Raw genomic sequence first — 121896 nt, 5'->3', positions numbered from 1 at the left:
AGGGCGGCCCCGCACGCCTGCGATGGCTCCGGGGCCTCGCCCCAAGCCCGCACCGTCCTTGCGGCTTTTATTTTCGTAATTTTCTTTTTTTAACACCCCCTGCCTCGGGCTGAACGGGGGTCGCTCCAGGGAGCGAGGGCGGGGCGGTCCCCGCTTGCGGGAGCGGCGCTCGGGGCCGGGGCAGTACCGCAGCTTCTCCGCGGCCGCCGGGCAGGTGCCGCGGTGGCCCTCGGACCGCACCGGCGGGGAAATACCGCTTCTGGAAAAAAAAAAAAAAAAAAAAAAGAAGAAAAAAAAAGAGGAAAAAAAAAAGGAAAGAAAGAAAAAAAAAAAGAACGTTAAATAACCAAAGCCTTAAATAACTAATAAATAAGAGCGCGGCGGAGGGGCCGGTGTCAGCTGGCGGCACCCCGCGCAGCCGGAGCGGTGCCGGTGGGGCGGAGCAGCCCCGCTGACCCCCGGCCGGGCCGGGGCGGGGGCGGGGAGCCCGGGGCGCCCCGCCGGCCCCCATTGGCGGGCGCGGCGGCGGCGGCGGGGCCGGGCCGGGCCGGGCCGGGTCCCGGGCGGAGGGGCCGGCCCTGCCCCCGCGGCCGGCGGCGGCCCGAGGTTTAAAGTGAGAACTTTCTGCGGGCGGCGCCGAGCTGCACAGCCTCGTCCCCGCGCCTCTCCTGTCCCGCCGCAGCAGCCGCCGCCGCCACCGCCTCCCCCGGGCGGGCCGTACAATCCTCGGCAGTGTCCTGAGACTGTACGCCCGCCTCGGGGGCGACCCGGCCGAACCGGACCCCGCTCCCCGCCCGCAGAGCCCCGCGTCCCGCGGGCAGGTGCTGAGCGCGCCCCGGCCCGAGAGGCGGCGCAGGAGCCGGCAGCAGCCGCCGCGATGACAGCTGACAAGGAGAAGAAAAGGTGAGGGGCCGCGGGCGAGGCGCCGGGCTGCTCGGGTCGCTGCGTCCTCCCTCCTGCGGCTGCCCCCGCCGGCCGCGGGACTCGGGGGCACTGCCGGCGGGACGGCGCGGCCTCGCCTCCCCCCGCCGCGGCTCCCGTGCGAGGGCTCGACCCGGAGCCTTTGCGGGGACCGGCTGCGGCGGGGGTGAGTTAGTTCGCCCAGCCCGGGCGGGGAGAGGGGCAGGGTAGCGGCGCCGCGCCCCTTTGGGGTAACCCGCGCTCCGCCCGGGCCGCCGCCGAGCCGGGCAGCGCCTGCCCGGGGAGCTGCCCCCGCCGGCGGCATCGCGGCCGGCACCGCACCCGGCCCCGGCCCCGCGAAGGGCTGCGGGCAGGTGCACCTGGCAGGCAGGGCCGGCCAGCCGGTGTGCGGCCACTGTCATGTACGCCACGGCAGAGCTTGGTATCAGCGAGGACAGAGGTAGTAGGAAGCTATTTTTCAGTTGAGGACGGGGGTTTTGAAGGTAGTAGCACTCTTAGCTAAACATGTTTCATAATTAAAGTCGCGAGGGTGAAATTGCCAGGCTGTGTAAATATTTCGACACCTCCTCGCTCCAGTCCGAGACGCTGGCCGCGGTGCATCTCCCGCGGTTCATGGAGCTCCTCAGCTGTCAGCGGGTTTTCCTGGAGGGCCGAGAGTTCCAGGAGTGCCCAGCGCCTCGTTTATTGCTGCCCTTCGAGGGGGATGTGAAGCTAGACATTCCCACACTGCCAGAGCCACCCTTCCAGAGGGAATCAAAGTAACGCACTGTTGGTTTTGTAGCTCGTGAAAGAGTGTGTTTTCTTGTTGGTTCTTGAGAACAAACGTCAAAATAAAACTCAGCGGTCTGTAACACAGAAGTTACAGGTGGAGATTAAGAGAAGAATTATCTACTCGTTGCTCCAAAGCTGTAAACGGTTTCTATGGATGAGCGAGGGCACAGACATGGGGAAAACTAAGAGAATAAAGGTCTATAAAGTCTTGTAAAAGGATGTGTGTTCAGTCTGTTTTATACAGCAGGCGGTCACAAGCATCCGTCGATTATCAGCACAGGTTACTGCTCTGGCTATAGATTCTCTTAATAAATTATGTGCTTTACAGACTAAGAATTTTATGTTGCTATGTGTTGTGTATACTATCCACTTGATGATGCAGTAAATTTTAAAGCCTGGGTTTTTGTTTGTATAATAGCTCCTTTTTTATTTAGTCACCCTGTGACGATGTAATAGGGGAGGTATAGTAGTGTAAATCTTGCCTTTTCCACGTAGTTCTGTTTTCCTCAGTTTATCAGACACTGACGTATTAAGGTTAAACGCTTGCCTCAAGACTCTTTTGTTCTAGGTAACCTAGGAGTGCAGAATACAAAATACACGTACATTTTACGTCTTACATTGAAAAGGTAAAAATTATTGTACAGTACTATGTAGTTAGAAAAATGTGTTGTAACAGTTTATAAGGCAAGAGGATGAAATAGTGCATATATTGAAAACACACTGCATTCATTGTATCACCTCTTTTTAATGGGGCACTCTTAATCTCCTCAGTTTTAACCTCTTACTTTCAAGCAGAGTGAGGGATTGAGCGCTGTCTAACCTTGCAGGACAGCACACTGAAGTGGTTTGTGGAAATACTCCTCAGATCCAACACAGGCTACACAGGGCTGAAATCCGAACGCTGATCTTGACTCTGTCTCTGGTTTTAAATACTGTGACATTCAGTGACAATTTTTCTGTTTCTCTCAGAAGTAAGCTAATTGTTATCTGGTTTGTGGGATGGTTGAATAAATCAATGTTTGTGGAAGAACTGGGAGAGTGTCATACGAGGGATTTCAGATAGCTGACTTGTGCCCCCCAGTCAGTGTGCTGTAGATATTCCTGCTGGGGATGTACCCTATGTAGCCTGTTGAAACAAGATAGTTTTGCTTTCTTAATTTTCCCATACTATTACAGAGTAGGTTTATTCCTTGAGTTCAGCAGTTACTGTACTATTTGCTTGATCTCTATCCAGATATGCAGCTAGGATCTCTAACCTAACTTGCTAATGTCATTTATAAATCACTTTCACGGACAAAAGGTGGGACGGTGTTACCAGATTTCCAGGCAGCTCTGAAACTATGTTGAGGAGCAGTTCTCTTACTGTTAAAGAAATGTTCTAAGGAAGATAATCTTTGATTGTCTTAATGGTCCATTAAAGTTGAAGAACATACTCAGGTCCTCATTTGAAGCTCTGTTTGCCAGCAGAAAAGACCAGTTGCTTTGTTTGGACAAGTATTTTGGCACTTTCAGTAGGCTGATTCCCCACATTTAAAGTTAGTCCAAGATATGGAGCTGAAGTTAATATGATTATTCTTTTAACTTAATTTAAAAAATTATCTATACAGTATCAAATACTCTCTTAGAATGGCGGTAGTTACAAACTGAGAGAAGGAGGAATAAAAGGGCATAACACATTTTAGCAAAAGAGTAAAAGCTGAGGGAAAAGTATCTGTGATGGCTGTGCAGTGCAACAAGTAGTAGGTAAGTCCCAATGTAATAGAGCAGTCTGATACAGTAACTTGATGTGTTTTTTAATGATTTGCAAGACACAGTTATTTTGTTAGGAATGGATGTGGAGTTAAATGAACAAGTCTGGATGGACAACAGTGTCTGTTGAAGAAAAGTTTGAAACCAGGCTCAGGACAAATCAAGCACCAATGAGAAGGATGCGTCATTTGGCTTCACCTTTTCAGTTGTGTTGTTACTTGGGGAATTCTGTGTTTGTTTTCTGTGTTGTACGAAAAATAAACCAATTTTGCAGCTCAAAGTGTTTCTGTGCTAGTGGTCCCCATGTAATTACACAATACGTTTAGTGACCATAACCCTGTAATGTTAAATAAATCTGTTTAACTTCGTCTAGTCCAGATAGTAAAGAAATGGGATTGCCCCCAGTTATTGTCTAGGTAACAAACTGCTTTCAGACTCTTTTAGCTTGGGCTTTATTTGATGTTGAGCCCCTCTTTATGCCTCAATTTTCACTGACCTTTTCCTTCAGGAGAGTCGTTTTGCCAAGCTGAGGTCACTCTTGGCTGCTCCTCCTCAGGATGAGGAAACTGTCCTGATGGCACAGCTCTCCAGAGCTCAGGTAGTTGCTCCTAATGGGTATAATTTGGATGTCAGGAAATGTGAGCATTTAGATGTGCCAAGGTGTTAAACTGAAGATTTCAAGAAAGGCACATCTCAGTTTTGTTCTCTGCAGTACATTTTCTGTGTGTCACTATTGCCAGGTATACTCCCTATTGCCTGTTACTCTGTGATGGCGGTGACAGATGATCTTGTCCATTCTCTTGCCAACCCAGGTTGGTCCTTATGTTCATTTAAACCTCACTTTATGTATTTTAGCTGGTGGAGCGTTGAAAACTTTCCTTTGCAGACTATTTCATAGATTACTCAGCTTCATTAAAAAAAAAAAGTTTTTCAAGTTTTATTATTGCTCAACATCTCCCCATGCATAGCCCACATATTTTATTTGCTTCTGTGTTCACATCTGCCCTTGAAGTTTTTCTTATTTGGAGTTATCAAAAGGAAGTGTGATCTCCTGAATTCCTGGTGAACAATCTGTTGAAGTTGGCTGTTTAGCACATACTTATGGCGTGTTAACATTAGGCAATTTGTATTTAGGTTTCAGTGCAAATTCAGGCGCTTCATAGCTAGCAGGTCATCTTGAATGATGCTGGCCACTCATACCCCTCCTATTTTGGTTTTGCCCTTTCTGCATTTCTACAGATGTGATGTCTGGCTTTTCTACCAGAGGGTGGCCCAAGGGTACAGGAATGAGGAGGAACAGGCTGCACGCCTGCCCCCGGCTCTGCCTTTGCCTGCAGTGACGTGGAGCAGAGGTTGGGTTGAGCTCTCTGGCTTGGTGACCTGGTCTGCTTGGGAGCTCCTGACTTTTGCTGCTCAGCTCCTGTGGTTTCATCTTGATAGAGCCAAAAATTTCAGCTTGTTGAAGACTGAATGGCTTTTGCTGTGGGAATGGTGTGGGTGCCTCCCAGTGTGTACCATCCTCCCAAAGTGATCTGGGTATCTGAGGATTTGTTTTCGCAGGGATGTTCTAAGGGCTTGCTCTACTTGTGTTTAGTACTTACCCCTGGAGCAAGTTAAAAATCTGTCAGCCCTTCATAAACACAATCTTTGTGTCATGTCCTTTTCTTTGCATCTTCTGTCACGTTTATCTTGTGTGGGTCATTGGAAATGTCTCGCGTACTTCAGGGACTCTGCTAATTACCAGTTTTGCATTTATGCTGCGAATTCAGGAGACCCATCATGAGTATCAAAAATAGATCTCTCTATATCTTTAACTTATATTTTTTTTACTATGATGGATTCATAAACATTAAGTATTTTTGTTTTCAGGTTCCAAGCAGGAGCTGCTGTTAGGTGTGATGGAGGCAGAACTCTTCAAGCATTTAACTTTTTGCTATTATTTTGATAAACATTAGAGTAAGGAAATGAGCAATACAAAGCGAGATTGTATTTAAAAATAATTTAAATACATGGAATGGTTTTATTCTGCTAAAGCTATTTGTGAAATGCTATTGTGTTAATTACTCCAATATTCATAGTGACATTTATATCTTAATAGTTATAAGTAGTTCTACTCCTAGTAGCTGGCACAAGGTTCTCAGAGCCCTTCTCTTAAATTAAGAGAAAGTGCAAGTATGAATATTAGGCATGTGGCAGGTTTTTTCTCATTCATCATTCTTGTGCTCAATTTGCTTAAAAGGCAATATAATAAAGTAGTTATCTGGTGACGATAAAACCTTCACTGCTTATATAAAAAAAGCCCACCTTCTTACATTTACAGAGCTACGTTTTGTGGAGACTCTTTCTGAAATCTGTAAAATGGGAAACTATTTTACTGTGCATTTGGAAAGTAGCTTAATAAAGTACAGTAGGCCAATTGGCTGATAAATAACTAATGTTCCAAAGCACCTCACTTAATTATGCTCTTCACTTCTTGAGTTCAAATCTAATTATGATTTTGGTTCTTTCCTCTGTGACTTTATTTAGGTCTAGAAAATTTTGCTGAAACGAAATCTACCATAATAAATTTTGATTAAATGGGCATATTTGGGCCTGAAAACAGTTAGACCTGTAATCTAATTTACTTGACTGTTGTTACAAAGCTTTTGAAGTTGGATAGCATCTCCATTATGCTTCTCTGTCCATTGCTTTACGTGACACAGCAAATATTCAATATTTATCCTATAGAAACTCGTCAAATGTTTTTCCAGACAAGAAGTAAAGTTGCTTTAGTTGAATTTTTATGTCTGATCTTCAGTCAAAGAGGTGCCCTGGTCATGACCCTTTCTCCGTGTGCTAATACGTGGAATCAGCAGTTTTCTTTGATTTAGGGGAATGTTTAGGGTGTTACCGCCAAGATTGTCTGAAAAATTCAGAAACTTTACACATACTTTATGTTAGCCTGTGGGTGGATGATTAATACTGGCTTATTGCAGCTTTATGAACAAATTCTATGCATTTGGGCAGGACGAAAAACCACTTTATTGTTTTGTTTGTGCTCTCAAGTAGGACAATACCAGGATAATACGGCTCCTCAGTGGTTTTGATTCCTAACTTAAATGTGTTGAACCACCCCACAAGTTACAAATTCTGCTTCGTTCTGCTGTGTATGTATTTATGCACTGATTTGCTTTCAAACAAACATTAAGTAGCGTGTGTTTCAATCTGAAGTATTTGTGGAAAATCTATGGAACCAAACTGATTGTTTGGTCAAAGAGATTTCAGCAGCATATTGGTGTTTCCAACAAGAAACATCTTTCAAACTACGTCTTGCCGGTGCGTGGCTATTCCTTCAGTCCCTACTTCTTGAGGCATGTCCCTAAATCCCAGCTGTGACCTGCATGAATGAAACCTCCAGGTCAGAGTTTGGACAGACTCTAAAGCAGGAATTTGATGGAGAGAACAACTGGATTTATATGGGATTTGGCTGGGATTTGTTTGCTTGGTTTTTTCGTATATATGAGTGAACAGTGATGAGTGCAGGGTCCTACACTGCTCTCTGTTGTCAGCCTCATTCTATAAATCCACGGTCCCCACTGCCACCTCCCAAAAAAAAAAAAAAAAGTTCAGTAAATCCTGGTTGTTTTCACCACCTTCTCCACAGCCCTGGCAGAACAGAAGGCTGAAGCACTGAAACATCCCTTTATATTTGAATAGGAAATATTGTGTGCATTGAACTACTTCTACAAATAACAATACTTTCACAGTAACGTTTTGGAGCTAGGAGAGTGTGAGCAGTCTCTTTTAGTTTCAGGAAATTATGTTATCTAAGGAAAAGCTAAAATTAGAAGTGATATGGGGAGCATTGTGCATGGCGACTTTTTGGGGGGGGTAGTGGTATGGTTGGGTTTTGGGTTTGGTTTTTTTTTTTTTTTAACAGAGCAGCTCTCCTAATGGATGAATCATGTGGGTGTGACTTATGGCACTTGATAGCAAGCAGTCTGTGTGAAGGTATATGTGTAATAAGATTACTGGGATCATTTAGAAATTATTTGAAACTACTGAAACGTGAACTTAATCTGTTGTAAATATTTGATGCTCATTATCTAATATACCAAAATATATTTGGTTAGAGTTAGGCAAATGAAGGTAAGATATAAAGTGCAAATTTTGAACAATGGGCTACTGAGCCCTGGAAAAGCTGCAGATGCAGTTTGTGAATATTTTCTGTAAAAACAAATATTTTCTTGGAAAATAATTTTTGAGAGCACAAGGGAAACAAGAGCTAGTGTTCTAGTTTTAGCTAGACTATAATGAAGGGATAGGGTTGAGAAATTGCCAAGACATATGAAGACTGCTGAAACATTTTAGATTGGGCTTCATTTTTCAAAGATTTCTTGTGTTGCACTGTGTTGTTAATTGAAAAACAGCTGTTTTAAATTCATTTGAATGAGACTTAAGTAATTATTAGTCTCTTGTCAATTTAAAGATTTTTTCTTTTTTCTTCGTTTTTCTTTTCTGGTGTTAGACTTAACTGGGGCTGTTTCCAGATCTTTGCTGTACCGAAGTCTACAGCACCCATACACGTGTCTGGTTTGGTGGCTTGACCTCAATCAGATCCGTGTCTTCCTTTCAGGAGAAATCTTCAAATTTATCTGCTAAACCAAAATATTACATGTTCTTTTTACACTATTTACAAGGCCCTCATCACTTAAAGCCTTGAATTCAAAACAGTCCCAGTCTTTCAAAAACTGCAGTTGCTTAGACAAGTTACCAGGTCTGATGAAAATACTTAGTCGTCTTTGGCTTGGGTTAGGCAGGAAGTGTGACTTGGCAATGACAAAGGTCTTCTCTAGCTTTGGTTATGTGAACAGCTTTTTAAAGACTGCAGTATAATTGAAAACATAGCAATGCAGGCCCTCCATAACCCCTCACTGGCTCCTGACACGGCTGACAAGAAAGTCAAAATATGGGAGAGATGAAAACAGCATGTTTACAGAATTTCTAACTTGTTCTCAGAGGACTGATAATTTCAGAGCCATGTTCTGGAAAACTTGCCTGCGTATGCTGAGAGATAGAAATGTTTGCCTTTCCCAGGAAAGCTATTGCTGGAAGTAGCAGATATAATAATATCTTGAAATATAGTCATCCCAGGTGATAGCCACCTTTGGCCTAGTATATGTGTTTTCTTTATGTAGACAGCTTCTGAATCCCTTATATATATATATATATATATATATATATATATATATATATATATATATATATATATATATATATATATATATATATATTGTTTGATACACAGAAGGTGGTTTCCTGAAGGGCTTCAGTTTAAGAACTCAGTTCAGTGGCCTGAATAAGTTGCATGAAATCTTCTAAATGTGCCCTATTCTTCGCTTCTTAAAAGAGAAAGCTGGTCCTCATTTGTTGTGTCAGAGGCCTTATGAACTTTTTTAAATCTGCATGGGAAAACATGCATTAAGGGCTCATAATTTTGGTGCATATTGTCTGATGGTGTTCAGAATTTACTGTATAGTATTTTTCATTTAAGATATATTCATGCTCTTGTAAGATAAATATTTGCTTAGGTAATAAGCTGAAGCAAGTATGAAGCGGGATGGTTATTAGGCAACTTTTGTAAAGGTCGTGGAAGTATGCTTTAAAGAACATTCCTTGTATTTTGTTTCACCATTAGCATATCTAAGGTATTTACTGCCATAAAAAGGGGCTTAAACTCTTGGTATCACAGCTATAGTCGTTTGCACTTGCATTTGTATGATAAACTACAAAGCAATCCTATTCAGCCATTGTGTTTGGGACATTCTCTGGCTGCTGTTTGTCTTCAGGCCCTGTCTGTTCATTGACAATTGTATCACCCTCTCTCTGCCAGTAAATTCTAGGTATTATTAGATACTTATTGTCAAAACACTTCAAAGATCTTTGAGACATTAAGAAACCACCCCACTCTGTATTTCTACCATTGTAAGTGGGGAATGTTGCTAGGAATGTGCCCAGCTTTTAACTGCCTGTGCAACTTGTATCCAGAAATCGTTGCACATAGCAAAGTATCTTCAGAGATGATAAGCCCTGCTGTTCCTGGTTAGATTTTTGTGTGGCATTATGGTGAAATAACAAACTCATTAGCTGATGGCAATGACAGTGTCTTCAAACTCTTAGGTATTTATGGCGAGTATTAAAGTTGATAGGAGGTTTGCTTAGAACAAAAATGGCTTTTGAGTGTTCTATGGAATGTCAGCATCATATATGGATGTGCGAGAAGAAATTCAACAGTAAATGGCTTTATCATGCCACAACTCCTTAGGCAGTATTTCTCCAAAATACAAATCCAGTGACCAGTTACAGTTATACTCCGCTCCAGGTTTTTGGGGTTTTTTTTAAGATCTCAGTTGCCTCCACTCTGTTTCATAACCTGTGAGAGAAGATTGCAAATTGGTGAAAGTGCTTTTGGTATTTTCCTATAGTTTTTGCCAGATGATTCTTCTGGAAAAGCTGCATTTGTCTAATTCAGTGTAGGTGGAGAGCCTTTTGGAATAGCCTCTGCATATTGCCTTCACCATATGGTCTTTGGAAGAACAGCAAGGCTTTGCCTACCGCTTGCTTTTCCCATTCCTCCTCTGTTGCAAAGGAAAACCATGACAAATGTGGCTCTTGGTTTACTTCTTCCAGTTATCCCCATATTGACCTGGGAGACACAATTCCCGTTGTCCTGTAAGGTTGTCTTGCACATCGAAGAATGCAGAAAGTTGGAATTGGCCAGTTCTTGCACATGGGATGGCTGACTTTTGCTTGCAGAGGAAGAAACCAATGCCTCATCTAATGAAGACAGATAATTATGCTTGGTCTTAACAAAACGGTGTTATTTGCTCTTTTAAGGGAAGGTAGACTTTTGGGGATGTTGACCCCCTTTATGGCTTAATGCAGCACTTTTATGTGCGTGATGAGCTGGAAAATGTTGCATTTCACTGAGGGAGCATAGCTTGGTTCAGCTGCGGGTGGGCTGTTTTTGTGCTGCAGCTGTAAGATTATCAGTTTGTGTTAATAAATCTGGTTCTTTTTTTCCCTTTGAATGATTAGAAGGATGTGTTCATTGCCATTACTAATCAGAGGGACGTTTTTATGGGAACATCCTTTCTGTGCTCAAGTTGTCTTAGTGCTTCTGCTGGCTTTTTTATGTAACAGCAAAGCCGTATTTATGTTCCCACTGATTCACAAAAGGGGACTATCCCGTTCACTTAGGCATGTGCTGGCTTGAAAACGAAATAGAAGCAAGTGCAGATATCTTGAGGGAAACTTAATGCTGGTGTTTCGAAACAGCCATTATTTCCCGTTTAAGAAAAACCAACCCCCCCAACCCTACTTTTGTTTGTCAGCTGCATGACTGGCCCGAACAAAGCCTCTCTGGCATGGGGACCTGGGCCAAAGCACATTGAGGCTGAATAAAATCATATTTTGGATTCTCTCTCTTGAGCTTGTTCACCACTCTCAGTAGAGCTGGCTGTGAAAGTTGCATCTGGTTGCTGACCTGGCTGCTGAACAACAGCTTCAGCAAGTGGGTCTGGCCTCTGCAGTTGCTTCTTCTGTCTCCTTTCTCCTCCACACCCTCTCCAAAAGCCCCTCACTTGGCCTGGCTCTTTGCTCTGCTGGGTACTCAGGGCATTGTGTTGATCGTGTAGCCTGGACAGTGTGGTGTGACTGGTCACGGTAGTTATCCTAGCTCCCCACTCTGGAAAACTGGGATGGTAGTACATCCTTCCTTCCACCCTTTGTGTGTCTTATTTATTTAAACTGTAAACTTTTTAAAATAGGGACTTTCTATTTCTATGCCTAACGCAATGCTGTAGATATGTTGGCAAGAAGCTTGTAGAATAAACCTGACTTGAAAATGCTTTAATAGGAGGTTGTCAAGTGGAAGGAGTTTGGTTATCTCTCACTCCTGTATTACTTGGTTAATTGCTTTCTTTACTGCACCATTCCATATGATCCCTCAATATGTAGGTTACACCCACGTGCTGACGGGTGACCCACGCCTTAGTTTGCTTCACCTTTGAATTTGTCCTCCTGTCATATAAGATCCATGTGCAATTTAGACGCCCCAAGCAATTGAGAAGGTGGGGGTGTTGGTGGCGGCGGCAGGAAAATTGCGACACGCTGAAAGCACCTCAGAGATGATAAAACCCCTTATTCTTCCAGATTTCATCATGGAGCAGGCAGGTGAGCAACCCGTGGGGCAATAAGAGTGAAAAGGAGGGCTTGACCGTCACAAAAAAACGGTCTTTTTTGCAGATGGAGAGTTCAGCAGGGTTTCAGCCAGCAATCATTTGCTCTCAGCTTCTTTGAACTGAGAGCTGTAAGAAAGTAGAAGAGTGCTGACATACAGTGTTAATGTGACATGGGTTTAGAGGTCAACATACGCAATCTCATTCACAGAGACTGAAGCCTGTGGATCTCCATTCAATAAAGGCTTCTTTTGCATACGGGTGCCAGGGTGGGGCTGAAGAAGACGGAGCCCACACAGTGTTTAGTGTAAAGAAGACACAGTGAGAAAAGCCTAACATATTAGACAGACTTGGCAGCTTTGCATGCTGTGTGTGCAGGCCCTGAAGAAGATAGTGCAAGAAGCCGTGTTATCTGTGTAACACTTCTTTCCCTTTGCCTGCCAAATCTTAGGACAACATCCCCCGCCCCTCAAACCTAAATGTCACTGTAAACATGGTGTAACTAAATTCCAGCTCTTCAAACGGCAGATATGAAGCAATGAACCAGAGTGACCAGCTCTATTGTTTTCTGACTCTTTTAAAAAGAAGTATTTTAAAGGAAGCAGATGACAGAAAATGGTGCTTCTTCAAATAGCGGCTTTTCAGAGCTCTTCTAACCTGGGGAGGTAAAATGAGCAGGGAGCAAAGTTTGCATTGCAGGTCACAGTAGGGATTTTTGGTGCAGCGATGGCTAATGTGGAGCAGAAGTCCACCTGAAGGCAGAGCTGAAAGAGGAAGAGCACCTGCCACCTCACCTATTAAAACCTTTGAAGAAGAGGCACTGTCAACGTGAAGTCATTACAGAGCATTCCTTCAGAGGGAGTCATGTGTTGAATACAGTGCAAATATAGAATGATTTCATGTTATATTGCAAAATGCGCGTTGAGTAGGTTACAGCCATGGAAAGAGCCTACTGAGGCATTTGTTGAGCTGTGCGCTCCTGTTGATTTGGTTTCCTAAGTTAATCTTTGTACCTTAATTAACAGTTGGAGTGCTATGGCTTTTGTACCAAAAAACCTCAATGTCCATAATGTCTAGAGCTTTTATCAAAATGGAGTTCAGTTCCTGCCTTAGACCTCTGGGTACTGTTTTGTGAAAATGCCTTTGAGGAAAATAAAATGTCATCTGTGTGTGATACAAACCTTCATCCCTCTTAAAAGAGGGTTTCATGATCATTTCACTTCAGGTCTTAGTGGATTGAGCAAATGAAATACCTTTGTAAAGTATAAGGAAAATAAAACAAGCATCTGTTCTTACACTGTTACTTGTATAGGTAGTCAGTTCTGATTTACACTTGTAAGAAGGAATATTTGGTGGGCAAATACATGTATTTCAGTGCACTCTGTTTGCCCACATACCAGGAGATGTTTTAGTGAAGCTGTGGAATACGAAATCAATGTACTGAAGGAAAATAAAGAGAAGGCCTCAACCTAGAGATATACTTGCTACTGAGAGTCAAAACATCTCCTCCGCCACCTCAAAGGAAGTAAATACCTTACTGTGCTTGTGGTTGTAGGTATAGTATAGTTTGCTGTAGCTGAACATGTATTGCATATAGGAAGTGTGGAGAAGGATTATGGCTCAGTGAGCTACTTGGAAATCAAAAGGAATTTTAATAGATGATGAGACAGTGATTAGATGAATTATCCTCTTCTAGCTTATTTCCTTAAGGGATCAAGGTTTACATGGTTATAGCATGTCTACCTCCCTTTCTGATAGAGCTATAGAGATCTCAAGGATATTAAATAACTGGGAGTAGGTGTTGTAATGGCTACAGGGAAAAGTTGCAACCACAAGTCCATTTCCCTGTAGAGAGGAAGGACTTCCTATGGCTTGTTGCTTTTGTAGTGTGGGTCACTAGTTAACCCTTGCGGGGTTTTAAAAACTTACTGTGAGCTATTTGCCTCGCTATTTGGCAGAAATAGATACAGATAAAATGCTGTTCCTTACTCTGGGCATTTCTGAGTGACCTTATTGGTTTTGGATGAAGAAAGTGCTGTGCTGCTATGATTAATACTAACACTCAATACTGTGGGCTAATGTAGACTGTCCACATTAAGACCATGAATGTATACTTCACTCAGGCCTTGAGAAGTGCAGCTAGGCTTGTTTCTGCTGGGTAGGAATCTCTGAGTTCAGCTAGAGAAACAACTGCCCTTCTCAACAGCTGTAACTCTGGATCTGGCTGTAGAAAGATCTGTTTTGGTTGGAGAGGCCCAACTGTGTGTGCGTTGGTGTTGATTGTTGGGGTTATGATTAATTTTGGGCATTGTTATACTGGCAGTAACAATGAAGGCATTGTCACCACTAGCATTTTCACTTTCCTGTGTTGTTGCAGTGCTTGTTTAATTATTTTTGCAAGAGCATTAGGTTATGGGAACTTTTTCATGTGCAAACCGTGTTAAAGGCGGGAATCTCCTGTTAAGAGCTGCGTATTTTTGTTGTTCCCACAAGCAAAGGTAACGATGAAAACTTTTTAAATTGGTTCATTGGCTTTGGCAGTCGGTATCTACTGAAGATCAGTTATACTTCTCAGAATCACTTCCCCCAGTTGAGGCAGTGCTGCTCTTTGGTTTTTGTTTGTATTATGTATTTGCTGGAAGGAGAGTGCTATTGTGTGTTTTTTGAGGGTGATTACAAACATAAAATAGATTCTCTTGAGAACGCTTTGTCTGCTCTCATCACAATTGGTAATTGTTTTGTGTTGTGTAAGACTGCATGCTGTGCTTCTTTTTTGGCAGTATGTGTGAGTGAACCTAAAACTGGATTTCCACCTCCAGCATTTTATCACTGATGTTTTAAAGGTGAATCCTGGAACAAAGCATAAAACCTCTCGGAACTCATGTATTGCTAGATGATGAATGTTTACCAAAGTAAGGCCAATTTTCTTCAGTCATTTGGGAAATCAAGTTTGCTGCCTTTTTTTTAACGGATGTCTTCTCCAATTAGGACCCATGTGAGGTGGCTTTCAACAATGAAAAAAAAAAACAAACCCAACCCCAAAAACAATTACCTGTGACATTGAAGCAGACTAAAATAGTATAGTTATGTGCAAGGTGGGTATCATCCTTTTGCACCAAGTGTATTTTCAGAGGTCATTCCAAAATGCCAAGGGAAAAGGAATCCATAATCCTCACATATCCTATTAGCAGAGAGCCTTGAGGTAGAGATGGGCAAGATGTGTGGAAAAAATGAGGCTTCTGCCAAACATTTTCTTTGTAGGTCACTTATTGTAGTTGAAATTACAGGGAGTGTAAGAGCAAGTGATCTATTACCAAAGCCATGAAAATAAACCATTTGCCACTTCTAACAAGTGTTGGACCAAAATATGCCTCAAATTTTAAAAATAAATGAAAACTTGGCAAAAAGTAAGACCCGGGTTTATCTTCATTTCATCAGGTACATGGCGTCCTGGAACACAGCCCACTGGCAAAAGCGTGGGGAGTGTTATCCTTTGCAGCACTGGGAATGTTCTCTGCTGAATTTGGCGCCAATGACCGAGCTTTGCTTGTTAGCTGAAGTTCACACAGACTCCTTGCCAGGCCTGCCCAGAATGCTGTCTCCTCTGACTTCCTGTGGTCTTGCATAATATTTCCTTGCTTCTTGTATAACTGCGGCTCATTCTGGTCACTGCCTACTTTATACAGTCAACTTTTTAAAAGGCCAGCCCTGCAAACGTGCGGCTGAGCCATGTCAGTGGCAGGAGGCGTCCTGGTGGTGACGCCAATGGAAGCGCCCTTCCACGAGGAAACCGCCGGCAGCGGGGGCGTATGTCAGGGCCGACATGTCTGAAGGCAATAAAGTTGGCTGCTGCAGCCTCGTGACGAGATAAGCGTGAGGCACGACTTGAAGATTGACTGTACCTTTGAAATACGTGCTGCTGTTGCTCTGATTTCTGTAGCAAATGTAGGCGCTAATTGAGCATGGGGGAGGCAGCGCGCAATGGAAGCGCGTTTTCAGAGTGCACTGAAATTCTTGTTATTGCTAACAGTCCCTCAGTTAAAAGTCCTTACATTTGCCTTAAAAACACGCTCCCAAGTGTTAAAGACCATGATAGGAATTTCAGGAAGGAGTTTCAGAAAACAGTATTTTCAATGCTGATAGTTTTTAATGCTTCCCTACAAGTTGTTTCTGCGATTGTCCGTGGTTAAAATATGCATTAGATTTGCATTACTGTTGAAGTAAGTGTATTTAATAATGTTTACCATTTACTAGCCTAGATTATTTCTATGTGTTTTGAAAGTGTACTTCATAGCAGCTTGTGCCATGTCGCTGCGTTTATGCTGATTATTTTCTAAATATTTGTGTTTGCACATGTAGTTATAGGTAGAACACTGTGTGTACTTACAGAGCTTTGTCAGTAACTCATTTTCAGAAAGATGTTTGCCTACCTTGACACTTTCTACACAGTTTAAACACAGTTTTCAAACTGTTACTCATGTTCTTTGGCAAACCTGTTCCTGGCATGGCTTTGAAAAGCTGAAGAGTAGAGATGACAAAATAGTCACTTCAGTATGTTTGTAAACTTACTCAAATAGACTGTACTGATTTTTTCTGTTATATAGTTCCCAGGTCATGTATGATCTTCCTGTTAAATACTATCTGCTTTGAAGAAACAGAAGCATCATTTTAAGGGAAAGCATTAGAATTGACTCAGTCATCACAGTTATATGAGATTCTGTTTAAATTGTCTCGTACCATCATCTTTTCCATGAATCCAGGTTATCCAGTTGTCAGAGGAAAAAGTCATGCTGTCTACACATGACTTCTTGCAACACTGTCTTTTAATCTGATTAATTTAATGGAAAATAAACTTCTACTGGTTAATGTGTAGAGACAGCTTTCTTGGTCACCTAAAGGCTGTAGTCTGGTTTATTACCTTGTGTTCTTAGGATCAACATTTTAATGGCTACAGCCCAGCTAATACCATACTTGGAGAATTGTCACAGATTAATAGAGTGGTGATACTACTGACATCTAGCAAACCATTTCATGGTATTGGGAATACAAGCACTTCTTTGGAGCGTGCATTATATGTACTGCATTTTTGACAGATGTATGCAAAGACAGAAATCCTGGTATGGCTTGACCGAACAGCTCTAGCAGCATGGTTGCCAAATAAACCAGGTTAACCTGAACATGTTTTGACCAATGATGGAGAAAAGAAACAAGCCTGCTCCTCAGTGATGGGTTTGGAGTCCTGGATAAGCCATATAAATATGAATTGTATGGTTGAAGTAGACTGATGCTGGGGTTGGCCCTAAGATTAGAGGACGCATAAAAGGTGTTGCAAAAGGTGTTGGGCTGAGCACTGCTCAGCCAGCTGGAGAACACAGTTCATCAATAAAGAAGGATTTTCTTGCCAAATGGAAGCAGTTGGAGAGATATTTTAGGACCTGACATTTCTTTTAATAAGTATATGTTCCTCGTGTGTACATAATTTTCAGTGATTTCAGAAAAACTGTTTTGCTTATAAAGTCAGAGCTGGAAATTTACTCTGCATATAGAAAACAAGATTTAGAAACTATTGTTCAAAAAAGATGGGCTGAGCCTTAGTCCTTTCAGCAGCGTTAAAAAGGCACACATGCTCTCTGAATCCAAATGTAGTCAAGAGTTGGAGAGATCCATGGTCACATGGGCATGTTCACTTTTCCTTTTTTTTTTTTTTTTTTTTTTTTTGATGATGATTTAGAAATGTGCAAATGGGCACTGCAGAAGGTTTGAGAGTTTAATCCTCAGATGTACAGGCAGACAAATACCCACTGCATTCAGTGGGAGTTTTGTCCCAGTAAACAGCTCAGGATTGTTCCCTTGTATCCATGTCTAAATGTGGATCTCAGTCAAGTAAACACGCGTGTAGCTGTACGCATTAATCTGCTTCAGAGCTGGGAACACCCTGTGTCCCTCCTGTCACTGGGGACGTGGCCACACCTGGAGCTTCGTGCAGGCGTGTGTTAAGGACGCTGATGGCCCATCCAACGTGTGTCCTGCCACAGGGGAGCAGTGATAGGTATCTCTGGGGGCACAGCAGCCTCCGTCACTTGGCTTTTGGTGCGCAGAGATACTGCTCTCCTTTGAGGGATGTGTTAGGGTGGATACGCGCTTCCAAAATGCCTGTGCTCACAGATAAAGCAGAAGGGAGCAGCTCCCCTAACACTGAGTATTTTCAGCCTGCATGCCTGCTCCTTCCTGAAGCTGGAGAGTTTGCTTGGTGTTTCTCAGGCTGAGCTTCTACAGGGGCGGGAATAAATTTCTCATCTAGGGAAGTCTCTATAAAGGCTAACTGGGAACAGCAGAAATGCAGCTATGCTCACTGTGCCAAAGAGCATTAGAGTGCTTTTCATGAGCTGCATGCTGCAGCTGGCAAAGTGGCAGCACCTGTGAACCTCTTTCACAGGTAGTGTGCAGGGGGGGATGAGAGATTTCTCATATAGGTGCTGCTGTTGAGAGAGAGTTGCTGATATTAATTTAGTTTATTCTTATAATTTAAAGTTTTTTAATGGCACTTGCCCAGAGGTTGTAGTCTATCAGCAGGAAAAGCCAGACTTGTGGCACTGTAACTCATATGCTGTCATTAGGGACCTGTGCACCAGGGAATGCTGTAGGTGTGTAACAACAGTTTTAATGTATTCTATAAAATCCAGTCTCATTAAGTACTGAGGATCTTGGGAGTTCTGGAAGAGCTTCTCCTACTGCCTGATGTAGTAATTCAGTATACTTAGCCGCTTAGAGGATAGGTCTAATAACAACAGTTAGTACATTTGTATGTTTAAATATGCTTAAAAAGCTTAAATGGATGTGGTTTGAAAAAGTGAAGTGAAAGAACAGTAAAATTAACATTAAAACCCAGCATATGCTATGGCGAGGAAGTATAGTCTTAGCCATACTACAGAAAATAGAGATCTGAGAAGATTCCTGGTCAACAGATCTGTCAGAACAAACAGAAGTGAATAGTAAATGTTAACTGTTACTTATGTGTTATCTTTTTTTGAGATTTTCAAGGTATTAGGATACGATGGGGATGTAGGGCTGTGCAAAACAAATTATGAAAATGCACCTTTTCAAAATATTAACACAAAAGTCCTAGAAAGAATGATGACATCTTATGCAGTGTTCACACGTCAGTTTCTCTAAATAGGAAACCCCCTCCCCATTTTTTTTTTGTTTGTTCTATTAAGTAAGTATGGGAACATTTTTGAAAGAAGAGCTTAATGCAAAGGGAACTTTAACAGAAAACAAGAGGCACACATTTCTTCTGCTATTACTAGAGCCCCTGCAGGCTTGGTGAGGTTGTCTTTTTGGGGGGAGGTGGCGTTTGCAGCACGGATGCTGCCTGGGAGCTGGGAAGGAACCAAGGGGCTCTGCCCTTCCTGCGGAGGGAGCTTTGTTCAGCAGCATGGCTCTCTCCTGAGGAGACTGCTGTAGGCTGGATGCAAAGGGAGGGCTGGCAGGACAGGACCAGGAGCTGTGAAGGCTGAGGAACAGCTCTTGACTCCTGAGTGTCGTGCTGGCTTACTGCAGCAGGCAGTCTCAAAGGGGTCTGCTGAGGTTTGGGTGTGTGCTGGACTTCAGTCCTCACAAGCACCCGCAGCCACTGCGGGAGGTTTGACCAGAGACTTTCTCGGGGTCAGTGCTCAGGGGAAGCCTGAGAGGCAAGGAGGCTGGGAGAATGTTTTGGAGGAGTGTCTGTGCTTTCTGTGTCCTCCTTGAAGTGTCTGCTGATTGAAGCAGGCTGATGGGGAGGTACTGGGCTACATCAACTTCTCACCTGCCAGGGATATTGCTGTGTATTCCTCTGTAGGCAAGGGTACACCAAGAGGGCTGAAAGGGTTGATGAAGGGGCAAACCAGCTTTACTTTCACTCTATCCAAATCAACAGCAAAACCCCCTCCCACTGGTTTCAGCAGCCATACATGCTTTTTGACCAGACATCTCGTGGTTGTATATCTAATATGCTAATATGTGTATTAACCAACTTTTAGTCTTATGTTTAATAGATAAGGGCTCTTACAAAACTCTGGTTTGCTTTTTGTTGTTTGTTTTTTTTTCCAGGAAAACAAACATTTGGTACTAGCAACCATAATTATTACATAGCAATTATTCAGGCTTTTCACCAAATTACATGTGGTTATTTCCACAGCAAAACGCCTTTTTACATACCCCTAGCACACCACTAGCCTTGGCCTAACCCTGGGGGATTACAGAGATAAGATACCAACCATGGTTAGCATCATCTTTTGATAAACTGGAGCATCAGTAGGGTGCAGAGCTATAGCCTTGAAGGCAGAGAAAATGGTATTTAGGGCTCTTTGAAAATCTTGGTTTAGGGATTGCATAGGAATGATAAACAGATTTTTGCAAGGTTTTATGGGGACACCGTTATTAACTTTTGCAGTAATTATTAAACTGCTTTCTTGTTGCTTGGGAGCTGGTACTCTCATTTGTTTGTCACTGTTCAATCATTGGAGTGAAGCACTTGGTAACAAATTGCAGCATGGGGAAGTACTAAGGTTGTCTATTTCAAGCAACATTTGAATACTGAAAATATATGTAAAATGAAAGGCGAAGGTTAATGATTTAATAACAAGGTCCCCAGGACCGTGCCTTATGTCTAGAAGGCAGTAATTTGCATTTGCTTCCTGTAGGGTGACTTTACTGAGGAACTGAAGGCACTTAGCATATGCAGATGCTGAAACTCTTCTGTGCATCTGTTACTATTTAAAAAGTATAAAGTCTGTGGTGGAGACTTTTGAGATGTCAAAGGAGAAGGAGTGAGGCACTGACAGACAGGAGGATGCTGGTGTAGGCAGGGAGTGACAAAGAGAGAAGATGATTATGTGCTCTCCAAAAAGTTGGGGGGACACCAGGGTGGTTAATGAAGGCAAATAGGCCCTGTTTAGGAGAGGGATGTTAATGTGCTTGATAGAATTGCATATACAGCAAATCGCCTTAAATACATTTTGTGGTTACAACTACTTATATACAAAGCCAAACCATAATTACAAAGCTGTTCTTGTTTTTGAAACATCATGTGCCAAACAAGTTGTATATATTTGTAGGGCATGGTAATGTCAAAGATCACCTGAGTGTGAAAAAGATGGATTTATGGGTAGCAGCTGTATTCACAAACAGCTGAAGCTAAATTCGCATTTGCATCATGTTGTGAAAACTCAACTTTCTGGAGTGTTTGACGCTGGCTTCTGCAGAACCTGCAGCAGATGTTGCGGGCGGTGGGTGGCTGTAGACAGGGCATCTGGTGGAGCAAGAGACTGGCGGCCTCAGGCTCTCCAACACTTCTCTGATGCTAGTCAGGCTGTGCAGTACGTGCAACAGCATCATTAATGTCCCTTTGTTCTTCCCCTGTGCTGTATGAACAGCTTGGGGCAGAAAAAATCTCCTCATGTTGAGCTTGCTGATGATGACAATGTCTTGTGAAAAGAGTGGTTTCTCTTGGCCTTTTTGATTGTGGTGATAGCTTCTTCTGGAACCACCTCCATTATAGTGACTTTTTTTTTTTTTAAATGTTTCAAAAAGTTCAAGGAAAAGTGTTTTGTTGGGTTTTTGTTTGGATTTTTTTATTTTTATTTTAATTTTATTTTATTTTATTTTATTTTATTGCTTGATTGGAGACACTATTAGAAGAGTGAGTCCTAAGCTCAGTTGGAATGGCAAGTTCCTAGACAGCTCAGCACACACATCCAGCAGCCTCCCCTTCCCTGCTGATTCCCCCAATGTTGTTTGCAGATAAATTATAGACATGAAATAGTGTACAGGTCAGATGCTTAGCACAAGAGCCAAAGGCTTCAGCTCTGGCTGAGTGGCCAAGCTCCCACCAGGCGTCCCTCAGGTTTGCCGCAGGGTATTGAACTCGCTGCTCCAGTCCAGCTTGCAGAGCTCACAATCTCAGATTACTCAAAATTATTCAGTGGATCTCTGCTCAAAAAAAAAAAAAAAAAAAAAAAAGTGAGCACCCCAAGTCCTTTTGTAAAGGTTAATAATAGTTCACAAATAATTGTAACATATTAGGAAAAAATGACACAATTTATAGCAAAATATGTCCAATGTCTGCAGTAAGGGGTTGGTTTTGTTGTCCTTTCACAGCACATTTTAAAGAGCGTAATAGCACTAACTGGTGCAGACATGAGTACTAGGGCTAGTTGAAAATGTGGCCATTTTGTACTTTTGCCTGCCCTGCTTATCCCCTGTTCACTACTAATAGGACTGTATGGGATGTCACTGGCCACAGCACTTTTGCTGTTATATGTAAACTAAATTTAAGGAACTTTTAGTGTTTGTTGTGCACAGTGAAGCTCTGGGAAAGCTTCAACCTTTGACCTCTGTAGTGGGTTATGACAGGGAAGATTCGTAAGAGCTTGATTTAGACTCATCTCTGTAAAGCTGGTTAAAAATATTCAACTACCATGTTTTTCCTCCTCCCCCATCTCAGTAAAGGTCCTCTTAAAATACGTACTCTGAACATTTCATTTTTGTCATTTCTATGGGAGCCCTGTAGTGAAGGCTACTTGTAAGGAAATAATTAAATTATATTCATGTTTATGCTTTAAAATTGCCTTGGTAGTAGTCCAAGAAATATTTTCTTGCTCTTCCAAATTTCCATGTGCTCTAATATTAATCTATTTTCATCAATGTGACCTGCCCCAGCAGTAACATTTGTTTGTAATTGGTCATGTAATGTTTGCTGAAGAGACATAAAAACTAAATTAAATTTATCTGAGACTTTAAAAAATCTTATTCTGAGTAAAATGAGGGCTTTATTAGAAAATGAAAAGATGCTTGACGGTATTGGGGTAATTTGTCACAAACCTGAATAGTCAATAAAGACATTGTGGTAGCAGAACTCTTTCATTTTGCTTCTACAAAGCAGAATATTCTTTCTTTGAAATACTTTGTTACTACCTTTTAATTTTGCATTATATGTTAATAAATGTCTATGCTTGGGTTATGGCAGCGATTTCAGACTGAACAACTGGTAATGACATTATTTATTGCCTTTGAGAAAGAGCCCTTTTATGTGGGTTGTATATCCCAAATTAGAACTATCCCAAATATCTAAAATTAAAGAATATATATGTTTTTCATGGTAACACAAGTAGTCTTCAGAGCAAGCCAGAATACCTGGCTGTCAGTTCAGACTTGGAAATTCTGGTTTTTTAATACGGCTTTTGTGTTAAGTCCAAGTGAAAGGCTATTTCATAAAAGAACGAAAGTGACTGTATTATTTAGTTAGAATGGTTATTGCTAATGACTAATTACTTGCACTTTTAGAGCAGTCAATAATATTTTGTTGTTTTTCTTGCAAAATTGTTTGTAATCCAAGCCAATAAACTATCCTTGAAATGGAGAGCCCACTGTTTGCCCAGAACAGCTGGCCTGCTACATTAGCTTCTATAAATAAGTTTATTATTTTGGATGGAAGTTATAAAGCAATCTGTTTACCTCTACTGAAGTAAGTAGAATAACTGAAAACATTGCTAAAAAAAAAAGGACGAAGAGGAGCATTGGAACAAAATAAAGTCCTCCAAGAGTTCTTTATGCTTCCTTATTATTTTCATCAAGCACAACTTCTCTGTGATTTTATGTTCTGAAGAAAACTGGAAGGAGGGAAAGTGCTATTTCACTCTTCAGTTGACAGAAATGTAGTATTTTTCTGGTTTAAAATATTGATTCTCCCTGATTGTCCTGAGATTTTTTGGAAGCACATAGAACTGAATGGAGAAAAAATACAGAAACTTGCATTAACTGTGTGGAGAGAATAAAAAAGCATTAGCATGAAATCTGTTCTCCTTTAGACACACATATTGGTTAGAAACAGGGACTTCAGTGCCACATACGCTGAAAATGTGGTCTAAGAGCTTTAATTTACCTTTGTCTGTCAATGTTAATGGACAGAGCAAGTGCTGGAGCTGTTGTAAAACAAATCTGTTTTCCTTTTGTCTGCTCTGCCAGATAATGAAATAAAAGCTAAATTATCACTGATAAAAGTAATTTGCAGAAAAGCATTGATAAAAATATAACAACAGAGCTTGCCATTAGCAGTTTAAATGGATAATGTTTACTTCTAACCTACTTCTGTCTTCTGGTTTTTATTGTCTTTTACCCCTTCCTGAGCGAAGAAGGGCTTTTTCAGGAGAGGCTTCAGGCCTCAAATATGGGTATACTAAATCTTGGCATTGGTAAGATTCTTTTTCCTCTTCTTTTTCTGTACTACAGTATTGCCAAGTCAATGTTTGTGCACAGTTTGAAGTGCAGTTATCAGTGTAATTTTATCCATCCCACCCTGAGGACTCTGTCTGCTAATGACGAAAACTGACAAAATTATTTGTCGTTGCAGCACTGGTAGCTCCTACCAAGAGATACACAGTTACTGTGGAGGTCTTAATTCTTCATGTTTAGGTGTGAGACACATACTTTCTGTCTCTCTGTATGTCTGTGTGTTTTTCTTTTTTTAAAAATTTAATATTTTAAGATGGAGAAGTTTGAAGTTGTGTCCCAGTTGCTCACAAAACTTCAGAAGTGGAAAGGCAAAGACTTCTGAGCCCCATGTGTTTGTGTGTGCACGGTGATTCTAATGTGTACATATATGAATGTGCACACAGACCTACAAATATTTAAATTTTACCATTTTCTCGTAAACCAGACTTACCTCTCATCGTTTTTTAAATGCTTGGACTTCTTATTACGTTGACAATGGATAGCCAGTGTCCAGGGTAAAACATTAGCCACAGGGTGTGTGAAGGATGTTTAGTGTCTTGCAAAAGCTGGACATGCTCACTGGTACATTTGTAGTTTGTAAAAGTATTTATTTAAAAACATTGAGTTCTGAGTGGCCAAATAGGGAACCACTGCTAAACTCTGGCTGCGGTACTTAAAGTATTTTATAGTTGCAGCCTGGACACTGCTGTACAGTGCTTGCCAGTTTGCAAATGTCAAGGGCAGTTACCCTCTCACATTCCTAAATGACTTGCTCCTGACCATCCTTCAAAATACCTGCCCTTTCTCCAACTCCTTGTCCTTCTCCAGCTATTGCTGCCAATTCCTGTTGTGCTCAGTGACTGCAAGGACAGTAATCCTTGGGAAGACTAGGTCTTGTTGGTCCAGATGATCTGTAAAGTATATGAACTCCCTCTTCTTAACCTAAAAACTAAGACAATGGCACTTGAAAAGCTGGGGATAGTCTTTTCATGTGTGTAGCTGTGCCGGTTATTAGCTGGAGCACGTAGTCTTGCTGGTCTTGGTCAGATAATTCCTTACAGGTCTAGGCTAATACAATGTGCAGAGGTATTATTGTTTTAATATTTTATTCTGCATTAATGTTTTGATATTTTCGTGTGTGATGTAGGAGAAAATATCACATGTATGAACTTTCTAAAGTACTTTTATCTTTTATCTAGACAAAACCCTTTTTGTTAATCTTGTAAGTGATATGGGTCTGTATTTTACTATAGTGCCTTAGCATTTATTGTGGCTGACAGTGTTTTTAGAAATGTATAATGTTATAACTTTGAGCATTGCTTCTGTATTATGCCCATTCTGTGGTAATGCTTTATTCCCTCTGCAGCTTCAAAGTGTTTAGAAAGAAGGGTAGTGTGCTATTAAAATGTGTTTTTGGCAGAACAAGTAACTAAATTCTTCTTTGTCGATACTGGTCAAATACATGAAAGTTGTCTTCAAAGGTGAATTTAGTGGCATAATATTTAGATAGGAATACAATGGAGTAATAACAATGCCATACTGTAAGAAACCCTAAATTCTACTTGACTGATATAAATGCAAATTTAGGGCAATAACCTGAAGGAATGGTGGCAGAGGTCTGTTTGCAGTGCAGAGTACCAGGTGTACTCTGGCTTCTAACAGGCAGGCAGGATGTGATGCACAAGGTGATTCTGTTCATGGCACGTTAAACACAGCGTCAATGGAGTTAAACTTTGAGTAACATCAAAGGTGTATTACCATAGGTGGATAACAAAGCAGGGTAATGTATTGGCACTGTGTTTACACCTGAGAGAGAACAAAAAGGAGTAGCAAAACCGAGGAGTCTGATGCCACTGTACAAGTAGATACAGGGGAAACTCTGCTGTTTGTCATATTTACTTACTTATTTGTGATCTTGTAGGTATGAATGGATGTTGAACAAAGCAGTTTCACGGCAGAAAATGGCCCCCAATGGCCCTAGACTAAGCTCTAGTTTGAACTTCCAATTCACCTTCAGGGAGGAGGATGCAAGGGCTCAACTCCTCCTGGGCTTTGATGTGAGTGCTAGAAGCACAGTAGAAAATGAGCCAGTTTAGGTAGTCTAGGTGAGCAGTTGGACAAGGGATAAAGCATGTGAGACCTGAGATATTTGGGCAGACAGCCATGAAAATAAGTTTATTCAGGGCAAATTGGAAAAGGCTTTTCAGTAAATGGAATGGACTCAACTTCACAGGACAGGTACTTTCGCTAGGGGAGCACTTACCTTTCTGAGGAGCGCTGGCAGTGGCCTTGCATGTGCAAGGGATAGCATGGGGCTCACTGAGCAGATAGCCATGGGAGCTTGCCATGGGTGAGGATACAGCAAGCTTGTGAGGAGAAACATGGGAAAAAATACTTGAGCATACAGAAAATAGATCCTGACATAAGGTTTATTCTAGTTTTAGCTTTTTGGGTTGTGGGGTTGGTTTGGTGGTTTTTTGAGGGCTGAGTTGTTTCTGCGCAGTTGCAGTCATGTATATTTGTATGAAGGTACTGCTTAATAGAAGGTGCATTTTTCTCTTTCAAGTTTTTTATGCAGTATTTTTTCCTCTTTACTGTATCACTGTGGGAATAAGAAGTTTATCTTTCTTGATGAAGCTACTGCGCAGGCTGAGCCCTTTTGTTCTTAAAAAGTGTTATTCATGGAGTTAAACAGAATTAATCTTTGTCCTCCTGACAGTTCTCAAAGCCTGGTTAATTAAGATGATCCAGGCTTGCATAACTAGGACTTAACAAAGTCCAGATGTTCCTGTATTTCAGGCACACCTGCACCTTTTCCCCTCTGTGAAGCAAGACACTTAGGGTGAAAAGTTCTTGACTCCTCTCTTTATCTAAGTCTGCACTTGGAAATGTTTTCCATATTCTTGAAGTCTTTCTACACTCGTGTGATTTTTTTTTGATTATATGCTTTCCCTTTCCTCTCCCTAAATCTGCTGATGGCACTCCCAATCTTTACCCCATTTTCTGAATTGTGTTATCTGCTTCCTCCAGAGATGGTTTGATAAAAATCTGGTTTCCAGTTCTCTCCATATTTCAGGCTTCTGTATGGAAGAGAAGATTATTTAATGAACCTCTGTTTGTGGTCTTTCTTGCTTTTTTATATGGTATTCATTTCAAATGCTCCTCAATATTTTATTTCTTTTTCTCAACTGAAATAGATTTGTATTGAGGCATTGGAAATGCTGTATCACAGACTAGTTACAGATTCATTCTCTCATAGCCTCTGGAATTATGTGAAACCCCCATTGTTTTCTATAATAGACTTATAGAAAGAGTTCCTTTTTTCCCTTGCAGAGCCCTTGTTTTGTTGAAACTTTCCCCAAAATTGTTGCTTCTACCTACTATTTTAAATCTTTCTCTTTTTTTCTCCATAGCCAAGTAACAGAGCTGATATGGGTATCTAGATGTTCCTTCCCATGCTGAACAGTCACTGCTTCTTAATAGCTGATCTGGTGTAAGGAGTGTGACACGTCCCAGGAGAGTCTGAGAGCAAAGTATTTCCTGTTTATTGGCATTAAAACAACACAAGAAAACATAAAACTTACTTTGAAGAGTTGTGTTCCAATCTCCCATTGGTGCAAGTCAGGATAACTCCATTTAAGTTAGTGTGATGAGGTAAGAATTGGTCCCAGGGACAGGTGTGATGTGATTCCTCAGAGAGACACCTGGGAGAGGAGACCTTGCCTTTGCAGTATCACAGGCTGGTCCATCATCCTTAACTCTGTTGTGTCCCCTGTGTCCTCTTCCTTCGTACCACAAGTATCATTGTTTGGATGGAGTTTCAGATGTTTTTTGTCCCTCCTCTCCCTGGTCCCCTGTTTGTGCATGAGGATGAGTGTCAGTATTGGATCCCTTTTCTAAGCGGGGGTCAGATGGGTCAGACATGGGACATGTCATGTCAAGTATGTTTTTCCCAGTTGTTCTGTTGCTGTTTAGTTTTTAATGCTAAAACGAGGAAGTGAGGAGTTTAATATTTCAAGCTGATAATTTAAATAGCTGCAGCTCCCAAAAACGTGGGAAAGACATGTTTTGAGACTGGCTTTGCAAAGCTGTTTTAGTCAACTACCTCAGAGGGTATGCTCTGTGGCATTCCATCCTTCCCATGTAAACACTAGGGAGGGAGAGGTCACAGAAACAGGCTTAGCAGCTGCTGCCTGTAGCCACGCTTTGGTTTTCCCTGTCCAGAGCAATCGGTCTGTAGCTGTTTGTGCCCGGCAGAGCGGGTGCTGACAGTGCATGACGGTGAGTACGAGGGAGCGCAGTGACTCTGGGAGCACCTCAGGAGTGACTTGCTGGAGCTGCTGCCTGTGAAAGGCAGGAGGGGAAATAGCGTTCACCAGAGGCAAACACTGCATTTTCTGGGAACTGGGGTGAGGAGTGTTTGTGTGTGTGTGGTTTTTTTTTTCTCCCAAAACCCCACAGCTTATCTTGCTTGTTTCTCTGTCTTTCCCCTCTGGCCAAACTTGACTTTGTAATCCTTTGCTCTTTCCTGCTTGGCCTGATGTTTTCTCACGTTAAATGCGGGGTTTGAATTTGCACCTAGTTTCTGCCCAGAACATAGCAGTGATGCAAGACCTGTTGGTTAGGAAGTTTTTCACAATATGAAGCAGAGACTGAAAGTGAAGTGGTATTGGGTTGATACACCTATGTGCCCAAAATAACTTCAGGCCTTTAAAAATAGGCAGTAAGAAATGAATTATAATGGAGGAAAAAGAAAATCTATACAAATATTTTGATAGTGAAGGTGACTGACCAGTAGAGCAAGTTTCTAAATGTTGCAGTGGGTTGGCTTTGGTTCTCCATCCTTGAAAGTTGCTTAAGTTGTTCAGGCTGTTGTTTTAAAGAAATGCTCTGACTCAAAATGTATTAATTCAAGTGAATCCTGCAACCTCTGATCTGCAGGTTAAACAAGTTGTTGGCATTCTTCATTTCTGGACTGATGAGGTTTGACGCTGTCATTCATCCTTCTGCCAGAGCTGTTAGTAAGCTAGAGCTTCAGGAAAACAAATCTTCATTCAGGTTTTTAATAAAACATGCTGTAATCACAATGAACAAAATCCCTGTGCCTGCAGAGGCACAGACTTATGCCCTACCTCACTATGAATTAGAGCTTAATTGAAAATATAGCAGATAGAGGAGAGCCTCTTTCTTCTTACATGGTGGATTGGTTTTGTTCACTGTGTATTTAGAAAGGTTTTGCCAGACTTTTGTTGGTTAAAGTTAAACAATCTGTTCTCAGCTGTGGTGAACATTTACTGGTAGGTAATGAAACTTTATTTAGTATCTGTTATGAAAATCTGCTGTTTGATTCTTAGTGATCTGAGAGATTGGTTTCCTCTTAAGTGGAGAAACTGTGGTTAAAATATTCATCCACATGGGTTTGTTCCGGTAATGGCTGTTGTCTTACAGTCCTTGAAGATTTTTCCCAATGTTTTCAAGTTTTCTTCAAAATCAACAGAAACTGACAGAAGTCCTTTATCTGTATGAGGAAATGATAATAAGAACAAGGGAGAAAAGTTTATATAGATAATTGGCTTTTAATTTTTTTTAAAAAATGTGTAATAAAATCAGTAGTATGCACACGAAGTGTATTTCTTCAAAGTGTGTTACTTTATGAATGTACCATTAACTAAAAACTATGTTAAATCAAATTAAGTCATATTTGTACAACTTGGATTGTCTCCATTATATGTACTATGCCTTGCTCTTTAATTATGTCTCTTGTTTTCCATATGCCTTAGTCTTAAATGTATTTCACAGTAGCATAAAGCTGTTCCAGTAAAAGACTTAAATATTTATTCATGTTCGGTATTCTGTATTAAAGGACTTTTTTTTTTCCCCGTCTGTGAAGGGGTAAATATATTTTTATAACTACCCTTGGCCACAGCAGCATGTTCTGTACAAATGTAGCTAACTGCACTGGCAGTCACACACAGTTCAAAAGAATACATTAGCACAAGAAGGGATGTTCCCTTTTGGATTCAGCTTGGATCAACATGTGTACGTGGTGCTCTCTCTGCACCTGCCTCAGCCCTCCCCTGCACTTCTGCTGCTGGTGGTACAATTGTTGTTTCTCAGCCTGCCTCAGCTTTGGCCTCTGTACCATCCCAGATGTGTTTTCTAATAACAAAACCATAATTTTTGGCAGTGAGTGCAGCTTCTTTTCTTTTTTTCCTTTCATTTTTTTCCTTTTTTGTTCTTTTTTTTTTTTTTCTTTCTTTTTGCTTTTTCTGAGAAAGCAGTTAGGTTTTGGGAAATTATGCAGTGCAGTTGATTAAGTTGCATAATTTAGGGAAAGGATGAGAAGAATAAAAGTTTTATTTTCCAAGAATCACTGTAAGGAGGCCCAATGTTTATAAAACAGTGTTGGTAGTTACTGGGATGAGAGCACCCTCACTCCTGACTTGGGAGATGCCATCTGTTTTGTGTAACTCCTGTAGCCACTCCTGTGTGTACTGATCCAGTTGCATGCATTTCAGCATGTGCATCTTGTACATTCTCGTCAGAAATTTGGTTGCTGTATAGTTAGAATCAAAACAGTGAATATTGAGGTACCACACCTGGACAGATGCACAATTCTGACAGATCTCCAGGACCTGCCTAGTTGTAATGTGTTGTTAAGTAAGCTGACAATTGTGGGTGGTATAATCTGAAACAAAAAAAAAGTCATGTTTCTTTCTGGAAGAATTGAGTTTTTCCTACCTATGTTTTTCATAAACAGAATTTATTACAGCTGACTCCTTCCTCCTGCTCTCTTGGGGTGATGGGACCATGGTGGAGATGAGAATCAGGCCCAGTATATGCATAAGTACCTTGTTTGCTTAAACTTAAGGAGAACAAAAGCTCCAACAGCAATAACGCCAAAATACTGATACGTTAGTTCATAGTTCTGAAGTAAAACCCAGAAAATACAAAGAAATGTGGTCATGTGAATTTACCTTTGTATATGTACAGAATTTCTTCCTAGCTTTGCTGCTTCTCATGTTCATAATATTTTTTTTTTCCTTTTCCCAGAGTAACCGCTTTTTTAATTGTAGCTACATAGCGGTTTAGGAGTTAGTAGACAGTAGGAGCAGGGAAGCAATAAAGCATGAAACACCAAAAGAGAAAGACTGCATCTAGTTATTTACTTTGTGTTACAACACAGACTGCCTTTATATCAGTGCCCTTTGAAAGTTAGTGTTTAGCGAGTAATTATTCAGGGTGATGTGTCAGAGGAGCCAGCGGCCAATTCCCGACAGAACCAAGCCCTAATTTTTAAAATATTTTAAATACTGCAGCGGAGTGTTGAGGGGCCACAACTGTTTCCTCCTCAAGTACTGGAGTTTCGATGTCCCTCCAGCTTCTGCCACAACTGTGGGTGTGGAAGGCAGGTCAGCAATGAGAAGGCTCCTCAGGCCTTTGCCAGGAGCTAAAGGTGCGCGTTTTGGGGTTGCTGATTGCCCCCAACTTACATCACACCAGGCTCTGATTTTGGCTGTAAATTTAGAGCAATTGCCTAACTTGGCTGCAGTGATGGCTGCTTTTCTGGGCAGGTAGCTGAAGTCTGACCCTTTGTTATCAACACATTTACCTTGTAGTAAGCAAAGAACGAAATTTACCCTAGCTCAAGCTACTAAATTTCGATTTTTATTGATTTAAACTAGTAACAGACTTAGTAAGGAGGAGAGAGACAATTTAAGAGCTACTGTATAAAATAACAGCCCTCTGAAGAGAAAGCAGGGGCTGAGAATGAGCTGCGTCCCGGGATGTTTGTAGAGACAAAACCCACACCCCAGAGGGCAAAAAATGTTGCCTGGCCCTCAGAATCTGCGCTTGATCATTGTTGCAGGAAGTGGAGGAAGCTGTGTTACAAGGAATGATCAAAATTTAGAGCATCTGTATTGTTACTTTCAGGAATTATTACTCCCCGCTTGCCAAAGAAGTGGATGTTTAATCTGTCTTTCTGGATATCCATCATCTTACCATGGATAGCTATAAATCACCAAGAGACAGAGAAGGAGAAGTCATTAACTTCCATCATTACCAATTGCACATTAAAGTGGCTAAGATCCAAAAAGTAAAGAAGGGTTGCATTATTTAATACATATTTTATTGAAAGATCTGTTTAACTTTAGAAGATAAGACACTTTAGGAGGACAAAGCATGACTTATTAACAGACAATGCTGCAAAATAATTTTAGTGAGTGTTTTGAATGTTCTCTAAATGAGCCAGAACATTTTCATTTAGAGTTGGCGTGTGCTCCCGCTGCAGTCTTTAGAGCATCCAGCACAGAGACCTCATGCTTGAAACGAGGTGACACACAGAGTGGCTGGATTTCTGTTGTAGGTGCTCTGCTGCCTTTCTATACAGAACTTAAGAGTAAGGGTGCTGCAGCAAGCGTCATCAGAGAGCAGCCCAAAGTCTTAGGAGAAGGAGCTATTTCTGTGTTCCTAAGGCTGGGGTCTTCACCTGCTCAGTCTTTTCCCTGTTGGAAACCTTGCTGACTGTGATGGAGACAAGCCTCTGTGAGAGTATGGTCTCTAAAGACTGGCTTCCAGTTTACAACTGTCTGCTGGTTTCAGAGACCCATTTAATTATGGATTATTTATCGCTTCTTTCTCTCTGGCTGCTGGTTTACCTAAAATGTTTTACTGGTTCTAGCTGAAATTGGTACGAAAAAAAAGTCACAGCTGAAATGCATTGTAGTGGACTGTATAGGGATTTTTTCAATTGTGTCGATATAGTTACTTTTCAATCCCTGTAAGTGCTTGCTATCATGTATTTACTAGCCAATACACTTTTAAATTTCAATTTTACTCTGAAAATTAGGATGTCTGTTTGAGTCAGCTTACATGGAGAGCCTGGAGATGTGTGAGAGATGAAAGGTGGTGTGGAGAGATTTTGGTGGATGGCCTCTTACATGGCTCTTTTTGGTAAAAATTTCTACATCTTTATGGCTTGCTGATTTCTTTTCAGGGGTTGGAGAACCTACAACATATTGAAGGGTGGGCTGTTTATTTTCCCTGTGTTGTTTTTATGTACTGAAATATTGTAGTGAAAATAGCTGGGTGGGGTGTAATGAATGTTTTCAAAGACCTTCCTTTGAAAGAGGCTTTTTTCCAGCCCTTGGTGGTCACCACCCATTTTCCTGTGCTGTGCACGCCTCTCTCATTGTTCCTACCCACAAAGGCCCCTTGTGTGAACCTGTCAGCAAATGTGCCAGGACAATGAGCTGAAATGTCATACTGGTCCAAGCCTGCTGAAGCCCCAGGGTTTGCCCCCACAAGTGTTGGTGGGTATTACCCAAGGCACAACACAGGGTCAGATGGTAAAACTTGGGATTTGTCAACAGTGCTCTGTGTGACTCTCTGAACTGTTTATGGTTGAGTGGGTTTGGGGCTGAAGTGTAGGTACGCATACCACTGATAGCAAAGTCATGCTATGGCAATGTTTGTCTCTTAGGCTTGAAATAAAGCTTCAATGAAAAACTGCCCCTCTTTGCTTGCAGTTGCACCATCTTGTTAAAATAATGTCAGGTGTGGTGTGGCATGGGCTGGGGATATGGTCAGTGCCCCATCAAAAAATGAGGCTGGTTTTGAATTTAACTACGGGCACCCCCCACCCCCTCAAACTGCACACTGCACCTCATTCACCTTTAGCTTTAACCTGCTGGTGAAGAGATAAAGCACATCCTTTCATATGTGTTTTTTTGAGTAGGTAAATAGTTGGGTTATCTGACAGCAGATCTTAGCAATACCTGCTGAGCCTTTGAGCTACAATGTGTATGGACCTCTAGATTAGATGTCAAAATTGACTGATTAACACAAGTAATGCCCCAAGATAAGGATCTGTAATCTCTCAAACAGAAATCATTGATAGACATCTGGGGTTATGCATTGTCATAACCAACCTTATCCCCACCACTGCAGTGTGATTCTAGGAGAGAAACGCAGAGTGATACATTTACCACCCACAAAAAAAAAAAAAAAAAAAAAAAAAAAAAAAAAAAAAAAAAAAAAAAAAAAAAAAAAAAGGGTGATTTTAAAGCAAGTTCTGCTTTGGCCAATGTTGAAGCAGTCATTTCTGTTGTGTTGTTTAGAGGGTTTGGTGCTGGGCCTTCTTTAATCTGCAGGTTCTCTCTGAAGCTCGCTTTGTCTTAGCTGGTGTCGGAGTTGATGGCCACAGGGAAGGAATCCATGATCGTGGTGGAGCAGAGCAGTGCAAAACCAGTCTGGGGAGGGAAGACCTGAGCTGAGATGATTGGCTGATCCACTGAGATTTGACCATATGCTGTCCTCCTTTTTTCTCTCCAAATGTCCCTAGTATTTGAGAAGATGGAGGATGTGTTTCGCTGATCTGTTTTAAATGTGAGTTGCAGCAGCTTTACAAAGGTGATCCTCTGTAAGCAGCACTTGTGCCTTCTGAGCATGCAGTGACTTGGAGCAGGATACTTCCTGAAAACTAAGCCAGAGTAAAGTCACCTAGCCCTAATACAGGCTAAAAGGCAGTGCCACTATCTCTTCTAACAGCTGATCAGCTGCCTGGCATCTTCTCTGCATGCTGTGGGCCTCAGGTGGTTCCATGGGACTGTGCCTTGCCCTGGACACAAAGTGTTTGGCACATCCTCTGAGGCAGCAGGCTTGTGCTGGCGTGGCAACTGAGGGACAGGCCGGCACTCTCAGCATTGTAAAATAATCCAGGAAGAGATTAATGGCTGCCGAAATACTAATACTTATCTTTCTGTTCAAGGTACTCATAAAACCAGAGAGAAAAAAAGGAAGAACATAAATCCTTAGACATTGTTTTGCTTACTATGATTAAATTTATCAGACTCCGTTGACATGTTGTGAACCAAAATGGTTTAAAAATGTCGGTGCTCCTGCAGCCTCAGTGAGGTTTGCAACACTGAATTTCCAAAGTGCTACACAGTTGCTGCGATAACTTCAGTATTTACAGTGATACCTTAAATTGCACTTGCAAAGTGCTCTTTTAGTCGCTGCATTAAATGCAGTTAGTGGCATAAAAAAGATGCCAGGGCCATAAACATTTTAAAACCGTATAGGTATAATGCTTTTTGTCTTAGTACCACCTTTTTTCCCCTTTTTCACTCAGAAATCAGTGCCAAGAATGTTCATGAAAATAAATAAAATACAAACCCAATACATTTTAGTTATTATGACTACAGGTACAATCAGAGCTTCAGGCACTGGAGAAGTTATAGTCTTATGTTTGCTTTTAAAATACATATAAATTTATCCCCCATGAAGGAAACCTATTCCTGGCTGTGTTACTGTCAGCTGTGAGGGTCTTGGAGTGATATGGACTTAGTGAATCATAAATATGCTTGAAGGCACCAGAACTTTGGTATTTCTTTAGACCTCATCTCTTAATACCGTAATTGTAGTAGCCAAATCAATCCTCTATTGCTTTGCCAAGCATCCTAATGATAATGGACATGAGTTCCTCACTCTCAATGCAGACTCTTCCCTCCTCTGTCCCTGAGACACTCAGATTTCTTATTTTCCTATCATCTCACCTTTGGTTTTAAACTTTGGTGAAAGAATTGCATCGACATTGCCATGGCAGTAGGTGCCAAACTTTGCTGAACTAGCAGGGATTTGTTATTTAATGAGTAAGTACAGAAACACAAGAAATTCCTCAAACAAGCCAAGGAGCTTGTGGTGAGTTACTGTAAGTTAGGCAGATTTAAAGGAAGGGTGGAAGATACTTCGTTTCCTTTTTTTTTGTAATAGCCCTTTCTGTTAGTAGCCTTTCTTGTTACCTTCGAACTTTCATTTCCTTTATTAACAAATTCCCCATTTTGGTGTCCTTTGAGTTTGTTTTGTCTGTGTACTGGGTACTGTATCCCAGTGGGCAGAAACCCTGCTTTAGCACTTGCCATCCATGAGCACTCCACATATTTCAAACTGGTTTTGGGTTTTTTTCATTCATCTGAAAATAACACTGTGTCCTTTCCCTTCCTTTTGCTCTTGCTGGTGTGCTGAACCTGGGCATCTGGTGTCTTCTCAGGCTTTAGAAATAGTTATTTTCACTGGAAAGAGGCATGAGGAGGGATCTGCATGGCATTGTGTATGGGTTTCCTTTACAGCTTTCATAGTTTGGCCTCTGAGCATGGGGAGTGAGTAAATTGCTGCTTCTAGCACTTTTTATTTACCGATGGTCACTTTTATTACTTTAACGGAGGGAGCTTTCAAAAGCACAGCATGCCATTCAGAATAAACTGCTTGTCAGGTAGAATGGTTACAAATACTTTTTAAAGGAATTTTAAGGCTAAGTAAGCAGGACTGCTGGCTGCTTGGTGTCTGCAAGCACATCTCTGGGGCAGTCAAGTGGTGTGGTTCTGAGATAGCTATGGAGTGCCTCACAGTCAGCAAAACTCCTTTTTTATTATTCTGGTTCAAATGAACTAGGGATTTGCCAAACAGAAAGAAATGCAAAACATAAGCTCAGCAAAAAAATGGATTTGCTAGTTTGAAATAAATCTTTTTTGTTATCTAAGGTAGTACTGCCTGTTAAAATACTTCTATTGAGTTTTTACAGGTTTTAGTTTGAATTTTTTTATGTTAAGCATCTGATTTATCTGTACTGTAAAGTATTTTCTTATCTATGCATCCACAGAATGTATTTTTCTTGTTCTGCAAGTTAGCATTTGATGCTTTAACTCTAAACCATTCAAAATGAGCATTTGCTAGAGAAATTTCATGTGGCAACTTCATTAACTGTGGATTTTTGACCTTTAAAGTGCTGAAGCTAGAAACATTTAATAACCAGCCATTGGATATAAAGTAATATGCTTGTTGTTTTACTAGCTTGCATACATGGCAGTTTGAAGCAAAGTCCAAGGGTCACCAAAATCATGAAGTAAACCCAAGCGGGTCTGTCTGAACTGCATAATTCAAAGTGCTGTCTGCATGTGTCACAGAGTGTAGGTACGACTGAAGGCTACCGGGTTACTTACAAGATATTTTTCTGCAAGGTGTGCATTTCAGTTTCTCTGAAAGCTTCTGTGATCTGGAGCCTGCACAGTGGGAGTGTAATTTAGTGCAGTTGCTGCACTGCTGAATCTTAAACAAGCGTGTGTGTGTGTGTGTACAACCTGAGTATCGACCCACGTGGAATTGTGAAGAGCAGCGAAACCTCGAGCAGGAGATTGCTGTCCTGGCAAGTCCCCTCAATCAGCTTAGAGGAGGCCACCAATGTCCTTGGCAGAAGGGAGGACCCCTGACACCGACTGCCTTGCACCCTTGTCAGCTGAGTGGGTAACGAGGGCTTTGAGGGGGTTGGGACAGCCTGCGGGAAGGACCAGGCAGAAATACGGGTGGAGGTGGTGGGCAGGAATTACTGGTGGAGATGAAGTACTGGTGGGATTGAAACTGCAGAGAGCAAATACAGTCACAGTCAGTGGAAACAGGACTGAAACCTCAGCTCAGTCCTTAGCTGAGGAGGATTGTGTGGGTGCCTAACCAAGCTTCGGATCAGTGACGCCGTGCGCCGAAGCTCCCAGGCGGGGGTGATCTGTGTGCCCCACTGTTTGTGGGGCTGATCCTTCCTGTCTCTGGGTCACGGGTACCTTCTGGGGCTGCTGCAGCAGGACAGTGGGCAGCAGTGCGGCCCATGGCTGAGGCTGTCTGCCTTGGCTGTTTTCCTGGCTGCTGGAGCCCGGACCTGTCACAGCAGCGGGCACTGGGAAGGCAGTTCCTAAGTTGACATGGTAGTTTTGCAAGATTGTTTATACCAGGTGGGTTATGTGGGGCTTCAGGTTTTGCCGATAAGTTGCTGTCCCTGAAGTTTCCAGTCCTGCAGTAAGAGAGGCTTTAAAAGTCAGATTATGATCTTCACCCCGGGTGTGCAAGACCTTTGTCTGCAGGCATTCCTGCTGATTTCAGTGAAGCTGTGTTGCAAGGGCCTGCCTGACATGGGCAAAGAGATAGGGATCTGGCTCCTGGGATCCATTCAAGGCATTCCTACATCACCTGAGGTGTTTTCACCCAGTGGGATCAAGAGCTCTGTTCCTGGGCATGGGTGTACCCTTGGGACTAGTTTAGCGTTTGGATTCTAGAGAGAAGCATGGAGAATTGCTTATGAAAATTTGGAAGCTTCACCTGGGAGCACAAATAGTTACCAGTTGTTTGTCATCTTTTCTCATGTGCATTGGCCCATAAATTCTATTTTCAGAGTGCAAACTAAACCCACCAGGAGGGAGTGGGAAATCATGTAAACAGCTGTCCTGAGGGTACAGTGCCGTCCTTGTGTTCTGTGTCACAGAACTGCCTGTGCCTCCGGAACTCTTCCATTCCCAATGGCTTGCACGCCCATAAGCAGTGCAGCACCGGTGCATCATCCAGCAGCCCAGGAAAAGTCCTTGCTGGGAAGTGGCACCTCCCTGTTCCTTCTCAAGTCTCCTGACCATGTTTTATGCAGCCAAGTCCTGAATGGAGTCACCAGACCTATTCCTCAGCTTGGCTTCCCCAGTTCCAAAAGAAAACCTTCTCTTGGTTTATTGGGACCATTTATGCTGTGATTGCAGTGTGAGGGTGCATGTCCAGCTCAGTGGAGTCTTACCCGGCTGGATCCTTGGACTCTTGAAGGAGCAGGTGTCCAGGAGCTCCCTGGAGGCTTACCCTGGCATTCCCTGGAGCTTTGAACCAGTGTACAGGTGGCTTGATTCGTGGTGGCTTTCTCTGCTCTTCTCTCTGCACTTGTAGAAATCCGTCGGAGTGTGCGAGGTTTCTGCTTGCGTTGCTTTCTTCAAGTGGTGACGCACGCGTGTGCTCTTTTTCTGCCACATAAGAGGGTGGTTTATGTGCAAGGAGGGAATGATTCATAAATTAGCTACAGCCTGGGCCTTTTCTCCATTGCCCGGGTGATGTGTGAAGGGGATTCAGTGTCAGCCTTTCTTTCCTCCTGGCCTTCAGTCCTGCAGGTTGCTGAGCAGTCACTTTACCCCTCTCCAGCTATGGGTGTTCCAGCCTCACCCATGGTGAAATGCTAATCATGTGGGGGTAAACTGCAGAGAGAATTATTAATGGCCTACAGTCTGCAAAAAAAAAAATCATGAAAATACTGCTTTTTGCAGAATTCTGTCACTCAACTGCAATTTTGGGAGTCTCTTGCGACCAGTACAAGTGCAGAATGACCATGAGCATGACATGGACATCCCTGGGGGGTACAGCAAGCAAGTGTAGATGGAGGTCTTGAGTGGGGGAGTGGCATGGGGGTGTTTTGGGTCTTGTTGGGCTTACACTGCCCTGGCTACAATAGCAACATGACTTGAGGATGTGCTGTGTGAGGGGAGATGGGGAGGAAAATTGAGGTGCAGGAAGCTACAAGGGGGAAATGCTTAGTGGGCAAGATGTTTGTTTATTTAAAATTATAATGGATGAACAAAAAACTATTTTGAAAGCAACCAGGCAGGCTGATTCCTCCCCTTGTTTGCTGATGTGAGAAAGCTCTTGTGTGGTGCATAATGAACGGAGATGTCTCTCTGCAGAGGACATTAGCAGGACAGTCAGAAGCAGTGTTGAGGGAAAGCATCTGTAACAGAGAGAGAGAAAATCTTTCTCTGCTCATAGTGTTAATTATTAGAAACCTTGAGCAACCCATGGTTATTGAAACCAGCTTGTCTCATTAGCCACACTTCAAAATTATATTTACAGAGGTTAGAAAACCAAATATTTTTCCTTGTGGCTGCAGTGGTGTCATGAGACACCCTGTCTTATACAACCCATTTTTAGTGTATAAATTGTGACATGGCTTTGGCCTTGGTTCCCAAAGTTTCGTATTTAAATGAGGAGGGATTGGATCTTGTTTTGCCCAAGTTGGTTCTAATGTGAAAACGGTGGTCTCTAGATTTAGAACAGAGCTCATTCATTTATGGTTGATGTTATATTTTTCAAGCGATAATTGGAAATGGTCACAAATACCGCTACATCGTTTTTGTTCTATTTGGTTTTGTTTTGCTTCGTATAATTAGAAACTGAGATTTGTTCTCAGTCTAGCATCTGTATAGTCACAGAGTAGGCATATTTTTCTTTAGAGGGCAAGACGTGTTTCTGAAAGTACCATCAGTGTAAGTATCATACATGACTCTCCTGTAGCTAGCACCTGCCCAAGGAGAACCTGGGGCACTTTTTTGTTGTATCTTCTCAGATAGTTGTAAGAAGAGGCTTTTTTTTTTCACATGGATGTAGTATGACTCTTACTTGGCAAGGAGAAGAGTAATGAGTTAGTATCACCTTGTGAATTTCCATTAGATTCAGACTTAGGTGGGTTGCTGTTAGCTTCAGCAATACCCTTGAAATAATTATTGAAATTGGATCCTGTCCTTATGTACTGAAATGTGTGTAGGTTTCCTCCAGCACACACCTCTTGTAACAGAGACCATGTTATAAAACATTCACCTTGGGCAAAATAATTGTGAAAGTGGTTTGCTGAGGGCTGGTCACGGATCTTGAGAAGATACCGTAAGAATTTGAGCCTCCTTGCCCTATTAGCACACCCACTAGTGAGCACCTGTCTGATCCCACATATGTGGGATCACAACACAAGGGCTCCACTGATGTATTGTGAGCTCCCTCCTGCTTTTAATGATGATGTTGAGTGTCCAGCCTTGTTGAGCCCCAGCAAATACTTTCTTGTGACTTTACTCTTGGCATTTGCAGCATGTCCAGGTGTTTTTTCCTTCTTACTAATTTATGAAGCCTCCTGTGGTTTCAATGCTAGAAGCTTCTGCAGACTGTCTAGGTCTTCAAGAAACAGTAATCTTCTTTAGAATACTCTATTATGGATTAATACTCTTTTTCTATTTTAGGCAGTTTTGCATGAGACCAGTCATGATTGAAACAAATTTCCAGAATTAAGAAATGCGATTGTTTTCCTCATACTCTTCATGCAGCAGAGTATATTTATTGAAATGCCTTGTTTTGAAAGGGTGGGGCTTTTTGGTTGGTCCATTTTTAGTTTACAGGCTCATTATTTTATATTGATGTTGGGAAAAAAAAGTTGTAAGCTTCTTCATTTTTGGGAGCCTAGTGAGTGGAGGCAGGTGCTGCTGGTGATTCTAGAAATGAATGTGCAGCCAAAACAGCAAAAAGTGGAACTGTTCTACTTAGCACCCTGTTCTGTGCTCAGTCAAGTGACACTGGTGGGCTGTTGCAAGAGTTGGCCTGAAAAGAAATGTGTTTTGTGTTGGTGTGACTGCCATCCTCAACTGCAAAACCTCAACCTGTGCAAGTGTAGGAACTTGTAGTATCAGCAGAGCTATGTGGGGTTGAAATGGCTCATGGTTTTAAATGGATTCAGATGCTTCATGTTCTGAAATAAGAACTGTACTTCATTAAAGAACCTTAGAGTCAGTAGAGTTTGCTCTTAAAATGCCCTATCCCAGAACCATTATAAATATATTCCTTGTGCTTCTCACATGTTACATTTAGCTTTATGTCCCTTGGTGGCTTAAATTTGCATACTTGCTCCATAAAATGTCTTCCCCTTTGTTATTTCCTGCCCTTCTGTTCTCCGTGGAGTTTGAAGAAGGTTGGCTCTATTGGTTGTTTTACTCAAGAAGGAATCTATTTTCATAGACAGTGGAGAGATGGTGATTTAATTAGAACAGCTTCTCCAAAGAAGGGCTATCTTGCAAGCAACAGTATTTTCCATTTTGTGCCCTTCATGGTCAAAGAAAGATGGCTTTCTGGACAAGTTTTGAATTAAGAGCTGAGATATTTCTGTAGACCAACACAATTTGATACTCTACTACTACTTTTATTTTAATGTGGAGTGCAGCCATTGAAACTCCACAACATTGTTGTATCTATGTCACAGCCTGTAATAATTCACTGTAATTATTCTAGCTTTAAAATGGATTGCCACCCTGTCCCAGAGTAAGTAAATTTAGATTGAACAAACAAAAAAATTATTTTTAATGTTTCCTAAATCCCTGAAGTAATAGTTTGCTGTTTCATTTTGAATCTCTTGCCTAAGGCAGATCTCAGTCCTGTTGTACTGTGTGGGGATTCAGGGCATTCAAGGGCTGACTCGTGTACAGTCTTTCCAGCTGTGGCAGTCCTCTCCTAATTCCCATTCAAAGGGCACAAATAGGTATTAAAGCCTGGCCTATTGATTTCAAATACTTGACAGAATGGATTCATTGCTGAGAAGGTACACTCTTGTAAATGCCTCACAAGTTGTGAATTGCATTTCAAGAAATGCTTTTTCCTTTCTCTTCTTTACCTAACAGGAGCAGTTCCGAACGGAGGAAGGAGAAATCAAGAGATGCAGCAAGATGCAGAAGAAGCAAAGAGACCGAGGTTTTCTATGAACTGGCACATGAGCTGCCCCTGCCCCACAACATCAGTTCCCACCTGGACAAGGCATCCATAATGCGCCTGGCAATCAGTTTCCTACGGACTCATAAGCTTTTGTCTTCAGGTAAGATCTGGCTAAAAGAAGTTAGTTGTCCAGGCTGGCTGATGGCAGCTTGGTAAGATTATGCATGCTCTTCTCTGACTACAGGGTTACCAAAATAACAATTAGTGCAGATTTTTCACCTCTCTAAATAAAACCTCTGAGAACTCTTGAATGTGGTTTATTAATCTCATCTACGAGATTTTGAGCTTTTAATAGTTTAATCAGAATGCAAACACATGCCTTAATCTTCCATGCTGAAACAAATAATTTTTGATTTGGTGTGGCAAGCATGTTTGTGCCTGCACATTCAAAGAGCCTCTGGGATGCTCTGATAGTCCAATACTTTGTTTGAAAGAAGTAATTGTGTGACTCATTAGCAAAGAGTAGTAGGTAGGTTGCTTAAAACAAGCTATACTAAGATAGCTAAAACAACTTCTAAATACTTGATGTGAGTGGATTCTACGCAATCAGTTCTGCTCATGTTGGACTAGTAGGAAACGTGAACAAGCATAATTTTTATAGCCTGTGGAAACTGATAAAATTAGGAATGTTCTTATTTTGCCCCTCTACTTGAATGGAAATATGTGGCATGAGTAGCCTGTAAGATCAATGAAAACAACTAATGTTTCCAGAACACGGTGACCTATGAGTGTTGAGGATATGTTAAGAAAACAATGCCTCCATTATTTGTGAATGGTAACCCCAGAATTTTGTCTTTTCCTTCATTAATGGCAAGACTCCCAATAAGGTCACGATTGCACTTCCTCTACTCAGAAAAATTGAGTCAAACAGGAGCAATTACTTTAATAAATGTTATTAGGAAGCATCCCATTTTGTGGTTGAATTTGCTGTTGGTTTGTTGTTGGTTAGTCTGAAAGATACGGCAGATTCAATTCTGTTTCTGTGTGCTCTGTAATTTTTTGTAGCACTTCTGGCTTTTGCTGAAGCCAACTGTACAAAACGTAGATATTTTTATCTTAGCTAATAGAATGTGGTTTTATCATGTACTTCTGTGAAAAGAAAAGTTTATGTGCTGAACAGTGTTTGGAAATCATCTCTCTTTTTGTCATGTAACTAATACTTGAAGAAGTTGCGTAAATAGGTAAATGTTCTTAAACAAAGCCAATTTGTTAGTAACTTTCTCATAAAAACACACTCTCAGTTTTTCAAATATTTATATGGCATGAACTGGAGACTGACACACCATATGAAAAGTAAACTTCTGAGAGGCTGTAACCGATAATATAAGTAATGTGCGTGCCTGTGAAATTGACATGAAGTAGTTGGATGGAATAATCAGAAAAATACATTTGCTAACCAGCAAAGATTAAAGTGAACTTCTCAAATGAATTTACATTTCTCAGTGAAGAAAAAAATCTACTTACTAATACATTTATTTTGATGCTTCTATAGTGTTAAGGCTTAGACTCATTATTTGATAATGGTGACAATTCAGTATATGTGTATAATATTCATACATGCACATAAAGTTACGATATTTCTGAGACATATTTCTGTGACAGTGTTTGAAAAATTATGTGATTCATGTAGACAATTGAAGTACCACCAGTACCCAAAAAAATCTGGAAATAAAATGTTACAGTAGCGACAGGTCATGCCTTAATATTTCATGCTTTTTCTATATTAGTTATTAGTTTAGCCTTAAATCTGATGCACTCACTTCCTCAGTCCAAATATTAACTTGGGGTAAATCCTCTCATTAAAATTTGTGTTGTTAGTCAAATGCAAATTTGTCCGTGGCTGCATCTTTAGGCACCAGAGGTGTAGATAAGGGTTTCAAAATCTTGGATGCTTCTATTCTGAGGAATTGAACTCAAAGTACTTTAAATCGATGGATTTTCTGGAAATTTTGGGTATTATTTTCTGATAATGAAAATACATTATAATTAAAGAATTCAAGTCAGAACCCATTGCCTGCTGCTCATCTATTATTCTGAGTATAGCTAACATATAAATTAAATTTTCTATCCTTGTGGACCTCTGAATAATGTCAGTCTTTATGAGGACACTGGCTTTCACTAGAAGGCCATCCATTTTAATTCAGAGTGGTAGGTTTTGATGCAGCTAGAGGCTCACAGGTCAAGAGGTTTGCTGCTTATCCGGTTTTGACACGTGTGAAGCAAGATGGAAAATGGGCTTGGGTGATGTTTGTGCTCATTCTGTTCTTGATTCTGCTTTCGACCCTTTCTGAGCCCCAAAGAAAGCTGCAGCAAAGGTTTCATGTGCATGTTTATCAGCCTGGAATTTGACCATAAATATACTGTTGCATTTGAGAAGTCCGATTTGACTGACAGGGAGCTTGGGGAACACTGTGTCATCTCTTGATGGATGAACTGGGAAAGGGGAAGTGGAAGTGCGCAGAAGCAAATGCCCACCCCATCCTGCAAACCCCCTTTTTGCTTTATGTTGTCTTTATTGAAATGGCTTTGATTATTTGGGCTGGACACCTACTGTAAACTGGAGTTAAGTGAGTGTATTTGTTCCGTCCAAAACTTGGACATTGAAATAACATTTGCTACAGCTCAGAAAAAAGCTTCAAAATGTGATATAGAAAAAACTACTGCTTGATTACCATTTTTCTTGTTTCTGATTTAGTCCATCAACACCTACTAGCACACCGTATTTTATTTTGCGTTACTGTTTGTGGGCACGATTCTCAAACACATCTCTCTGTTTTAAGGCAATTTTGCCTGAAGCAGAGAGAACAAGGCCTTTCCCAGGACTGTACCCTCATCTTTCTGCAAGCTGATGCTCCAGGTGGGATTTTGGAGATTGCTGTAGGCAATTTGCCAGTCTCACTCAGCTGGCATTGAGTGTCTCATGCACTTCCCTATTATTCCCTGAGTCGGAATAGGGCTTTTCACTTGTGTTACTCTGGCTGCTTTATTAGCTGTGCCTGCATAATGATCATTTATCTGTTGAGAAGCCAAGACCTAGGGAAATCTATGCCCACATTCTTCCTGCAGGTGAATGGCAGAGCCCCTGAATCTGAGCCCTCATTGAGAGCTCTCCCGCTACGTGCCTCGAAGAATCCCGACTTCTGGATTGCAGAGTGCACGTCTCCTGCAGGCATTGCAGGGCCCGGGCTCGGCCCTTGGATCCTATCATAATAGGAAATAGCTGGTTGTATATCTCAGAGTTCAAAAGGGTAAAAAATACCAGGTTTTGCTTTATAAAAGTTGCTGCTTTACTTAGTAACACGTTTCCCTTTGATTTTCACAGTAGGCAATTCTGTGTGGGAATGTTGGAGAGGAAGCCTTTAACATTTAGAAATGCAGGCTGTTCGTCTGACGGCCTGATTGAGATTAGTATCACAGGAAGCAAACTAAAACAATAGCTTTATAATACTGTTTCCATGTTGTGCACAGAACAGTACACGGTATAATTGGAATGCTAAGTAGAAATATTTAATTATTATCATCTTAAATATTTTTCAAGATGTCTCCTAATTCTGTTGGCATAATACATTTTTGCCATCATCATATTCAAATGCTTGGGATAAATTTAGAACTGATCTTTGTTCATTCTAAGTAAAGGTTTTGATCCCATAAAGTTGCTGCTGAAAATAGGCATTCTGATGCTTATCAGTAGTGAAGCATTTGGATTTGGGATCTTATGTCCTTTAGTGTGGTCAGAAAAACTGTTAGCAGTACTTTTCCCATATTATTTTCTAGTTTGGCTAGGAAGTAAGGCTAATGCTTTTTGGGGAACTAATTGATGGCAAAAGAGAAATAATGGCTTCTGCTAAAGAATGGCTGCCTTGGTTAACAGCTAACATTGTGATAGTTAAGCTGCTTCAGATTTTCTCTTTTTGTCTGAATATGAGGAGGAGAATCCATTTTAGGAAGCCTGTATGCGCCGTGCCAATAATTTTAAGTGTTTATTTAAACCATGCTGATGCTAAAGGTGTTACAGGAACCAGAACACTTCAGTAAAGTGTGATTCCCTGTGCCAGGACTACAGACTTTTTAATCAAGCTAATCAGGCAAACACAATTTTATTGGCTTGCCTTAATCCCGTCCCAATTGTGTGGTCACCCGGGTGTCTTTTCTGTGCAGAAATTCAGTAAAGGAAGCTGGCTGGGAGTTGTTCTTGTGCAGGCAGACAGCAGCAGAAATGGGGAGGGAACAGGGATACAGACAGGAAGTTGTTTGGGAGAAGGGAGGCCACAAGGAAGCCAGTGTGAAGGTTTCAAGGGAGGGAGACAACAGAGCCGGAAAGCCAGCAGGGAGCAGAAGGGGAAAAAATAGCTTTTCTCTAGGCTTTTAAAGGAGAGGACAGACTGCAGGGAGAACTGATGTGGGCATTGTTTTTGTATGTCTGGACAAGCTGCGTCTAATGTCAGACCATTGTGGCATAAAACAGTGCTTTAAAAATAGCATGTCTACATGATTGCTTTTATTAAATTGGAAAAATAGTTTTATGCCAACCATGCTGCTAGGAGTGAGAGTGAGTCAGGTGCTGAGTGCTTCAGCTGGTTGAAGTGATGTCCCCTTTCAGGGAAGGTGCACCCAAAGATCCCGTGAGACTCAATGCCTGGTCTGACGGGCTGCTGTATTCCCAGCACTCAACACTGATGGCTGCAGGACTCCAATAAAGTTCCTGGGAGCAGTACCTGAATGATTTGGCTAGATACAAACTCTGCAATCAAAACAACACTGATTTAAGTGTTTTCTTTTTCCAAGATTGCTTGTGCGCTTGGAGATAAGAGCCCTTCAGGAAGCTTCAAGTTTAAGAGTAGCTTTTTCTTGGTGTATCTAAATTGAAAGCCTTTATTGAACACATTGAAAATATCCCCTTGAACAGGATGTACTGCCCAGTCAAGACAGAAAAAAAAGGGGGAAAAAATCAGTCGCTTTCCTTTGATGAAAAAGAAGAAACCAGGAAGAGACAAGTCTGTCTCAAAGCTGCTCTCTCTGATGCAGGATGAATCTGCTGTTAGATCTTCCCTAACTTTTACCTGCTGGCATCAGGCAAGTTTTACAACCCTCCTCTGGAGTGGCAGCTGTAGCCTGGTATCAGTTATGCACAGCATGTAAGCAACTTACTGGTACTTAGAGGAACCAGGATGAGAGACAAAGCCAGGAAAATTCTGTGCAGGTGATGATTTGACCTCCAGTAGAAACATATTTTATCATTGTCTGCCTCTGAACTGACCAGAAAGACCCCTTTGAGTCAGATCAAAGGTGTTGAGAGGAGTTATAGGCTGTTTGCTAGGAGGTTGTTTATACCTGCACAGTTAGTTCTTTTAAGGAGAAGCCTGATTTTTGAGCCTTCATACTTGTTCCAAGAGGTTGGACTGAAGGAAATGAGCAAGCATCTACGGAAAAAGTGTTCTTAAACTTGGGAACAGTGCACATCCTGACAGTGAGAATTAATCAAAGCTTGTTTACAAAAGTTATTTTTAGCATAAAAGCTTATCATAAACACTGCAATAAGCATTTGCCATCACAGTTCAAAGTTTCTTGTCAATGAATAAATTCTATTTGGTGGTTAGAAAATTTGTCAAAATAAATACTTACCAAAATTTAATACAGACTGAGACATGGACTAAAAAATACTGTATCAGAATTCAAGAAGTACTGCCTTGGGGCAAGGTGAGCAGTGGATGACCCATCAAATGTTGGGATGTGGGACACCATTGCTCTGTTCCTGATTCTCCTGTGGCTCTGACTGCCACAGCAGCAGTTTTATGAGGCTTTTAAAACATGTTTCAACATCTCCCAATCTCCCCTAGACAGGGATTCTCCTCCTATATAGGCTTTCCAGCGTCACATGAACACAATCTTGGCTGGGCTCCATCAAGTAGCTATAATTTGAGCAACAATATTGCAGCACTTCATTCTGCTGAATGTGCTGTTAATTTAAATTGGCATATTCGCAGTCCAGTCTCCCTGCTATACTGTCATGGTACCTGAACTGAGGTATTCCCCTTAGTTGAGGGGAGGTGGAAAAAGTTGTTGGGAAAAAACCAGAAACACATCCTTATTTCAAAGTTTAGCTAGCAGCTATTTTGAAACTCAATTTAACAAAAAAAAAAAAAATTCAAACAGAAAAACCTCCCACCCCCTAAAAATCAGTATAAACTGAGTCTCACTGTTACCCTTCCCAAAGACCTGCAAAAACTTGGCAAGTCTACTTGAGGTGCTGCTCGCTGGATAAAGTGACCTCAGACCTGTTGGAAACCCAAGGCTGAAGTTCTGCTCTCACCTCCTCATGCTAACTTCCCACTTCCATTTGGTCCCAGCTTTCTCAAATATTTTCCATCTGAAGCTGAATTTTTTTATGCTAATGCTCCAGTTCAGCTCCAAGGTAAATTATCGAAGACAGTTTGAAGCAAAGTGAAACACAATAAGGATTTCAGGGAGGAGCTTGTAGTAGCCATGATTTGTTTTGCATCTGCAAAAATAGATTCTTTCTGAAGCAAACCAGATTTTTGTTAGTGGCAATGACTGAATTGCTTCTGATGTATCACTCTCCTAAAGCGTGTATATCCTCTGTGTATTAGTAGCTAGTGGTTTCCACAGGAGAAAGGGAATGTGCTCTAATGCTGACACTGCAGGCATAGGAGGGACTCCTATTTATTATTTATATTACTATAATTATACCAAGTTACCTGATCCAGGCCATACCAGGGCTGCCACAGTGCAGCCCAGCATATTTCCTTGCTGCAGACTTAGGATCCTCAGGTAGCTGGTCTTGCTTCAGTGGGTTAGCACAGATGACGCCTTCTGGGGCTTTGTTTGCAAAGAACCTGGAAAGAGGCATGAGCACCTTAGGTGTGTTCCCCAGTGTTGGAGCTGCACTGGGCAGGCTACTGGAGGCCAGGCAAGGAGTAGATGGGCCAGAACAGCAGAGTGGCTCTGGAGGTACTTGGCACCCACCTTTATGTGCCTGATAGCGCCTGCAGTTTCCTTGTCTTTGAAACGTGAGCACGCCCTATTAAGTACTACAAGAAACCCGTATCTGCCAGCTCCCCTTTCCTGCTGCAGCCGGGCTGATGAGGAGAAAGGAGGGGGTGCAGTGGGGTTTATTGAGTTACCAGGGAGCCTGGCATGTGTCTGCAAAACACCTCGGTGGTGCTTTTGGGTTAGGTTAGACGGGGTGCACAGCAGCACAGACGATCTTCTCTTCCTCTTCCCTGTCCACATCACAGATGCCTCCAGCTGGACTAAGATGATTTTAATAAAAACCGTGAACTCTGATCCCACAAACCCCTGTAACCACATGCTTTAAAGCTGACTATGTCTTGAAGTGCTGTGCTCAGTTCGGACCTCAAGGGTTTGAACCTGCAGCCCTGATGTGAGTGATCCATGTCCTCTGTGTGTGTTTGTATAAGTAATATAATTTATATACATAGAAAAGCAAACTTAATCATCTGATAATACAAGTAAAGTGTTTGTCTTTCACTGTTGGAGGCATTTAAGAATACAAATGCTTTGAATAGCCTTCCTGCCTTTGAATGGTCATGTTTTGTTAATGCAAACTTAATGAGCTGGGGAAAAAAAAATGGAAAGGAGGGTCTGGGGTTAGAGCTGAAAAGTCATTTTTTCTCTGAACCCACACTTGGCTGATTGTCTTGGGCTATAGCCATGATCCCTGCTGAATAAACCATTTGTTTGCTTCCGGAAAAGTAAAAAAAGACCCTTGACATTCTTTACGCAGCAGAAACAAGCTTGGGAGCAGATGGTCGCTTACCTCTTTTTTTTTTTTTTTCTTTTTTTTTTTTTCCTTTCCTAAATGTCATTTTAGTCAAAGTGCATACTATTCAAATGTATTATTGTATATTTTCTGGATTTTAAATGCTAGTCCTGATGTAATTTCCTAAAGTCATTTGCTTTGTACTGAGGAGGAACTGGCCTCTGCATGGGTAGCCAGAATTGCAGTGCAGGGACATGAAATGAAAAATTCCCAGCCTGTGCTGGCCATCCCCAGAGAGCATCCTCTCTTCCCTGCTACCAGTCTTGTTGAGGGGCAAAGGGTGATAAGCCAAGTGTTCTCCATAGCCCTGGGGCTGAGTCCATTTCTTCCCTTGTTTGCATGATGTTTGATGGGCTGCTGCCAGGGAGGGATGTTGAGGATGCAGCAGCAGCAGCCAGCATCATCACCACTTACCTGTTGCAAGCAGTGCTTGCTGGGCTCTGCACTGCAAATGCTTATCCCTGTTGGTTCGCTTGCAGTCCATCCTCAGGCACTAGCAGATGCAGTTCCAGGAGCTGTATAGATCAAACTTATCCTTTAATCATCACTCATTAGTGCTTCAAAGTAAACACTGCGTTAGTTTAGCTCAGCTTCTTGCCTATTCAAAAAAGCAACAAACGCAAACCATATAATGTTTTACAAAGCGATTCCCTATTCCTGCTTCTAGACTTTTTGCAAAATGAGTATTTCAACAAGAAACATGAAGGAATATGATCAATGTGCTGTTTCATTGAGGAAAAGAACAAAAAATTAATTTCTCAAGTGCTAACAGTATCTGTACTACAGAACAAACTGTGAGCTGAAATTGAAACATTAAACTGTCAAAGAAGAGCAGCTTCTCCAAGAAATTTGTTCGTGTCCCATTGTTCTTGCAAGTAAGGCTGATGCAGTTATGATTGGAGCCTCTGGACAGGAAAATTGGTGGTGGGCCCAGCCTGGAGCACTCTTGTGCCACCAGGAAGGAGTACAGAGAGCAGAATTGCTTTAGAATCTCTTCTCTCATCATCCTTGCTGCAATGGGATCTAGGGCACCTTTGATCTAGATGGGACTTACCCATGGCCCTGTATCTTGGAGTTGGTTATTCTTTATTCTGAGATAATATGGTGGTGGTTTTTTTCTTTTTTTTTTTGCTTTTCCCCTTCCAAATCAGAGCTTTACCATGATATTTGCAATGACAGATCACAAATGTGCAGGCTAGCTGACAAAACTGTAAAGATAAGCTCACCACAGCATGTCTGAGGTACACAATTTCTGTAAGTGGTTTTGTAAAAAAAAAAAAAATTCCAGAAGTTTCACATAAAACATATCCAGAAATTAATGGGCCAGCTCCTATACAGAAATTTTTTGATACTAGCTGTTTGCATGTCATTCCCTGACAGCGTCTTATTCATGGGCTGAGACATGCTTAAAAGCCTAGAAGGGAAATGGGCATTTGTGTGACTAGCATCAGGAGGAGCAGTGCCTGTCCCCTCCCACCCTGCCTACAGTTTTGCCATGTGCTGACTCTCGTGGCAGGAGATGGGCTGTGTGGAGCACACACAACAAGGGCATCATGGTGCCATTGACTGTCGCTACATTGCAGCCAAAAGGTACCAGGAAAATGTATAACCAAAAAAAAAAAAAAAAAATTATATATATCTGTAATAAACATTCTGGCACAGCCTTAGCTTTCAGCTGAACAGTGGCATGTCTTTCCCAGAAATTAGTAAGGTGCACTGGGTTCATGAATCTGCATAGGCAAACATGTAGGACATAAGCAGAGTCTGAGGCTCTCCTTGCAGGACAGGGGAAGTGTCGGTGGGTGATGAAGCTTGTCAGACTTTAGTGGAGTAGAGCATAGGAAGTTCTGAGGTCTGCAGATGAAAAAGCAGGTATCAGTGAGATGGATCTGTGGTTTTCCAAGGAATACTGAGACTTATGATGACAAAGAGATTCACCCAGAATGACTTTAAGGGAGCAGTTTTCTACTTTTTCTATCCTAAGCAGTGTCAACAGAGTGAACAGGTCTCTTTAGGCATGTTTTGTAGGAGCTGTATTTGAACTTCTTAGAAAGCCTGACCTGATGGAGGAGTCCTGTTAGGTGTTTGTTAGGGATGCACAGATTTATGTACCTTCTGTAAGGCTTGCCCTGTACCTTGTTTGCCTGTTAGGAGGTACAAATGCTGCAAGTGACCAAGAGAACGGGATACACTTCAGTCATTTGCATCTGCAGGTGTTAGTGACTGAAAATATGTCTTGCAGAAACATGCTAAAGGTGAAGAAAGGGTCTTGCATTTGCCAAAATATTTAGAAAAGTATCTCCTGCCTTTCTAGTGGTAAGAGCATCCTTTTCATATGCTGTTCAGAAGACCCCACCAGAAGAGGTATGTTGAAAGGAAATTTTAACAGCAGAAAAAAATTATCTCGCCTTGTAATTGGATGTGCTTGCATTGAAAAAGGCTGGATGGCATGCTGAAGGCTTTAAATTCTTTTTTTTCTCAGTATGTGCTGATAATGAGAATGAACTAGAGGCAGATCAGCAGATGGACAACTTGTACCTGAAAGCTTTGGAGGGATTTATTGCCGTGGTGACACAGGATGGAGACATGATCTTTTTGTCAGAGAATGTCAACAAATACATGGGTCTTACCCAGGTAACTTGTTCCCTTACGCTTTCTTCTTTGTAATACTGTTCATAGAAACAACTCTTTCGTTTAAATGCAGAAAACCCAGCTGTGTGTCACTGCAAAAAAGACTGGAAATAAAATCTCTTATTTCTCAGGCAGGTACCGAGCACAGCAGACACCACAGGGTGCAGGTTCCCTTTCCTTTCCTATCAAGTTGTAGTGTCTTTGGTGACTGCAAAGTTGCCTTCCTAGATCTTACTGGGTAGATGAGAAGGCATTTATTCTACTTGTGCCTTGGACTATGGGACAGAGGGGATAGAGGTGCTCTTTTGGGTCCCCCCTTTTCTGCTTTGTGAATTGGGAGTTTTCTCCTGTGTTGAAAATAACAAGGGGTGTTGACTGTTAACTGCACTGTGCAAATTCAAAGATAAGAGAATCGTTCTGGGGAGAAAACGAGGAGTTATGCATAGGATAAACAAAGGGAGGGCTGTGGGATTTGTGTCTGTGAGCATCCTGTCGGTGCACTTGGTTCTGGGACCAGTTTCGTTTTAATTGTATTTAAAACCAGATAAATACTTTCAGCTTTGATTTGGCTATGTGTAGCTCTTATTTCCACACAGGTGGAACTCACTGGACACAGCATTTTTGACTTCACTCATCCATGTGACCATGAAGAAATTCGAGAGAATCTGAGTCTGAAAAATGGTAATAATGAAAATACAAAAGTCCCTGTTTGTTTTTGAAATAACCAAAAGAAATAAATGGCTAGCAGTAGAGGCAGTAGAGATCTGTTCATCATGGTAAAAGGAATTTTCATTCCTACAGCAATCATTAACTGTTATTCAGTGTTTTGCAGATTCGTTTTGTTTTCCAAAAATTGCTTAAATATGGTAGAACAAAGGAGCTGTTTGTTTAGTATTTTCATTTCATCAAGTTTAGACAGGTATAATGTTTTCAGTTGTAATGCTGTGGAAAGATTCATGTGCTGCAAGCTAAAACATAGGTTTAAAATGCACAAAGTCCTATTCAAGTTCTACTTAAAGTTTTAGGTCTGAGCTCTACAAACTGCTCTGCAATGATCAGTGCATCTTTGATGCAGGTAAATTATCTGAGAATTAGTTTGTTATTTCTGTTGAATCCTTCATGCTTATAAGTAGAAGAAATCAAGAAGGAAAATGAGAAAATTAATTTTCCTTTTCCTTATACAGGTCCAGGCTTTGGAAAGAAAAACAAAGAGATGTCAACTGAGCGTGACTTCTTTATGAGGATGAAATGCACTGTTACCAACAGAGGCAGAACTGTTAACCTCAAGTCTGCCACATGGAAGGTACAATATTTGAGCCAAATTAAGTGGGTTTGATTTTAATAGTCATTTTGATGTGGAGAGAAAATACATCCTAAGTTTGTTTCTTTTTATGTCAGGTTTTGCACTGCACCGGACAAGTTAAAGTGTATAACACTTGCCCTCCTCACACTCTGTGTGGGTATAAGGAGCCTCTTCTCACCTGCCTTATAATAATGTGCGAGCCTATTCAGCACCCTTCAAACATTGATATCCCCCTGGACAGCAAGACCTTCCTGAGTCGCCATAGCATGGACATGAAGTTCACCTACTGTGATGACAGGTATGCTCCACTGGTTCTTCCTTTCCAGAGGTGTTTTTATCTTCTTGAACAAAACAAGCAGCTTTTCCAAATGTCTTGGTGGACCTGGTAAACAGGGTCCAGAAGAAAATTCAGCCTGTTACCAAAATGGCTATTTAGTGGCTCACTTAATCCACCTCAGAAATTTCAATTTGGGTGAAACTGTATTCCTGCTGTACTTCCTTGTCCTGCCAAGTGCGGAATTAAGTTTAACTGGCAGAAGATGAGGCAACTTGAAGCTGCAAATGTCAGCTTTGTGGGGTTTAACAAACTGAAGGGTGTACAGGGTTCCTGTTCCTGTGTTTTAGAGAGCGTGTCCCATGGCACACCGTACGGACCTTAGTCAAGGACTGTTTTACGGTTGGTTTGGCCCAGGATGCTGTTGTCAGTTAGCTGGCAAGTACTTATGCTCTACATTAACCAAGAATTGCCAAGGCATCCAGAGTACCTGCTGCTCTGAAATGGAGTTGCAGGCTCTTGCTCAATGAAAAGCAAACAGCCTTTATTGGTTATCTCCCTGCACCTTTTAGTGATGAAATGAAAGGGAGGGAAGGACCTTGGATCAAGCAAGGGGCTTGTCCTCTGCTCTCCACAATTCACTCTTGAGTGGAAAAAAGGGAGATCACTCTAGTCTCCACCTGCCTGACTTGTCCTAGGATTTCCAAGTCATTTCATGTGCCCTCTTCTCCCTGTGTATGTACTGTGATAACCATCTTCTGTGCATGCGAGTGAGCCAGAGATCCCTTCCCATGAATTTTCTTCCTGTCCTTCATTTGCCCAGAAAGTCCTGTCTTTACTGCTGTGAATTTGGGGTGTGTTTTTTTTGTTTTTTGGGTTTTTTTTTTTTTAGGTTTATAAGGTCATTCCTGAGTTTAAGATGAACTTTTCTGCCTAAAGAAATTGGTCTCCTGAAATTCAAAGATGTTAGCAACCTCTGAGGCTTATCAGTGAAATTATACACATGCTTGAAACGTATGTGGAAACTCACAGGATCAACATCTTTGTTGACTTTTTCAACCTTGAAAGTTTGGGGGTTTTTTTTAACTTTGCTAAGTAAGATTATTTTTTTAAACAATGTGATGAAGCAGCCATATAAACTTGCAGTGTTAGCAGCTGTGGATGAAAGCAAAATCGCAAGTGTGAAACTTGTGACTGACCTCCTGACCTCTCTGAGAACTGAGCAGCGAGTAACTAGAAATGGTCTCTGCTGTAATCACAATCACTTTTTTCATTTGTTAATATTTTCAGCATGAAAATATTGAGATATCAATAGGATTTTGCTGCTGGAGGGAGAAGCAACAGTATGGTAGTGACTCATTATTAAGAGCAATGCGCTTTGAATTACTGGGGCCATTCAGTGGCAGGCTACAGGAGAGTAGCAGAGGATTTTGCTTTATTGCAGCATTCACATGTCTCTGCAAGACTTTATGCATAAGCCATTATAAATGAGAATTAGAGGGACTGATGCTATCCCATTAAAGATACACATACTTACTTTAAAAATAATGATATATTATGTCTTGTCTTAAATAGTGGGCGTTTGATTTACAGGGAAAATGTTTCACATGGCAGTGAAAGACAACAGCTTCCTCTGAGGGTTGAACTTGTAGGGATTTTAGAGATTTTTTTCTCTAAAACCAGACTACAAAGTAGCACATCTTTTACTAGATAGTTTTGGTTAGATGTTGCGTTCCTGTGTTATTCATATTTTGGTAAAGCTGCAAAAAGATAGCCAGGGCAGAGAAGGAGACCCCACAAACCTTTCAGGTTCTTCGCAGCAGATCCGCCTGGCCCCTGCTTCCCTCCCAGAGGGGTGTCGATTTCTCTCCAGCAGGCGACCCATCACTAGACGCATAAAAATGCAAAACACTCAGCTGTTCTTATCAAATTCAGTGCTGCTAGACAAACTGCATTGAAGGAGCAGCTTATGCCAAGAATGTAAATCCAGGCTGGGGCACGGAGGAGGGAAGGCAGCATGTGCCAGTCAGATGCCTGAACTCGTTTCTACGTACCCTGTCCTTTCTGCAGCAGAGCTGACACAGCTCATTGCTCCATAAGGGACAGTGTCTTTCCAGTTCAGGGCTGGTATCATTGAGGGCACTGTGCCTCCTCTACCTGCAGTGGTCCTGGTATCCTCCTTGCAGTTCATCTGGTGTGGACAGGTCTGCTTCCAGGAAGCATTAAGTTTTTATTTTCAAAGCACTCAGTCAAAGAAACTCTCAGATTTCTGAGTATAATTTCCTTAGGAAAGCTCATAGTCTCTGTCTGTCACAAAACAACATGCAAAATACAGGCTGGCTATCTCACAGCATTTTGTGACAAAAACGAGTTGTCTTTTCCTTAGGAGGGTATAGGGTAGATGTAATATGAAGCAGGCAAGGCTGACCATCATTTCAAACATCTGCGACAGTGGCCCATATAATTTGCCTTCCAAAAATAAATTATGTATGTGGGCCTATGACTTGCCCATGGTTAGGTGGGATATGTTTGTATTCTTAAAACAGTTTTTACAAGGTGATGAGCCTGTAGAGAAAGGTTTGTGGATATGAATAATAAATAAGGGTTGTTCTCTTAAATGCCTGCTTCAGCCATTCCTGGAGAGTGATTTAAAACTGTTCCCTTGCTCCACTTATCTTGGCTAAGTGGTTTACAGGAAGGATTATTTTAGCTGTAATGCAGAAGTGCTGATCAGTAGTACAATTTAATAATCCAAGTGAGGGTTTAGTTTAGTTGCACAATGCTTTTGTGTCAGGAAGGACTGCCAGTGAGGGTGTTTTAGTCAGAAGAAAAGGCATGTCTTTGTACAAAAGCAATTTTGTTACCTTGGTGGCATCAGCACTTACTTTGAAGGTATGGCTTGCTGTGGGAGATTGTATGTCCCTGATTCCTAGAAACCCAATTAGTTATATACCCTTTTCTTCTTCTTCTTGACTGGGACATTTTAATGGTAGAGTTTAAGAAGACAAAAGGAGCAGCGGAGGATATGTGGTGATTCAGAATAGGATGGTGCAGGAAGATGCAATGCCATAGTGTTGATCCCAGTTAGATTTCCCATATGAGTATTCATGTGGGATCCAGGCTCTGCCTAACTGAGACGAAACTGAGTTTTATTGTGTTACCAGTTATGTTCCAGTAAATAAGAAATATGCAGACACAGGACTTTGGATAAGGATTTAAGTCAATATGCTATTTGACCTATACGTGGGGGATGTTTTTAAGCTAAATGAGAACACAGGGAAGCATTTGAATGCTTCCCCTTTCATTCCTGCTCAGGAGAAAATGCAGTATGGAGACGGGTGAAGTGGTGATATCTGAAGCCAAAGATCCACATTTGACAAAACTGACTTTTGGTATATATCATATTTAAGAGTAAAACGTGACCTACTTCTTTTGTTAATAACAAAACCTCCATTTAGGTAGACAAAACAAGTGGGAGTGACAGTCCTGGTGAAGATTTTCATGTACATGTGTAGTTTTTTTGCCTTGCAGGACAGATACACCTGACCAGGCCATCCATTCTGCTCAGTAGTGGCCAGGGGTCCCAGGATTTTGCATTTTGGTTTGGGTTTTTTTTTCACTGGCCAGGGTTAGAGTAGAAGCAGCCATGAATATTTTTGAGAGGAGATGGTTAGTTGGCAAGACTGCCCCACTGCCTGCTCCAGCAGGCTGAGTGCTTTACCCCAGGCATAGTGTCTGTGTTCGGCTTCATTATTTTTTCCTTTCCTTTTATTTTTTTTTAACTCATTCTGCTTTAAGTATAACTTTGTTTTGTTTGTTCCCCTCAAGACCAATTTAACTTCAATAACTTGGTAACAGTTTGAATACAGAAAGACTTTGTTAAGAGATCCACACCCTGACACACACAGAGTCTGCACAGGGCCCGGTGAATATACACCCGGCTATTTTTTATAAGCAGTAAACATTAGAGCAGTCTTTCACAGAGCCTGACTTCTCAGTTCTGTTGGTTCTTACCATACTATTTTAACTCAAGAAATGGTATACAATAAAAAGCTTTGTGCTCCTATAAAGGGACAGAAAAGCACATTTTTAAGAAAAACAAAATACTTGAACTAACTCATCTTGTAGGAAATGCAGCCTCGAAGCAGTGGGTTTTGATTGCTTTGCCGTGTCTTAAAGAGATAAAATAGGGCAAAGTTGTACAAACCTAGAAATAGGATTCAGATTGCTTGTTTCTTAATTGCATACCCTAAGCACAAAATTTGCCTTTTTTCCGTGTCCCAAAAATTCAATATTAAGATACTTATATATATTGTATATTTAAGGGAAATTGAAATAGTGCTCAAAACACACTTGAGTGGTGGCAGTTGGGACAGATCGACTACTGCCCACCTCTTCACTGTGTTTTCTGAGATTTTGACCTCTGTACATCATGATGACCAGTTTAGCTCAGAAAACTTAAATGCCAGTCCGGCAAAAATTAAGTTTCCCCCAAAGGAATTTGTGTTCTCAGAAATATGTTGGTAACAGGAAAATAAACAGCCTCACAGCCCACCTGTCATCTTCAACAAAAAAAAAATTATTATTATCTTACTAATTAGTATTCTTCAGATGCAAAGGAAACACAAAGCCTGTCATGACAGGAATGCCCTCCAAAACCACCATACAGTTTGTTTTCTAATTCTGTCATTCCACAGCTTGCACAAAGAGCAATTTTCTGTCTGGTGTCTAAACAAAAGTAGAAGTCTTGTGCCTGCACTCAGTTTTGTAAATGATCCTTTGGTATTATAGGACGTAGACATATTCCTGACTTTCTTAGCTCTCTACTCTTTCTCAGAGCTCCATAGGATGCCTTTTCCTTTGCATTTAGTCCTCTGTGTGTTCACTTGGCATTTTGTGTTGCTAAGGGGCTCCTGTGGAGAGCACACAGAGTTTAGAGGGTGCACCTCACTGGCAACCTCAAAGTAATGCTCAGGTAAGATCAGTACAAGGATCTATGCTAGAACACTCACTGCCCCCTGGCCCAGGGGCTGGGCAGGCTCTTGGCTTTGCCCTGTCTTCTTCCATGAACATCTTGGGAGAGCCACAGGATGGGTGTGATGGGTATAGGGATAGCTGTCCACTTCAACCCTGGTGCATAATGTGGCATGAAATACACTAACCTGATTTCCAGCCCTGCACAGCCTGCAGTCTACAAGATTTTTTTTAAGCCTTTCAGGGTCAGCAGCACCATGGGAGGAATAAAGGAGGGTGTGAACTGCCAATGTATGTACTCAGAACGAATAGAGATAACTGTAGGGGAGAGAGAGTTTTTTCTATAAAATAGTGGTATTTAAAAATGTTTTTAGGAAACACTGTCAGCCAGTTTTAAGGGGGTTTTGTGAGTGGGAAAATGGAACATTCTACAATTAAAAAAAAAAATTCATGTCAATCTGAAGAGTCTTCTAAGAGGCGTGGAATGAATCTGAATAGTCTTAACAGATGAAGAGGTCAGTCAATAAGAGCATAGGGGCTTTTTAGCCATTTATTATTATTTTAAGTAACCATTTTAAAACAGTTACTTTTCATTAGTATTTCACTGTTACCAGACATGGGTTTAGAACTTAGCCAGTGTTGTGGAGTTTGTGGGTAATTTTTTGATATCTTACTTTTATCTTTTCATGTAATATGTAGTTGCTCGTAGTAAAAAGATACTACCAGCCCACCACTTGCTAACATTCATCCAAGATTACATCAGATCTAATTAGATTTGACATTGTCACAGCAGGATTGCACCACAAGTCATTCTGTGCCATAGAATGACAAGAAGAGTAATTTTATAGTGAGGGTGCTCATTATGAACAGCAAGGAGCAGTTTGAGAAGGGGAATTACAGGACTGGAATACATAAATTTTGCATAGAGATTACAATTCCCATGTGAGAAGAGTCCCTCAGCCTGTTGTAACATGTATTTTTTGTTTGCTCTCTCAGTTCCACTGTTGACTTCCATAACGTGGGTTTGGATTTGCACTGGTGCTGCTGGGTACATGGTGCTTCTGTTTTTCCCCATTATCTTCATTTTGTTTTCCTTCTCCCTGCTCAACCCCCGCTTGGCTCTCAACTCCCAATGACTGGATTAAGAGTAAATACTCAACTTCTTGAATTTTAAAATCCCTCCCTTTGTGATGAGCTCCAAACTAACTGGAATGGCTTTATGGTATTGTGCCATGTTATAGCCAAAGGCCATAGTTTCTGATTTTAAAGACCATGTATTTACACTGGTCCTCGCAAAAGCCTCTTGTCACTTACACCAGTGTGTCCCAGATGGCTGTGTAAAGGCAAGCAGCAACTGTATTTTGTGAGCCTTAATTTTATTAGGGTTCCTTCAGCATTTGTTGTTTTCTCCTGATGATTCAGCTTTGGTGAACAATTCATTATGAGAAGTACTTTTCAGTAAGAAAGAAAAAACAATTGTGGTTTCAGGAAAAAAGTTAGATTTGAGTGGGATGCAATTTAAAAGCTCAGAAGCTTGTCAGTGAAGAGAGTAAAAAAAAACTCTTTGAAACCTGGATTCAAACATTTCCATTTTGTTGGTCTAATTTTAAATGTAAATAAAACTGGAGACATAAACAGAAGAGTAAGTTTTTGAGGGGAACCCAATACAGTTGAGCTTTTGCTCAACTAAAGTATTATAAACCCAGGTTTGTTCCATGGAAATCAGGACAGATAATAGTTTTCAGAGTGACAAAACCAAGGTGTCCTGGGGCTATGAGCTATAGAGTTCTGTGGAGGTGGAGGCAGGGAAAAGCTGACTCAATATCTTGGCGTTCAAGCCATACACAAAATAGTCTCATCTTATATGTCTTCCTTGCTGGAGGGGGATACAGGAGATGAATGCCATGCTCTTGCTCTGTTTGTTTTACAGTATTTACATGTCTGTCTTGTAAAGACATGCTTGTGTCTAGAGGGCTGGGCCAAAGCTGCCCTTCCAGGGAGTACACAAACCTGAGGATGTCTCTTTAAAGAGCAACACCGCAAATCAAATGTGGTGGTGGCAGATAAAGCCATTCTGAGTGAGTTAGTGGCATAAAACCTGGGTACTACCACTGACAGCTGTGAGGTGCTGCAAGATGTGACCATTCCTTGCAAAGCTCCCAGCTTTTAAAGGTTTATGACAGCTTCACAGTCGGTTTGTGTCCTTTCTGCTGCTCTTCTCTGGGTTACAGGTTATTATAAGAATTTCAGAGGTAGGAAGATGCATCCAAGTGTCACTGTCTTGTAAACCAGAAGATAACTTTGCTTTTGAATTAAGTTTTTATGTACTTTTTTTAACTTACCATGTTTCCTGTAAAGCTGTGTGTGATGGTATTTCCAACTGAAATAGGGCATTTTTCTTCCACCCCCTCATTAGAGAAAATCATCTGCACAGTTTGATGACCTATTTTCATTGATTCAGGAACTTGTGAGAAATCCTGTCTTGCCTCAAAAAGACTGAAAAAAAGGTCTAGTTTTTGAGATCGTAGCTTTCTTTGTGTAAAATCCTACTTAGTTTGTGGATTAGTCACCCAAGTAACCTAATCCATATGCCAAAGTTTTCAAATGATTGAGGAAAGACTAAGTAGATGAGCATTTTTTTTCCTTTTAACTGCCCATAATTTCTCACTCAGTACTTTTATTTTAATAAATGCAGTGCCCAAAGCAGTGATGTAACCCTTTTGTGCATGTTTTTTAAAATGCACACGTACTTTTAAACCTGGTGGCACCAACCACTACCCCTCTCACATGTATTTGATTTTGAATGGTGGTTGTTGGGAGTTTCTGCATGTTTGTCAGTAACAAAAGTTGATACCTTCTATTAGAGATAGCATGCAATGGGCATAGGAAAATTTGCAGTGTACACACTGACATCCTCAGGAATTTTTATTCCTAAGTAGTAGGACATGGCAGTTTATTCTGAACATGGAGATATTTCAGAATGTGATCAGAAGTCCTCTATATCTCCTCATGTGTTTGGAAGCTTAGAATTTCCCATTTTGCTTTTTTATTTCTGTTTGTTTAAGGACTTGAGCCAATAGCTGCCCTGCACATGTAAGCATAAGGCTACAGTGACCTGAATTTTAAATACTTGGTTTTTTTTCTTGAACAAGAATAACAGAGCTGATTGGATACCATCCAGAGGAGCTGCTGGGTCGTTCAGCATATGAGTTCTACCATGCCTTGGACTCAGAGAGTATGACCAAGAGTCATCAGAACTGTAAGTCACATTCTTATTTTTCTTTGTCGTTTGCGTGTAAAGCATAAATTGTGGATACCTCAATACATAGTTGAATATACAAGTGCATTTTGTGTGCAGATACTCTCCAAGAGCAGTATTTACACCAGGTTATTGTGCTTGTCTAGCTGCAATCTGCTGCTGGTCCTTCCAGAGGGTCTGGGTTTTGCCATAGTTAAAACTAAGCTTGGATGGTAGAGAGGAGAATCCCTGTCTCTCTAAGGTACAGTGCAAGGTCCAGCTGAAAATTTGAAAAGCTGAGTTAGGCAGTTCTAGCCTGGTGAGAAGGGCATTTCCTGGTGGCCAAGAGAATTGGGATTGTTCGAAAAGAAAAGAGAAGGTATTGGGGTGACCTAAATGTGGCCTTCCAGTACCTGAAGGGAGCCTGCAGGAAAAATGGAGAGGGACTACTTACAAAAGCATGTAGTGACAGGACAAGGAGGAATGGCTTCAAACTGACAGAGGGTGGGTTTACATGAGATAATAGGAATAAAGTCTTAAGTATCAGGGTGGTGAGGCACTGGAACAGATTGCCCAGAGAGGCCGTGGTTGCCCCATTCCTGGAAGAGCTCCAGGCCAGGTTGGATGGGGCTCAGAACACCCTGGTCTAGTGAAATGTGTCCCTGCCTATGGCAGGGGCTGGAACTAGATGACCTCTAAGGTCCTTTAGAGATCCCAAGTCAGTCTGTGATTATCTCCCTCATGCGTTGTTGGACTCAGCAGACAGAGCTAAAGGGAAATAGGAAGAGCTTATTGCAGTGGTTTTTTGAATGTCTTTCTTTCGCTACCTAATAACAACTATCTTCCCCATCCAAAGTTGATGTGCCAGGAGATTTTCTTAAAGGGATATTCATTATACAAATAATACCTACTGCCAGGAACAGCTGCTTCTTATTACTGTTATGCCTATGGGAACTGCCAATTTTAGCTGTTCTTAAAGTAAAGTATCTGATTTATTCTGGGAGCAGAGAGCAGATCCAAGATCCTTCTCTTCAGCAGGTCACACAGTTACATCTCTTTCACATCAGGTGTCTTAAAATAACGGGATTTAAATCTCCAGTCTCTGTCCTTAAGAGTTAGTACTTTGGCTGGAGACAAGGGAGTGCACTAATGTATAAATGACATTTCCCACCCTTGGCTGTTATGGCCCCCGAACCAGTTTATTGGAGAGTTCTAAGCAGCACATCACTAAAACCTCTGCAGATGCTCTTTTAAGAGAAACAAAGCAAAGCAGCTAGACTGGAACCTACAAGATCAAAAAACAAATCCCACACACCCTCTAGTTGCTGTGATGACGGCCTCTGTCCTCAGGAAAATGCCTATGACATAGGTCACATCTATAGGGAATTAGCCACCGAATAGACTTACAGAAAGTATTTCTGTACTTCCCAGAGAAAAGTCGCAGCAAAGAATAGCTGTCTGACCTTAAGGGGTTAGCTCCAATTGCAAAGATACAGGACAGTTTTAAGTTGAAATGTTTCTTAAAAAAGTGTTTGGCAGTGATGAAAGTTGTGTGCTGTAAAAACACTGTTGATGTGAATCATCCTGTTTCCAAAGTTGCTTAAAAGCAAAAAATTAGATCGGCCCATACTCAGTGAGAGTTTTCTGAGAATGTAATTTTTAAATTTGTTTCTTAGGTAATATGATAGTGTTTTTACCAGTAAAAGTAATAAGTGATATTTATACATAAGATGTTAATATCCTGTTCTGGGCTATTGAAAGTCATCCTGTGAAATCAGAGGATGTGCTGCACTGGTGCTTTTGAATCACTGAGTTGCATTTCTAAGAATGGGACACTAACAGGGAGGGAATAAAATGGGAGCTGGCAATCCATTTGGTAATGGGAAAGGGAGGGTGAGCAAGCCCTTGTTGGTTATCCCCATCTAGTTATCCCATCTAGAAGTGGGAGTACTGAGTTACTTGTCCATGTAAAGATTTCTGGAGAGTTTCTAGTACCCACTGTGACCAGGCACTAACAGATGTTGCTCCTCACTCCAGCAATTCAATTACCCTCACGTAGTGCAGGGTGTGCGTCCAGATGCCATTTGTGCCCACTGAAAAGGGCCATGTCCTACAAACTTGCTGCAGGGTACAAGGTCTGATCAAGAAGCAAAATGAGGGCAAAAGTAAGTCTAAGAGGGATGGTGTTACACCAGCAAAAGTCCTTGAGGCATTGCACAGGTTATAAATGTTTAGGATCAAACTGTTCCATAGGATTTATGTTAGCACTGGGTCAGCATAGATTATCTTTTTACTGTTGGAAGCACAGGACCAAAGTCTATTGCTGTGATAAATGTGATTTCCCACAACAGGACCATCAGTTTAAATGGCCAGCAAATTTGACCCCTTTAGATTTTCTAAGATAAATAGTTCTTGTGTCTTCTGGGACCATCAGCTTCTTACCAAGTCAGAGAACAACCACAAAGACAAAGTGACAGCAAGCTGTGACTTGACAAAACACATGTAAGCCCTTTAAATAGGAAATGCCTGGATTCCATTATATGTGCCATTGAGATGCTGTGTAATGTAGGGTAACCAAGCAGGTATAGAGCTTGTACAGACATTACTTGTTCTTCCAAGCATGTGACTATACAGAACTTAGTCATTTTCCCTGGCCACATCCTTTTTTATGTGGAAATAGCCACCTCAAAATTCATGTTCAGCAGACTTGCATGTACTGAACAATAATTTTTATTAGAAATATGTTATGTATAGAGTATATCTCCTTGCAATAATGCAGTCATCAATTCTGACAGTGCCCACCAGTTATCAGAAGTTCAGCAAGCCTTCCAAGAAATCATGGTTTTGTGTTCTATAAAATTCGTCCCTGCCTTCCCCCTCTCTCCACACAAAGATAAGGAGTATAATTGAAGCATGTTTCTTTGACATGTAACTAGTTCTGTACAGATACAGGTAATGTATACTTTATAAAAAGTAAAAAAAAATAGAGAGAGAAGTGAGAGTTTCACTCTGAAGGCAGAACCTTAAATGTAGCATTGATAACAAAGTCAGCAGTTACAAGTGTATTAGTAATTTATGAGATTACCCCATGGAGGGATTCTGCTGTACTTTATTATATCAGAACATGACATGCTTTGAATAATAATAATAAAAAAGATTAAAGCAGTAAAAAGCTTCTTTGTAATGTAACAGGCGCCTACACTGTGACTCTTATTGATGAGCTGATGATTAGGAAGCAGTGTAATTATATTTCACAAGCAGAGCAGAACAGTCCAGTCACTAAAACACTTTGAAATGAAAGCCTTTTGATTTTGTTCCACCAGAAGTATTTAATCAATGAAAGTAATGTTCTACTTTGTCTAAATAAATTAAATGAAGGATGATTAAATACTCCTAGGAAGAAAACAAACAAACTTCAGAAATAGAAGGATAAACACAGCAACAATTATCTGCAAAACAGTTGTTGTATTTCACAGGCCTGGATTTGTACATTTGTATGGTGGCGATGTAGGAGAAGCTGACAATAAATAGCTTCTCTTAATGGCCACGTACACAAGGAATTTTTTCTGTAAAAAAACCACGGTATCAATTTTTCAGTTCTCCTGAGTCAAACTGCATTATTTCTTGGACATTAGTTTGATGGCATACTTCTTCTGGATGTAAAAGCCGTTTAAAAGGAAAGGTTGCCAGTATGTGGTCAAAGGTTTAGTTCGGCCAGTTCCCACTTCTGCTGCTATTCAGTGTGACTATGTCTGCTTACAAGTACAAGCTCCTATTAGTGCAAGTACTGCTTGTCTACTCCAGCACTAATTTTTTTGCCATTGATCAACAATATTTTTCCTTCACTGACAGCACTGAATTACGACAGGACACCATAAAACCTTACATCTCAGAAGTCCAAAGCTCCACACTGAAAACTCATTCTCTGCAAATATTGCAAAATTTTAGGGGTAGCAGGGCCACAGATTTTACCCTTCAAACATTTAGAAGCTTTAAACCCAAGTTGTACTATTGTAAGTTTATTTTTTGAGAAACACAGGATTGTTCAAAAAAACAGAGTTAAATAAACATTATTTGATTTGGTCACATGGGTCTTGGTTTCTTCTAGGTTGCTAATTCCAAGCTTTTGCAGAGGAAAACACAGTTCAACCAGAGGGAGAAATATAGTATTCAGCTCTTTTTTTGTCTAGAGAAAGCAGTCCTGTTTACTATTCTTAATTCTGATGGCTTTTTAGGGTGATATTACTACCATGAGATCTTAACTTTTAAAAAAATCTTTGTGAATATAACTTTTTAAATCACCTGGGTTTTATATTTATTGATTACCTAAATAAGGAAACTAGTTTCCTCAATAATTTTGCTTTTCTACAGATCAGTTTGGGAGCCCAAATTGAGACACTTCTACAACAGGGACTCAAGAAACATGCAGTCAGTAGGCATTATTTTGGGAGTAGAGATATTATATTAAATTTTTTAAATTCCACATTCTGATCTGAAGATTCAGACCATCTCAAGGACTCAAATGCCAGAGTTCCAATTTTCAATCTTGAGTAGAAGCCTCAAAAGAACAGTCCCTTTCATGTTTAAAATGGCTGAATTTCCCCAAAGTTAAGCACATCGTTGTCCACAAACGCCTTATTGCACTTCTGCATAACGAAAACTCAGAAGCGGGTGTATTTAAAACAAGTGTTACATGTTGTGTGCTCCTGTCCTGATGCATTATTTATGTCTCTGCCCCCTTTTCTCAGTGTGTACAAAAGGTCAAGTAGTGACGGGCCAGTACCGTATGCTTGCCAAGCATGGGGGATACGTATGGCTGGAGACCCAGGGGACAGTGATTTACAATACCCGAAACCTGCAGCCCCAGTGCATCGTCTGCGTCAACTACGTGCTGAGGTGGGTTCAGGGGACGCGCCAGAACACGTGCGCATTCACGTGCTGGAGAAACGCAATATTTGGAGGAGCTTTTCAAGGGTCTATTTATTCAACACTGTTGTTCCAAAATCAGTTTAGTCATGTTTGTTCAGTCTTGTTTACTGATGTTAGACATCGATGAAAAATGTGGCATGCCTGTTCCCATACGTGCTGTTGAAATACACCACAGGTTTTCTCCTTTGCAGAGCAGCTGCTGTGCTCATAGAACAGAGTATAAGGTCTGCAGCAAAGATTTTATTGTGTAACACAACTGATAATGTGTTTTGTTTTTCTAATGCTGTGACCCAGAGATAAAACTAAGTAGTAACTGTATCGTATGTTGCTAGGAGAAGCTGTTTACAGGCTTAAAAATCAGGACCAATCAGAAGTTTTGCCTTCATTTGGCAAAACTCAAGGTTTTTCAGTCCTAGTTGGGGTCAAAATAGGAAATACTTATTTGAGTGATAGTCTGGGTCATTACAGCCTCGACTACATCCCTTTAAAAAGCAGAGCAACAAAGCCCTGAGTATTCCCACAGAAGTCCTGACCACACTCTCTGCGTCATCTGAAATGGTGGTGCTCAGCAACGCTGGAACTGTGCCTCGCCTGTCGAGAGCCTGGCATGCAACCGAGAGGCCAAAATGTTCCTATAGCCCCAGCTTCCGAGAGTTTGTACTAACTGCTTTATCCACATCTTGCATCTTTATGGTACAAAATACCTAAAACCTGTTCTCTCATTAGTGAAATTGAGAAGAACGATGTTGTATTCTCCATGGACCAAACAGAATCACTCTTCAAGCCTCACCTGCTAACAATGAACACTGCCTATGACAGCGGCATCCCTGAGACAGAGAAGAGTGACTTCTTGTTTACTAAGCTAAAGGAAGAACCAGAAGAACTTGCTCAGCTGGCACCAACACCTGGTGATGCCATTATTTCCCTGGATTTTGGTTAGTATTTGTGTAAGTTATTTTTGTGCAACAAAGAACCACATGTGAGCCTACATTTAGAAACTTAATAGACATGGTCTGTTTGCTGTTTGTACAAATTGGGAGTAGTGGCTAAAAGAGCCCACATGCTCACACCAGTAGAAAATTTCTGTGAATGAGAGCAGAATCAGGCTTTCTTGCTGACTAAATAACATGCATTAAGTCTATGCCAACTTATTGTCATGGCAACTAGGAGCAGTGTTTATTTTAATGAATAGCTGCAGTTATATCATAACACTGCACCAGCTAAAAGTATTCATTAATACTGTTAAAACCCCATCCAGGAACACAGAAGTTTGAGGAAGCCCCTGCCTTCACCAATGCTGTTTTGACACCAAACAAAGCATGGCCAGTGGAAGTGAAAAGCCACCCTGCTCAAGGTGAAACACGGATGGTACCATCCTTTACAATGCCTCAGATTGCAGCTGGCAGCAGTACTCCAAGTGCAAGCAGCAACAGTAGCTGTTCCACGGTAAGAAGAGCTTAAAAATCATTAAAAGCATGTTTTGCTTTGAATGCAAATACCATCAATATATGTGGACAACATTTTTTTGCTGGCTGTCCTGTCTCACTGCTTATTAGCAAGGCCCAGAGTATCTCTATCCCTCATAAACTGCATCATACCGTAAGAATTAATAGCAAAACTATCAAATGGGAATGATATCCCGGCTTCACATTGCAGTCCTCATTGTCTGTCTGTCCCTCAGTGATTATTGTAACATATAAAACAACTAGTAGGAGAACATGTTGCCACCTTTCATGGAGTTAGCCTTAAATAAAAAGTCAATATAAAATTGTGTGGCCACTGGGATCATTGCCCCAGACCCTTCCTCCTGCTGTTAAGTAGAACCTGTAGCTTTTAGGAAGCTTAGGCAAATCAGGCTTTTGAGAGCAGCTCCTTGGCGTTTCCCACTGAAGAAATGAATTTGCTTCCATGGCACTGCCCCCAAGAGCTGGAGCCACTCTTACCAGAGGTCTTCCAGTCTTAAGAAAAGCATGGAGGTATTGCTAAGCATCTTCTTTCTTGACAAAAGTATTTAATGGTGTACATTTCTTGTTCCTGCTCTAAGTTGCCAAAAAACATTTTAAATAGGATGACAGCTAGGTTCCTGTAGTGGGTGCCCATATTTTGTACTGACAATCTTGTGTCAGAGAAAAGCTTCTGCTAGAAGTGGACAGTTTTGGGTTCTGAGCACAGTAAATATACCATCTGCCCACTCACTTTTTGTAGGAAAGATCTGTTACTGAATAACAGCATGACACAAATGACATGATGCTAAGCCAGTACTGTGGTTGTCTTCCTGCTTATAACAAACTGTTATTTCCATGCAGCCTAGCAGCCCAGGAGATTATTACAGTTCTGTGGATGAAGATTTTAAGATCGAGGTGATTGAAAAACTTTTTGCCATGGACACAGAATCAAAAAGTCAGTGCACCTCCCAGGTAATGAACTATCTCTTCTAAAAGCCACCAAGCTCAGTCTCCTGCTAGTAGACAGTACAGCTGCATGTTGTGTGTGCAGATATTGGGATACAGCACTTAAACTGCATTTGCACATGCACGCCAAATCTTTGATGCACATTAACAGAATAGTGCACTTCCAAAAGCTGCCTCTGTCCCTAATTCTCTGAAACATGAGGTTTGGGGTGTCACTGTGATGGCACTGCTAAGAAGAAAAGATCACCAGAGTGCTTTCAAAATTTGGAGTCTTCTGTAGCTTGGATAAGTTATATAGGCAGCAGCAATTTGTTTTTAAATCCAGCCAAATGACTAATGAGTGAACATCCTTTCTAGAACAAAATATAAATAAACTAATTCTTGCAAAACAACCAAATGAGAGAGTGCCCCTCATGGCACACATCTCCTTTAAGTACAAAATGAAAACTCATTTTAGATATATGCTTCCTCTTTTGCCTCTTGAAGGTTTTCAGAGAGACTTGAAAATTACGTGCACATAAAGTAACACACAGTCTCCATCTCCTGCATTCTAATAATGATGTAAGTGTAGAAATTTCCCCTATAAATAAATAAACTCACTATTATAACATTACGGCAAGTGAGCTAGTGAATAAAAGTTGTGGGCCTGATTCAGTTTACTTAACTTTAGCTACTTAATTGAAATGCCTTTGTGAAGAGCTTTTACTTTATAGTCGAGAGAAAGGAACAGGCACTGCTGATTGGTAGCGCAGACCTCACACTCGTCTCTATTAATCCTACAGAAAGGTTGGAGTGCTGGGGCCCAAATTAGCTACTTCAATTTGCCAGCACAATTTGTAGGCTTAGTTAGGCTGTAATCCATGTTCAGAAGAAATTTTGTGTAAGTCTCGACAGAAACGAAAGCAAGAGAAAGAGTGGACAGATAAGAGGCAAGTGTGGAGCAGGATGAAACTCACTGCACGACTTTACTTGTGCAAACTTCAGTATTGTCAGATTCAGCATCTGCTTGCTCAGGTGTGTCCCACCACATCAGCTTCTTTGGTGGGAACAATGAGTATTATAAAAGTGCTGCAGGGGTGTTACGAGCTGATTGGGGGGCCCAACACTGATTATCCTCTCTCTTCAGCTCTGGTCAAATGCCAAGAGAAGTGAACGTGGGTATGACTAGTCCTCCAAGGGAAAAAACAGTACAGATTTATGTGTGATAGTGTCCTTCTGGCTAAATTTCTTCAACCCTTGCATTTTTAGACACCTTTTTTTATGTAGCTGGATTAAGGGAAAGCTGTGTTTTCTATTTTAACATGAGAAAGCCTGAGGTTGAACTACATGCCACATGTTGTAGAGTCTTGGCAGACAAGTTATTCAAAGCTTAGTGAAACAACATCTACTTCAGATCACAGTGATGCTGGAGGCTGCATGCAAGCTGCTTTAACAAATATTGCTCCTCTCCGAGGTTTTTTCCTTCAGTTTGTTGTCTTAATTTTGCTGCTGATGATACGATGAGCATGTATGCTAGCATAGAAATAAGACATTTTTAAACAGGAGTTGGCCAGCTTCATTAGGTAAATTTGGCATACAGTGATTTTTCAGCTTTGCATCTATTAGTATTCCATATCACACTAACTGCCACAACTATTACTAACTTATAGTTTCTTTATGAACTTACTTTATCTTTGCACAGACTGACTTTAATGAACTGGACCTTGAAACCTTGGCTCCTTACATTCCTATGGATGGAGAAGATTTCCAGCTCAGCCCCATCTGCCAAGAAGAAAGTCCTCTCTCTGACAGTGCACAAAATACCCAGCAGAGTCTAAGTAGCATGAGTACCATCTTCCAGCCCCTCGCTCCTACTTCACAGAATCAGTTCCTCACAGAGAAATATTGCCCACAGCTATCAAATGAAAAAATTAACTCTGGTCACGGGTCCCTGTCATCGGTGTTCTTCAACAATATAAGTAGGTCATCACTGCCACCATACCATAACCAAGCCAGCACTCCTCTGTCTTCGATGGGAGGAAGACCAAACACCCAGTGGCCACCTGATCCTCCATTAGAATATGTTCCTGCAAAATGGAGACTCATGGATAAATACTCAGGATCCCTATCAAGTTCCCCCTCGGGCCCACCAATAACTTCTCAGAGGGTGCCCGTATACAAAAAAAGGTACGTGTTTCTGTGGTATATCTGTGTATATTTACCCAGAAAATATTTTGGGAAATGAGAAGGGTCGTAATTTTGAAAATTAATTTTTCTCAATTCAGCTGAAACAATTTGTTGTGATAGGCATCAGACTGCAGCTCTGGGGAAATTAATGTGGTGCTCTCCCAGTGGCAGTGAGTCTGGAGGAAGTAGAAGCGGGCTAATTTTTTCATTGCCTGTAACGATACGCAAATGAATTTCCTGCTGGTCCAGTTAAAATTACACCAGTAATTTTACAAAGCATGCTTGACTCCATGCAATTTAAGAACAGTGCCAAAAAGGCTTACTGGTCCAGCAGTAGCAGGCACACACATATACGTTCTAACCTTGCATATACTTTCTGTACAACAGAAAAGGGGGAAGAGAGAGGAATGAAAGTACATCATTGCTGGCACATATAAATACTACAGCCAGGACTTAAATTGCAGGGTCTTTTTCTACAACCTTCTTGTTTCCATTCTTGCACATGTGAACAGCATGTGATGACATGTGATGAGATGTAGATCAGAGGGCACAGTCCTAGAAATTGCCTCATAGCTAGATGTTTCTCTGTAGCTCACACTGACATGTTCAGGAAGTACATATAATAGCAATGGTCATTTTAAAACATGAAGCTATGCAGTTTGCTTTTTGGGATTTCTTGTTGGTAGAAATAGCAGTGTCTGAATATGCATCTAGAAAGAAAGGGTTTGTCCCCAGTCAACAACTTGTGTGTTTACATTTAGCATGTAAAATCAAGGAGACATACATGGCACTCAAATCCAATTCTTAAGAATTACATGACTTTCTTTTTCACAGCATTTTTTTGTCTGCCTGGAGATGCCTAGAGGCTGTTTATGCTAAACTTTCATAAGTCTTTGATCCAAACGTCAGAAGTTTCTAAAGATGGTGGGATGACTAATAAAACGAAATAAAAACATTTGATGTTTGAGATCCATCCACTGGCAAGTCTCAGACACCTTAAATGTCTTTAAATGAAAGAAGAATCTGTATAAATGAACCAGATGATTTAGATTTGCCTTCCTGTGCACTCACAAAGATCTTCTCTCCACAGGCCCCTAGATGCTTTTGGACAACGAGGCATGGATGTAAACCCAGCAAGACTTGCTCTGTCTAACAGTTTGAAACTGAAGCGACAACTGGATTATGAAGAACAAGCCTTGCAACAGCTGAGTGGGGTAATCATAAGAAAAGCATCCCCTTCACAATCTTGGACTCACCATGGTCATCAGTGTAATTGTTTTCCTTCCCTTCTCATTGCAGGGAGATCCATCTGTCATTAACCCATCTCACTTAATGTGGAAGAGAATGAAATTTCTCAAGGGGGAAAACTGTTCCTTGGTTACAGAAAAGAAGTCTCTCAGCACAAGTGTTCTTACTGGTAAGACAGAAGAAAGTGGTTTCGCAGTGTTACATATTGGACTACCATTTTAAGACAGGTTGAATAGGGAAAAACGCTCTTTCAAAAGAAAATGTAAATAAGGTCTGTAAATATTACACAAAACTAAAATTAAAGATCAAGTTGTTTCACTAAGACCTGAACAATTTAAAGGTACATTTGATAAATACTGTTTAGTTGGTTTCATGTATATCCACACACTTGCTTCTAAGGGAACAGAAATCAGCTTAATGGAGCTGTGTTTACCTCCTGCTGATCCAAGGTGTGAATATCTCAGAGCTAAAACAGATACTGTTTCTCTACAACACCATGTTTCCTTACACAAGCATATCTTGACTTGCAGTACTACTGCTAGTACTGGGGCTGTTTCTAGACTTCCTTTGTGATAAGATGCAGATTTGCCTATGCTGTAACACCATCGCACCACTGAGGTTCACTTTGCTTTGGATCTGTATTATCTGCTATAATTATTACACTGGCTCCATTTAGCTTTTTTTTTTTTCCTACTATTTAAATAACAGATGAATTTTTCTGTAACTCGAGAGGCCTGAGCCAACCAATGAATCAACTGCAGCAGCAGCAGCAGCAGCATCAACCCACCTGTGACAGTCTGGGCGAGAATTTGAAAGCAGGAGCATTTCCCCCTCTGTTTTACAGTTCCCATTGTCAGGACTACAGTGTCCAGCCAGCTAATAAAGCATCAGGTAAGAGCTGTCAAACACAGAGACTGGAAAATGTTGGTGTTTTATTCCAATACTGATCCCATGGGGGGGAAAAAAAACCAAAAACAACAAAAAAAACCCACAGAAAATGTGGAGGAGGATGATAAAAATCAAAATATAGCACAAAAATTAGTTTTGTGATTTAGTGTGAAACTGTAATGTTTACATTTGTAATGTGTGAGAAAAATATTTTTACCCTTCATTTCAGTTAAACTTAATACCTATTCACCTTGGAGGACCTGTCACCCTCCATCCTCCATCTTGTGATGGAATTGATTATTACATTGTATTAAACAACTTTGCTGCAGCATTGATATGGAAGGTTGTAGATTAGAGGCTTCACCTCTGCCTTCTAAATGTTGGAATGCGTAAATAAAGGGGACGTATGTCTGTTCTTTTTAATACGTGAGAGGAGTGGTGTCAATTCAGAAACCGTGTCTTTTACTACGGTTTTCCTCATCTGCATTAATACAGTTTTTCTCAGAACAATCTCAGTTTGGGGGTGGAGGTGAAGAACAGCACTTGTTTGTGTGACACCCTTGCAGCAGTTCAAGGAGGAGTAGAGCACAGATTCTCTCTGACACCTGGAACTGCTGGAGGTTTGAGGCATATTGACATAAAAACAGAATGAAGCTGGTGTAAACAGAAGAGGTGGGAGGAAACAAGCGCCCTTTCTGGTCTCAGCACCTTAACTTACTTACTTCACTGCTGTGTTCCAGGTATGACCAGTCGTCTGCTGGGGCCCTCCTTTGAGCCCTACTTGTTGCCAGAGCTGACAAGATACGACTGTGAGGTGAACGTGCCTGTGCTGGGCAGCTCGACGCTGCTGCAGGGCAGCGAGCTGCTCCGAGCGCTGGACCAGGCAACCTGAGCGATCCCGCAATACCCCGTGGCCTATACTGTTCAAAACAGCTTCCCTTTTTAAATATATTTTTGCAAGTAGACAATTTCTAATACCAGTACACTTCTACAGGATTTTACTTAGATATTGAACCTGTCCACATTACCAAATAGTGGCCTTTTCAAGTTACTCACTTTATAATTCATATTAAAGAAATACATCTACTGTATCTTCTCTGTTGCAATTAAAGTGGTGTTTAGAGAGTTTGATTACCCTCCCCTTATCTCATTACCTGTAATTTATATTCTGAATTTTTTTTTAATTTCATGCTAATAAAAAGCTGTGGTATAAATGCCTTATCATGTGATACTTTGGCTGCAGTACTGCAAAGATATATTTTTATTGCCAAAGATGAATGAAACAAATTTGATCTCCAACCACAGTTTTTTGTTGATCTGCCAAATTAAAATCCTTTGAGTCTTTGATTTCCAGCATTTATTTTATTGTAACTTTAATAACTTTTGGAAAAGCATACTAAGGAAAAAATCCCAGCCTTCTGCCTTCCATCCCTTTCCTTCATTTTTATACACTTTGTTGAAAGAAATGTGAATGGTGAAATGCAATGTTTGTGGGTATCTGTGAAAGTTGCACGTTTTAAGCTTTTTTCCTCAGAAGCAAGCCACATTCTCAGCTGCCTTAACATGGCTTAGCTCTGCAGCCAAGAGAGTCCTACAGATTTGCCCCAGTGGAGGATTTAGGCCTATGCTTTCGTTTGTGTTGAGGTTTCTTTCTTGTTTTGTTCTTTGTTGTTGCCTTTATTTTTTACACAAAACAGATTTTTTTTTAATTATTATCTCTCTCTCTGGGTCAGTTGTTAATCATCTCTTGGTACTTTTGCTGTATCTATGACACAACTACTTTAAGAGCTGTTTCTGTTAGAAACTTGTAGTATTTGTTATGATGTTGCTGATACTTCAGGAATCGGAGCAGTGGCCAGTACTAACACCTCGGATTAATGTTACCCTTTTTCATTTTATATGCTAGCTAGCAATAGCTAGCAATATAACTGCATTATTGAATCAACAAATCTCAAGTATTTCCCAGTGTGTTAGGCTAACTCAGTTGTAATTAAACAGAAAGAATTAGGAATTCCATAGTGAGATGAATAGCCAGCAAGGGAGGTCTCTCATTTTTACTTGCCTTACATTAATCAGTAGCTAAAAAGTCATTAAAAGGCAGCCAGAAATTTTCAGAGCTCCTTTCCAGCTATCATTACTTGTCATGCGCATATTTGAAAAAGAGGGCTTTGAATGCTTTCAAAGGGTTTTGAAAGTTTAAATTGCAAGTGCTATAACAAAAATTACAATTTTTGCTCTAAGCAGCAAAAAATATTACAATGAAAGGCAAGTGAGTAGTTCTGACTTTAAAATACATACAGACATAGATGTGTGTTGGGATCTATCTTGTTTCCTCCACTGGTATAAATCACTGTAGATTCACAGAAGAAAATGAAACAGTGGCAAAGTACTAAAGGTAAAAATCTGGCCCAGAAACTTAGAACAAAAATATATTTTTGAGACTTCTGAGTCTGCTGAAGCCTGGTGTATAAAATTGCTTTATATCATGCACTGACACATGCAGAGAGAGAGCCTTGGGTTCATAAAGCACTTCAGAGTTCGCTGTGTTAAGCGAGTCTTAACCACATTCACTTAGAAAAGCTGAAGACCTTTTGTTATGGGTACATAATGTAAAAAATGTATGCTCCCTATTGTAGGCAATCTTTCCAGAGGTTATTACCAAAAATAATCTACTTGTAAAGTGAAGTTATTACTCTGTGAAAAAAATTATTGTAAGCATCAACATCTGATGAAAATTGGCCATCCAGATTTGACAAATTTGCAGTGGCACAGACATAAGGCTTCAAGGATTAAAGACACTTGAATACTGCTCTTCTGTTTCTTATTTGTGTAGTTTCAGCATTAAAAATGTTATACCCTAACAGTTTACTAAAACACTCTGAAAAAATATTCCATGTCTTAATATTAATCATACTTTTTATCATAATTGTTTCATAATCTATATTGCTGAATTCTTATTGACTATTATAACTGTATGGGAACTTTAACTTGATAAGGAAATGTATTTTGACACTGATACCTTATTAAAGTATACTGATCCTAAATTCTTTGTGACTCATTTGCTATGAATTTGTTATTTGTTGTATCATTGTAAAACAAAAGTATTTATTAAATTATTTATAGAAAATAAAGGTTTGCATTCATCTTTGAAGACTGAAAGAACAATCAAATGCTACCCATGTCTGAGAGCTGGGAAGGAGCCTGCCAAAGGTCCGCACTATCAACTGCTGTGTAGAATTTGCCTGTCTTTCTTCAAATGAAGAATTAATGCCCTGCAGACCACTGCCCTTCTGGAATTTGTCCTGTGGCTCAGACTGCTGCTTCCATTTCAAAACTGTGTTTCGAGCTGAGGGTGCCTTTTGTAATGCTACCCTTACAAAAAGGAGGGAAAATTATGTCCACCAAATCACAGTTTAGAGGCTGAATTGCCACATCTCCCAACCTGAGCTTTGGTGGAGAAACAGAAGCCATCATTTTCTAGAAGTCTTGGCAAGCCCCTGACTAATGGACTTTCCCCATCAAATCCTTCCAAGCCTCTGCTTCACCCTAACAGTAGTCATTAATCTCACTGCTGCTGTTAAACAGGTCAGTCCTTTTCCACATAGCAAATGCTGGGTTTGCCTGTGTAATTACACTAATCACATAGTAGGAGGACAGATACATTAAAAAATTAATTTCCAAACATGCACCTAAACTTCAGTACTGTGTGGAAGCTGTAAATGCTATCCCTAATGTTATCCCTTCTGATAATTGCCTTTGAAATATGCAGTGCCCACACAGGCACCAGTGAGCTGGTCAAGCAGCAGCAAATCTTTTGGAGAGCAAGCAAAAGTGGGCTGTCATTACCTCCTTCCTTACACTGGACACTCAGTAGGCATAGAAACCAAATTCTTGCCTCTAAATCTGTTGTAATTAACATTAACTGTATAAAACTCTCCCTTTTAAAGTATCCCCGTAGTCTTTTTCCAAGTGTCCCCAGGACTAACTCAACATAGTAGATCCTAATTCAACCGAGTATTGGAGAAAAACAAAAAACAATCGCTGAAATAGAGATTAACCTGTTAAGATAAACTTCTATCATTTGAAGAGTGCAATAGCTAACTGTTAATATGAATTTGTGCTGTCAGGCATTATTTTTTGGGGTGTCCAAACAGCAGATTCCTCACACTCTCATACGTAAGAGGGTCCTGCGTTCACCATTCCCATGTTCAAACAGCTGAAGGAACATACTGGTAGAGCCTTGAGCTGTCTTTTTTTCTTTCCCCCTCTACAGCTAAACACTTCTTATGTTAGTGAGCATTAGTGGTTTTTCCTTACATATATGAACATCCTGGACAGCTAAACTCTGACAGTACAATTTACATACCCCAAAGACCCAAACCCTGGTCGGAAACAATGCAACCTACAATTTTTGTTTTGTTTTTGTTCTGCTAAACAGGGATTTATGGCAGCTTTTAAATTTATTTTTCTCACCAGTAGGCCAGCAGAAGTGCTTAAAATTCAGCGTGCATCAACTTTCACTGCCTAAAACCACCATTTCTTGGCATCAGACTTTGTATCTCTGACAGCAGAGCACTGATTCCAGCAATGTTTTTCAACACCCATTACATTCTGCTGAAAAATTAGCCTGTTTTGCCAAGCTCTCATGACTTGGGCTGGTCTCAGTCTCTGGCTGATTATCAAGACTATAATCTTTTTAAAATGATCAAGCAACCATTTTTCCTAGAACACAGAATTCACTCAGGTAAGATTCGTGATGTTTATCAAAGAAATGCTTATAATAAAATACAGTAGGAAATTCTCAATATGTGATTAGTAATAAAAATACAAGAAAGCCCAGAAAAGTTGGATAACAAAGTCCAACTGTCTTTTCACTGGAGACACAGGTTTCTAAGCCATACTGAAATCTGCAGACACTACGTGATACATCACACTCACTTGGAGCAGCAGGCAGAGCACACAGAAGACTAACATGCAGATGCTCCATTTCTAGATGGTAAGGGTTTTATCTGTTACTTCTACCTGAGGAGCTTTATAAAGCTTTTCACAGACATGCCACATACGTGTGTGCGTGTGTGTATTATTTTTTTTAAGAGTTACAGTGGGGAACTGGAAATACTCCCCTACATCTAAATAAACAACTTATTTTTTCTTTCCCCTCCAGCTCCTAATCATAGGCTTCCCAAGGGAGGAAGAAATAATTTCTAAGAAAAAGGCGAGTTAATTTCTAAGAAAAAAGCAACTCCTTAACAATATTTTATTAGGACAAGGTCTGTCACACATCCCTGTCCTGCTCCCTTACCACAAAGCAGCACACAGCACAAAGGCTCCTTTTGGTTCTGGGGGCTTCGTCTGAGCCCACCCTTGCCCGCGGGGGAGGCAGGCGTGGGTTCTTGCTGCTCCAGGCTCTGGTCATTGATGTTTCCTTAGTTAACTGATACAACAAAAGCACCATCAGAAGGCTCCAGTAATTGGGATGTACCTCAGTTTTGGGTGTTTGCATTACAAATGTATTTGAATAAACAAAAAAAAAATTTAAGTGATAAACACGTTAACTACTGTATGTTGTTGTTTGACTGGAAGCCAGCCTGAAGTTTTGGAAGCTTGTGTTGCGCCACAGATCTCACATGGAACATTTTCCTTGAAGAAGTCCTAAATTCTTGTAATCAAGGAGTTACTTAATTCTCTTCAGTCATGCCTTCCAGTTAGGAATGTGGTTAGGATGTCTCATTATAGAGCAGCAGCACGTGCATGAGCCTGGCTTGCAAGGACTACCTGCAAGCCAACCAGCACCAGCCCTTGACATGCTGCAGGCAGCAGCAGCTGTGTCACACCTTGGGCACTATCTGATGTGAAAATTCCTGCATCTTAACTGCACTTGGGTTGCATCTCAAAAAACCCAATCCCTTTTAGCTTCATAAAAAAAAAAAAAAAAAAAAAAAAAAAAAAAAAAAAAAAACAGAAAAAAAACAAAACAAAACAAAAAAAAACCCGAACAAACAAACAAACAAAAAAACATCCCCCAAACTCCTCACCTGAAAAATCTGTGTTTAGGTCTTGGAATTACAGACAAAAGTGGCAAGCTGGATCCTCAAAGGCACCAGCACCAGAAACCAGAGTGACTTTGTTGCACCAGGCATATTTTAATATTTGGGGTCTGGCTGTTGATCTTTGAAGGACTGGCACTAGCTCTAGGGACTGAACCTGTCTCTCCACAGCACTGGCAAAAGCAAACCAGAAGAAAGCTACCTCAAGCATTGCCTCCTCCAGGCTTATTGGTGTCCCCCTCCAGTGCATAGTGCCAGGACCAAAGGTCCCAGATAAACCACAGCAGCACAGCACCATCATCTTGATGGCTTGTTCATCCATCAAACATCCCCTAGTCTCTCAACAGCTGAACGTGTTTCTCAGCTGCAGCAAGCAACTGCAGACAATTGCTTAGCCTTGACTCCTGTCCTTTCCTCTAACCTCAATGCCATTTCTTCCACTAGCCCCCAGCCCATACATAGGTCTGTGGTTTCGTCATTCTGATTTCTGTCTCACGCTGCCTTCCCCTTGCCCAGCTCACCTTCCCCTCCTGACAAACCTGCTCCAATCTGTCCCATCTCCACACAGCCCTCATTGCAGGCAGCAGTTTTCAGCAAGGATTTTGGGACTTGCAGCGAGGGCTCTTTCTTATCACGTCCTTGTCTTGGCTGCCTGTTTGTTACGAAGGTCAGTCAGACTCCCAGTCATTTTCACCCAAACCTCAGCTTCTCTGGTTCTTGGGTTGAGCTCATGTTAAAAATGTCCAAACACAATTCCCACTCTAACCACTGGGCATTGCAGATCACAATCCTTTCCCTGACATGAAAGCAGATTTAATGCTCCAACTCACAAGAAGATAGTGCATCCTGCCAAGAGCTGCAATATCACCCCGAGTCATTTCAGACATTTTTCTCAGCCTGTTTCCATTTGCTATTTAAGCAAGTAGTGGTGGGGTATGAATGAAAAAGGTTCTGCTGACTCACAGAAAATACAGTGTCTCTTAGCCCTTTGACACAGTGCTTCAAGAAAAATCCCAACAAATTTCAGACCTGCACATAATTGATCCTGCAGTTTTGGAAATGAGAGCAGAGTTAAGCAAGTTCCACAGATGGCTGAAGTCTGATCTGTTAAGCCAGAACAATTTCCCAGCCATAAGAGGAGGGGATTGGTCTGCTCTTTAAGTCCTATCAGTACCACAGAACTAACACTAGTGGGAAGAGAATCCATATTTGTGGCTCCCCAAACCTTCTTCCCATACAAATATTTGCCTGTTCAGGACAAGAACTAAGCCTGACACAGAGAGAGGTGCACACACTTGTTAAACGGCTGCCAAATGCTGCTATGCACTTGACACCAATAAGCTCGCAAAGGATGTGATTTCCATGTCCAACTAATCCATCAGTATTTTCAGCCCTAAGCAATCCTTATACACTCACTCAAGAGTTTGGCTGCCCAGTATTTGGAGAACCCTGGCGTGCCCCAGAGGAGAGCGATACATGGGGATTTCTCTCTATCTAGTTATTACCCATAAATTAGAAAAATCAAAGGTTAAGACTCACGCAGGCAAATTAAAACCCACTTGTATGACCCCTGGAGAGAATGACAGGAAAGTGGTTACAACATCAATCCAGCAGAACTTTCCAGAACAAGGCTCTTTTTAAAGACATTGTCAGGAATGCATTTTCCCATAATTCAGGTGCTTATGCTATGTTTTATATTCTCTAGTGGGAAAAGAGCATCAAACAAACCCAGCAGCCTGCAAGTCTTGGTCTCTTTTTCTCAAGATGTTGGTAAACAGCAAATTTGAGATAGACGGGGAAAGCACAAATACAAAAAACCCACAACTGTCAAGCCCCCAGACCAAAGCACACTGCTCTGTGGCGTTATTTTGTAGCAGAAGTTGTGTGAACTTGTAAGTGGCAAACCGCAGAAGTTGCCTCATATAATGAGCCTTATGATCAATACAAATACATATTATTTTAGTTTAGCCCCTCCTCCACACAGCAGCCCACAACAGTATTACACTGGATCAAATGAAGCATAAAATGGGTGTCGTCACCATCCATTTTTAGATCCATCGCATGACATCCATTGGCTTTTTTCCTGGAAGAGCAGGCAATACTAATTGTGTCTATCGCTTCACTGCTAACACAGATAGTGCTGTCCTTAACTGCAGCCCCCAGAACACACTGGAGTTCACAGAAATCAAACCAGTGGAAGTTTACTGGGAAAACAGGTTGCTCTTTATTTTAACTTCAGCTGCAAACATCATGATGAGTTTTCCTGTGCCTCGCTCAACTACAGAGATGCTAATTTTTAACATATTTGTTAACACTTGCTAGCACAGGTTGTTGTTCACAGCTTCCATTTTAATCTGTGGTCAGTTTTTGGAGTGCACAGTATGACCTATTTCAGAGCCATTCTGATCACCACAGAAATCTCAAAGTTAAAAGTGACACCAATACTGAATAATTCTTGGTGAACTTCCCTCTTCTCTCTTAAAACCTTTCTTCTGCAAAAGAGATTATTTACTGACAGGCAGCACCTTGAACAACTACATGGTGGGTTTGCTTTTATCCAGCACCCCTTTTCGACTTCCCCAAATCCACAGCAAAAAGCCAAACACTCTGAAAAGTGGACATAAACCTGGCTATTTTTACCATCAAGTGTATCTTAATATACCTAATAAACACTTTAACTTCTACTTTAATTTTTAGAAGGACTTCTTCAAACTCCCGCCTTAAACATTCTCCTCCCCTCATTTAAAACAAAGAAGAAATCATCTTAAAGTCACTAAAATATTTGTTTGGTTAACCAGCAGAGGAACCAGGAACCCATGAATATATCTGGAACTCACTGGAAAGACAGGGAACAGGGAATATTCAAGTCAACAGTACTCTCATTCTTCTTTCTGCAACAGTCCCTGCTGGGCAGGGTTTGTTTGCACTGAGGTTTGTATTAGAAACACACACACTTAGCTAAATTACACAAATTCCACAAACCTATGCTGAAAATAATAAACAGAGTGAAAAGTGCCCATGCCCAGCACTCAAGAGCCACAACAGGTGCCTCTGGATGGTAGACTGCCATCAAAACACTTGTCCCAAAACCCGCTGAAAGAAGTAATCCTCCTTCTTCCCCCCTTCCCTTCTTCCCATATAGCCCCCCCTTCCCGTGGAAACATCTCAGGGAGTATTTTGATTCTTATAGTCAAAATCATGTCCTGACTCATGCCTAGGAAATAAATCCCATGTACCTACAAAACCTATGGTACAAGGTGGGTTCTAAGCTGCCACCAACCACAAAGACCCTAAAAAATGGGTCTTCTGCAGCCTACGGCAGGAGCGCATGCTCTTCATAGGCACTCCCAATCCTGGCATGGGAGCACACTGCACAACAGGCAATGGCTGTGCCCAGCAGACACTGCTGCTCCTCAAGTCATGGCCCAGAAGCGCAGTGGTTGAAGAAGCTGCACATTTCATGTGCTGTCTCCAACACAGGTCACCTCTACAACACCCATCTGCTTAGGTTTAAAGTAGGTAATGCACAGTTCACTTACATATGGAGCAAGGGGGTAAATAAGCCAGGCAATGCATTACTTCCATTGCTCATGGAAATGCTTTGTGGCTGCGCATTACAGAGCAACTTCATTCATGGCACAAGTTGCCTACCAGGAAATTGCCCCAGGAAGATTTCCAAACCCCACGCATTTTACTTTCACACTAAACCCCCCAACCTTTACTGTCCAAAGGGCAACAACTTAGCACACCTCCGACACCAATATCCTACCCTATTCTTCCCAGTGAGCCAAACCATAATGGCAGCAACTTGCTAGGGCTGAAAGCAACACAGTAGGGTCCCCCAAGCACACTTGTGCTCAGCCCCTCACTCACAATGTTTCACAGTGATCACATACCTCCCCAATTTGCAGGAACACCCCAGCCATACCCTTCCTTTCCTCACTACTAAGATCCCAAATGCTTCTCCTGAGAGAATACCTCCAGCTCAGTTTTCCACAATGTTCAACAGGATTTAGTAATCCTTTTCCAGATGCTCTTACTGGAAATGCAGACCCCACAATTACAAAAGTAGTTCTGGGATCTGATCTCACACTGTACTAGTGTGACTAATCGTTGAAAGCAGTATTTCAAAATACTTCAATTACTTGTTCTTTTTTTTTTCTTTTTTTTTTCTCTTTTTTTTTTTTTTTTTTTTTTTTTTTTTTTTTTTTAAGTGAGCTACAAAAGAAAATACACAGTCACCTGCAGGACTAACACTGCAGTTGGACAGACGCAGTTTTGACAGCACGAGACGCACGCAGAAAGAAATCAGTTCATACCCAAAGAGGTACAGGCTTGTGGGATTAAGAAAATTTCTCTGATTTTCTGAAAGCTTTTTTCATTAAGATAGTTTTTTCTGTTAAGAAAACAAGGCATTCAACCCACAGTTTTCAAGATAATATGTTATTGCTGTACAGCAATGCTAGAAACAGGAGACTGCTGTACCTGTATCACACAGTGCCAGCACCTGAACTAATGCTGACAGAATAAAATCACCCCCTTTCAGGATCTCCCATCAAGAACCAAACAAACAGGTATTTTTACAATAACCAAGGCAACACGACAGAGTGTATTTGAAGGCAGAAGTCAGTAGGATACAAAGAGGCCTTTCTGAAAATAATGCTGAGTATTCTCTCAGATTTTTAAATGGAAACAACTAATAGCCATCATCCATTTTGATGCAGTTATAACACGTTCCTGCCCAATGTACCTTTCTACTGGTAACTTACTACATCTTCACATTTCTCTGCTCTATTAAAAACCACAACCAGCCAACCAACCAAAAAGATCACCTGACAGGCTCATTTGGATTTATCAGCTTCTTAGTGTCTCCTGTTAAGAGCTACAGAAATGTAATTTACATGCTCTAAAAAAAATGAGCTACTTTGAAAACGTAATTTTTTAAACAGCTCAGAGAAGATGTCTGTCATCCTTTCATTTCCAAGCAGTAGTTTGTGTAGATTTTAGTACAATCAACTCATGTCTATGTCATGTTTCATTTTCATGCTTCATTTTACAAGCCCACTAATCAGACTAATGAGGTTGAATGTGAAGAAATCCCTTTGTTTCAAACTGAACAGCTTCTGAAACCACAGATATAATGGTCTTTCTTTGCTTATTCATTTCCTATTTGCAAGTAATAGCAAAAAAAAAAAAAGAAAAAAGAAAGGCATTACAGAATTTTTCTGCTAAACCCTAAAGGCAGAAAGCCATCTCAGTACAACGTCCCCTGTAATTTACAGGGGCTCAGGCCATATGTTCCTGTAAGGGAGTCACAGTGCCTTCCACTTTGTGAGCATGCTTAAATGAAGTGAAATCTTATTAACTGCTTTGGTAGGGTCACAAATGCACTCTGTATGTTCCAAAGCGGGGGCTTAAGACGGTCCAGTGAGCAAATGCCTGTCTGCAGGCAGCAGGGAATTTGTGCTGGGCTGAGCACAGTCCCACATAGAGTCATCGGTTTCCCCATGCCTGTGTACAACATGTCTAGGACCTGCCTGACGACTGGTAGCTTCCTGGTTCCTTGGACCATCTAAACCATCAACCACACACATAGATAATCCATGGCACGAGACAGAAGCTAGAGGTGAGGAATGGAAATTCCTACTTGTAGATTCGTTACAGAGCCATCTCAGGATGCAATACAAACTCACCAGCACTCCTCGGAGCTTTTTCCCATGCATCAGTGGGAACACAGAGAGATGCATCAAGAGACTTAGAAGAGAATACACTCAATTATGGGACAGTACCACAAAAGGCAACACTATCTACCCTCCAACAACTCTGATAAATGTGAAAGCACAATCTAAACAATCTTGACTTTAATTTGTTCATTCTGAGGTTGGGCTTTTTTTTCTTTAACATTGCATACAAGCAAGGCTTATTTCTGATCTTCTAAATGCCTGAGGAGTTGCCCAGATCACAGGCTGAACAAGTGACAAGTACATTGCAGAGCTGGAGGATCATGAAGCATTCCACCAAGTTTACTACGACTGTCACTAGACCTGCTCAGAATGAATATATAAGGTTCAACTGTGGTTCAGAGTTTCCTGAAAGAAGTTGGATGTGCCTGTAAAGGGACATGGAAATGGAGAGGGGACAAGTTTTTCTTTTTAGCCTGTAGCACGATGACAGCACAAGCAGCACAGTGTCATGGTTTACATCTGACTATGGTCCTATTCAAAGCACCAAGTATCTACAAACAAAATCCAGGCAGTCCATTTCCTCCTAAAGCTCAAAGTTGAACATAGAAACACACCCCTGATACAATATATCCCAGGCTACAACAGAAGTTTTAAGTCCTTCACAGATCACCAAGAACATCAGTGCAGCTTTAGGGAACTAAGTGGTATCAATTACTAAGCCTCCTGTCCCCAACCAGTCCATAGAGAAGGGATGAAGATGTCAGAAGACAGATTTACGATGGTACAGCAGGAGCCAACACTACTCCGTATGGTCTCTGAATGGTTAACCTCCAGCACATTCCTCGGGGAATGGAGGAACACCATTCTGAGCAGACAAAAAAGGCTTTTCACCTCCTGCTCTTCCCCACTTCTGAAACAAAACACCTATCACATAGCAGCATCCTCCATATCAGCTGGAGCCTGGCTGCATAAACAAATGTGGAAGGACTGGAGCAGAGTCCATGAGGGGTTACAGCACCAGTCTGATGGCTGCTACCACCACAGTGTGTGTGTGTGTGTGACCATTAGCCAGAGCCTACAACCCTCCAGAGTTACCAGACATTTGAAAGTGTTTTTGTTTTCCACTTTCATAGGAAACAAGCCTGACCTACCATTAGCAGTATCTTGGCAGGAAAATAACTGAGAGCTGACGAACCTGAAGAATTCTGTGCAGAAAAATTATTTTAGCTTTCAACTATATCAAATGGTCCTCTGATATTTAATTAGGAATAATTAAAGAGCAAACAAAATGCCTGAATCCTTCAATGAATACTTCATAGGTATATGCTAGTTATTTCAAAGAGGAGCTCAGTTCTAGGGTGGCAGACTCCCTTTACACAGGAGCCAAAGAAAAGCAAACGAATCTGTTAAAGAAATAGAGCAAAAAGGTGTCAGATTTCTTCCAAAACACTGGGGGTTTTTTGTCAACAAACTGGTTAGGAAGCTTTAAAAAGGTGCCTGACTAATGACAGACAGTGATCCCCCACAACCAGCCTCAAGACACAGGTGTTATTAAAAATCAACATGTAGCTTTACTGAAGTCTTTAAACACGGTACTGCCTCCCAGACATGGTAAAAGAATAAAACTGCCTGAGCAGCTTGGGCTTGGCATAGAAAAAGAGCATTCATTAAGGAGTTGGGTTATTCCCAAATTGTGCTGTTTAAGAAGCCCCATTATACCTGCTGCACAGTAGGTGGGATCCATTTTCTTTCAGCAGTGCTGATGTCAGATGTTAACTGAAGACCATGTAAGAAATACATCCCTAAGACAAACTACCTTCTGCTGAAAAGATACCAGTCATGTTGCTGGGAGCACTGCAAGGGAAGCTCACTGAGTATGTGGCTGAAGAGCAGGACACATGGCAACACAGACTCAAGCAACCTTAGAGCTGGAAGACAGAATATCATCTAGAGCCATTAGGGACACAGGAAGAGCAACGGAAGAGGATGACGGCACTCCTCAAAGCAAGGGAGTGCAGCCTCTATCCTACTATGTCTCCTGACTTCTGTTTTTTGGCACAATCTGTGTTTTACCAACCTGAAGAATGTCCCTTCTGTGCTGCCGGATGCTGTTCCCACACTGAGCAGAGCAGGAGACAGTCACCACCTCGTGAGCATCCCTAGGCACGCTCATCCTCCCACGGGGGCACGGGGGGAGGACAGGACAGACCCCACAGCTTTGGCGCAGCTGTAAGGGCAGCAAGCCACACGCCACTGGTGACCCGGCAGACACGTCCCCTCTCCGGCAGATGTGGGAGCAGCCTGTGGAGACCTTCCTGTGTGAGGGCGCAGCTGGCACGGGGGTGCCCCCACATCCTGCCCCCACCGCTCCAGCTGCACGGCCCAGCTGGGCACTGCTCCGGCCAGGGGGAACCGGCACGCGCTGGCACGACAGGGACACGGGCACTATACAGAGGGCCAAAAAGCAGCACGGAGACAGTGGAGAAGTGAGCAACAGCACCCCCACCATAACCTCGCACCTCTTCTCTTAAAACGCCTGTGCCACAGAATGACACAGGGACTCGCCTTCCCTCCCCATGGCCACAAGGGCCTCCTGGGTGCACCAAAAGTCACCAGGGCAAGTGGCAGGAGCATCAGTTGAGAAACGGTGACCAGGCCAAATAATCCCCAATAGCAGCTTTTGCTTTATTATAGCACCAGGTCTGCAGACTTTCTGAGGGTGCTGAGGAAGGTCCCAAAGGTTAGTCTGGAGGCTACATGCAGAAACTGAGTGGGTATGTTGCATGGGGAACAGCAGGTTCCTGGCTGCTGACTGTGGGAAGGAAGGAGGCCCTGAAGCTACACTGGGAGGCACCCAAGGTGTGGAAGGATGATGGGGCTGGGGATCCTGTCTTCCTTGCCTCATGGGTCCCTTCAGATTTGAAGATCTCTGGTAAAGGGATTTTTCTCTCCATGCTGGTTTTCTAAGTACCTCCAAGAATGGTACCTTGAAGGCATTTGTGGCTCTACAGATTTCCATTTATTATACTAAGCAAGAAAGAAGAATTTTAGTCACAGGATAACAATGTAGAGGATGTATTTAAATCAGCCTCCACCTCTAAGCACTTACCACTCACCAGTAATGCTTTCACCATACTGGTGTGCACTTCTTTTTTGGCTCAGCAACGCATTACATCGGTATTACATATGAATTTCCCCAGCAAGTTTTGGTAACCTCTTCATGCCCAGCCCGTCTTCCCTTGCACCTACAAAACCTGCATTTCGTAAAACACTAAATAATCCAGAAATCTGATGACTAGAGCACTTCCTAAATGGAGTGAAAGCATCACAGCTTCACCCTCTTCCCCCTGCATTCCCAAGGGCATAGCAGTCTTCCTGTTTGATGGACACACTTTCTGTCTACAGCGCTTGTGTCACTGTATCCAAGCCATTACTAACAGCTAAGCTCCCAAATCCTAATCATAAAGAGTGGTAGGGCTCAATGCCTGAGCATCAGTTAATACGTATTAATTTAAGCCGCACAAACTACAGCCTGATGCACTGACCACCCTGGACGCACCGAAGCCAAGGCAACCAGCAGACACTCTGCCCATTGCCCCAGGCAAGATAACAGACCTGCCCCTGTGAAGTTGAAATGCTGAATTTCATCTAGACTATCAGTCTTGCAGATGTTCCTTCACCATCTCCCAGCCCAGCTGCTGTTCTTGCAGTTTTTAAAATACTCTGGAGGAACCACGATATCTTTCAGAAGGAAGTTCAGCTGCACAAAGTGAGCAAAGACAAACAAAACTAAGTAACAGTGCCTCAATTCCATTTCAAAACTGACAACCCTACATAGGCTGGACAAGCAAAATCATTTGCAGAACAAATGATAGTCAACAGCTCACCAGCAGCAAAGGTCACATTGTTATGGTTATTTTTTATCCTTAACCCTTCCAATCTCATTTTTTTCCCCTTCCATGTCCTCAGGTAGTGCAGTCTGACCTCAGCACAGAAACTTTCAGAATTTAACCAAAACACATGAAACACTGAAAGAATGTTTTGCCTATTTAAACACAGAACATCGACCTAAAATGATCCTGAATTGTCATCCACCTTAGGAGAGCAAGAAAGAAGAGATTCTGTACTGCTATAGGGTTTTCAGCTACAGCTGTTCAATAAACTTTAGATTTTATTTCAGGGGGTTTTTTTAAATTATTTTCTGCAGAGAAATTGTCAAGAAATGCTACAGAATATCATGAAGGGTATGCACTTGGAAACAAAAGAAAAATAAATACCGAAACTCCCAGATTACTATCTCCCCCCTCGATTGCTTTAGATCTAAACCAACATGTTTAAAGGCAGAATACTTGTGCAGTGGGAAATACATAGAATAATCTGCTTTAGTGATTATAACTGGAGGCAGGGAGGGAAGACAGGTTCCCTCCTTCCTCCCATATATTTCACGTGAGATTTTTGGATGTGAAAAAGTTTACACAGCCCCCAGTTAGTTACTTTTTGGGGAAGAGAACAACACAAATACATTATGAAACAGATCAATACAGTTTAACACCAAGAACAATAAAGGAACTTATGGCAACGTTATCTCATTTATTCTTGGGGTTTTCGTAACATATTCTCACCCATTCACTCTTCATATTTATTCCAGGGAAACACACAGCAACAACTTGTGTATATTTTAATCTACAATCTTTCCTCGATATAAAAACACTTTTTGCTACTAAAGTGTTCTTACTCATTCCTCCAGGAAACATTAACATCAGCAGATCTGATCAGGGACAAAGTCTCCTCATGGTTAGACAGTGTTTATACTTTCAGTAAAAAAAAAATCACAACAGACTAAGCCCTCTGGGATGAGTAAGCAGAAAAGAACATCTAGACCAGTGCAACTATGCCATATGTTTCTTCATTAAAACAACTGTGCAACACTGAGTCAAAAACACAAACTCTATGCCTCTCCGGTAAGCACTGGGAAAAATGACCTTATTTTTTTTACACAGCTTGCCCTTTGGCAATTGTCGTTTGAAGGACAGCAAACCACAGGCAAAGGAACTCGATCATCCCCCAAGCATCCCTGAAATAGTTTAGCCCTGATAAAAAGTTTTTAACGGGCTCTTCCAAGAAGCACGCATATTTTTTCATAAGCATTTACCTAAGAAAAGTGAAGCAATGAAGCATACAAATGCTGCTTTATGCAAGCCCATTCATGTGCAAACATGCACATAAATACCAAAGGCTGAAACGTGGGATCTCATTCGAAGGTAGTTGGAGTGTAAATGTCTGAATGCTGCAAGCAAGATCTTGAAACCTGAGGTTCTGGGGACTGGAACTTAAAACTCTCATAGTGAGAAATCGGTCTTGGCCACCATGACATGCAGCTGTAATCAATATTTGGCTTCTGAAGGCATCGAGTGTTTTGCATATATAAATCGTGACAATTTAATTAAATAAATGTCAGACATGCATAAAGCAAAATTATACTGAATTCAGTTACATCGCACTATATGTAAAGCTTATTCACTTTCAGTTTTATACATGTAAAAACACTTTAACACCTTTTTTTTTTTTTCGGTGTTACTCAGTTTTCCTAGACCCCACAGAAAAGATGCATTTTGCTGACAGAGGAAATTGTTTACTCTTCTCAGGGATGACCAAACACAAATAGACTGCTCTGAGACTGAATTATCTATGCAAATGTATGATAAAGACAATATGGCCTTTTGAGCAAATTTACAGATGCAAAACCATCCCATTCAGAACATTTTCAGTCACAGTATGAAATGCAAAGAAAACAAAAACTCATTACATTTTGCAATCCATAAAGACAAGTTTTTAAAACTCACTTCTGAATCCATTGGAGAGAACAGAGCACTAAAGCCCCTTCAAAACATTTCCCTGCATGGCTTACTTGTCTACGGGAAATTCATAAAATCCTCATTGTGATAAGCGACCAGCATTGCAACTGCTCCCACAATCGCCAAGAAGCCTTCTCTGGGCATTTTTTGAAGAAGAAACACGAATTACACAAGTGTGTGAGGGTTTAAGAAATGTTAGACCCAAGCTTATTGTACCTTTTCACTCCACTCTGCCTGTGGTGAAGTACCTGTGACCACCCACTGTAACCTTTTATTTCCTTTCCTCAACAACACTTGCCAGCAAAGAAATCTCAGGTCCCTGAATTTTGAGTATCTGTTACAAAAGAAAAGCCTCTAGGTAATATTCTCACATTCCAGAGCTTGACTATTCGAAACAGATCCATATGCCACTCCTGAAAGTGATTTTGATGAGCAGAAATCACAGACTAAGGATGCCCAGGAGGTATTTTTCCACCCTCTGCAGAGCCATTAGCATTATTTTCAAGATTATCCCTTGCCCACTGCTGATAGACCTTTCTGTCACCATAGCATATTGTTGTAACTTATGTTCAGTCTAATTTCCCCTCAATTTTATGCCCTTTTTCCCTAGAAGGATGCCAAGAATCACTGCACCATACCGTGAAGAAACTAACTTTGCCAACAGGTCAACAACAGCTGCTTCTGAACATCTGGCTTAACCTGTTGCCAGAAGCATAATTATCACCTATAATGCTTAACTTCTTGAGATGTTGGCAAGAATCACAATTTCTGGTATGTTTTCACACCCATATAATGGTCAGCAACTATCAGACATGAAAAGAGACTAGAAAAATCCCTCCCTTCTAGACCAAGGTGGAAAAAGCTGTCATCTCAAGATATGACTTAATATGCATTTTGGGCACAGTATTTAAAAAAAACCAAAACAACAAAACCAAAACAATCCACCAAACATCATTCTTTCAATACCAGTCTTTTTCCTGGTTGCTCTACTGGCAGTGACAAGAAACAGAAGACAGATTATTACACAGGGCTACTCAGAGCCACCTCTGAAATGTCCTGAAAAAGAGCCTGTCTTTAACTGACAGAATGTACAAGGGCCTGATAAAACTCACAGTCCTAATGAAAAAAAGATGAAAGATCTCTGGACTAGCTAATTTATTGCTAATTTTTCCTATTTGGTTCCACACTGTCATCTTTTGCATACCAGAACAAAACCTCTCTGCTATCTCAAGATTATCACACTCCACATGGGTTTGACTTTGATAGTCCCATGGGTTTTGAGGGCACACTAGTACCAATATTCATCCTAATATGAGAATCAGGGTTTCTCCTGTCTGGAACATGAGAGTGTGAACTGTTTCCACTGTAACGTTTGGTACAGTTTAGATTACTTTGTCATCTGAAAGCAAATTTATGACAGAGAAAGAAGCTGAGAAGGGAAAGGAGTAAATGAACTTCTAATACTTCTAAGAAGGTGCCGGACAGGCAATAACTTTGTGTCACATTATTTAATATTTATTGGCAAATAAAGAAGGTAGAAATTCCTCCCCTCTTTCACATGCCTTTCTGAGCAGTAGGCAGGTTTCTGTCCAAGTTCTTCTCATCTTTTCTGAACATGAACTGTTCTTTATCAAAAGTGATCCTTCAGCAGGCTCAAACACCACTCACAGTTCATGGCCGAAGGCTTGCCTGTCTTTAATTCAGAGGTGCTTTGTCTCTATTAACCATCTTTGTTTTTATTCATTAGGTCATCCACATAACTTGCTACTGGGGGACAAAAGGATGAAAAATTATTGCCAGAGAGATTCTGTTATCTCTTTCCCACTCCAAATCAACTCTCTTCTATGTATCCTGCGAAAAATGAATTGAGACCTACTAGCCAAATTTTAAAACTGTATTCTTTCTTGTTAAGTATGACCAATAACTTCCTCTCTTGAGTTTAGGGTTTTTTGCGAAGTTGAAGTATTCACCTCTTGTGTTTTTGATTATGTTCAAGATTTTTCAAGCTTGAGTTCACAGACTTTTACCATGGTTTGCTAGGAATGGGAAGTGAGCATGCCCAAGAGTAATCTCCTTCATTCCTTTGCCCATTGGGGATTCTCATACCTTACAAGGTGCTTAAACAGTATAAACCACTTAAATTAGTCTTGCTATTCTTCTTTTGTTTACTGATCGTAGAATGTCTTCATATGCAATGTCTTTTGTAAGTGTTGCCAAACAATTGTGGAGACTTCATTAGTAATCCTAGCTGCTTTGTCATAAATGGAAAAATTGAACGAAGAGTTATTCAGTTCTGTCCAAAATAGCATTCAAGGGACTTTTAATTTTATTTAATCCACAGGTAAAATATAAGTTGAAATATAAAATGTATTAATGCAGAATTCTGCTTCTGAGAATGAAATTTAACCCTTACACCAACATGTAGCTCCAAGATAGCCTCAGAGAGGAAATTACATAGCTAGTCTTTGCTCTAGCTTTTCAGGGAGTAAAGTGAAAGTAACCATTGGTTATTTGAATATGAATAAGATAAAGTATTTAGAGACAAAAGTGTTCTATGTAATAATTCTCATTACAAAGCGTACAACTGTTCTCCTACCTTTGATATTCACAGCGAGCATTTAAAGGCCACGAACTTGAAGAGCACACTGTTAGTCTTCTCCCACATGCAGCTGCCAGTGTGGAATAAAAAAAATACTTCTCAAGCTGTTTTGATTGTGTATATCAACAGGATACAGGTGAATACCTATGTGATTTGTTATTGATTTAAACACAAAATAAGTGAGAATGTGAGAAGCAGACCCAGATTCCAATATATAGTCAACTTGTGTAACCTTTTTCTAAGTCAGGTATTTCGGAGTGTTCTATCTCTTTACCTATCTAGTTATTTCCAAACACACAGTCCCTCTCATGGAAATTCAGTATTTTAGACAAGAAAGAACTCTTTTTTCCTCCAGAAAATAAATATTTTACTGGGCAATGCCAATAAATAGCTGCTCAACAGGACCAAGAACATCAGATACTGACTTCGTAAATCTATGGCTTTCAATTCTGCCTGTAATTATGGAATAGCATGGATCCAGTAGAGCACAAAGGCATTTTCTTGTGTCAACAGGACCATAGCAGTGTTCAAATACTTCTTGTGCTTTGGTTTAGTATCTTATGATATATCTGTTGCTTTTAGAATTCATGTCTCAATCCTGATTCACCTTCAGTGAACCAGGTGAACTTGATTCATGCCTGTGCAAATGGCCACATTCAGGCTCACTGACACATCTCACACACCTAAAAGATCACCTGTCCCATGCCTCTTGGCTCACAATGTTGCTTAACCAAGCTGTATTGTGCATCATGTAACAAAATATCTTCCCTCTTCCAGGAGACCAAATACATTATCTGCCCTTTACCGCTCATATTGACTTTTCTGTATTAGCACAGTGCCTCTGTTAGCAAGGAACAACAGGGACCTCAGCTCCAGGCAATCCAGACTTCCTGCACTGTGTTCAGGCAGGCAAAAGCTCAACAGGGGTTCTGGTTTTTAACCGCTGCTCTACCTCCACAGTGCTGCAGTCATGGCAGGCAGAGAGCTGTACAAATCTCCAAACACACGGTGTTTGCCTTGCAGCAGACCGAACCACATCTGCATCTGTCCCTTCCCCAACTCTCCAAGGGCTTCCTTTTCTCAAGAAGGAAGCCTAATACCACTGGTGGGAAGATCCAAGCTGGGAAGAAAAGGAGAAGTACAAAAGCTGTAGATTCAGGAAATGCTGTTCAGTGCTCAGTTTCTTGATGAGAAGATCAGGAATGACAAACTGGGACAGGGGAGGTGAGAGTGATAAAGAGAACACAGCAGGTGAAAAGGAGGGCTGAGATCTGCTGTATCACTGGGGTATGCTCCAATCCCACAGGGAAAGTGCAATCTCTGTTTCATCTAAGTTGAATGCTGGATTTCTATTATGCTTGCTGGCAACCTGCATGCAAACTCCAGAAGTTCATACCAAGTACTGCATTTGATGGAGTTCTATACTGGAGAGATGGGCATAGACACCCAAAGACATCAACAGGTTTTTCAAGTGCTTCCAGGAAAACACAGCACAGATACTGACTCAACAATAACAGCTCTGCACAGGCTTCCTGTGACTCCTCACACATGGACAAGTATTTAGAAACCAAAGGCTCTAGTACAGCCCCCCGCAAGTGACATACACATGCTCTGTAATTTCCATGTCTTATATTAACAGGTCTTTTGGTAAAGCTGCCTTGAAAGGTGCAGCGTGATTGCCACAGATTAGTGCTTTTTGGTATAGCCAGCCTCAAAGCCTCCCTCAAGCTATCAACAAGAACTTTGTTTCTCAGAGTAGATGAGGCTATGCAAGACGAGCAACAGTAGGATGCTGTTTTAAAGCTGATATAGGAGCAAAAAGCAATGTTGAAATGCAAACAAAATTAAGTCTTAAGTTTTGCTCCCTTCAAGACCTGTCACTAACTAAAAAAAAGGCAGCTTCCTCCTTCCTGGGGAACAGATTTGATGTTGCTGCATCTGTTGTGGCTTTATTAAACACTGCAGCTGAGCAGGAGAGAATTGTGCACTTTTTGCAATGCAAATACTTTTTTTCACCTCTCAGTTGCCTGGATCAGCCCCATTTCCAGCTCATGACATAATATTCCAGTAACTCTGTTTCCACCCTTGTTTTCTGCTAATAAAAACAAAACAAAAAAAACCACCAAACAAACAAACAAACAACCACCCCACCAAAAAACCACACAAAACAACAACAGCAAAAAAACCTGCCATCACTGATGTAATATTTAGCTCAAAATGCTGATTATTTTTGTCTTTTCTAAAATGCAGAGCTTTTCAGAATACTTTCTCCAGTCATGTATGGTAATGGACATGAGACCACAGCTGAATAAGCTGCAATAGTATTAAGTCAGCCTTCTGCCCACTTCTCTCTACAGTTTCTTTTAAAACTACACAATTAAAATGTATGTAACCAGAAGTGGGTGGTGCTTTGCAGCTTCAAGCAGACACATGAAGTATGGAGAATCCAGAGAAGCAAACATGCTGCTCTAATCTCCAAGGAACATTCAGAAGACACAGATGGTTAGAGCACGGTGCTAGTAACAGCAGGTTGGGCATTTGATCCCCTTACAGGCCATTCACTTAAGACTTGGACTCGATGATCCTTGTGGGTCCCTTCCAACACAGAATATTCTGTGGCACTCTACCTTAGACATGCTTTTCACCTTAGGTAAGTAACACAAGTATCACATTGAAAAATGCTTAAATACACTGAAATCTTAAAAATAATCAGATAAGTAAATCAAGCTCATGCAAATATGAACATTTAGGCAACATAGGGAAGGAATAATTAAGAGACTAAGAGTGATTGCTTACTAAAACAGTCATAAAAATTTTATTCTTGCAAAAGCAGTTGTATAATAAAGGGTTGGGTTATATCCAACACACAGATGAGTTCCTGAGATGTCAGTGGGTAACAAATCAGGTAGGAAGAACCAGAGACTACTTGACTACAAGGCAGGAGTTTCTCATATCATCCTTATCTTTTAAGGTAACTTGCCAGCCAAAGAGGATGTGCTCTAAAGCCAAACAGTCTAATGTGTTGAAGCCCGAGAAGAAAGTTCTAGCAGAACAAGCTGAATTCAATCCCTTAATCATTGGGTCATCACTGCTTACCAACACCTACAATATAAAGATCTTTATGTGGCAGTTTAAAGAGGAAGACCAGCTAGTGGATGAACAGAGATTAGACGCATACTGGGATTTTACACCAAGGGAGATGGTCTCTAATAAAAGATGTCAAGAGTTTTTTACATTACAGAAATAGGGTTCACATACTCCCACTCTGCAAGTAAGAAGCCTCAAGCTTGAAAGCATGAAAATCTAATTTTAATGTAAAAATTTTGAATGAAAAAAGTGAGTCTAGATTACATAATTTTTTACTAATTTCACCTCATCATCAATTTTCCACCATAATACTGAAAAAAAAAAAGGATGGTTACGATCCTAAGGAAAATGCCCAGTAACCTCTATCTCCTGTACAGCTTCAAGGTGTAGACAGCAGCACAAGCTGACTAATGAAGTAAAGTGTTTGAACTGCAACTCAGATTTCAGTCCCAAGATCACAGGTACAGCGGCAGAGGCCAGACGGATGAATTCACCTCACCATGTCAGAAGGCATCTTGGAAAATAAAAATCTTACTCTTTGTATAATCTTGCTCTGCTGGGGATGAGGGAAGACAAGCACAGTATGAGGCCTTCTAACCAGATGATCTGCTTATTTTTCTTTGTTTCACAGGATGGAATCCCCTATTTCACCTTGTTTGTTGCTGGAAGACTGTCCCTGCAACACAGGCTTGGTGGACACAGCGGTCTGAGAACACTGCCTTTGCTACAGGCAGGCAGATATTCTTCCTGTCCTGGAAAGAATAGGTACTGAAGAATGCTGCTGGGATTTTCCCCTAAACATCCTTAGGAAGTAGACTTCAAACAGGAATGTTGCTACACTAAGTACCAGATGTAGCTACACGCTGCACAAACATATTTTAATGATTCCAAATTAGGTAGAGTGGCAGGATGACACCAACCAACTTTAGGACAATTTATATCATCTTAAAGTAATGACTGGGGGAGGAAAAGTAAGAGTAAGATAGTAACCTGCACTTCAAACATTCAAGCAGCAAGCACAACAATATCAAATGTGTGAAATGCTTTGGAACACAGCTAAGGATAAACCTCCAGGTTTCCTCTACCTACAGAAATCGGTGATGCAAAAAGCTAACAAATTTTACTCAGTTGATACAGAGCTTTGACATGGGCTGTATGTACTTACATGTCCAGCCTTCAGACCTGATAGACTGGGTTGTATAGAAGAAGGCCCCTCCCTGTTAATACTGGAATCTACCGCAAAGATTATTTTGCGTGCATGCTCTCTCCTTACAGTGAGAAAGAAAAGTCCCAGCCCTAGAAACCAAATGGTACATGAGACCTCTAGCTTTGTATTTTTCACAATATATTTTCAAGAGCTTTATTTTTGCAATACATAGAAAGTATTTGAAAAGCTGTGACCTGAAAGAGCACAGAAGTTCATAGCGATGCTGACATCTGCTTAACCTCACACCTCTATTTCTGTTCCCACTACAGCTATGACTGTCTCTGATTTTAATCAGTGTCACAACCTTTCATATTAGCTCTAGAACACAGAAACATAGAACAGGGACGGGAGGAAGAAAAAATATGGCAAAAAAATTACCTTCTGTATTTAATTATCAGCATGACCTGTCTTTAACCCAAACACTACGGTTAATAGGTTTCCTGTAGCCATCATGTGATTAGCAGCTCTTGCACCTGTTGGTGTATTTAGGCATATATTTTTTGAGTTAACAGCCAGTGTCTCTTTCTAAATAAGCCACGACTACATTTTAAAATGCTTAAGTCAACTTCCTCAAGCAACCACAAAGCAAGACGTTCTCGTGGGAAAAAAAAAAAAAAAGAAAAGTGCTAGACATCAGTTTTCAGCTCAGAAAACCTCAACTAAACCCACCAATTATTTTATCAGAAGAATGGAAAAGCAATTAGAAGCAACCTGGTCAAAATAGAGAATAAGAAATATAGAGTGGGATAATGGGGTCACAGGTGGAAAATTATCTTCATCTATGTTTTATCTTCACTTTGAAGTGCTGTTGCTTTACCCTGATTATCATAGATAACAAGTTCTCTGAGGGCAAACATTGTAGTATTCCTCTACAACCACTCAGAACAATATAAGAAATTCCTATTCAGGAAGAGAACAGAAGGTTTCTGGCACAGGGCACCTCACAGAGTTGCTTTCACAATTCTCTCACGTGTTTGCACTTGGAAAATAATATCACAAAAAAAATACAAGTTGGGGGGTTTTGGTTTGCTGTTTTTTTTAATGAAACAACAGGGTCATTTATTCTATTCTGCCTTTTCCTTGTGCCTTAAAGAATTGTTATTAAAATAGTTTCTTGTCTTCTAGGTTATGTTTCAGGATCAAATTTTGTGATCATAGTTCACATTACTCCCCAAGGAACACATTTTGATCTCATCATCATCTCTACTCATTCCTTTTTCAGACCTCCTTATTGGGGCAGAGCTGGATTTCCACTCCCTGCCCAAGCAGCACACAGAGCTCCTTTCCCACCAAAGGGGTAGGGGAATGACTGCATCTGGGGCGGGTTTCTCTCAAAGGCTTTGTAGGTACTTTGTATGTAGTGTCACCACACAGGGTCCTCCCTGGTTACCAGGATGTCACTGTGACTGCGTGACTGCATTTGTTTGAGACCATTGCTACAAGGACACGTGCCAAGCTTCATTTAGGCGTCTTCCACTAGAATTTGTTCATGGTTTCATTTACAGGAATGAATGGGAAAGGTACCCTAATACCAAATACCACGACACTGGCACTACCAGTTCAACTGTATTTGTGGTTTGCGTAAAATAAATCCTTTGGAACAGTTAAGGCTGTGTGGTTTTGGTTTTTTTTAAATTTATTTTAGCATGAACAAGAACCAAGATACTGACTGTCATTATCAGATTCTGGCTTGCAGTCAACTGATCCTTTTGTATGACCACACTGAGTTTTCACACGAGCTCTGACCAGGCACAGCCCTCAGCTCAGGCTGCTCAAATTGAAGCAAGCACTTCTTCATAAAAGGCTGCTCTGTACTAAACACGCAACCACTGCCCAGCATCACATGGAAGAGAAAGAAACAAGGTATGAGTCTTCCATCTTCCATCTCAGTTTTTTATTTGGAAAAGAAGCCATCTCTGCAAAAGCTGAGGGTGAAAAGCAAACCGGTTATCACATCTCACTTTTGCCCAGGCCAACAACGAGGCTGATAGCTTGTAGAACAATTTGGTAACTAGACGATACAGAAGTGAAAGAGGGAATCTGCAGCTTACACCTTGCTACAGAAAACAGCCTGACAAATAACTAGCTGGTTAACCAACCTACCTCACCACAAGCATGGCAAAAAACTCCCATGTTTTTCATCATCAGACAAAGCCCTTCAATTTTTGTGCAGAAATTGTGTTAACCTTCATAAATGCCTCCAATCTCGTCTATGCTGGTTTGCCATGGGTTTTGCTATACAGTATTTCTCAGGCACTAAGCACATTGGGTGGCCATGAATTAAACAGTTACAGATTTGGGGTTTCCTGCTTACTCACATCTTTTCCTGTAGCTATTTAAGAAGTCAAAAAGAAAACCTCAGGAGTGTTAGGTTATGTGATAAAAATTCTTTTGCACACACCCAAATGAGCATAGAGAGATGGTGACAGGAGGGGAAGCCCAAATAATACCCAGCCCTGGCTAGTCACAGGAGCCATGAGCTCACCACAACCTGATCTTCACAATTCTAGAGGAATACGGAGGCACTAGGGTAGGAACACAAATTAAAAAGAAAAGACTCTACCTAGGAGGGGTTGTCCCAGCAGGGTTTCAGGCCCAGTGTCCAGGCATGAAGCCCATCAAGATGGATCAACACTAGAATACTTTTTGCATGGAAAAGGGGTATGGGACACATCGTGGGATAGGGGGTAGAGCAGTTTGGAATTGCAGAAGACTTTCTACAGGATGTTACAGAAGGCACCAGAGGTGGAGAAAAGGAATGGATTTAGGTGATTTGGGATGATTAGATGCAGGGAAAATGGAGAGACAAAGGAATATAAAAGATTGGTCACACGTAGCCAGTTTGCTCTTTGGTACACTTGTCAAGCTGCACCCACCCTGACGTCTTATCAAATTACTTTCTAACTTTTATGCTGGGTGAGCGATTCTGTTCATTATGCACATGTGTGTGTACAGGGATCTGAGTGCACCTACTGGAGTCAGACCCTGGCTTGGAGTGTCCATGTATCCATGGAGTGAGCACAGGTGTGTAGGGGAGCATGTGAGACCAGGGCCATAAATAAATATACTTTCTTCCCCACCTCTCAGTAGAGGACTTCTACCCTACTCAGTAGGAAAAGGGAACAGTGTGCAGCCTTTACTAATGCCTGGGAATACACTGTTAGCCTTGCTGCAGGTTGGGCCTGGGAGCTGCCTTATCTGTCTTGGGCTGCTGGAGATATATCTTCCCCTAATGCAGTATTCTTTTCTGGATTATTATGACTTGCACATAAATTGTTGTCACTACTCCATACCACAGGTACGTTTCATGAAGAAATAATAATAATAATAATAATCAAGAGGGACCTGTGTGCAACAAATGATTGTTGTTTCAGCATCTTGTCTTCTCAAGTTCACTCTGACTTTAAAAAAATATGCAATGGCTACTATATTAATAATTCTCTGGAGCTTGGATCGAGGCAATTCAACTGGGGAAAAGAAGAGTCATGGGAGAGTGAACCATCACAGGAAAAAGTAAATGTGTTTGTTGTTCACAGGCAAATCCCTGACTGGGATCATGAAAGACCTCCATATCTTTTAATTCATCCACTATCACACATTAAGGGCCATAGCCCTTAATAGAGATGGCCCTCCTTCAGAGATGAGAAGTAGACTTTCAATACTGCAAGCAGTCAGAGAAGACTCTGCCTGAAGGGTGTGCAGGCTATATAAACAGGAAAGGAAGCACAGGCAGGGAGAGGCTGAGTGCCTTTCCCCAGGTCACGCGCCAGAACCTTGACAGAGCCAGAAATAGCACTCAGGCTTCCTGAGCCCCCTCCATCCCACGGCACACCTGGTCTCCCACGCAGTTAGCCTGCAGACATCAGTCCCATCAGCTAGAGCCACCCTTTCAGACATCAGTGCATCTGAAGAACAGAACAGCAGCAGCCTCACAGGAGCAGCAGCTCTACTTTTTTCAGGAAGTGAAGTTTTAGGAGAAAGTATTGGGACAGGACATATTACACAAGAGTGAAGATATTTTAATATTCTTCACTCCAAATCAGTTGTCTATCCTTTCCTAGATAGCATTAAAAGGATTTATTCTTCACTGTAAACTCATAGTTTCTCCTCCCACATAAGAGGCTATTTTTAATCACTGGACAACATCACCACAAAGTCTAGTTATACGTCTGCTAAAAGGAGCTCCCATTTTAAGCACTAATAAACCAAAAATCATAGCACAAGAAGAAATCTCTCTGCTAGACAAACATCAAACACAATACACAGCATTATTGTTTGCCCTTTCCTGCAAACAGTGGAGACATTTCACCCTGGAAGTCATTCTTAATTAAGCAACTGAAGTATAGAAATAGTCATTCTCCTCATATTCCATGTGATAACAATTGCATTGTCTGAAATGAGTGCTGGGGTCCCAGGCTTGTTTACCCACAAGCAAAATTCATCAGGTGAGAATGAGAGCCGTATTTTTTCTTCTTGGCCCTTTTCTACCAGATGCAGGGCAGTGCTTGGGTTCCTGAGTAACTCAGAAAATCAGAGTGCAAGCAGTGGTGTCTCATTTAAGAGCAGCGTCTGCGTCATTCCCATCCAGCAGCGTATGCACTCGGTGCTCTATTTCATACCCCCAGGTCTGTCTGGCTGTGTTAATGCAATAAGAAGGTGTTTTGGTTTCAGTTTCCTTGTTTCTACTGTAGCAGGATTTGAGGAGGGTTTGAGTTGTAACCCAGGGAAACTGTAAATAAAATTTGTCCTTGAACTTCTGGGCTGCTTTCTCTTCCAGAGGAAATATACCTCAGCTAAACAAAATGCCCCTTCCCTCTCTTCCAAGTCTGAGTTAATTACACATCCATGTTATTCAGTATTCACAGACTGCTACCTCTGTCTGCACTAACAAAAGTCATACAAGAACAAAAAAAAAAAAAAAAAAAAGCAACATTTGTGAATGGACCATGCCTTGGTGCATGCAGCCATTCATGACCACAACCACACCAGTGTTACAGGAACATTCCTGCCTCGTGCCATCTCGTGCTATTCTGCTTCTGCCTCCACACTGTACATTCCCACCCTACAGCTGAAGCAAATTCACTTGTAAAGCCTCCAAGCCTTGGGAGAAGGCTGCTGTCACCTGCTTCCCATGGCCTTTTAGCTCCTTTGTCCACGAGGCTTAATTGTCAGAGCTGAGCTCTCCCAGGCATGTAGCAGAAGCGGCACAGCCTAGGCTACCACCTCCCAGGAGAGTGGGGCAGGGGGAGAGGACAGCAAAGCACAGCTCTGTGCCCAGCTGCAGCCTTGCACCAGGCAAGGGAGAAGGGCACCAGGCATGCTGGGCAGGCTGTGGCCTGGGGAGGAGCAGGGGAAAGGCTCCTCTCATCCCATTTCTGTTTTGAGATGCATTACTCTCATTTGGCAAAGTCTTGCTATTCTCCTCAAACACCAGGCTGCTCTGGGGCTGAAGAAGGAAGGCCCAAATGTTTTGATGATGCACACAGGGCCTGGAGTAAACCAAAGTGAATTAATAACGCTACACCTGGGCACTGAGTGCACACGCAGCCTATTACTCGGAGGCTGCGAGCCAAATGCCATTAACCTCCAAGGCAGATCATTATTAGACCATAACACCCAACCTGTCATGTATCATTGTTTCATTAACACAGTTCTGGAAAGCCTCTAATAAAGTCAGGGAAACTGTTGCCTCAAAATTAGCAGAGATTACAAGACTTTCCACGTGGATACTGAAGAGAAAAAAAGGAAGTTTATTACAATAATTTTAAGGGCATTAGAGATAACTGTGATAATTTTGCTTCTGATCTAAAGCCCACTGAAGGCAGTAAACAGGCTCCTATCCTTTTCTTCTGAAACAGTGATTTTATTATTATAAATATGATTCTCCCCCACTCATTTCTTAAATTAAATTAGAGGTTGCCCAGCCCAGAAGAAACCTGTAATGCATATGCCAAAATATTTGCATGGCTGACAAGCTCTGTCTTTGAATCCTCATGAAAGGCATATAATTGTGTTTAATGCAATTTATTTGCCATTAAAGAAATAAGCTTTGATCCAAACATCTTTGCAACAGAGATCCATAGAAACTAAGACTCCAGGTCTATTTTAAAGCAATGTGCATTTAAAAGTCATTCCTTTCCTTATCTGATTAGGAAATTTATTCCCTAGTAGATTATAAAAATATGACAACAACAAAAGCTTATACTTATGTAAGTTTATTAATGCCTTAAAACTTATGCCTGGACTAGTTTGCTGTTGGACTATTTATTGTTTTAAGAATGGTCATTTTAATCCAACTTACATAAAAAGTCTTCAGAACAAAAATTATTGACCATCCCACTCCCCCCAGCAAGTTTTAGGTAGCATCTAACCAAGTAGGTTTCTGGTGTTTCAATGGGTCTCCCAATGTCAGCTAACAGAAACTCCCAGAAAATTAACTGAGGAAAGAAGAAAAAATGAGAGTTTTGAAAAACTTTAATTGAAACACTCTTCTGAATTATTTTAATGACAGCGGGAGCTTGTCTGCATTTAAGCATCTCTGCAACACATGCCGGGCCAATGTGTTCATGGTACTTCTGTCCACAGGGGAGGAACAAGATACTGGTTTGGAGGTTTTCTGTGTATGTTTCTTTTTTTCTCTGTTTTTGGTGTAATCCAGATACGAACAAAGTAAATGCTCCAGAATGTGATGATCAGTTAAAAAAAATTTTTAAAAAAGGGAGAGGAAAAAAACCCAACAACTCCCCACCTAACCAAAATCCCAAAAAACAAATGAAAAAACACAAAAAAGCACCCCAAAAACCCAAACCAAACCAAAAAAAACCAAAACCTCACCTCTGTAACAGAACAATATGAGGTTTTTTTCCTCTGCCAAATGCCTCCTGGAAACTTTCTGTGGAAGTTAGATTATTCATCTCCCAGAATCTGGCCCCTAGTGAGAAACTGCAGTGTGCCAAGCCAAGAGGGGAAAGGGTAAAAAAAAATGGAAGCAAATTCTACATTGATTGTGAAATAATCCAGATCACCCAATTTCCTTCTACATTTGTGAAATATTTCTTTGAAAGGAGGAAAGTTACTTAGAAGTCATGATTGCCTAAAGACAAAGAGAACTTTTAAAGATGTGACTTTCAAACTGATTCCTATCCACATGAAATTTAGTCATTGCAGCATTTAAAAATCACTGACACACACAGTAGATGGGCCCATCTTTTGGCCACATCAGTCTTTGCAGCCCAGATTAATCTATTTCTGACACTGGCAAACACCAGATGATGGGGGTAGAAAGCAAGACTAGTGCAAGCATGTGGTGACACCTCACCACGTTACTCTGCCAGGATCAGCACAAGTCACAGGTCTCCTGGAAAACTCCTACATCCCACACTCCTGAATCCATGTGAAGTTCTTGTACCTCTAGCCTCTGCACGACTGCTTAGATGACATTACAAACTACATCTCCTTGCTTTAAATCCCAAACCCACTGAATTTTTTCACATTCCCTGGATCTCTGATTATAAGCAGCAGCAAGAAAATCCCTTTCATCTTCTCCTTCCTTGTGGCACCAAAAGACTCTTGTCCATCCTTTCACAGTAGCTTCTTTCCCAAGAAAGGAAGTCCCAAGCCTATTGACTGTACAGAAGGTGTTTGGTGCCATTGACAATTACTGTTTCTGTGATCTGAATATTCTCTAGCTCTGATCTACCTTCCCTGAGGTGGATCAGATGCCCTTAGACATTTTCTGTGCTGTTGGCTTTTGACTACTTATCCCATTCTGTGAAGCCTTAATGCAGGCAACAGTGGAACCAAAGGCCCTTCCAAAGATCAGTAGTGAGGCAAGCTGAGTTTTACACTCATCACTTCCTCAGGGCCTGGCAAACAAATAAATGCATTCTTAAGAACAAACTAACACCACACTTCCAAATTCCCTCTACACCAAAAAAATAAAATAAAATAAAATAAAATAAAAAAATAAATATATACATATATACATATATATATATATATATATATATATATATATATATATATATATATATATATATCTCCCCAGGAATTCCAGGTTTTCATTCCAAGTCATATAATTTTTTAGTGAGGCTGAGTCAGATTCTTCAACCAATTAATTTCTTTTTTAAAGAAGAGATGACAATCCGAGAACAGGCCCAATGATATAAACAGATCCGTTAAATCAAATTTCTAATGGTACCAGGCTAGTCTGAACGATGATGATGATGAAGATCCTTTTAGTGCAACCAAACTGGCATAGAAATTGTCATACTGTAAAGACCATACTGCTTTAGAGTGCCTGCACAGTAGAAAGCTCAGTCCAAGTGAATCTGTCTCTAGAATACACTTGTTAGTTTAACTTTACATTACAAAGGGCCTAAAATAAATTGTCAGGCTCCTGGGTGAAAAAGATCCATTCTGGAAAGTCTGTTTTTCCATTTGTTTTTAAGGAATAACCAGCACATGCCTTTGAGTGTCCCAAGAGGTAAACTTGAGTTTCTGTCCCCAAATGGAAGGACAAAATTATCTACTTCTGCAGACATTTTCCATTCCATTCTCTAGGTCCACTGAGCTCTTCAATCATGCGTGTAAGGAAGTGGAAACATCAGAGTACGAAATGCATTCCCTCTTGTCCCATAACGACCATTGGCTGGATCTTGCAGGAAGATCCACAGGATTGTTGTTGCTGTCAGACCTCAGCAGTGGTTTAGGAAAGACTCTGCTTGTGGAGAAGTAGAGTCCAGGCTGGCAAGTAAATACAGCTCCACTAGAAACACATCAGTAAGCCAAGAGTCCCAGCTCCACAGGGTGTGAATTACAACACAGGGGCTGTTTCAAGTCCTTCAGGTCTCACCCCAAGCTAAGAGAACACTGAATAAACCAGGAAGCTTTCCCAGTAATTGGAGAGTACAGGTCCAGGCCTTTGGCACATTTTTTAGGGAATGGTTGTCACTGTGATGACATTTTAAAAAGCTGTGGAAGCCCAGTCACAGATGCAGAGATGAAGCATTCATAGCATGCATTCTAATAATTTTTGTTTACACAGCTTACGAAAAAAAAACCTAACTAAAACTAATTCCTTTTTGTGTGGGAATCTGCTCTGGTTTAACTCAAAGGTCATTTTTAAGTCTGTGTGCATTTACAGTGCTAGACAAATATTTGTCAAATATACAGGCTGCTGGTCTCCTTTGAAAGATAAAGGTTATGGAGGGAGGAGGGGAAGGGAAAAAACCCAGCCAATGCAGAACATTGAACTGAATGAACTTTAAGGAAAAGCATCCGCCAGTGAGAGACACATTCCTGCTAGCAGAGACTGCCACCTTTTGGGGAACAGCTTCAGAGGCCGAGCAAAGAGGATGCTCCATCTTTCCCATATATTTCCAAGCTTTGTTCTGCATTTGCGTGTATGTCACATGGCTTTAATTTCTCAACTTCCAGTAAAACTAAAAAAAGAACATTTACAAGAGGATGTCTGAGCTCTGCTGGCTTTTTCCTTTGTTTCTAAAAAAGCAAGGTATATTTTGTTCAGACGGTTCATCTCTGCTGCTAGTATTTTTGAATCTCAAAACTACTAACGATTCCTATCATTTGAGCTAGCAGATCTCAATCAAATTTCACAGAAGGGGCAATACCTTGGATCCCAAAATCCCAACTCGCTTCCCGAGAATTAGTAGTTGAGAAAATGAGGTACATTCAGATTCATGCTTCATTTGGGGAGAGCAGAGGAAGAACTTAGCTAGGACTCTTTGGCTGGGAGCAGCCAGACAGCCAGCCTGGATGTGGCTCTGCAGTAGTCCCTGCAAATACTCTTTTACCCCAGCGCTGACCCCAGACACACAAACACAGGGGTCATTACTGTAGGTAAGCAAGAAGCAAAATAGATCACAGATCAATTGGATTAAAACGTCATTGACTCTGCTACTCTTTTGGTGATTGACTTGTTTGTGCACAGGGACACAGCCCACAGGGAGCAAACTAAATACTTTCCACTCTTCACATGTGTTTTCATGGGTGTTTTTGGAGCATGTGTGAAACATCATTGTGAAAGACACTGCCCTAGGATTTTTAGATATGTTTTATCTGCAGTCTGACATCAAAAGAGGTCAATGGGTTAAAGAAAAAAAAAAAAAAAGGCAGCTGTTGTTAAGAAAAATAATCTTACTACATCTTTGAAGCAGAAGCAGATTATTCAGTAATTTCTGCTGCCCTTCTTGCCTCTCTTGACAGAGAGGCTTTGGGTTTTATTTTCCCTTTTAAAATAAATATCTGCCCAGTTCCAACCCCAATCTGACAGACACCTCAGGGATATTAGGTTCTTGTAAGAGTCCTGACAAGATGTAGGAAAAGGAAAGAGCCTGAATACCTCATAGAAGGACCAACTGCAGTCAGACCTAAGCCACACCATTAGATACCAGGGGCTGTGCAGGAAACCAGGTGTCATATTTTATCTCACAGCACAATCTGTAGCTGTGCCTCACTCAAATCCCTCTCCTGACCTGCCTTTTTCTGTTTTGATAAAAAACAGTCTTTGCACTGATACTGCCTCTGCCTGACTTGCTCGCTCAAACAGGGAACCCTGCAGTCTCAAATCACAGCAGAAATCTTTTGCACAGCCCCTGGGGGCAGTGATGGCAAGGAGCATATTTCACAGGAGTCTGCCCTCCAACTAAACTACTTTCCAACCCTGTAAAATGCTCTCTTCTGTCACCATGCTCCATTCAGGAGAATGAAAGGCCATTGCATTTCAGAAGGTCAAAAGCACCTATGTGTTGTCCTTGTACTGCCAAAGGGAGTAAGGCACAATACTGTCCTCTGCTGTGGCCCCAGAGCAATCCTTCCCAGCTGCTGTCCCTACTCGACTGCTACTTTCTTGTCCTTTCCATCCGACTCCTTGTCCCCAAGCTGAAGAGGGCATTGGAGGAAAAAGAACTTTGATACAACTGTACCAGCCCCAGCACATCAGTGGAGTGGGAGCTAAAAGACACCCTGGTCTTCCTGTGTTGATGATTTTCCTCTCCAGCAAGAAAGGGGAGACAAAAGAAAAAGTTTAAATACTTGTCTCACATGAAACATGCTGAGAGCTCACTGGTTAGAAGCCGCAAGCCCCAGATCTAGAAACATCAGAAGAACACAAGATATCTCTATATAAGTCATTACAAGTTGTCCTAATCTTCAAAATGCAGTGAGATGTGTTAAATGCTACAAAAAACTAACTGACTACTTATTTCCATTTTCTATGCTGAAATACCACAGTGGGTACAAGCAACTAAAGCCCACATAAATTCAAAGCCCAAGCCAAATTTTTGAGCAGCTATTCTAGATTGTATCGAATCAGAACAGCACTTGTTCCAATTTTGATGTTAGCCAGGGTTCAGGAGAACAACTGAACTTAAAAGTTTTATTCCACCATAGCTGGAAGTTCAAAGCATCTTTGGGAAGTATGATCTTAAAACTCATGCTATAAGAGTGGCTACTTATTCAGCACCTCTGAATTAATGTTTGAGGTCAAAATAATTTTCCACCCTTTACAGGCTCTGGGAGGAACATGCTCCCACTACCATTGGAGAACGTTCTCAGACATCCACTTTTGGGGGTAAAAGAAAAAAAAAATCGGGCATTTCCTTGTTTTAATAGACAGATGAATTGTTAATTGTGCAGGAAGAAGACAGAAGATAACTTATTTCATCCTTGAAAAGCTTGTCTTCACAGAGACAGACATTCAGAATACTCTCTATCTGGATATCTTTGAAGGCTGCTGTGATCTTGCTGAGCCAACAAGTGTCAATCAGTTAATTTCCTTTTTCTCCTGGGAAAAGATACAGCATTTCCTCCATTGGAACTGCTGTATAAAAGCCAACAACACACACCAACCCAGCGAGCTGAAGAACACTGTTGGGAATATGTGACAGCTAAAAGCTTCAGTTAAATCTTTGTTCAGCAAAGACACAAGATCTGAGGTAATCCCAAGTTCCCAGTATTTTCTTATGAAGTGACCAATAATGCAACCTCAGACAAACCAAAAACCTAATTAGGCCCCTTGAAGTCTTCAACCTGAAAGCAGGTAGGCTCTCTCTGAGAAGATAACCCTGAAATCAAGTGAAGTAAAAAAAAAAAAAATTGGAGCTGTTGTGGCCTCCTTGAGCTGCCTTCAGCCCTATCTGGATTGCTGCCCTCCTACAAGTCTGACTATTTTCTGCCTGTTAGTATTTACTCCCAATGTAAAGGACATGTTGGTTTGGTCAGGAACATGGATCAGAATATCAAGAATCTCTCCTCTGGCCTCAGGATATCCCATGAAATTAGGTAAAAATCAGGCTTCAGGGGAGTATTGTAGTAAAGTAAAATGGATTTGCTCCTAGGCCAGCAGAAACATTCAAATTTGTCTTCCCCCTAAAACAAATAATAAGCTACTCAGCAAAATTTGTCAAGTCAGGCTTTAAAAGCAGGATAGCAGAGTGTTCTCAGCCACACCAAGTTTGTGTCATGTTAAATCACCTGGGAAAATTATTTTTTTAAAACCTTGACAGACAATTTTTTTTTCTTTAGGCACCAGAATGAGGCTGGATAAAAAGGTCTAAACCAATTTGTCCACCTAGCTAAATTTAAACAAATATTTCAGAATTATTTTAGCTACAGAAAATTTTTAGTCCTTATACCTTCTTGTTACCCTGGTCATATTACTAAAATGATGCTACTCTAAACATTTAAGTAGAATGCAATTCAAAATCATCACACGTGATCAGCTAGTAGATTTAGGACACTGCATACTAACACAGAGCATGATTTCCTATGGCATTGACATCCTATGACATTGAAATCCTTCCCAAAGTTCAGCTAGGTTTGGTCACCTACATCCTGTTGGCTCCTTAGAACTCTACCCTTTCTAGAGTCAAAACAAACACTTTGAAAGGTTGATATACTTCTAATCTTCCATCAATTTCCCTTGTTTATAAAGTAAGAGAAAAAAAATGAAAGAAAAAACTCCAACACCTAGAAGACAGTGATCTACCCCAGAGTGAATATAGTAGCAAGTATCTTGAATTATTTTGAAACTTTTTAGTGATTTCCCCTACTCCAGGGAAGAAGAGGGAAAAAGAAAAAAAGAAAAAAAAAAAAAAAAAAAAGGACAAAAAAAAAAAAAGAGAGAAGAAAAAAAAGGAGGAGGAAGAAAAAAAAGTAAAAGCAACGGATGGCCTCCAAGAGAGGGCAGTGTCAGACTAGGGATGATTCACAGAAAGCGTTAAAATTACACCTGTTCTCTGCCACATTTTACTGTATCTAAGAAGCTTGATGTTTAAATACCACCATCCAGCAAAAAATCTTGGGTGTAAGTCAAAACTTACAAGTTGGCCTGTTGCAAGTTTCAAAGGAAGGGAGATATTTCCATTTTACAGATGCTGTAACATAAGGAACAATGCTCCACATATAGATTTAGTCCAACAAATACGGCTCATAAATACTGCCCATCTTTAAACACACCATCAATTTTATAGAAGCCAACTCACTTTGCTTCCAAATTCACCAGCAGCAAGGTCATGGTGAATCACCATATAATCATACAGACTCTACAAGATCGAATACCATAGCAAAAAATACTATTTTAAAATGTGCAATTTTTGTAACATATCTCCTCAAAGACAAAGGTTCTCCAAGGTTTTTTTGTTTGGTTGGTTTTAAGTCACTAGGAGCTAGCTGGGCCATGCCAGCCCTACTGTCCATTTTGCTTTCTGAGCAGAGGCATGACTACCTAAACTGGGGTGAGAAAACTACACCAGACCAGAGCCTTTTCTACTTTTTATCAAAGCCATGGTGTCAGCCCCCAGATACAGACCAGTACCTTCTTTCTTGCCAGTCAATGGACTGGCTTCTAGAAAGATGTAAACCTTTCCACTAATTCCCACCACTTCACATACCTGCAAAGCTTCAGACCCATCATTTTAATACTGATACTTCAGCCAAAGCACCAATTGACTGATGGTGGCCTCCAGACCCTGTGGAGATACTACATTTTGGGTGATTACACTTGGAAGACAAAAACGTTATTTCCTGGTTGGAAGTAACTCAAGTTGTATAAGCCATTTACCTCTACTTACAGCAATGTTGAAGGCAGAACCAACTGCTGACCAAGCAGCATCCAGAGCTCTAGGCACCAGAGGCAGTGGTGCTGGTGTTAGAGCCATGCAGAACAGCAGTACACTGGGGACAGACACAGGCTGTCCCTCAGGAGCACTGGAGAAGTGCTTACTAAACTAGGCATAGAGGAACAGCTGTGAACACAGTCCTACTTCAAATTATTTAAGTAACAAGACCCGATTCATGTCCATGAACCTCCTGCTAAGACCCTTAGTCCTGCTGCATCACATCACATAACACCTGTGAGATTCATCTGTTCTTGCCCTGCAGCTGGCAAAGCCCACAGACAGGTTCACCAGTCAGAGAAACTGGAGTCCAGTGAATTTTGTTCCTTCAGCCAGAATCACCCTCATAATCTCATAGACACACCTGATACTTTTTCTCAACCTCTCTCCCTAAAGCATTCACATCCTTGTTCATGTTGGTGACCAATTGCAATGGAGCTCAATTTCATTAATTTCACTAAGATGGTGAAAAAAGTCCCACACTCATGTTTTTTCCCCAGTGAGGTTGACCCATGTGGATATCAGGAGTTACAGACACCAGTGAAACTTTCAGGGCCAGAATGCAAAAAAATGAATGCAGGGGTGAGATATCTTAATGAATATTGAACTTCTTTAGTGTGATTTCAAGGTTGCATACGAAAACACACAAAGGACCTATTTTCCCTCATTGAGGGAACTAAAAATCCCCCAAACAAAAAAAACTCCTTTGCTGCAACAAACTCCATCTTTGCTGCAAGACAGCATGGTGTTTCCACCATGGGAAGGATCAAACAACTTTTATCTAAGGTGGTGCCCAGTGGGCAGACCTACAAAGTTTTGTGTCTGAAATGAGACTTTTACAGCTACAATATGCCATTGACCTCTACAGTGAAAATCCTCTTGAGTGTTTTTACGAACCAGAAGAGCTAAGCCAGCTACCACTGAGGTTAAGAGAATGATTTTCACTGGTTTCAGCGGAAGTTAGCCTCAGTGCTACATGGTAAGGTCCTTGGACAGAAGCATCAAGGCAGGATTTTAAAATTCACTGTGCAGTAATCAAGTAACAACATATCTCAGGATACATCATGGCTTCTAAGAAGCCAAATCCCTGTTTCAAAACCACATATCCTAAGTTGGGTATTTCAAGTCACTTGAAAGGATTTGAGTCCACGAGGTGCTAAGCAATTTGAGTTCCCAAACTTCAAACAAGTCAGGAATCCCAGAAACACAGTTAATTACCCTAACCACAACACTACAGACACCTTATTTTTAAGAGAAAAGCCACGAACACAGGTGTTTATGCAGACAGGTGCATTTTTGCAGAAAGGTAGTATCTTGCTTTTAAACATACAACATATGTTAAAGCCAGCCCTTATACAACCAGGCACAGACAAAAGAATAATTCAAAAACCTTACTGTCATTTAGGTTAAATGAATCTTGGGAAAGAAAATGGAAGATGACAGAGCATTAGGATTTAAGGTGTAAGGCTCTTTGAAGGAGCCCAAGTCCAGACCTGGCTACGATCACTGGCATCCCAGGCTCAAACACTGACCCAGTCAGGCCTTAGTCCCCTCCACAGAGAGAATGCAACTCACACGCACAAACCCACACTTTTACACCTTAGTACTGTACTTTGGAGAGTCATCCTCAGAACTGCAATGCAAATGGGAACCTACCTCATTCTGTAAGACCTACAAAGAAGTTTATAAAGCTGAAGGCAGCAGACAGGACCCAATTTTTTTTTTTCCAGCAGCAGCCTATGTTAATCTTAAAAGTTGTCTCAGAAGGCCTGGAAGCCTCTTCTCCCCACTCCTCCCAAACCCAGACTACATACATTATACCTAGAAGCTGGTTACTCATGACTGCTAACAAGTGTTGTACTGGCCTTGAAGCCAGTCCCAAATGGACTTGGAGCAAAACCATCCAATTGAGACCAACAGCAGCTCTATATTCAACTAGCAGAACTGCACCAAACTCTGCCACAGACAAATTGCTCCATAAAACCAGCGTGGCAGGAGTCCTATCACCTGCCTTTACTGGCACCTCCTTCCTCACCTGTTCTTTCCATGCTCAGGGTGACAAGGAGCACACCTGAGCACCTGGGACACTGCTGCAGCTTGGCAGAAACAAATTTTTCTCTTCCTATCTCACTCACCTCACCCCTCATAACAGCAACTTACAAATCATTCTTAGCAAATTAGTACAGTTTTTTTATCTGAGCAACACTTCTGGGATTGCATTGGTGAAAATAAGCAAAATTAATATTACACTCCTCAGAACCTGGAAACGCACCCACAGCATCTTCCTTCCTGTTACAGAAGAGTTGGAATCACTCACCCTTGCACGGTACTGAAGGTCTCCAAAGTTTCTTTGTGCCTCGCTCCCAGGGCCAGCCGGCGCATTCCCTCCGACGGTCACTCCCGATGCTCTCAGCCCGCCCCTGGGAGGCACAGCCTGCCCTGCCCTGCTCCGCTCTGCCGGGCCGGGGCGGGGCTCCCGCCGCGCCTGTCCTGGGGCAGTCCCGGAGCGCCCGGGGCTCTCCGGCAAAGCTCGGGAGCTGCTGGAGCTGATGGATCGGCCGGGTCGCTGCCCTGTCCCGCCTTGCAGGAACTCCAGCAGGGGCCGGGTGCCCGAGGCTGCGTTTTGCGGGCACGGCGGGAGCCAAAGCTCCGGCCGGAGCTCCGGCCGGCCGAGCGCTGCCGCGCTGGGAATGAACGCCGTGGGCGATCTTCTGGAACGATCTTCCTTTCTGCTGCACTGCCCTTGTCCCCTTTCCTTAGCCTTCCACTGCAGAATTTAAAAAACAGGAAGCTTTTGGTCAGGTTTGTTAAGCCGGTGTAGAGGTCGGAGCTCACCTTGGGCTCCAAACGTCCATCCGAACTCTGAAGTCACCAATTCACTAAGAGTCGTCTGTGCAAACTTTTGGCAGCAAATCCTACAGCCTTCTAAAGCCCCCTCCAGCTTTGAGTTTAGAGAAATTTCTGGCTAGAGGGCCCCAGAACGAAGTTGCTAAATTCGAAACAAGTTTCAGTTAACTAGTGAGTCAGTGCCTTCCTTTTGCTTCCAGATTTTGCCCTTCGATTTGCTACAGCCTTTGGGAGAATGCCAAATAAAATATGTGAAGTGTAGCCGTGACTGAATTAACAAAATTTTTGTTTTGCCAAGGTCATTAGTTCCCACCTTGGGTACTAATAAATCACAAATTAGCTGCCAAAAATATGGGAATTGTTATTATTATCAATCATGAATCTGGGGCTCTTCATGTGGCTTATGCTATTTTAGCTTAAAGTACAGCCCTGAAGGTTAAAAAGCTTTTTTTTACCTGCTGTGGTTCTCTTGAAATCAAACCAGCTGTAAAATACTGCCCACTTTTAGGCTTAAAATAGTTGAAACCACCATTTCCTGTGGTTTCACATGAAACCATACATTTGGTGATGAGTGTGCCTACTGTTGTAAAATAAGGTCACAGGGCATGGCCGGGCAACTCAAAAGGGGTGTTTGTCAGCCCAGAGAAAGGCAACAACTGATCACGGCTCAGAAGGACCTGAAGAAGTTAGGGAGGATCTTGGATTTTTCTGTCCTTTGCTGTGTTGCTACTTCTCATGACTTTATCAACAAAAATTTTCAACAGCTTTTTGAGCTGCAGGTCCCAGACACTAGGCAGCTACACAGAAATTGCCACTTAAAAAAAAAAATCTCGCTCTCATCATTACAGGAGTAATTTTGGAAGTGTAGCATGGGTGCGCACAATGGCTCAGAGAGAACCTACCAGGGAAAGGCTAACCTATATTGCTCCGTGATTTTATGATTTGATGATATATTTAAGACTATTTAGTGTTACCTCCTGTGTGCAGTAACTAAAATGCAAGAGATTTGTTCTTCCCCTTCCCAAAAGTTATCACTGAATGAGTGTTAAAAACAATGCTTTTGTACAACCTCTCTATTCTGAAACTTTCAGTGGTCTTACATCTGTGAATGTGAATTTGAGTTAATATTAGATATAAATGGATATAATTTCTCCTGCTAATGAAAACCCAGGGGTTACCAACAATGAAAAGAAGTATTCAAAGTTGCTCATGATATTATAAATCATATTTCTATACAGGTTATGTACAGGAAATGTTGTCAGATTCAGCAGAAAACAAAGGACCATCTTTGCCACCCAGTTGTCTGGGTGACATTCTTATGATTTCAGTGAGAGAAGAACACAGATTTGAAAGCAGCTAATTTACAGGTTTTACTCCTAAGTAATTTTAAAAAATAAAGTCGAATCACTGCTTCCCACAGAAAGACTAAAGCTGTTTAAAACACAATGCAGAGAATGCAGACTGAGACAAGGCTTATTTAAATAAAAGACAGTAAGGGATGTCCATGAGGATATATGGATGAATTATGCTCTGATCCTAACAACACTGAAAGGTTGATAAGACTGTAGTTATTTAACCTGACATACCATATGGTAGATGACTCTTTACCTTTTCTCAGCTGGAAATATCCTCTACTGAATGACTAAAGTTGTATGAAAAGGGTCCAGTCATATTCTCACTAGACAAAATACCTTTTATTTGGGCTGTATTTGATATCTTCCCTTATCAGTATGGAAACTTCAGAAGTCACAATACTTCAGCTACAAAGAATGTACGCGGTCCCCAGTACTCGCTGATCTATTGCTGACAGACACACGTGTAACTGCAGAGGGGGGCACAGCACAGGGGACAATGCTTCTGTCCCAGGGGCACAGAGAGCCCTGAGGCAATGCAAGGTGCCTGCCCAGTGCAAGGGAGTGAACACCTAGCAGAACGTTAAATTCTCCTGAGCACCTCCTTTCAGGCTAATGAACTCAGGTGTGAAATCTCTCCGTGATGATTTTTTTAAGGTGAGCCCAAGTCACTGTGTTAATCTAAGGAGATAGAACACATTCCAAAACGATATCTTATTGTGCATAACTTTATTTGGATAGATGAATGCCCTTGCATGATGCCAAATATGTTGGTGATATGATGTCACTCAGACACAGTTTTCTTGAGAAAATCAGTTCATTTTCCATAATTAAGCTACTGTGTGTATAATAGCTGAAATTCTCTATATACAATTGGTGTAGTGAGGAAAAAATAATTAAAAAGCAGAAAAAGAAGGGCAAAGAGAGTATAATAAGCTGCCTTTTTAAAGAAAATTTTTTCTTATTTTTGTAATAATGCTAAAGCATCTTCAAGGATGTTCTGGAACAGAATGGGGATATGTATGTGCTGACAAAGGTGTAGGTTAAGGAAAGGAGTGAATGAGGATAATGTAGGCACATACTTACAAGGCATACTGGAGCCTATAGGAAAGTGGCTAGGAGCTTAATTTTCATTTATGGTTATCATGTTCCTTGCCTAGATATGAAAGTAAAAATTGGTACTGAATATGGGACCGTAGGTAAATCTTCCAAAAACCTCACCTGTAGGCCTTTGACGAGAGAATTTGTCAGTAATCCCTTGCACAGTACTCCCTGTGGAGTTGGAGTAGGGACCACCAGGAAGTAAGAACAGTGTATCACACTTCTTTAAAATGTAACATAATCAATATCCTTTTGTAGCTCAAACAAGGAAATCTTTCATGGAAATCTACCTTAGACAGGGAGAGTTCTTACTGCCTCCAGCACAGTGAGAGCACAACTTGTAGGGTATTGTCTAGTTATTAGCTAGAAGCCAGTCCTATCCTTTTAACTGGCTAGAACTAGGCTGACATTTCAGCATGTGAGCTGAAAGTCAAACCTCTTGTTTTCAGGTTCATAGTACTTGCTGCAATTTATAGAAGTGGGTATAAGACATGGATTTCATATCTTAGAAAAGATTTGGGTAAATAAGTCAATTAAATTGTTTGTTATTGAGTTTGAGGAAGAGGAGCAGAAGAGGAAGAAAGTAAAGCAATTTATTATGTGGCTAACTAATGTCCAAGGGCAGGGTAGGCAGCAGGCAACAGACTTTTCTTCACAGGTTTTCCATACAGAAAATGTGAAACCAGCTGTCCCAGGTCAAGGGCCAGGACACAACAACAGTGAGATTCTGCCCTTGGCTGACTTCATGAATGGTGTGTTGCCACAACAAACTGATGCCTATTGTTGGCAAGGTCAAGTTCTGTCGCATTTCTGTTTTGACCCCTGGGGCAGTATCTAGGCTCCTTGAGGGGGACAGAGCTTACCACCTCCATCACAGGCTGTCCTACTCAGTCACTGTTTTCTCCCTTGTAAATATATCTATATGTTGTGGTGAAGCTTTCTGCCAGAATTTGTTTGCTCCCATAATGTCCTTGTGCACAAGCAAATATTTTTTTTTTTCTGGGAGGCAGGTTTATTGGATGAGATAAAGCAACATGAAAATGGCTATCTCATTTCAGTTTTCCTGAATAGTTTCTCATTGAGGTGTTGCATTGAATCTCATAGATATAATTAGCCCAGGAATCTCTGCACTGTTCTCTGTTCCCTACTGTAGATATGCCAGCATTTCAGTTTTCCAGCTGTAAAGTGGAATTCCTTGCAGGGACTGGTCACAAGTTCACAGTGACTTTGTGATACAGTAAAAGATGTCCCTGTAGTAAAGTAATGTGAGGCCTTTAACAATCTTACAAAAGACGTTCTTCTTTGTTATTCAGGCATAGGCAGACAAAGATCTTCTACTATTATTACTCTATATAATATTTCAGAAAAGGATCTATCAATTACAGTTTATAACATATAAATAAATACAGGACCTCAGATGCTTTTTGCCCTGTTCCATCTATCATATACACTAGTGCAAAGTAAGTATATTTGCTCAGTAGGTGATATGTGGAGAGCTGGATGACAGATACAGTGATGATAAGGAAGACTAATGGAGATACTGAGACCACTTCCTGTTGAATCATTTATCAAGTGTTTTGTCAGTTTACAGGTTTTTCAAATCCCAAAGCACACTGAAGACAGAATGATACGCAGTTCTCTGGAATTCCATCATTGGTTCTAGCTGGATTTATTAGTTTTTAATTGCTTTTGGTGCCAATGATCCAATTACCTAGTTTAACTATTATTCTAGTTACTGAATAATCAATCAGTAAAAGAGCAAGAAGTGATAGAAGGTACATGTGTATTTGCATATTTATCTTATGATTTCCATGTGTATTTTCTAAGAAGACCCTGAAATGGAGCTGTGTCAGTCTCTTTGCTTTTATTAGTTAGCTTCCCTGAATTCCATATGGAGAATGCAGATATCATAATGCCTTAAATGCTTTCTAATTATGTATTTGTTCAGCAAGTCTCAAGACATCCCCATGAATTTCTTTCCTCATAAATCTTCAAGAACTGCAAAAAGGATTTTCATCTCTGTCCAGGGATCAAGCCTTGCAGTGCAGTCAGGAAATCAATTTGGTTTTGCTGAATGACTTAATTGGCAAATGGGAGGCGTAGGATACAGTTTGGCAGACATTACAGTAAACCTCCTACAGTAAATAGGTACTTGCAAGATCACTCATTCTCCACATACCTAAGACCTTTCAATTTTAAACTTGCTCTTGTCCTTGATTTACTGTTTTAAAATATGTCTTCATATTAAAACCAGAGAAGAAGTTAATGTCATTTTTTCTTTCACCCAAAGAGGAGGCTGCTACTTCCCCTTCCAAATTACGGTCTCTTTTGCTCCGTTTTGCTTTCCTTTTTTCTCTCCAAACTTGCTGAAGCTTTGCCAGCAGAGCTGAAGCTAACACACAGCAGGACATATTGTTGCCATCACTTGTGCCGCAGTTATTGCCAATTTTTACTTTAATTTCCTTTTTAATATAAATTTTCCATAGTTGCAAGGGCACAGTAGGGTACGTAACAGTTGGGACAACTGCATATGTTTAGAGAATTAGAGATGTTTGTGCCTGAGTAGTAAGTGTCTCTTCACTATGTATTTCAATATCTGAAGATAATTTCTTTGTAAAGCCTGAAGCGTCTCATATGAGCATCTATGCTGAAGACCAAATTTAGAGCAGGATGTCAGTAATAAGGGATTGTTAGTAGGTGCAAAGAATTCCAATGGAATTCCAGAAGTTGAATTTTTGGTAGTCAGGCACTGAAAAATTCCTATAAAATATTTAATAAATGGGCAAGTCAGCAAATGGTGTTGAATGTAGACACCAGCTGTTTCAAATCACTCAGGTTAGGCAACCTTCCAATACACTGGATCAAAGCACTGTTATTTGGGAAAATGGGATAGAGCTGGCAAAGTATTCCTTATACTGCAGCTTTTAGGCTGTTAAAGTAGCCAGGTAGTCTTTGTTAGGTGCCTCTTCGGAAATAAAAGATTAGCTGCTCTGCAGGACACACAGTACTGCTGTAGATGTTTATGCAGTTGGGTTAATTTGTGGTCAAAATTTAATCAATAACATTAATTAATGGTACGGTAAGAGGAGTTACCTCCTCTTTACATATGGGGAATTGAGCCACTGGCTAAAACCAATTACATATCCAAGCCTAATCTTTACTCTTACATCCTACATGTGCAACCATCCTTCTTTGCTCACATTTTCTCCTCCTGCAGCAGTAGATAAAATAAAATTCCTCTTAGAAAGGAAACAAGTATCAAAATTCTCATATATGCATTGCTTTTTAAAAGCAGACATAAAGTTCCTGATGCACAGAGGCATTAATATCAGAAAGAACTCTGTGCATAGGAGAATGTTGAGTAGATACAATAACTGACGCATGCACAATCATTCCCATGTTGGGATCACACTGCATGCACTGGACAGTCAATCAATGTATACAGGCAACATCAACAGGACTTCCAGGATGCCAAACATTTAAAAATTCCAGACAAATGGCCAAGCTCTTCTTTGGCCAGTCAAAATTTACATGCAAGAAAACTGTATATCTTTCAGTAAAACTGAAAACCACAAAACCTCCATCAAATGTAAAGGATGGTTGTAAACAATATTCCCAAACCCTTTGAAAGCTAAGGTTCCTCCTCTATTTAGGTTTTGATCAATCCCCATGAACTTTTTAAAATTATCCTAGCCAGCTGTTCCTTTTAGTGAGTTTTGATGACCACTTAGAAAATAGATTTGAATTTCCTGAAGATAAGCACAAATGTATGTATGTACATACACCCTGGCTGTACATACTAGATAACAAAGACAATACCACTTAAAGTGTACTG

The 121896-nt window shown here is 41.2% G+C and overlaps 1 protein-coding gene across 1 annotated transcript; it reads left to right on the top strand.

The window, feature by feature from the left end:
• The first annotated feature begins 397 nt into the window (after positions 1 to 397).
• On the top strand, positions 398 to 77188 carry EPAS1 (endothelial PAS domain protein 1). Its single transcript, XM_066178481.1, has 16 exons — positions 398 to 903; positions 42191 to 42381; positions 52565 to 52716; positions 53310 to 53394; positions 53898 to 54016; positions 54112 to 54314; positions 62417 to 62523; positions 67251 to 67398; positions 68158 to 68366; positions 68690 to 68877; positions 69738 to 69848; positions 71524 to 72008; positions 73099 to 73222; positions 73308 to 73425; positions 73965 to 74147; positions 74885 to 77188. Exons 1-16 carry the CDS (start codon positions 878 to 880, stop codon positions 75034 to 75036), a joined length of 2601 nt encoding a protein of 866 aa, XP_066034578.1. The 5' UTR covers positions 398 to 877; the 3' UTR covers positions 75037 to 77188.
• The last annotated feature ends 44708 nt before the right edge of the window (positions 77189 to 121896 follow it).

The sequence above is a fragment of the Chamaea fasciata genome, unplaced genomic scaffold (assembly GCF_029207755.1).
Source record: "Chamaea fasciata isolate MVZ Bird 193981 ecotype frontalis unplaced genomic scaffold, bChaFas1.0.hap1 SCAF_3, whole genome shotgun sequence".
Taxonomy (NCBI): domain Eukaryota; kingdom Metazoa; phylum Chordata; class Aves; order Passeriformes; family Sylviidae; genus Chamaea; species Chamaea fasciata.
This window is presented reverse-complemented; position numbering and strand designations above follow the sequence as displayed.

Coding starts and splice junctions, on each gene's coding strand:
- EPAS1 (XM_066178481.1), top strand. CDS start 878: ATGACAGCTGACAAGGAGAAGAAAAG. Junction 42,382..52,564: donor TCATAAGCTTTTGTCTTCAG/GTAAGATCTGGC, acceptor TTTTTTTCTCAG/TATGTGCTGATAATGAGAAT. Junction 62,524..67,250: donor GACCAAGAGTCATCAGAACT/GTAAGTCACATT, acceptor CCCTTTTCTCAG/TGTGTACAAAAGGTCAAGTA.